Source organism: Lacerta agilis, chromosome 6 (assembly GCF_009819535.1).
Source record: "Lacerta agilis isolate rLacAgi1 chromosome 6, rLacAgi1.pri, whole genome shotgun sequence".
Lineage (NCBI taxonomy): Eukaryota > Metazoa > Chordata > Lepidosauria > Squamata > Lacertidae > Lacerta > Lacerta agilis.
Genome location: NC_046317.1, coordinates 52,634,647 through 52,777,176, shown reverse-complemented (window position 1 = coordinate 52,777,176; position 142,530 = coordinate 52,634,647). Strand labels below are relative to the sequence as shown.

The 142,530-nt window shown below is 42.9% G+C and overlaps 5 protein-coding genes across 5 annotated transcripts; all 5 read left to right on the top strand.

The window, feature by feature from the left end:
* Positions 1-8,050: 8,050 nt before the first annotated feature.
* Positions 8,051-16,952, top strand: LOC117048625 (gastricsin-like). Its single transcript, XM_033152686.1, has 9 exons — positions 8,051-8,183; positions 10,447-10,597; positions 11,011-11,128; positions 11,447-11,565; positions 12,653-12,852; positions 13,801-13,920; positions 14,444-14,591; positions 15,332-15,430; positions 16,571-16,952. The coding sequence occupies exons 1-9, from the start codon at positions 8,125-8,127 to the stop codon at positions 16,724-16,726; spliced, it is 1,170 nt and encodes a 389-aa protein (XP_033008577.1). The 5' UTR covers positions 8,051-8,124; the 3' UTR covers positions 16,727-16,952.
* Positions 16,953-21,081: 4,129 nt separating this feature from the next.
* On the top strand, positions 21,082-28,737 carry LOC117048624 (gastricsin-like). Its single transcript, XM_033152685.1, has 9 exons — positions 21,082-21,161; positions 21,765-21,918; positions 23,043-23,160; positions 23,476-23,594; positions 24,218-24,417; positions 25,480-25,602; positions 27,080-27,224; positions 27,754-27,852; positions 28,500-28,737. The coding sequence occupies exons 1-9, from the start codon at positions 21,106-21,108 to the stop codon at positions 28,650-28,652; spliced, it is 1,167 nt and encodes a 388-aa protein (XP_033008576.1). The 5' UTR covers positions 21,082-21,105; the 3' UTR covers positions 28,653-28,737.
* A 5,419-nt stretch (positions 28,738-34,156) lies between these two features.
* Positions 34,157-40,327, top strand: LOC117048623 (gastricsin-like). Its single transcript, XM_033152684.1, has 9 exons — positions 34,157-34,259; positions 34,577-34,730; positions 35,481-35,598; positions 36,799-36,917; positions 37,306-37,502; positions 37,937-38,059; positions 38,763-38,907; positions 39,126-39,224; positions 40,017-40,327. Exons 1-9 carry the CDS (start codon positions 34,204-34,206, stop codon positions 40,167-40,169), a joined length of 1,164 nt encoding a protein of 387 aa, XP_033008575.1. The 5' UTR covers positions 34,157-34,203; the 3' UTR covers positions 40,170-40,327.
* Positions 40,328-47,553: 7,226 nt separating this feature from the next.
* Positions 47,554-53,912, top strand: LOC117048622 (gastricsin-like). The gene is made up of 9 exons (XM_033152682.1): positions 47,554-47,681; positions 48,143-48,293; positions 49,446-49,563; positions 49,799-49,917; positions 50,224-50,423; positions 51,183-51,305; positions 52,883-53,030; positions 53,260-53,358; positions 53,566-53,912. The coding sequence occupies exons 1-9, from the start codon at positions 47,626-47,628 to the stop codon at positions 53,716-53,718; spliced, it is 1,167 nt and encodes a 388-aa protein (XP_033008573.1). The 5' UTR covers positions 47,554-47,625; the 3' UTR covers positions 53,719-53,912.
* Positions 53,913-60,644: 6,732 nt separating this feature from the next.
* Positions 60,645-127,581, top strand: TFEB (transcription factor EB). The gene is made up of 10 exons (XM_033152681.1): positions 60,645-60,929; positions 101,704-101,822; positions 118,118-118,363; positions 119,225-119,473; positions 119,988-120,068; positions 120,817-120,937; positions 121,146-121,202; positions 125,135-125,210; positions 125,605-125,752; positions 126,072-127,581. The coding sequence occupies exons 3-10, from the start codon at positions 118,166-118,168 to the stop codon at positions 126,525-126,527; spliced, it is 1,386 nt and encodes a 461-aa protein (XP_033008572.1). The 5' UTR covers positions 60,645-60,929; positions 101,704-101,822; positions 118,118-118,165; the 3' UTR covers positions 126,528-127,581.
* The last annotated feature ends 14,949 nt before the right edge of the window (positions 127,582-142,530 follow it).

Sequence of the window (142,530 nt, the reverse complement as noted above, 5' to 3'; positions counted from 1 at the left end):
CATGGGGCGGCTGCTCCACATGGCTTCAGCAGGGCAGGTGACCACAGTGGCGATGTCAGATCTTCAGGGTTTCCCCCTTGTTGCATCCTTTGCGGTCTTGTGGACCCCAGTTTAAGAACCACAGGTGTAGGGGGAAGGGGATCCCACAGTTAAGGCGGACAGACTAGTCAAGAAGGTGCTTGGATTTATCTTAAAGATAACAATGGAACATAGAGGTGGATGTGCTAAATTTTAGAGCCCAAACAGATTTCTATTTGGTGACAGAGTAAAACAGCATGAAGAATCGTTGCAAGTAAGTTTTCTTTTCCCCCCTAAAAACATTTCAGTGTGAAGTTTGTTTTTAAGGCCATCAGTAGCCTTTCTTCTTACCTCATTTTGTACCGTTTCACTATTGAATATAGTATGAGAAAGTGAACAAGCAACCAAAGTGAGATCTGTGTGTTTTGTTGTCGGGAAAAGACTAGGTACATGCTCTGCAATGCTCTTTCAATAGTCTTTCTTACCTTATTTTGTACCAGGTTTTTTTTTTTTTAAAATAAAGTTGTAGGGGAATCTGATTACCTCCAGCATGATTAAAGCAGGTGTAACTTTTAGTATTGATCTGCCCTATGGAGACACAGACCAAATCAGTTGCAGTGAAACAAGCAGAGTGGGCTGCCACCTAGTGTTGTCTTTTGGAAGTGTATGTCCCTTTGTCATCAACTCTTCCCATAGTCTGCCAGCCTGTTATTTTTTACTAGATCTACAAGCACGCTTTGCACAGCCACTGACCCAATGGAACGTGGTGCTCTTCCAATCTTTTTGACCAGAAGTGTTAGGGGTGCCACTTTCTCCCTTGACAAAGGCTCATTAATAGGTCTATGATAGGCACAAATTCAACAGGTGCAGCTTCCCCCATTATAGAGATGAGTGATGGAGAAAGCTACACATCTGGGATAGCTGCCTGCTGTAGACCTATTTGGGACAGACTTTCCTAGATCACAAAAAAGAGGTCAGGGTGGGGGAAGGGTGATAATTCTAAAGAGAGTCTAAAATTGATCTTATAAATATTGATATAAAAATGGATCTTAAATAATTGTAATTTTCCCAGCCACATGTGGGACCTTTCTACTCTTCGGCATAAGCCCAGAGCTTATAATGAAAACTCATGGATAATCTATTTAATATAAATAAGGAAAATGAAAGTCCAAGGTGTTTCAGTTCAGCCCTTGATCAACTTTCACAGCATGAAACCAGATACATTTGGTTCTAGTAGTAGGCCTCATCAAGTCCAGCTTATGACAAGAAAATACTTTCTTTGTTTCCTGATCATTTTTGTGTTGTTTTTCATGCAGTGGGTTGTCTTTGACCTTTTGATTTGCACATGTTTGCCTTGCTTTTTAACAACCATTGACAAAATGTGGCTCAAGGGTGCAAGTGGAGCTTATTTTCTCTCATTTGTTACATGTGCCATGCTAGCCTTAATTAATAAAGCAAACGGAAGAAAAAGGCCTTTTTTTTCTTTTGTAAACCAGCTGCTGTGCTGCCCCATCTCTGGATACAAGGTGCTCAAGCAAGTGGATATCTACCTGCTTTTAAAGCTCTATCTGGTGCTATGAGAAAGACAATTAAGTTCAACGTAATGCTTTGGTCAATTAACAAGGCAATGTCCTATTCTGGCCTAACTTGGATCATCGCTGTGTTCCCCTCACCCTGCAGAAACCCTATGCTTTCAGCAACAGTGTGTTAGGCAATGTCTCTCCCCCCCCCCAATAGCTTTTCTTTGCATGGCCAATGTAGAAAGCTGTGGTTATTTATTGCTTCCCACAAAACTAGTAAATGCACTAAGTCTCCCTCTCTTGGGTGGGATGAGTGGGAAGGCAAAGTAAAATGGCAACCTTAGACTACCTATGAGTTTATGACTTCTGTGATCTCATCCCCATGTTAAATCTGTATAGTCTGCATAAACTTTGTCTCATAGTGGGGAAACAACAATCTGTATCCTAAGGGAATCTCCCAGCTTGCTGTTTTTTTCCAAATTTTTCTTAGCCTTTTAGTTTCCAGAACATCTTAAGATGTTTATCCCCAAATCCCTTGGGTAGTAAAAATCAGCATTTAAAAGAGGAGCCTTAGTGGGTATGTATGTTTGCCATTACAATGTCCACACCATTTCTCATGAGGCTGGAGCAGGAACTACAAGTTGTGAAGCTGGGTAATGATGGTACCTACTCACTTCATAGAGGTATTATGAAGATTAACTGGTGTTTACAAAGGGTTTGAGTGACATAAGTGCCAAGAATCGTTATGACTGAAGTTAGTTTGTACGTCAAATGTAATCTGGTTGGTTGTGACTTTAGTTTTGCAGCCAGTGTGAAAGGGCTGTCCACATACCTCTTAATTCCCCAATATACGGTACTTGCCATTGCTCCATAATGGGTATATCTGTACTCTTGCTTGGGGAGTCATCTTGTCCCTTGTGGAAGAAGGGGTGACTATTTTTTATTTGCATTCGTAACTTTTCTTAACATTTGCCCCCAACTATTCTGCTTATATTTTCGCGTGGCTTGTTGACCCTTTCTTTAATTGCTGAATTGCATAAAAGCAGATTGGCACTGTCTTTTTAACAGCTGTGCCAATGATACAAGGTGCCATTTTCTCTCGTTCTAGTGGCAAGTCAACCTGCATCTGCTAGTATTTTTGCTGATGTACAGGTTGTAAAGGCACAGGTGTTCTGTTTCCTAGGGATTGTGGCCACCTCATCATGGTGTCCTCTCGGGAACTTTAAGCTCTGGACTTCTGTGAAAATATGCTAAATTCCTACAGCTACTTTAGGAGAAAGAATCTAAACCATTAGCTAAGGAAGTTACCAGATTGGCATATGCGAGCCACTGACTAGGATGAGTGAGGGGATAGATTGGGGAGGAGTCTGGTTACATAAAGGGGATGCCATTTCCTCTGCAAGTGATTCATTTTGAAAAGCCCAGCTTTAGCTAGGCAAATCTCAAGCTTTTACCCTGTGCAGTTTTCTTCATAGTTAACTAGTACTGATGTCTTTGCTGACTATCTGATGTGGCAGGAAAGCAAAGGCACTTGGGGATGCCCAGCTGCTCTGACCACAAAAGCTGCTCTGTGGTTTCTTTCTTCACTGGTTCCTGCTGTGTATCCTCCATTCATTCTCTCTTTGTATCGACCGTATCCTTCAAAGCAAATAGCATTAGCAGTGCCATGTGATTGAGGAGCGCTCGTGTCTTATTTTAATGTGCACTACGAATGTATCCAAAATAAATGAAATCTGATTACTATCTTTTGGAAGGCATGGCTTGTTTTGATTTGTGAACAAATCATAAATCAAGATCATTTTGGCTGTGACCAAATCTCCCTTCTTTACCTGCAGTCCCGGACTTTCCACAGAACTTCTACATACAGGTAATCTCCATCCTTACTCTGGGTATGATGTCACGCGAACTCTCTCAGATCTTATACTTGACATTCATGTTAAACCTGTCCTTGTGTAGAGCTTCGCCTTACTCAGAAAAATAGTGGCTCAATCAAGCTCCAAATGGTTTTTCACCGTGATGCGACTGCAGAAATCCACTATGCATTTGAGAAAACAGCAAACCTGTCCTCAACTGCAAACAGCAGCACTATATACTGTGTGTCAGAATTCAGGGTGTGCCTTTTGGTGTATGTCCTTAGCTATGCTTAAAGGATAGAGGGTTTCGACCTGAGGCAATCAAGGAATTGGTCCTTAAACACCAAGGTAGAGACAGCATGCCAGAAGTGGTACAGAATTTGGCATCCAGTAAGAAAATCAGGGTGAAAATAGGTGCACTCTCAAATTCAGAGTCTCATTCTTGAATTGGACCATGTTTGGGTCAGCATGGCTCATGGCATCATCAATAAAGAAAGTCCCCAAACTACTTGCAGGGGTTGAGGTTCACTGACAAATGTGCCAGTTTCTAAGAGCCTAAAGCAATCTGCACCCTGGTTTGAGTTTTCCACTTTTTCTGAGCTATGAAAAACCACATCTTCCACGTGAAATTTCAGTCACTGGCTTTAAGAATTATTCTGGATCTCTACAATGCATTCTCTCCCACTGCATTATCTGAAAAACGGGGGTGGGGGGAATATGGAGATAGTCCTACGGAATACCTACTTCTCATGACTTAATCCAACCAAGGCAGTTGTGTTGTTTATTAAATTTATTCCTGCCCTTCCTCCCAAATGAGCCCAATTCAATACAAGCTGGAATGATTTAAAATATTTGGTTTGGACATGTGGAACCCTGATTCAAATCTCTGCTCAGCCATGAAACTCACTTAAGGTAGTGACCATGGCCTACAGTAAACTGCAATGTAGATTAAATTCTTGGATGGTTGAGTCCGGAACAACCATAGGATGTCACAGAATGACGAAGACTTACAAACATTAATGCTTTTGGGCACCTGAACACAAACACAATGTTCCCCGGCCTAAGGAAGAAATGCCGTTGTGTAGAGTCAGATCATTATGAATTGCTCCATCTCAGAATGTGTCTGAAGATGAATGTTAGGATACCTGTGTAGGAGGTTGGGTGGGATCAATTGGCTGGATGCTACATGCAGCTGCATTTCTGCTCATTTTAGTAGAAAAGATTAGTATGCTGTTCAATACAAGGTGGCCAACTTTCCTACTGTTGTACTGGAAATCTTGCAAATGGAATCAGATCAGACTACATACAGTGCACACACACATTTTTAAATGCCTTTTCTAGAGAGCTCCTGCAGTTAGGAGCCACATGGCAAACTTTCCATTGCATATCAGGTGTGATAAGGCTCACCTTAAGTGAATGGCTGTTTATCATTGCCCTCTTTATAATTAAATCTTCAGAGGGCACTTTGCCACGTGGTGCGGATCCTGCCAGATCCTGGTTGAGGTGAATGGTACCGGGTGAGCAATTGTAGCTGCTTATCTGGTAACCAGCAAGACTGCTTCTGGCTGTCCTTACTCAGGCAAAATAGGATTTGCTTTCCATCTTGGATAAGATTGTGATGGGAACGGGGCTCTTATTAGGCATCAGAATGATAAAATGAAGTGGGTGTTAAAATGGGCAGGTAAAAGTCCCGAAATAAGAGGGAGTATAGCTAGGCCGCAATCCATAGAAGGGGAAGGAGAAGAAAGGCACAGATTTTCCAAAGGAAAATAGGTTAACGAAACAATAGTGGGGTACTTGCTTAAAATAAAATTAAAAAATTGATATGATTGACCATCTGTTTAAGTGAATCTTACTAATTGTTTTAAAACTTGCAAGCAGTATTGAAATTGCCCATAGCATGGGATGGAAAGGGAATGTATTGCTTATCACAAAGGGCCATAGCTCAGCAGTCGGACACAGGCTTTGCACGCAGAATGTCTCTAGTTCTGCAACGGACAGGGAATGCCCCTGTCTGAAATCCTGGAGAGACAATCCTGAGTTGAATAAACCAGTGGTCTGACTCAGGGCCAATACGGACTGGTGCAGGGTGTGTTTTTTTGCAGGTGTATTCGGCACCATGCCATTTATGCAATAAAAGTGCATTAGTAGCGGATAGTAGTGCATCATTCACACATCATTCTGCTTTTTGAGTTGTTCTGTGACTGCAACATTAGTTTCTGGAGTGGCACTCTTGTGCTGTAGCACAACAAAAGTGAGACAAACAACAACCCAGGAACATTTGAGGCATGGAAATTTACAGGATTTAAGCAGCAAGTTACAGCGCATGTGCCAATTGGAACCAAAGCAGTATGTCCCCCTGAAACTTTTGCGGACTCAGAACCGTATTGAAAGTGGAATCGTTCATAACTGTCCTGATACAATCATGAGCAAAAATGAAAAGGACACCTGAAGAAGCCCTTAGTATAAGGCAGCTTCCTATGTTCCCGTTCCCAGTAGTGACCGTGAAAGCACAACAATAACAGGTCAGTTATAATACAGCAACCCTGCAACTTATGTGGGGTTTACGTTCTTGGAATTACACCGGAAGCCAAAATTGCAAATATTCAAAACACATTGAGTTCAATAGCGGGTGGTATTGCCAAAGCCATTTTTCCTGGAAACTCACCTCTTTTCCACCCTCTTAGTACTTTTTTCTTTTTCTTTTTTTTGCCACACACATAAAGCTGAATGTGCACAAGTTAAATTCATGTAAGTTTGGGGCTTACTGTACTTCAGTTCAGCCAAGTTGGTTGAAGCTACCTCCTAAGGAGCGCTCTGAAAACCCCCACAAATCTGACTGTACAATCTATTTAAAACTCTATAAACACACACAATAAAGGAGAACAAAAGCATTTCCATATTTTTAAAAACGCATCTTCAATAGAAGTCATGAAACTTGATGTTTCATTGCAGCAAACTATTCAGAAAGAATTGTTCATGTAACATTTGATCTGGTATGTCTCTGCAGAGCCACTGCACTCCCTCCCTCCCTCCTCTTGAAGCTACATATTAACATAGCCATTAGTCTATATCAGGGGTCTCCATCCAACATTCCATCTTTGGCTGCACATTTTGGCACCTGAAGCAAACCACAAAATAGGGGGGGGGGCTGTCTAGGGAACAAGGGGTGAGAGAAGATCAGGAATAAGTGCAGAATAAAGATCTATATCGGGAACAAGCAGGGGAGATCAGCAGCAACTATTATTTGTCACGAGGCTGCTGCAGAGGTGGCTGAGGAGGTGGTAGATTCAGCCTTCAAGGAGCTTGGCGCAACTGCCGCCACCACTGCAGCAGCGGCAACAGCAGCAGTGGGCAATGCATTCCTTGGAGGCCAGATCTGCTGCCCCAGGGGATCCTGCCACCTGAAGCAGACACTTTACCTTGCCTTATGGGTGGGCCGGCTCTGCACAGAGGCCGTTTTTCATGTCTGCTGTGTCCTCCCTCCCTGCTGAAATCAGGCTTTTTAGAAGTGTTCTCCCATAGGCAGAAGGTTGTGATATGTGCTTAACTGTGTGTGTGTGTGGTGCCGAAAACAGTTTCTCCAGTTTGCACATGTGCCCATGGGCCCCCAAAGGTTGGCATCTCCTGAACAATATGGTAAGTGGACTGATCTTTCTCCCTGTTCTACGTAAGACCCTTTCCTTGCCCCCAGAGCTCAGTACATAGTGGCAGCTCCCCTATCACCTAATGGGGAACAATGACTACGTACCTCATGGTGGAAAAATCCGCAAGATTGGGAGCTTTCACAGCTTGAAAAGCAGAGTGAGCAGGTATGCTATACCACCATGGGATTCATGGAACAGAAAGAGGATGTATATATCACAACGCAATGTTCTATCCCAGGCATGTCCAAAGTCCATTTCGGGGGCCTAATGTGGACCCCTGGCCGGTTTTACGGTTCCTGTGGCAGTTTATTCATCAGGGTCAAATCCCCCCAACAGCTGAAGAAGTTAAATCCCCAAAAAAGCTCAACAACTTTGGTTGGCCCTCATGCATGTTCACTTAATCAAATTGGGCCCTCTTTGAAAAATGTTTGGGCACCCCTGAGCTGTTCTGCTCATTCTATATGACTGGATCCTTGTGGGCCTTTTCTGTTCATGTCAAAGAATTTGACTTTCAATCTTGATTGGTATAGTATGGTTCTAGTGATGCTGGAATGCTTCTGATAAGACCTTGGATGGAAACAGTGAAGACCACATGACTGTTTAGGGCCTCATATTTTTTCCATTCTAATCAAAGTTATGCATGTTAACACCCCCTGCATGCTAACACTCCCTTATGAAAACATACACTATAACCAACATATCTCATATAAGTAAAAGATAAAACAAGTCCTTGCTGGAGATGCAGTTTGCAAGGACCTTGTGTGTGTGTTTTAAAGAGAACTGAATATATGATGATAAGAACCAATGTCAACCTCTACTTCCAAAATATGAGCTTAGCACAAAACATCATTTGCTTTTCTGATTAAATAATAGTGATTGAGATAAAAGTTCTGCAATGCCTTTGAGAAATTGTTTGACCCATTGTTAAGATTCTGATATGTGACTTGGCAGCATGTTGGTGAAAGCAGCACCGTTCAGGGTATATAAGAAGGGACCCTCCTATGCTAACACTTACCTAGTGTCTTGAGACCAAGCTGCAGCAGTGAAAGAATACACTTTAGAAACTGCTCAGAAGAAAGAAGCACCATGAAGTGGCTGATCGTTGCCCTGGTGTGCCTTCACCTCAGTGAGGGTGCTGTTGTCAAGTGAGTATGGAACAATGGTATGGTGTAGCCTCTCCAGATGATTCTTGGCTTCAGTTGTGCTTGGTAGCCAGAAAAAAAGAGCAGCAGTGAAGTATGAATGTTTAGCACGATGTGCCTGTAAAGTAATAATGTGCTGTTCATTACTTACTCCTATCTAGGAGTAAGCAATAAGCATTCGGCGAGGCTTAATCCCAGATAAACATGCCTAGGACCTTAAAAAACCTATGGACCAAGTTAGTCATAATGACTAGCCTGAGATCCATTGTTTTCTACTGGATTTCAGTAGCAAGCCTATGTCTACTTACCGGTAACTATGCACTGAATTCAGTCGTTCTGAGTATATGAATGATTGTGAGATTATCTAAAAAAAAAATTAGATAATGGAGTAGCCAACATGGTGCCCTCCAGATGTTGTTGGATTTCAACTTCCACCAGCCCCAGCCAGCACGGCCAATGGTCATAGATGATGGAAGTTGTAGTCCAGCAAAATCTGGAAAGCACAATGTTGGCTATTTCTGATTTAGATAATAGCACCGATGCTCTTTTATTGAGTTGTTAAGTGAAAAATATAGCTGTAAAGTGCAAACAGAGCATTTTGTCATTGAAACTTTATTTTTATAAAAGCCTTTAAAACCACAATATTCTATCCAAAGGCAGAGATTCTCAGTAAGCAACTGAGACCCAGTTTTTTGAAACTGAAAACCTTCGTGTTTCGAAATTTTCAAGACATAGGAATCAAATTGACATGACATTTCCTGCAAAGATGCATAGCATTTCCCAATAACATCTGTGAGAACAAAATGTACATTTAAAAAAATAAAACACTCCTGTACACACTTACCTGAAAGCAAGTCCTGCTGAACTCAGTGGGCTTAACTTCTCAGGAGATGTGCACAGGGAGGATTATACTGTTAATGTTCTTTCATTCATTCATTTGTATTTCATTGCATTGTTAGAATTGCATGTATGATGAATGTATGTTTCCTATGCAGGCCTTTTTCAGTCTCTATTCAATTCACTTCCTACATCAATTGCTTTAATGTATGAGACGAATGATTCATTTAGATCAGCATTTTTTTCCTCAAAAGAAGCCAGGCAGATTTCCTTGGTAAGCTCATGGGAGGTGTGATGGTGACAGCCATCATTTATCTGTCCTTCTCAGCAAATCAGAGTTATGCTGTAAACACTGAAGAACAACAGAAGAGTTGTGTGGTATCTTAAACACTCTTCATTGTTTTTGCTGCAAGACGCTAACACAACTACCTTTCTGGAAATTGTGAATATGGAGATTCCAATCTCAGTGATGCTACCATAGTTAATAGCCATGGAATCTTACTACTCATAGTTTGTATATGGGTAAAAAACTTACTTCCCTTAGAGCTAGGAAGGTCTGATGTATGTGTCTCCACAAGCAATTATTTGGTCCTGCAAGATCACTCCAATTCTGGTAGTGGTAGGATAAATATTTTTTTATTATTTAATTATATAGGTACTGGGGTGGGCAGAGAGAGCCAAACAGAGCCTTGATTGGCATGCTAATTGATCCCTCCTTGATTGTCAGGTGTAATATTAACTGATGAACAGCTAGTGGGCAATAACACACACACACTTCTCAGCTGATGATCAGCTGAAGAGGGATGTGTGTGTGTGTGTGTGTGTGTGACTGTGAGATGGGTACATCTACTTTTGGCAGCACCCACCACTGGCACGTAGTCCTAGAAGGATGGCCAAGGATGAATGTGGCCTTTGAGCCTGAAACGTTTTGCCATCCATGTTGTAGATATCATTACCTAAACAGACAAAGCTCAGGAAGGCAAGAGAATCACTGAGAAGGACAAAGACAGGATCCAAAATAGTTTAGCTAATACCTTTTTATTGGATCAGCAGCTGTAGGTATTGTTTAAATAGCAAGTAACATGAAAAATGGACAGAGAAGTTTTGGGCAGGGAGGGAAGGAGAAATGTGCAATATCACAGAAGAGAAGTCCAGTGGAAGAACCTGTACAAGTCTTCCTCTTGGCTTTCCATTCCTTGTTAACAACAAAGTGCGAGATTTAGTGTGGCCTTTTAAGGTTAGGATGGTGTTAGGTTAGCTTGAACCCTGGTGGAATTAGATAGAAGTTAGTGTGCTTGCCTTAGGTATTATATGGTTCAGACCAGAGAATTCCATCAATGGTCTGAAGATATTCCACTGAGCATACTTAATATGCAAAGAGTTTACAGCTGTCTTTTTGACTCTGCTTCTAACTCTTCATCCCATATAGAGTTCCCCTGAAAAAGTTCAAGTCCATGCGGGAGGTGATGAAGGAGAAGGGTGTCCTTGAAAAGTTCCTGAAGGACAATCATTTTGACCCTGCCAGCAAGTACTTCAACAACTATGCCAGTGCTTACGAACCCCTTGCTAACTACATGGACGTGAGTATATGGTTGGCTAAGAGAAGCTACCAAAATCATAGAAAGAGCAAAACTAGGAAAGCGTAAAGGCTAGGATTTCAACATGGGCTGGATGGATTAAGAAGTCCAGATTTAGCTGAATATCAGTGTTTGAGTCCTAATATGTGACTATTAAAAATCATGGGAGTTTTAAGTTTTGAGAATGGAATTGTGGCTCTCTTTGCGCATCACTCTAAATTAGAATATATGGGAGAGTATGAAAAATCAAAAGAAGAAAAATATACATGAGGAATGTTTCGGGTAGTTACAGTAATGGGTAGTTTTTGCTTCCTTTTGGGGTGGTTGTGCAAAATGTTCTGTTGAATGTGCTGGGAATTTATGCAGATATCAATGTGGTGAGGCCATTGTTGATGGCAATGTGCTCCTTTCTCTAGATGTCCTATTATGGAGAGATCAGCATTGGAACTCCACCCCAGAACTTCTTGGTTCTCTTTGACACTGGGTCATCCAACCTCTGGGTGCCATCTGTCTACTGCCAGAGTCAGGCTTGCAGTGAGTATCCTCTAAGCCAGTGGTGGCCAAACGTGGCCCTCCAGCCATTTGGGGACTACAACTCCCATAATCCCTAGCTAACAGGACCAGTGGTCAGGGATGATGGGAATTGTAGTCCCACCACTGCTCTAAGCAAAGCAAAGATGAAGAATGATTTTTGGGTTTCTATGTTGGTGCTGGGACTTTTCTCTCTCGCAGCTGTGGATTCAGGTTCAATGGCGGATGAGAAGAGAGAGTGACACACATGGTATTAAAACCTGGTTTTGTTGTGAGCCTAAAAGTGACACATGTCTGTTTTTCTTCAATTTCTACCACTAGCAAACCACCCATTGTTCAACCCCAGCCAGTCTTCTACTTATTCCACCAACGACCAGACCTTCTCTTTGCAGTATGGAACTGGGAGCCTCACTGGGCTCTTTGGCTATGATACCGTAACGGTAAGCAGGAGTGCACCCTAAATTCGTTTCAATAGTAACAACAACAACAACAACAGAATATTAAAAACTGCTTCTTGCAACAGAAGCAGATAGATAATAATTCACTGGCCAGGAAGGAATCCATTCTAACATTCCTAATGCAATGCACTTAGATCACACAGGTAACAAAGTATAGTGACCTTGAGCACAGCCAAAGCTGCAGATGCAGTGGAGGGTGGGGAGAAACCCCCTTGTACAAATATACTTGGAGATCCATTACAGCCAACCTCAACAATGGGTTCTTCAATAGCACTCTGTGAACTTAAGAGCGTCATTATCAAGAAAGCCCATCCACTGTGGCATCTGACCTACGCAAGGCAAGCCAGTTCAGGAATATGTGCATCCATTTCAATACTATTATGGAGTTGCTAGTATGCGTCAGGCAAGAGGATTTGTGCATAGTCACAGTGACCAGAGAGCAGTCATTCTTAAACCTTTTGTCACTTGTCCTCACCATGTCCCCTTTCCCCCCAGTTGCATGGCACATAACAGCTTTCCATGATGCCATTCTGCTATATTTCTTGATGGTAGTTGTCCACTTTATAGTGGTGCCCCTTTCTCTGTCACACTAGTATGAGAACTGATATTTCTACTTTGAAACAAGGCAGCTGGTAGTGACATTGCACTAGTGCAGTGACTGCTATCATACTCCATGCATAATACTCATTAGCTCAAGGGATTTATTAGATTAGTCTACTATATTTTTGAAGGTGGTAAAAGAAGAGAGCTAACTGCATTTCTAGGTATTGTTATGGAGACCCAATGAACAGAAAATCAAGAGAGGAACGCTTGAAAGTTCAACCATCTCCTCATCTTGATAATGAGCCCAGAGAGGTTTCATTTCCCCATATATTTTTAGTAACTCAAGTCCATTTAGATCACTTGTTTCTCAGAATAAAAAGTGGTTAGTGAATTGTCCTGTAGTATCCCCATTGCATATTGAGCTATCTGATGCTGTGCTTTTCTGGCAGGTTTCTTTTTCTCCCATTTGCAACGTGCTTATTCTACTTTGTTGTGATGATGACTCTTTCCTACAATTCCCTTCTAGATCCAAGGCATTTCCATCACCAACCAGGAATTTGGCCTGAGTGAGACTGAGCCTGGCACAAACTTTGTCTATGCCCAGTTTGATGGCATCCTGGGCTTGGCTTACCCTGCCATTTCTTCTGGTGGTGCCACCACAGTCATGCAGGGAATGCTCCAGCAGAACCTTCTTGACGCTCCCATGTTCGGCTTCTACCTGAGCGGGTACGGATGCAAAAAATTCTTTTTCTTTTGCATTTGCCTTGCCTCAATCTATCCCTCTTATCAGTTTCTCAGGGCACCTTTTAGTAGGGAAGGATGGCTTGGTCTTTTTCCAGTCCATATCACTTTCCCGCTTTGTTCATTCATAAGTAACAATTTTAAAAAACCGCATGAAGATTCATATTTAAATACTTATTTTTGAATATATTTTTCACAACGTGCTTTTCTGCATATATTTTCTCACAAAATATGCACATTTTTTATTCTACAATGTGCACTTTAAAAAGCATTCTGATTTGCTTTTTGTGTCAAAAACATTTCTTTGCAAACTTCAGAGAAAGGTGAAATCTGAAGGATAACTACATTCCGATCCACATGCTAGTTTGGAAGGGGCAGATCATGTCAGGTCATATTGGAATTCACAACGCAAATTCCTCAGACATCCTTATCTTTCAGGAAAAATCAATGTAAACCAGAAGCTACTCTCCTATTTTGTTGCCATTGCTTTAACCTTGAAGTGTACCTTGCCCCATCAGTGATGGGCAAACTAGACAAAGGAAGAGAAACTCATGGGGAATTATTGACTCACTTCTATCACAAGTTCATTCATTCCTGTTTAACACTATCCAACGACAATCTCCCCTCAGTGGCCATAGTTGTTTCTCTTTGAGTACAGCTTTCAGATTCAGCAGACTGCTTACTGAGAACCAGTATGGTGTAGTGGCTTGAGTGTCAGACTTGTACCTGGGAAACCAGGGTTCAAATCCCCACTCAGCCATGACATTTACTAGATCATCTTAGGCTTAGAGTAGATCCACTTTAGTCTTGTCCCATAAATGGCAACAGGTCTACTCTTAAGTATGACTGATTCCAGATCCAGCTCTCTGTCTCTTTCAGTGAATGTATGTAAATAATGAAGTGTTTTAACTTCTTGTGCATTTGTCCTTCTAGGCAAGAGGGCAACCAGGGTGGTGAACTTGCTTTGGGAGGAGTTGATTCCAGCCTCTACTCTGGTCAGATTGTCTGGACTCCAGTCACCCAAGAAGCTTACTGGCAAATTGCAATCGAAAGGTGAGGCTATTCTCATAGATGATGTCTACTGGGAGCCTGATCAGGCTTCAGTGGAGGCTTGTGGTTGAAAACCTGAACAGTCCATTGATTTGAGTTTTTGGACTCTTTAAATCTATTGCCCTTGGACCAGCTGAGTAATTTCCCCTCATCTTATTTTGCATACTGTGAAACATGATCCAAACAGCATATCCTTTGCTTACGCTGTCCAGCCCATCTGAAAATTATAGTTCAACAAACTATATCTTATTCAATTCATTTCTGGCTCTGGCTCTCTGCATCTTCCAGGACACGGAAAGAAGAGCTGTGATTATTATACAGGTAGCCCAATTACAAAAACCTAAGCAAGACTGCAATCCTGCTTTTGGTTATTATGAAAAGCTCAAAACCATGGCAGCTTTGATAATGCCATGAAAACATCAAAAGCAAGCAAGGAAGCATGACATCCTATGGTCTTGCGGCTCCTTGATGGATCATCTTAATAGGAATATAACCGCTGACAACTTTTTAAACTTCCCCCCTCTAGCTTCTATATTGGCAACCAGATCAGCGACTGGTGCAGCCAGGGATGCCAGGCAATTGTGGATACTGGAACGTCCCTCCTCACTGCTCCACAGCAGGTCTTTGGAGAGCTGATGCAATACATTGGAGCCGAGCAGGACAGCAATGGCGAGGTAGGGGGGAACGCAGCTGTGGATAGGGGGCGCGACCACTTAGCACCAGCAATCTGAAGATGCTCAGTATCAGCACCCGTGAAACTTAGCATGTTCTTGTTTGACCCCACACAGTGGATAAAGTTCAAAGGATCATGCAAGGAGTGTAGACTCAGGGAAATTTATTTCTCTTATTCGGCTGGTGGGGTGGGAGACAGCAGCAGAGGAAGTCACTCAGGGTGAGGATGGGGTGAGCCGCCCATAGGGGCGGGGCACACCACAGGGCCTCCGGAGTATGCCTGCCTCCTCCTACTCCGCTGCCCTACAGGTGGGTGGGGAGGCAGCAGGTGGACCTTTTGGGCAGTGCAGAGCCTGCACGTGCCCAAGCCACCATGTCTCTCCCAGGAGAGAAGCATGGCTCGGCCGCGCTGCAGGCCCCACAGCGCAGGGTGAGTGCCGCTTGGCATTTTGTCACCCCCTTCAGTGGTGACACCCGGGGCGGACCACACCCACCACACCCTGCTTCCTCTGCCCATGAGGGGGGAGTGTTACCAGCTGTCAGAAAACTCCATCATCTTCCTGCCACAAACTCCCACCTTGACTTTGAACAAACCATTGAAGATCTGCATTTCAGCTTTAACCACCAGGGAAAGGGCACCTAAGGATCCTTGGTTTTTTTAGTTAGTGGTGGTAATGTTTGAAGTACAATAGTGATTGAAATATGCTGCCGCTTAGCTCTTACCATACTTCTCCTCCCACAGTATGTGGTCAGCTGCAGCAACATCCAGAGCATGCCCACCATTACTTTTGTCATCGGTGGAAGCAGTTTCCCTCTGAGCCCCTCAGCCTACGTCCTTCAGGTATGTGAGACCACTGAAAAGCTACTCCCTGTTAGTTAGTTACTTATTTGTTTGCTTATTTAATAATCCACACCTTCACAAACAAATATCAAGGTGGTATACAACATGTAAGAATAAAATAATTGAAAAGCACTAATGGAAACATAATTAAAGACATCAGTTAATACTGATTGATGGCACCAGGCACTGGAAAAAGTTTTATCCCTATGCTGGTGGGTGTTTCAGTACTTAGGGCTGGTTGTCTCATCCAAGGACTTGCTTCTGGCTAAACTTCCTATGTGGTTTTTCATCTACCTAGGGGAATATGTGATGTAAAGCAGTCTTTAAAAATAACCACTAGGAAACGTAGTTAGTGTCTATGCCAATGTAGTAGGATGCAGGTGTAAAGTGCTTGTCTTCGTAGCCGAGTAAGATTGTCTTCCATAGACACGGTTTTAACAATGAGTCCGTAAGTGACTGTGGAGGCCAATTCTGGATCCACACATCCTTCCACAGTGGGGACATTGGTTTCTGGGTGAGAGTTGATCACGGTGTGGATTTGCCAAGCGTGCCTTCCTCTTAGCATGTTTCTCCCTTGCGTCCTGAGTTCGAGTTACTGGGATTCTGTTTGTACCCTTCTGACTGCAGAGCAGTGGTCTTACACCTCTGTGTGGGGTCAGTGTGCAACAGTACTTTGCACAGCTGCTAATGCAAGTTTGCACTCTTACAGATACCTTTTTAATAAAAGCCAGACATTGACCAAGAAAATGGCAAAAATCTTGAAATTCAACATTCAGGTGCAAAGTTTGTGTGCTGAAATGTAGGGCCAGTGTGGTGTAGTGGTTAAGAGTGGTAGACTCGTAATCTGGTGAACCGGGTTCGCGTCTCCACTCCTCCACATGCAGCTGCTGGGTGACCTTGGGTTAGTCACACTTCTCTGAAGTCTCTCAGCCCCACTCACCTCACAGAGTGTTTGTTGTGGGGGAGGAAGGGAAAGGAGAATGTTAGCCGCTTTGAGACTCCTTCGGGTAGTGAAAAGCGGGATATCAAATCCAAACTCTTCTTCTTCTTCTCTCATTTCTCTGCAGCTTCTTATTTATGCCATGAAGTTGATGAAAACTCCCAAGCCAAATAGATTTAACTGTGGTTTTTCTTTCACAGAACAACAGCGGCTATTGCAGCATTGGCATCATGCCTACTTACCTGCCATCCCAGAATGGGCAGCCTCTGTGGATCCTTGGTGACGTCTTCCTTAGGTCCTACTATTCCGTTTACGATCTGGGCAACAACCAGGTTGGATTTGCACCAGTAGCATAAACACCCCCATAAGTCTTTTGTGCTGCTCCAGGCCTCGTCCTGCTTCATTCCGCCTGCTTATTCATTCTGATACATGCTGTAATCCACCGGCCTTCCTTTCTAAGGACTTGGAGGTGTTTCCTCTGCAAAAATTTGAAACCTCTGCTGTGAAAATCCACAACATGACTGCTGGGCTTCTCTCCAAAGTAACTGCAAGCAAATAAAAATATAATCATACAAATAACAATTTGAGTTGTATGAGTTCTTGCCTGACTTGCTTGGGAGAAATTATTATTATTATTATTATTATTATTATTATTATTATTAAATGTGTGTGTGTGTGTGTGTGTGAGAGAGAGAGAGAGAGAGAGAGAGAGAGAGAGAGAGATTCACAGACACATCGTAAACATAACTAAGATACTTTTAAAGGGAGTAAAACAATTGAAAATAGGTCTTAAAAATTGTATTGTGTTAAACATAATACAAAATGAGCACCAAAGGCAGAAACTTTTTCATCCGCCTTGAAAAGTCTGGAAAAGCAAAAGTGTCTTTAATTATTTCTGGAAAGTATAGCTAGTGGGTACCTATCATATCTCAATGGGAATGTTGTTCTAGAGACCAGGGGCAGCCACACTGAAAGCCCTGCTCTGCACTGCTGGAGAGTGGCAGCATCAGGTTTAGGGCTGTGTGGGCACATGGGGTGCTAAGTCAAAGGAGTGAAAAATGGAGAAGATCCAAAATTGAGAAGGTCCAAATTATTGCCTCACACAGGGCACCATGTTACAAATGATTACCCAAGTCCGCCCCGGTAGTGGGTTTCTGAAACTGCTAATGAAGCATGATGGGGAGAAATGTGACATCTCAATGTTTTCCCCAACATGGTTAATGGACAGAGTCAATGAAGCTGTTAGAGACGGAAAGGCTTCCTTGGGAAAAATGATAGTCTTGTGAGGGGAGCAAAACCGAAGACAAACCTTGGCAAAAGAAATAGGCAGCCTATAAGAGATGGGGGCCGGGGGGGGGGGGAGAGGAGCACAATGCTAAAAACATAAATACCAACAACAAGCATTCTTTAAACACATTAGGAACAAGAAATACAATTGAGGAAGTGTCAGACCTTTGGATGAGAAGGGAAACAAAAGTGTGCTAAAGGAGGAAAATGACACTGCAGAAAGGCCAAATGAATTATTTGCATGTGTCTCCACGGGGAAGATGTAGGGCAGATAGCTAAGCCTGAACTTAGGAAGGGACTCTGAGGAACTGAGGTAAATAGTGGTGATAATAGATGAAATCCTGGGCCTAATAGATAAATTAATTACTGCCAAGTCTGGATGGTATCCACTCAAGAGTTCCCAAAGACTCAAGGCGAAATTTCTGAACTCCTTAACTTTTCCCTGACAGCAGTCTCCTAGTTGAAGACAGCAAAGCAGTCAAAGTAACACCAAAAGTGCAAACCAAAGCAAGTTCCAAAGCTCTTACTCCAATAGTTCCCTCCACAGTCTTCCATGTGTATGAGGCAGTTGTCTCCTGTCTTCCTCTCTGTGCTTATATGAAATAAATACTTGCCAACCTGCATAAAAGGATAAAGGCATAAAAGCAGCACATGTTTGACAAGTCAGTTTTCCCACTAGGACAAGTGTTCAAACTCAGGTATATCAAGAGTAAAGGATTATTCCATCCCCTGAGTGCCAGCACCTGCCAGTTTCCGAAAGTGATGCCACTAGATCAAAAAGATCAACAGCTCTTTACAACACTGGTTAGAATCATTTATTGTCCCTAACAATGCTAGCAAAGGGGACATAGTATATTAATTGTATATTAATTGTCCCTAAGGGACACGGGTGGCACTGTGGGTTAAACCACAGAGCCTAGGGCTTACTGATCAGAAGGTCGGCGGTTCGAATCCCCGCGACGGGGTGAGCTCCCGTTGCTCGGTCCCAGCTCCTGCCAACCTAGCAGTTCAAAAGCATGTCAAAGTGCAAGCAGATAAATAGGTACTGTTCTGGTGGGAAGGTAAACGACGTTTCCGTGCGCTGCTCTGGTTCACCAGAAGCAGCTTAGTCATGCTGGCCACATGACCCGGAAGCTGTACGCTGGCTCCCTCGGCCAATAACACAAGATGAGCGCCGCAACCCCAGAGTCAGCCACGACTGGACCTAGGGGTCAGGGGTCCCTTTACCTTTACCTTTAATTGTCCCTAACAATGCTAACAAAGGGAACACTGTATATTAATTGTATATTAATTCTATTTCTGCAAAGACTCCAGTACTCCAAGGTGTGAATGATATCACATTGCCACCATAAGTGCACAAAAGTTAAATTCACAAGCTGAAGATTCACAAACTGAATGGAACTGCTCTCCCATCCTAAAAGAATCACAGAACTGTAGAGTTGGAAGGGACCCCCACTCTAATCATCTAGTCCAACCCCCTGCAATGCAGGAATCTCAGCTAAAGCACCAATGACAGGTGGTCATTCAACCTCTGCTTAAAAACCTCCAATGGTTTGGATCTTTATTACAAAATGACACTGTGTGCAGGGATGTGCCCTCAATCCCATAAATCCTAGTAGCATGAATGCAGGCATTTCGTACTTAGTACAGTGGATATTGGGCTCAGGGAGAAAGTGTGCATGGTTTGCATGTTGTGTGTGTGTTGTGTGTGTGTGTGTGTGTGTGTGTGTGTGTGTGTGTGCAGCCAGTGAAACCCATATGAACGAGTCTATACTCTATGGTCAGAACAATTGGAGGGTATCTCCTACAGAATATCATGAGCTAGATGGTCTTGGGTGTCTTCTATTGATTGATTGAAAATGATGCGGAAGTAGAGTTTACTCCCCGCCTTTCCTATATGAAGTTACCCTTAGGAAAATGTTTTAAGTGGTGGAGATGATGACATGGGGCTTCAGGTGTGTAGTGCCTACTGCCTAGCTTCTTTAAATGGGAGCCACCATAATGAACTGTTGCTGTTTGAAGGACAAGCTGCAGATGCATTCAAAACATGAGGCATCAAGGAGCCCCCCTGTATTAGCTGCTCCACACTGTGGGTGGCCAGATGCCCTATTTTTAAAAGTTTATAAGATTAAAAATAAATAAAAAATAGCTGAATCAAGGCAATGTGCAACCCCTAGAGCACTTCATAAGTTGTGGTTTTTTGTTTGTTTTTTTCAGAGTGTTTCCACATGGATTTGTAAGGATTTTCCATTTAAAATCCACCTGGAAATGGAATGGGATAGAATTAGCCCCGCACCTCTAAGAAACTTGGATGGGCCAGATTTTGATGGGCCCATCTATTCTTACCTGCTTCCCTCAAAAGTTGAACCTTCTGTAGTTAGGAAAATGATGCGAAATTGAAATGGAAAATGTGGGATATCGATGGCTTGGCACACTGTCCTATAGCCACCCACCCACACCAAAAAATCAGAAAGTGTGTTCAATAAACAGCCGACATTGTCCACTTTTTGCAAACAAATTAGCATGAATGCTCAATAAGCAGGTCACCTGTAATTGATGCTAATCTGGAAGAGTTTCAAGCTATTCTTAAATTTTATCTGTGGGTGAAGAGTTCCCTGAATTCCCTGAATGTGCTGACAATCCCCCTTCAGACCTTCCCACTCAGTGTGGTGGAGAGGGCGGGACTGGCATGCACACATCTTCCATGGAACAATTTTAAAATGCCTGAATGGAACCACATAAATACTCAAGGTGTGAAAATGTGTTCGTGCAACAGAAAACATCTATTTCAAAACCTCATTAAGTTCTATTAGGGAACTTGAGCTGTTGACAATTATTATCTTTGACATACTAATCAACTGAAAAACCTAGATATTAAATGTGAACTGATCACAGCTTAGACCCAAACATGGCATTAAATATAATGTTAGCAAGCACAGCTTCCCAAGGGCATGGCTCAACATGGCCCAATACCTTAGTGAAGATAACCTGGAGTTACAATATTTGTTCGACTCAGTGTATAAAAATGGAACGTATCTAGCCACACGTAAATACCCATCACAGCAGCTGTGATTATCAAATTGTCCTTTATTGTTTATGAAAAGGGTAGGAACAGGTCATAAGGAATTTGGCTTATTAATATCTTATCACAGATTTTTTTTTTTCGTATTAGCAAAAGTTTGTAGATAATCACTCAATATTTTTTTTTACAAAAAATGAAGGGCACAAGTTGCATTTAAAACCACTCTAACAAAGGACTTTCTATCACTTGTAAGCAATGGAAAGTGTAGATATTGGGAATGCATGGTACTGGAGGACATCAAGAGTAAACAGATAAGCCAGCAGAGGAGAGTAGCCCTGGGTATAAAAGTAGGGACACAACAGCTGTAACTGTGGAAGGGATTTCTAGATTTTCTGTAATATTACACTGGCCAAGACACAGAGCATCATGAAGTGGTTGGTCCTGGTCCTGGTCTGTCTCCACCTGTCGGAGGGGCTGGAGAGGTGAGTGTCTCAATTAGGGTCTCATTCAGACTTTCAGTTGCACAGGTAAGCACTTTAAAACCCCAGGCCTGGGCAGTTTTTTTTTTTTTTGTCCCTGTGCTTTCCCTGTGTTTTATCATTGAATTGAAGCAAATGGATCTCCACAGAAGACCCAGTTGCCATTTGCTCCAATTCAGCTGCAAAACTTGTGTTTGCCCAGGGAAAGTGCAGGGACCCAAAAGCTTTAAATCCCAGGCCTGTGACACAAAAGGCAGTCTGGATGAGCCCTGTAGTAATGAGTGCGATGGAAATATTGCTGGAAGCTAAATCAGGTCACACATTTTCAGCCAACGACTATGTTCTTGTCTTTCCATAGAAAAGTTAGATCCTAGTTTTTCGGGCTTTGAGACTTATTCTTTCTGCCTTGTGCACTCCCTTGCTTTTATTTATTTAATAAAATTTAATATGAAGAATAAAATAAATGATAAAGTAGCACAATGGACTGTTAGCAGTTCCCAGTACCAAAATAGAGGAGGAAGCTGATGAAGAAAGAAGGCATAGGAGAGGCACAGAAGGACCAGCAGTGTTGCTTTTGGCCTCCTGAGATCTTTGTGTCCTCTGCAGAGTCATTCTGAAGAAAGGGAAATCCATTAGGGAGAACATGAAGGAGAAAGGAGTGCTGGAGGAATTTCTGAAGAAAAACTATGTTGATCCTGCATCAAAATACCTCTTGAATGAATACAACATTGCTTACGAACCAATAACCAACTACTTGAATGTGAGTATTAAAGTAATAAAATATGCATCTTTCTCTCTTCTTCTGCCCATCTTGCCTTTTCACTTTTCAGTCTGCCAACAGTTACCGTATATGGCCTCATGAAGGCAGCATAATTGCTCCTGTCAAGACCATTTTCACACCACTGTCTCTGTCCATGATGAATTTGGGGTTGAATAGTGAAAGTGCTTCTCCACTTTTGGAATGAGGAATAAGTGAGCTTGCCTACTTTGTCACCTAGCTGGAGAGTTAGAGGTAACGGAGTATACAACAACAGCATAATTCTAATCATGTCACTTGCTAGGGTAGCGTAATGGTTAGAGAGTTGGACTAGGACCCGGGAGACCAGGGTTCAAATCCCCACTCAGTCATGAAGCTTACTGTATGACACTGGGACAATTGCTTTATTTTTATTATGGTGAATGATGTCCACTTATCTGAGAGTAAGTTGCATCAAACTCTTTCCTTAATTGAACAGGAAAACAAGCTGCAGAGTGGTTATCTTTCTATGACAACCATTCGGTAGTTGGTGGTTTTCCTTTTTACTGTTTTACAAGCTTGAGAGAGAGCCACTGAACAAAAATCTAAGCCTGCATACAGCACCGATGAGATTTAATTTAGGTGCGGTTCCAAAATCAGCCCTATGCAGTGAGCAAGCATAGAACTGAAAGCTCCAAGGCACCCCACCAGGTCTAGGTTTCACCAGCCTCTACTGTCTACAAGATACACTAAGGGGGAATTACTGGGGTGAAAAGAGCAACGGCTGGGTGTGCATATCCCTTACCTGAATCTGACAACATTGTGGTGGTCGGCATCTGTCTGTCTCGAGACACAATGGGGTGTGCCAATAGGGGTGAAGTCAAACCAACAATGGGGCTTGTAATTACAGATGATGATTAAATGACAACATTTTGATTTTGTGTTCTTGTACACAGCTTGCCACCAACCCTTGGAGAATACCTTGGAGAGTACTTACCTCCCATTGTGGGCTAGGATGCATTTTGAAAATGATCTAAACTGCCATTTCTGAGTGGGAACAATAGCAGAAATGATGGTGAAATGTTGAAGCTCAGTATTTAAAAATGCGACAAAATCTTTCTTCTTACCAAAATTTTCTCCTTGGACAGTCATTCTACTTTGGACAGATCAGCATTGGGACTCCACCACAGGACTTCCTTGTTGTTATGGATACTGGCTCCTCCAATCTCTGGGTACCATCTGTGTATTGTAGTACGGCAGCTTGTGGTGAGTACTAACATCCAGCTGCAGAGAAATTTGTTTCTATGAACTTATTAGCCAATTTGGCGTGTTTTCTTTTTTAAAAAGCCAAACTTATCTCTTGTACTATTTTTAACAGTAATGGAAAAGCTGTATATTATAGTGATATTTTGGAGATGGCTGATCCTTCTTTTTCCTCCTTCAGTTCAAAATCTTTATAACTCTCAGCACTGACATTCTGACATAAAGTAATAATAGAAGGTGCCAATGCATTAAAGAACACGACTCAGCTAGGAAGTGTTCATGATATTGCGCTTTTTGTTTTGTTTTGCTTTACTCTAGAAAACCACAATCGATTTAACCCCAGTGCATCTTCTACATACTACAACAATGGACAGACCTATACTCTCTACTATGGGAGTGGTGACTTGACCGTCATGCTAGGCTATGATACTGTGCAGGTAAGTGACCGTTGCATCACACATTCACCCACCTTAAACTTTGTGGCATTCTAGGAATCATCAAACATTGGTCAATCAAAGAAAAAGCAGCCTGTTCGGAACCCAGCATTGCAACCAGAATTTACTTCACAAGCTAAGAAAGAAGGGGACCAACCAAAGCTTAAGATGGAAGCTTGTGGCCCAGATATTGCTGGCTGTGCGCCACTACTGCAATAGGCAGAAATGAGGGTTTGCTTGTGTTGTTGTTTTTTTTGCACACCACTTTCTACATAACGGGTACTTTGCTGTGGTGGACAAGTAGTTTGATCCTGATGACTGCTGAAGCTGTTTTAACACCTGAGGCAGAAAACTCAAAAGGTCATTTTATGATCCCACCCTTTTTATTCATTCCTTTACAAATTAACCAGGTCTAGTGTAAGGAGAACTTCATAAGCTTTCCCAGTGAGGCATTGGAAATTGTGTTTGTTTAGCCCACAGTCTCATTGCCTCATTGTTTTGCATTATTCCTAAAAATGGCATGTGTTGCCTATTCTTACTATTGATAATTTGATTTATTCAAGCTCAAAATCATTTCTGTGCCTCCGATAGTGGATGAAACCCATTTTTCCTTCTGTCCCTCCCAGGTCCAGAATATTGTCATTCAAAACCAGGAGTTTGGCCTGAGTGAGAATGAACCTGCCACTCCTTTCTACTATGCCAATTTTGATGGGATTTTGGGCATGGCTTATCCTGCCTTAGCTGTAGGAGGGTCATACACAGCCATGCAGTCGATGATGAGGCAGGGGCAGCTCTCTGAACCCATCTTCAGCTTCTATTTCTCACGGTGAGATACAAAAATCCGTAAGTTTGTCAGGAGGCATTTAGAAGATTGAGTTCAGAGATGTTAATCTGGAATAACTAAATTACAACTCCCTGTAGTATTCCTACTGCTCCTTAAAACCATGATTATCATTCAGAGTTGAGATGGATATCCCAGCCATTCAAAAATATTTTGTTTTGGGAGGGTTGCAACACACACTAAGGCTTAATTTCCTCACATTAAGAACATAGGAAGCTGTCTTATACTGAGTCTGGCCGTTACTCCACCTGGATCTGCATTGGTACACTGACTGCTGGTAGCTAGCCAGTGTGGTGTTGTGGTTAAGAGCAGTAGACTCATAATCTGGGGAACCGGGTTCGCGTCTCCGCTCCTCCACATGCAGCTGCTGGGTGACCTTGGGCTAGTCACACTTCTTTGAAGTCTCTCAGCCCCACTCACCACACAGAGTGTTTGTTGTGGGGGAGGAAGGGAAAGGAGAATGTTAGCCGCTTTGAGATTCCTTTGGGTAGTGATAAAGCGGGATATCAAATCCAAACTCTTCTTCAAACACTTCTAGCCAGGATTTCAGACAGGGAGTCTTTCACAGCCCTACCTGAAGATGCTGGCTATTGAACTTGTGACCTTCTGTCCGCAAAGCAGATGCTCTGCTAGTGAGTTATGGCCCTTCCACATTAGCAGATCTTTCCTCAAAGACCCCCCACAAAGACAGATGCTCTACCAATAAGATGTAGCCTTTCTGCCTACAGTAAGAGTTTATCCCCGAATGACAATCAAGTCCCCTATTTGCCCCAACACACTTTAGCCATCTTTTTGGCTTAGAAAACAGAGTGGTGAAAGGATGGGTTTTCTCCCTCCCTTGAATGTATGCTTATATCAATTAAGAGAGAATCTGATCTTGGGAGGGGTGGGGGGGAACCTTGTGGTCATTCAGGATTTGTCAATCTGAAGTAGTCTGTGCCCAATTGTTTGCTCCCCTGTTCCCTGCTTTTATGTATGCAAATATAGACCTTCAAGACATTCATAAAGCTAGCCTTGACTGGTTTTGTCCATTTCCCCACTCAACAGCCAACCAACTGTTCAGTATGGAGGTGAATTGATCTTAGGAGGTGTTGACACTCAACTGTACTCAGGAGAAATTGCCTGGGCACCCGTCACTCGTGAGCTTTACTGGCAGATTGGTATTGAGGAGTAAGTGGTATTCATAATTCCCATTCCATCTACAGCTAATCATGGTTTTCTGCTTTGATTTCCCATTGCCATGTCTCTTTCCAGATGATAACACAAGGTCTCCAGCCTCTTTGAATGTGCAGCATTTCTACAGAGGGGAATAGTCTTATTCTTGTTTGCTACTTTAAAATGTGTGTGTGTGTGTGTGTGTGTGCGCGCGCGTGTGCGTGCGTGCGTGCTTGCTTGCATGTCAAGAGATGGGTGTGTTTATGTGCTCCAGCACTGGAAATGAACCTTCAAAAACCAGGAGGATAGTGATCCATTCAAAGCTAGGCACTTTAAAGTTCTATTAATTTCATTGGGAGAGTTATGCAAAACAAAGAAAATAATTCTAAGAAGGAGCAATAGATAACAAAATGGTGTTCACTGCTGCAAGGATGAGGATATCCTTGCTGAAGTGTAGTAGTTTGTGTTTTTTAGCAAACAAATGCTACATGAAAGCTGCTGACAGGTGTGCTTGAGAAGCTCCCTGTTTCTAAAAGACTGCCAAATGAAGGTGGCATGGGGAAATGAAATGAGTCACTCATCACCTGTCACCAGGGAATAGTGAGATTTGCACCACAATATTTTGTGCAGCACTTTCAGTCATAATGGATGGACAGCTAATAAAAGGAAACAAACCATGCTCTTCCCAGCACCTTGAATGCTGCAAAAATACAGGATTCCAGCAACTGAGGTTGGCAATCCTATGATGCTGCTTTACACGAAGGCAGCTTCCCTGGTCCATTTCGTCTAGTATTGCCTAAATCTGCCTTTGCCAGCCTGACGCTCTCCATATGCTTTTGGTCTACAACTTCCATCAGCCACAGTGGCTGGGGCAAATAAGACTCATAGCCCAAAACAGCTGAAGAGCACCAGGTTGGCAAAGGCTGTTCTGCATGGATTAGTAGCAGCTCTCCAGCATCTCAGAGGTCTTTCCCAGCACCTTTTTAACAGGACGAGTGTGGCAAATCCCTGGGTATTGCCATTTTGTCTGCACCTCCCAGATTACAAGCTTTTCCAACAGAAGCTTCTTCTTTTACTCAAAGCATAGTAGATTTCCAAATTTTGGGGTGTCTCAGATTTGGTTTTCACATTTGAAAGTGGGAAACAGCATGGAGTTGAAAACTGGGTTTTACTTTCCAGGAAAGATTGATCTGGAGTAAGTAAGCCTCTTTGGATTATAGTTTATGTGGCTATGTACATGTTTCCATGGCCCTAAGAGCTGTATCAAACTAAACTCAGAGAAAACCCATTTCAATTAATTGACCTACATTGGCCATGTTATTTTCAGTGGGTCTGCTCTGAGTAGGACTAGCAAAGGCCACAACCCTTTGTAGCTATAGATGAAGACTCCACCATCTTAAATATTAGAAGGTCTTTGTGTTTCTCTTATTGCCTGCTTTGTTCTTCATTGCTAACATCGTCCTTGCAACATTCTTTGCTTTTATCTCAATAGGTTTGCCATTGGGGATGAGGCTACTGGCTGGTGCAGTGAAGGCTGCCAAGGAATTGTAGACACTGGAACTTGCCAGCTGACTATCCCTCAGCAGTACATTGGGACATTCCTGCAGGCTATAGGAGCTGAACAATACAATGGAGAGGTAGGTGGAGCAGGAAAATTCCTGCAGCTCACTCTTCACCACAGGGGAACAGGCTCCATCTGAAATCTTGCACTTAGGATGCTACACCTAGGTTAAGTAGAAGAGATGTGTGCTCCTAGATGAACACAGAGACATTGTCCTCACTGCTATGGTAAAGAGAATGCTGGATTAGAAGACGGGTCTCAGCCTGATCCAGCAGGATAATTCTGACGTTGCTTGTTTATTATGTATTTGGTATCTCCATTTGTATTTTATTTATGTTAGAACTTGTTGCCGTTCTGTTCTTGCTTAAAACAAAAACCAAAAAAGGCTCATGGCAGCTTACATAAAAATAGACAAGTTCAGATAATTTTTTTTCAAAAAAGGCTTAAAAACAAGGGGACTCTAAAAGGTGTCTGTTCTCTGTATGTGAATGGAATAAATCCAGCTTATGTTGTCTGTCAGTCTATTTTCTAGTGCGGATTGAGTCTGATCAATCTCTGGCCTGGTCTGCTCACTGAGTAAACCTTCTGTTTGCCTTCTTTCACAGTATGTGGTGAACTGCAACAATGTCCAGAACATGCCCACCATCACCTTTGTCATTAATGGAGTCCAGTTCCCACTGCCTCCCTCTGCCTATATCTCTGAAGTAAGTGTACAACATTGCTTAATGGCACATATTTTACACCAAGTGTTAGAGAGTATCTAGAGATTGTACCAATGTTCTTGATAACATAGCCTTTGCTTTATGAAAAGATAGCGTTGGCGGCATTCACGTCATTTTTTCTGATCCTTATTTTGGGGACCTTCCATGGGTCTCTCCTTGCCATCTTATTTGTTTCCCTACATTTGTAAATGCAAAGATCTTTTCAAAGACTAGTCTGATCTGGATTTTATCTCTAGAAGCAAGACTTATATTACCTACAAATGAGTGGTGGGGAATCCTTTAATTTTGTCACTTCTGCCAGAGTATGGATGGTGCTTGCTGCGTTGGCATCCCTATTGATCATGTGTGTATTACAGTCAGTTCTAAACTTGCACATGAGACCCAGAGACCCAGAATTAGAGCACATGTATTATGGATCTAACTCTCCTAGCTACCATATGAGCTATGTACTTGCGAACAATCTCTAGGAAGTACATTCACAGCTACATAGTTATAGCAAATGGATGAACAGCCACATTTCTAACTTGCAATGTAATCTGGACATGATTTCGTACATCTTTTTAAAAGGCTTTATCACATTTTCTTCCAGCAGAGAAGGAACTTATAACATATTTTCTTTTATTTCACAGAGCAATGGATACTGCATAGCTGGAATTGAGACCACATACTTGGCTTCCTCAAATGGGCAGCCCCTATGGATCCTCGGTGATGTCTTCCTTAAGGAATATTATTCCGTCTTTGACATGGCTAATAACAGGGTGGGCTTTGCACCATCGGCTTAGACAGCACAAAGGCCATTCCCTCTTTAGTCTCCTGCTACTGTTCTCTTGGACTCAAACGAATCATATTAAATTATGTTTGAAGGAACATTGCAGTTTCTGTATTTTCTATAGGCTGCCAGGCCCGTTTTGTGTGTCATCTGTTCTCTTGAGAGCCATTGAAATGGGGAGATAAACTCCAGTTCGCCAGATTGTAGCCTCCTCTTTCCCATCACAACTTCCCTCTGCCCTGGAAGAAGCATAGCAGCCCTCTGGCAGGCTGGAAGGAGCCAGATTTGCATGGGGAGCAGGATGAATGGGGACGACCCTTCCTGTGCACTTTCCTCGCTATTGCAAGCACTGAGTGCATGTGAGAAACTGAATTAGATCACCTAAGCAATCTTAAGCAAAAAGATACATTTTAAATACTTGATTGAATGCCAGAACGAAGGGGCCAAGCTGGAATGTTAACTGCAAGAGAGTTCCACTATTGCAGAGCCTTCACCCCAAAGGCCCTGTCTTGTGTGCTCATCAACCTAACTGGTTTTCACTGGCAAGCACACAAGCAGCAGATCTTATATTATGGGCTGGGACATACCAGTACAGGCAATCTAACCGGACTCAAAACTATTTAGGCACTTTGAATTGGGCCAAGAAACATACTGGCAGCCAGTGTAATTGACACATAATCAATGTCACATATTCACACCTTCAGGCTCCTGCTAGCATGCTGGAGGCTGAGAGGTTTTTTTTTACCAGCTGAAATTTCCGAACAGTCATCAGAAGCAGCCCCATGTAAATGGCATTGTAGTAACGCAACCTGAACTAACACATGGTGACCAAGGCCAGGTCATGCATCTCCAGACTGGGCTGCAGCTGGTGCACCGCAGAGAACTGCCACTACCGATGCATCTACTGACAGTGGCAAGTCCAGGAGCACTCTCAAGCTGCAAACTCAAAACTTCAGGGGGAGTGGAATCCAGATTTGTGGGAAGACATAAAAAGCCTCTGATCTGAATTGTCAGCTATTTGTGAAAGAAAAATACTAGTATTAAGGACAAATGATGGGATTAACATTTACCGGTAGCTTGGCCCTCAGACGGCTTTAAAAACCATTAGTCAATCTCAATTATCAGTTTCACCATATATGATAATCTAACCCAGAACATTGAATATGTCTCCAATAAAGCTAGTTTATATATGTGGGTGACATTTTAAAGATGATGAATACCACCCATAAACTATATAGATCGAATGTTTCCTCACCTTCCATGAAATTATCTTCAGTGTTTCCTCTTTCCAGACATTCCATTCCTCTGAATGATATAAGACATCTGCCTGATTTCTCCATGCTATTTCCTTCAGTTGAACTGCAAGAGATGTGGCTAAGTGTTCTAAGTCTGTGCATACCATATTCTGTCCAGGGCTGGTCCAAGACATTTTGCTGCCTGAGCTGAAGCAGGAAATTGTGCCCTCTTGAGGCAGAAAACTCCACAAGCACTTTTCTCCCTTCTTGGCAGGAAAAATGCAGCAATAATAAATTAAATAACTACCGTAATCACTTGCAGCCCTTTCATGGTACCCCAAAATTAACTGCCTGGGGCAACTGCTTCATTCTACTTATTGGTAGGGCCAGTCCTGATTCCTTCCACTCTTCAAAACACTTGTATTATTGTGCATCAGTGAAAAGATGTCCTGTGAAGAGTACAAACTGAAACATTGGAGGAGCCTATTTTTATATCCATGATTTCCATCCAAGAAAAGCTGTCAATAACAACAGAAATGCTTTCTATGGTCAGTTCTGCTGTCCATCTGGAAGCTTCACTGAAGTCCAGAGCTGAGAGATTTTGTCATGTGATATGTTCACAAGCTGTGTTGACTGAAATCCATCACCTTGTGTCTTTCTTTTGTGTGTGTGTATGTATGTATATGTATATGTGAAAAATGTTAACAATAAAAATATAATTAGAATGACGGAACCAATTATAAATAGTTTATCAATAGCTAAAATGGTCATGAGACATAATACCAGATAATTGGAACAAACAATATATGGTTCTCTTCGTTGTACCCTACTTATGAGCTCATCAGAGGCACCTGATAGATGGCAAAATGGTGGCCTAAATGGCTCTTTGGTTTGATCCAAGAAGACTGTTCATATGCACCTGCTAATAATAATAATAATAATAATAATAATAATAATATGAAACCTGTTAAGCAAATTGCAGACCACTGCATTTTATAAAGCACAAGCAGCATTTATGATTTTTTTTCCAGCTACGTAGTTCAGTTGAGGCCACTGAGAAACACAAGGGTGTTGCATTAGCATGTTTAGGGGAACCCTGAGATTTGCAGAAGTATGAATGATCTTTAACAAGGTCCAGCCTGGAGAAGGTATGCTAAAATAGCTCAATGAGGTCTGAGCATTTTCTGTGGCTAGGGAGTGCTGAGTGGGTGGTGGATTATGGGAGGAGTGGAAAGCAGTATTCTGGAAGACGGAGGGTGTAACTGACAGGTGGGCTGACTGGAATCCTGAACTCCGTAAAGCAACACTTTGTTTCAGGTCCCACTTTAAGTTTCTTTTAAAAACAACTGAGGGCTGCCCTGTGAGTTAGATCAGGACTGTGGCACCAGGTAGGGGTGTTAACCTTCTTCTTCCTCTCCTGTTTCCCATTGTAAATCCCCACTGCCCAATCTGCTATTTGCCCTGCTAGGGAGAGCATCTTGGGACAACCCTAAACTTAACCCCCAATGTTAGCCTGAAGATTGCTTGGTTATTAGGAACATAGAAGATAGAAATCTGCCTTGTACTGAGTTGGGGCATTGGTCCCTCTTGCTTAGTGCTATCTATACTTACTAGCAGTGGCTCTCCAGGGTTTCTCTTACCTGAAGATGCCAAAGATTTGACCTGGGATCTTCTGCATGCAAAGCATGTGCTCTATTTGTGGGGCAATTGTGAGGATGAATTAGTTACGTATTGGATGCTTTTGTCCTCCCTGAGCCAGCACTGCAGTTTTGGACCATTAAATGGCTATAGGAAGTGAAACTGAATGGAGCAATCAAAACTGAAAGCTTTGCTCTGTGTGCACCAAAGGAATAAAATGAAATAGAATCATAGAATTCAAAGGGGTTTCAAAGGTAACCTAGCCTAACCCCAACTGATAAGGCATTCCTGACAGGTGACCATCCAGCCTCTGCTTACAAACCTCTAATGAAGAAGAGTCCACCATATTGCAAGGCAGCCTTTGAACAGTTTGCATCATTAGGAAGCTCTTCTTAATGTTTAGTGTAAATGCAGTATGAACCCCTTGGTCCAAATTCTATCCTTGGTGGCAACAGAAAGCAAATGTATTTGCTCCATCCTCTATGAAAGAACACAGTAAGTATTTGAAGATGGCTGCCACAATACCTCTTAATCATTTCTTTTTAGGGGTAAGCATACCAATTCCACCAACCTTTCATCACAGGACAAGATTTCCAGGACTCTAACCATTTTTGTTGTGCTCCTCTGGACATGTTTCAGTCAGCAGTGTGATGTGGCAGCTAAAAGGGCAAATGTAATTCTAGGTTGCATTTTAGATGGTGCGGCCTAGCTGCTGCATTGTATTGCTGGCTCATATTTAGCTTGTGATCTCCTAAAACTCTGTCATGCTCTTTGGCTGTCACATTCAGCAGAGAGGCAGACTCAGAGAGAGTGGCAGTATCACCTGGAGCGCCATCACCTCTTCCTTGCAGACCACTCAGGCCAGATGATGGGGCTTTAACAGAGTCTACAGATCAGGGCAATGGTCCTTTAAAGACAGCTCTTCCTGAGTGAGTCCTAGCAAGCAAAGGTTGCTGTGAGCTTTCCAGGGTGCTGACAAGCTGCCTTTTGACCCTGCCTTGTCCCCTGCTATCCTGATTGTGATCTGGCAGTGCCTACCAGAATTGACTGGACTACCAGACCTACCTTGCCAGGACTCTGCTCTTTGAGATGTGCCCTTAGTCCTATCAACCTGGCCTCCTCTAGATGGGGACAGATAAGCCAAAAGAAGGCTGGACAGATCCTTAGATCCTTCCATTTCCCTTTCATGTCACTTTTAAATGTGTTTGCCAGGAAGCTCCCTATGCAGCCACCCTGGTTTGTTTAGCTGTCTCCAGTTTCCTTGCTCACCACTGAGTGGATTGCAATTGTGCCTTAAATATCTCACCAAGGGGCTTGCATTGCAACTGCTGATAAAATGGTTTCAGTGCAAATCCTGTCTTAAAAGACATTTCATGACAAACACCTTCTTCAAAGAGGCTCATTACCTGAAAACCTTGTGACATCAGATGAGTGATGCCACCCACCTGCCAAATATGGCATACAAGGGGTAAGGCAGAAGCAGATCTTGCCTGCTGAGGGGGGATATGCTCCCCAGTCCTGGTACAGAACCATCAAAAACCATGAATTACATGCCCTAAACACTCCCTTACTGTCCCCCACCTTATGTATTAGTGGTTACCCACACTGCCACTCTTGCTTAACTCACACTCCTGTTACCCACACATGATTTTATACCGTTTTCTAGCTCTGCTGTGCAGGTTCAGTTTAAAGTCCTCCTGATCAGTTTTGTGTGACTCCTGCCAAGCATATCCTTTAAAAAAGAAAAGGAAAGCTGCATATATTACACACTGAACTGCACATGGGATGAAGCAAGATCATTATGAACATTTGGCACAATGTGTATCAATATTTGGGATGATACCAATGTACATATATTGTCAAAAGAATGGATCTTATATATGAACTTAGCAGCACAAACTGTAATTGCAACTCAGTGGGAAACAGTCCAAAATCTTACACTGGACACTTGGTACCACTCACCCTGGAATAAGAGTTATAATGGAGGAAATCATGTTGTAATTGTTACCTCCGTTTTATATGCATTATAAAATGAAATAATAAAAAACTTTACACAAAATGATATTCATGCGACTTCTAGCTGGTGGGAGCTAAATACTATGTGATCAGAATTTTGATTCAAAAACCTCATTGATAGTAGTGCTAGTATAACTTTATATTGTCCAGCATGGGCCAGTATCTTAGTGAAGAGAAACGTGGAGTTACTCTTGATATTGGTTGGCATTAATTACATAAAAATTGAGTCTATTCAGCATTATGTAAGCACTTGCCAGAATAACTGTGATTATTAACCTGGCCTTTATAATTTCTGAAAAGAATATGACCAACTTTTCAAGGAAACTGATTATATTTCAGTAGATATCTTGTAGATATCTTATCACTATTTTTTTATTTGTCCCAATAGCATAGCTTTGCTCCAGATCCAGTTCTTATAGCTAAATCTTTTTACAATCAAAGGCACAAATTGCTTTTTAAAACCTTTTAAACAAAAGAATTTGATTCCCTATCATTCATAAGAAAACAGAAAGTGTAGATATTGAGTGTACATAATGATATTGGAAATCTAGAGTAAACAGATAAGCCAGTAGAGGACAGTTGCTCTGAGTATAAAAGTAGGGACACAGCAGCTGTAACTGTGGAAAGGATTTGTGGATTCTCTAGAAGATTGTATTGGTCAAGACACTGAGCACCATGAAGTGGCTGATCCTGGTATTGGCTTTTCTCCACCTCTCAGAGGGCCTGGAGAGGTGAGTGTCTCAGCAATAGCAACAAATGAGCTGAATATATGACTGGAAATTAAATCAAGTCATACATTTTCAGCCAATGTTCTTATAATGTTCCATAGCAAAATTAAACCTTCACTTCTCAGGCTTTGAGAGTTTATCCCCAACACACTCCCCTGCTTTTATTTAATGAATGGATGAATAATAAAGTAGCAAAATGGGCTATTAGTAGCTCCCAATAGCAAAGAATAGGAAAGCAGATGAAGAAAAGTGCATAGCAGAAGGACAGAAAGGCCACCCATGTTGCTTCTGGTCTCTTGAGATCTTTGTGTCTTATGCAGAGTCATTCTGAAGAAAGGGAAATCCATTCGGGAGAACATGAAGGAGAAAGGAGTGCTGGAGGAATTTCTGAAGAAACACCATGATGATCCTGCATTGAAATACCACTGGAATGAATACAACATTGCTTACGAACCAATAACCAACAACTTGAATGTGAGTATTGCATCAATATAAATCTGTATCTTTTCCCTCATCCCTCTCAGAGTGCTAGAGAAAATACATGAACTTGCACACTGAGCTCAGCAGTTGAGAATGCCATCAAACAACCCATTCCCCCTACAAGAAGAATGAACTGAACACTCAACTGTATGTGCTTAGAGGTGTGAATTGGGGCTCTCTGTTTTATGACAGCAAGACACAGATGTTTGTCCAGTGTGCATTAATAAAACACATTGTAAATGATTTCAGCTTCTACTTTTAATTTTTGGGTTTATGGCTTCATGGTATCTTCTTTGCTTGCTGGCTTCTCTGCTGAGCATTCCATGAGATAGACTAAGGATTATGAGCCTGGGTAACTGATCCTGAAAGGACTTGAAGGTGGATGTTTTCACTACAGCACTTTCCTCTACTGAAGATACAAAACATGAAAATGAAAATGCCTTTGTTGGGATGAACCTGGCAAGCAAAGATGCATATATCTCTTCTCTGGATGTTGGTAGTTAGAGAAGAGGATTAGGAATTATGATTCTAGCATCTTATATAACCCCCCTGTTTGCTTTGCTGTATGCTCTTGGAGAGTAGTGTAGTTTACCTTCTCTGTGGGATGCATTGCTAAACTGAAGTCTTCATGATCTAAATAGCCCCTTTGAGACCATTGGTAGCAAAGTACTAGCAAGGTGGTAAAATGAAAAGGTGTGGTGAAATGCCTTCATTCCACCTCATTCAAGCTTTCTCCCTTGGCAGTCTTTCTACTTTGGAGAGATCAGTATTGGAACTCCACCCCAGAACTTCCTGGTTCTCATGGACACAGGTTCTTCCAATCTCTGGGTTCCTTCTGTGTATTGTAATACTGCAGCCTGTGGTGAGTACTCTACGCAGTTGCTGAAAGTGGCTGTTTGTCTTCAAAAAATCACTTCATTTTGTTTAGAAATAATCCAACCTTATTTGCAGCTTTCAAACTTGGAATATCATTATAATATATTGACTGACAACCCTATGATTCTCCTCCCTCCCCTGCTTCTGGGCACGAACCCCTCTTTCTCTGAGTTCAAATTCTTTATGTTTTTCAACATACCATGAGATATAATACTAGAGTTCATTTGAAGCATAGTGTGTGCACGGTATGGGTTAGAAACAGCAAATGGTGTTGTGATGGCCAGATACCATGGTGCTACTCAGCTAAGAAGTGCCATAGGAATAGTCAATGCAAGCAGATCTTATGAAAGCAATAGCATATTGCATTAGTCAAGATAGACAAATCTGTCAATTTCAGCTTTTCATTTTCCCCAGTCTTATGTTCAGTTTGTCATATTACTGCATCAGTTTGCAAATCTTCTTTTAAAAAGTCCCCACAGAAATGCACATATATTTTAGTGCGCATTTCTCCCAATATACACAATTTTGTTTGCCATTTTGTCTAATATACACATTTTCTGCAAGCAATTTCCCCTAATATATACTAGGGGAAATAACAACAGTTATTTTCTACCTCCTCTGTTGGAGTCAGCATGACTCTGAATATCGGCTGCTGGGAATCACAGGTGGGAAGAGAAAACTGTTTGCACTCACAGCCTGCTTACTGGCTTCCAATAGGCATCTGATTGATCATCATGACAACAGAATGCTGACTTAGATGGGCCATTACCATGATCCAGCGGGCTCTTCTTATGTTCATATATAATGCATTTTAGTATGTTATTTTCACTCATATTATACATTTTTATGTACAAATGTTCTTACGATGAAGATACATTATGAAGCTGTCCTCAAACCATGTTAAAATGGTGCAGGCCCTTCTTTTGTCCAACAATGGGGACCTTCTGAGGTAAATGCAGTAACAATGTTTGTATATTTTTGTGAGAAGTGCCCCTTTCCTGTTGCCTCCTTTTTAGCCTCTTCACTATGTGTGCATATCAGAGTTTGTAGGTGCTAGGCTGGGTCTGTAGCAAAGTCAGACATGTTGTAAACTGAATCTTGAGGAGAATGAACACTGCATGCTAATGGACAGCTTTCATTGCCTCATAGAGATAGATTTGTAGTCTGTGTTTCTTTTTTATTCTAGGTAACCACCATAGGTTCAACCCTAGTGCATCTTCCACTTACTCCAACAATGGACAGACCTATACCCTATCCTATGGGAGTGGTAGTTTAACTGTCATGCTAGGCTATGATACAGTGCAGGTAAGTGAACTTTGCACCGTGAGCCACTCATCTTTAAGTGTGCCACATTCTGGGAATATTCAAAGTAAGGTAAAGCTAATAATTCTGGGAATCCAATTAACAATGGCAGGAATCATTTGCAGTGTAAGAAAGTATCCTGTTCTGAACTCAACATTGAAATCTGAATTTAACAAGTGCAAAAAAAAAAAAAGTTCCTAAGGAACAGCAGTGGCTGGTGGTACCCACTGAGATCCAGTTTTGCTGAGATTGACACCAGACCACATTTTGCAGAATCCACTCCACTGGGTCTCATTGTCTCTGTGTAGCATTATTCCTAAACTCATGAGTATTGCCTGTCAGTTACCACAATTCACGTTGCAAGTAAACCCCATTGATTCCTTCTCCCCAGGTCCAGAACATTGTCGTTCAAAACCAGGAGTTTGGCCTGAGTCAAAATGAGCCTTCCAGTCCTTTCTACTATGCCAGTTTTGATGGGATTTTAGGCATGGGTTATCCCGGCTTAGCTGTAGCAGGTCCCACTATTATGCAGCAGATGCTAAGACAAGGGCAGCTTTCTGAACCCATCTTCAGCTTCTATTTCTCCCGGTAAGATCCAAAATCATATTTTTTGTCAGGGGCATGTGCAAGACCACACTGAGGAATTAATCTAGGATAAATAAAGTACTCCTACATGGTCCCATCCTTACAGTAACAAAACACAGTTGAGAATGAGTGTATGAGCAATTAAGCTTTCTGTTAACACTTTGGCCCTTCTTAATCAACCTTCCCTATTAATACCATCACTGGAGTGATGAAAGGATGGGTTTTCAACAGTGGAGTGAGATTCTGATCCTTGTTAATGTGGGGCAAACTGTGCCTGATTTGTTCTTTCCCCCTTTGACCTGCCAACTGTTTATTGCTCTACATTTATCCTTTCTCTAATCTTCTCTAGGCTTGTTTTCCTGTGGACTTACAGAGCACTATCAATTTTATAGGTAGTTATTATCCTTGTCTGTTTAAAACCATTTTTGTTTCCTCAGCCAACCAACTGCTCAGTATGGAGGAGAAATGGTCTTAGGAGGTGTAGACAATCAGTTGTACTCTGGGCAAATTACCTGGACACCTGTCACCCGTGAATATTACTGGCAGATTGGTATTCAGGAGTAAGTGGCACACATAATTTTCATTTTATCTAAACCTAGCTGTGCTTTTCTGCTTTAAACATGTTCCTTTTCCAGATGATAAAAAAGGCTTTGCCTGCTCTATGGAATGGCAGCCTTTCTGCAGAGTGGGGTATTTTATTCCTCCTGCTTACTGCTTTAGAACACATGTGTTGTGGGCTTGGGACTGGAATGCAACGATTGCATCAATGGATATTCCAGCTGGGTAAAGCATTTAACTAAAAATAAAAATCCAGACAAGTAACAATATATTGCAGTATGAATACTGAGAAAATATAGATTTTCTGGAACTGAATTGTTGCTTTGAGGAAAACATATAATGTCTGCATCTTTATTGTGCGCACATACATGAATGCATGTAAAATCCAAAAAGGCCATTAACAACTCTGTGGTAGCCAAAGATCACTCTTTTGTGCCAGCCTCACGAGAAGCAGTAGGGTTAATATCTTAGCATAAAAATGGATTGGATGGATCAGTGCATAATCTACTCCATTTAATATATGACAAGATGAATCCTATGGGGAAACTCTGTGAACGGGAGGAAGTGTAGGTGGGGAAGACCGAATCTCATGAATTTTCTGTATAATATATGTGGCATGTTTTGTCTCAATGTACAATACACAGCTACAGAGATGAGTCTCTGAGAACCCATTTGGGGCCTTAATATCACTTCTTTCCTCTGCAGGTTTGCTATTGGCAGCCAGGCTACTGGCTGGTGCAGCCAAGGTTGCCAGGCAATCGTGGACACTGGAACATATCTACTTGCTGTCCCACAGCAGTACATGGGAAATTTCTTGCAAGCTGTAGGTGGTCAACAATACAATGGTGAGGTGAGTGGATGAGGTAATTTCAGAAAGCCACACCTCAGGAGACAGTAAGCTGCTTGCAGGAAACACAATGTGCTCACATAAGTTTGTTATATGCACCAAAAAGAATGGAAAACATTTTGCTTGTTTTAGCCTGTTTTCTACAGGGGACATGACTCAACCAACCTCTGTTCTAACCTACTCAAATAGGTAAGCTTCCCTCTTTATTTGTTCTTTTTCAGTATGTGGTGAACTGCAACTATGTCCAGAACATGCCCACCATCACCTTTGTCATCAGCGGATCCCAGTTTCCACTGCCTCCATCTGCCTATGTCACCAATGTACGTATACCATATTGCTAAACATAATTCGTCAGAACAGTATGTGTTTTGAACCATGCTATGTTTATAATACCTGTCTCCTTGATCCTTGCCTATCCTGGCTTATAAAAGCGAGCCGGGAAGGGCTGGGTAATGGGCTGTACAGGGTGGTGAATGCTTCCCTCTGTGAGGGAGCCTTCCCAGACCTGCTGAAAGAGGCAGTTATAATATTATTATTCCATCATTATAATCTTCTGTCATTAAACCTTACAATTACCTGGTTCCTGTTTTAAAAACAGATTACAAGTCTGGTTTTTTATACTAAGGGGTGGCATTTATTTACTCAGGAAAACTGTTGTAACGGTGCCTTGTATTTTTTCCCCTCCTAACCCTTTTTGTGGGGTCATTTTTATTTTATTTTTTGAGATCATAGGCCTGACATGGAGCTATCATTGATGTTAGAATTCTTTTCTAGATTTATAGTTGCAGATTGTTCCTAAAGAGATGTTTGCTCGGACTGTCATTGCTAAAAGCAAGAGTATGAGTAGTACTAGCACCTATAAAATAGTGAAAAAGAATCCCTCCATTTTGTCACTTCTCTCAGAGTAGAGATGATGCTCACTGGGTTGGCCTCACTATTGGCCCTGTCTGCATCGTGGCCAGCCCTGAATCTGGACATGTAGATGGTCAGAGACATACTGGAGCATATCAAATGTGGATCTTTGCGAAAAAGTCTTTATTCCAGACTTCCTTGAAATGCTGTCTTATTTATTTCCCCAGCACAGGTTTAACTTGTTTTCTTTTGTTCCACAGAATAATGGATATTGTACAGTTGAGATTGAGGCTACGTACTTGCCTTCTCCAACTGGGGAGCCACTGTGGATCTTGGGTGATGTCTTCCTTAAGGAGTATTATTCTGTCTTTGATATGTCCAACAACAGGGTGGGCTTTGCACCTTCAGCCTAGATAAAGAAAAAAAGCCCAATTCTTTTCTGGATCAATAATGCTACTCTTTGGGAATTCAACGGAATCATTCTACATTGTTTGTAAAGGAAATTGCAGTATTCTTAACTTTCCACAATTCATCTGCTACTGCTTTTATACTATCAATTCTCTTGGGATCCATTGCTACAAAGAAATAAATACCAATATGCCAAATTTCTGTTTCAATATTGTGTGTGTGGGTATCTGAGGTTAGTTTTAGGAAACAACCTAGGTTGTTGCTTTTTTCTATGTCTTGTCTCTTCAGTGTCTCCTCAGGTCTTAAAATCATGAGTTCTGAATCATGAACTAAGAGTCTATAATGGAATTTGAGGAACTCAAATTTGTACCCTATGGCATTGATCCCAATTTTGGAAAACTGAATAGGATCAATTTCTCCCAAGATGTAAAACCAACTTCAGTAATAAAATATCAGCTTTAAAATTTTGCAGGTTACTGAGAGAAACAAAAAAAATGAGCACAACATGTGTCATAAATCTACATAAACACATTGATAGTCCAAAATTTCATTACTTTGGCAGTCATGATATTTCATCTTTTTAGGACTGCCAGCTCCGATAACGGTAAACATCTAATAAATGTAGCCTTTAAAAATAGAAGCCTAAAAGGAGGCATGGTACAAAATAATGAGCAGTGTCTAGAGAGTTACTAATTATTATCTCAAAATACCAGAAATTGATATAATTCAATGAAATTGATTGGCAATAAGTTGAGGACAGCCAAACAGAAGCACTTCTGCACACAATGTGCAATTGACTTTTGGAATTCAGTACCCTAGATGGATTTTAAAGAGGAGCAGACATATTAATGAAGGATAATCTGCCAATGGTTATTAGCAATGATAGCTTAAATGGAGCTTCTCTCTTCAGAAACATTATTTCACTGATTGCCAGATTTGGGGGACAAACAGGAGATGAATATCTTCATCATGCCCCTACTCATGGCCCCGTTACAGATGATAGTATGCTAGACTTGACGTACCTTTGGTCTGACCAAGAAGACATGTATTTATCTGCCTATTAAAAAACAAGAAACATGTTAAGGAAATTCTATTAGGCTATTATTTTTTTGTCACAATGCAGAAAAGAATCATTAATAAATATGATAAACTCTGAAACCTAAGACCATGGTGTGTATTTGTTAGGATATTTTTGATGCACTGATACTTCTGCCAATGGATTGTCATTAGCCTTTCTTGGGCACTACTTACCTCCCAGCTACCATCCAGTCCCCTTGTGTGTAGAAGTAGTTGAGAGGGCATGCCATATACTATACCACTGCTATCTGTGCTTCCAGTTGCACAAGTTCCAATGCTGAGCATTGGAAGTAATCAGCTAATACTTGAAAGCACTACTCAGCTCATGTGTGGGTGTGGAAATATGCAAGCATGGTGATGGTGGTAACGTCTGAAGCTGCATATGCTTTAATACTGAGGAGTATATGTACAGCTATCATATGCCAAGCATCAGAAAAAAACGGGGGAAGAAATAAATTATTGCAATCAATTAATACACAAGAGCTCAGTCATAAGGCTCACAGTGGCAAAAAGGTTTTCAAGAAATTGAGTGAATGGAGTAATTTAGAGCTCTTTGAGACAAACAAGGTAAATAAGGATCTTCTGCTTTTGAAACTGAACAAGGTGGGTGGAAAGCAAGTAAGCTCCTAGCCAGCAGAAAACTGGTATCTGCACATGAGAATGCAAGAAACACATATATCACAGAAACTGGGATGCCTGTGACTGCCAGTTTCTATTTGGAATTATACACCCCAGAAAGCCCAGCACCTGATAAAGTATGTGCACTTGTGAATTTGTATATGTATGCAAGGTCTTATTGGGGGAACATGTACAATTCATTGAAAAGGAAATTACCAGCTCAGAGGCACTAGATTCAATTAATGTGCTGAGGAATTACAAGTCCGCAGTTTTCTGTGAAGCCTTTAAATATAGCTTGGTCCAGCAAAGTTAATTTTAAATCCTGCAGCCAAACCAGAGGGTTCAAACTCCAGCAGCATCATGGTATTAAAACAGGTGGATCTGCTACAAATAGGAGGTCATCGTCATATAATCCTATCTTACACTGCTCTTGTCCAATGGTGATTCCTTCCACATTGTCATTTTGTCTAATTAAATTTTCAAAAATGTGGAATACCTGCAGAAATTATTTCCCTTTAAATGGGTCACCTCCTCGTGGAAATATTTAGGATTAAATATTTCTATTCAGTTTTCACAGTTCTATCAAACCAACTTTGGAACACTCTTGAATATGTCTGGAAAAATCCGGACATGTAGCAACCCTAGACTGCTTTGTGGTCCCAGTCACCAGTCTAGCTGTCGCATTCTGGATTAGTCATCTTCAAAGGTAGCCCTATGTAGTAGTTCAAGCAGGAGACAACCAGGTCATGCACCACTATGGCGAGACAGTCCACGGGCAGATAGGGTCTCAACCTGCATACCAGATGGAGCTGGTAGACAGCTGCCCTGGACACAGAATTGACCTGTGCCTCCATGGATAGCTGTGAGTCCAAAATGACTCCCAGGCTGCACGCCTGGTCCTTCAGGGGCATGGTTCCCACATTCAGGACCAGGGAGTCCCCCACACCTGCTCGCCCCATGTCCCCCCAAAACAGTACTTCTGTCTTGTCAGGATTCAATCTCAATCCGTTAGCCACCATCCATCCTCCAACCACCTCCAGACACTCACACAGGACATTCACTGCCTTCACTGGTTCAGATTTGAAAGAGAGGGAAAGCACCCAGCACGAATGATCACCAAACCACATTTTCTGTGTTTGTTTCAAGCACTCCAAGCTTACATCATGGAAGAACAATTGAGAATATGGCAGAATAATTTTTTAGGCTTTATCTGGCATGGGAAAAGGCACTATGTAAGAAATTCAAACATTATAAGGAAAACAAAAAAAGGGGGGGGAGCAGCAGTGCCAAATCTCTTCTACTATGATATTGCTTTACAGTTGGCACAAATGGTAAAATGGGGAAGGTTTTTTTTGATGTCAAGCTGGGCTCAAGTTGAGCAACATGTGGCCATTTCTTATTCTCTGGAAGCTATTGCAGGATCTACAATAGAAGAGTGATTCTTAATAAAAAACTGGTTACAGCCAGTAGTATATTTAAGCTATAGGACACATGATGTATACATCTTTCTTCAGGGACATCACTGCTAAATTGTTTCTTATTGCATTCAGATGTTCATCAGATTTTTTTTTTCAACCGATCCTCATCCTAGGCTAAGGAAGATATTAAAAACTTTATAGACCTAAACCATTATCCTAATTTGCTATGTTCGCACAGATTACGACAGTCTTTAAAAAAAACACAGAAGAACCAATAAATATTTTTATTTCCTGATTTTCTGAACATTCAAATAACAAACATCAGCATAAAGCAGGAAGGCTACAACAATCTCCAACAGAAATTCCATCAACGTGATTGGGATACTTGCAATTCAAAGTCTTGTGCATAAAAAGGACTTACAAAGGTAACAAGTTACTAGGACAGTATGTTGGTATGAATGTGGTGAACTCAGTCTACAGAGGAATGATCTCATAAACAACTTACATAAACAAATGGGGGGGGGATATATGAAAAGGAATTGCAGGAGGAGATTGAAGATGATACAGCAGAGCTGGCCCACCCATGAGGCAGGATGAAGAGCCTGCCTCAGGTGATGGAAGTGCAAGAGGTGGCACTCTTCCCACCCCGTGACTTCTGCCACAGTCAAGAGGGAGGCATTTTGGTGTGTGGCATTGCTGTTCGTCCTCCCCTCCTGCAAGGGAGAAGCTGACTGGGAATGCTTTGAGAAGCACTCCAGCTCCTGCTGAGTTTGTCGTGAGCCAAGGTGCAGCATTGGTAGAAGTGGTGAGGTGGAAACAATTCCTGTTCCACCTCAGGTGGTGAAACAGAATGGGCCTCCCCTGCCCAGATCACTTTGTGTAAATGCCAATGATCTTTTTTTTAAAAATGTGTTTACCAATTAAGTACAGCTATATGGCTGTGCTGGGCCCGGGGGTAATCCGAGAAACGAGGTCCAGGTCCGGTCCAGAATCCGAAGGTTCAGCGAGGAGTCGGTCCAACAGAGCCAAGGCAGAACACGGGGCAGGAACCCAGGCAAGGACAGGTACTGGAACTCAGGCAGGATCTGGCTTACAGCAATGTTGCTCCCGCAACCTGGGGTGGGGTCCGACAGCCTTTTCGGTAGTGGCGCCTTCTCGGTAGTGGCGCCTGCCCTGTGGAACGCCCTCTCATCAGAGGTCAAAGAGATAAGCAACTACCTGACATTTAGAAAACACCCGAAGGCAGCCCTGTTTAGGGAAGTTTTTAATCTGTGACATTTTAATGTATTTTAACATTTGTTGGAAGCTGCCCAGAGTGGGCGGGGTACAAATAAATTATTATTATTATTATTATTATTATTATTATTATTATTATTATTATTATATCTTTGTCGGGGCAACGGCCGGTCCCGATAACCTGGCGACTCACCTCCCTGTTTCGCCCGAAGGCGAGCACTCCTCCTGCGAGTACTCAGGTCTCTCCTTCTCTCAGACCTGAGTCTCTGCAGCTCAGGAGATGCTGGTGGGTTACTGGACCCAGGGGCTGCCTCAGCCCCCCCTGACCAAACCGGTGGTGGAACAGCTGTAAGTGATGGCCCACCTGAAGGCAACGAGGTAATCTCCACATCTGGAGCCAGGACAGGCTCAGGCCCCTGACTCAGCCCAGCTGGTGTTTGCTGCAAGGGAATCTGTGCAGACTGGGACTCTTCAGGATAAGGCCCCAGACTTGGTTCAGATGATGTCTGTGGCAGAGGATCTGGTGCAGACTGAGAATCCTCTGGTTCTGAGCCCAAGCCCAAGTCCTAGGCCATCACAATGGCTCAAAAATGGGCTTTCCTGGAGGAGATGCCTAGAACAAGTGGCATATGTTTATCATTGGAGGACATGGACTAAGATACTAAGATACAGAAGTCTGGGAAATTGAGGCAAATTAATATTAACTGCATGGGTGACTTGTCCAAAGCACAAAGTGATTGCCATTATACACAAGGGTTCGAACCTCGGCTTCCCACATTTAAAACTAGCACAGTCCACTGGCTCCACAGTTGGGGAGGGAGTGAAATAAACAAGTATACTAAATACCCATTCAGTATCTTTGTTTTTTTTTCACTCCCTCCCCAACTGTGGAGCCAGTGGATGACCTTGAAGGAAACTGAATGGAAAATACGCAAGTGAAACATTGCCTCATTCCTGTGCCCAAAGACGTGTAGTTTCAATGCTTTGGACTGACTACTTGGTAAAAACTCCGCTGAATTGGAGGGTTTTTCACCTCATTTGCCCTTAAGAGTCTGCTTTACTTCTTCGAAAAACCACAATGAGCCCTTTCAGCTGTTTATTCAGCTGATGACCGATAGCTTTCATTGCTCGCTCTGATGGACAAATTTTATGTCACTTTGCCCTGTGTTGACTTCAGGATTGATAAGGATAGTTTTCCATGCTGATAAATGGTGCCTGTTAATCTAATGTCTATGAAGGTCTTTAGTAGTGATTCCTGCACTGTATGGTTTCATCAGTGGGAAGAAAGGACAATAGAATTAAAAGAAGATGGAAAGGGCTATGCTGGGTCAGACCAAAGGCCCATCTAGTACAGCATCCTATTTTCACAGCAGCCAGCCAGATGCCAGTGAGCAGCCTGTAAGCAGGGCCTGTGTGCAACAGGGCTGTCCCTACCTGCAATGGCCAATTCTTTCAGTAGCACCTTAGAGACCAACTGAGTTTGTTCTTGGTATGAGCTTTCGTGTGCATGCACACTTCTTCAGACACTTCTTTCGTGTGCATGCACACTTCTTCTTCGTGCATGCACACGAAAGCTCATACCAAGAACAAACTCAGTTGCTCTCTAAGGTGCTACTGGAAAGAATTTTCTATTTTGTTTCGACTATGGCAGACCAACACGGCTACCCACCTGTAACTGCAATGGCCAGCAACTGATAGACAGCAGCATAATGCCTCTGACATTAAAGGTAGAGCACAGTCATTTGATAGCCTTATCCTTTATGAATTTGCCTAATTCTCTTTTAAAGCCATCCTGGTTGGTGGCCATCACTAATTCTTACAGGAGCACTATGTGAAGTAATTTCTTTGGTCCGTCCTGAATCTTCCAACATTCAGCTTCATTGGGGGGCCTAGGGTTCTAGTATTAGGAAAATGGAAGAAACAAGCATCACTCTGTCTGCTTCCTCTGCACCATGAAAAATCTTATACACCTCTATCATGTCCCCTCCCGCTCATCTTATTAAAAATATACATATCCAAAATGCTGTAATTTTTTTCACATAGATGAGATTCCCACTTTACACCAAATCTCATTTGTTGCGCATTGAGTTATTTTTAGAATATCCTTCTGAAGCTCCCCATAGCTTGCTTAGAATGTCAGCATTCTGAATTCTTGGGTTTATCCACAAGCTTGGCTACCCCACAATTCACCCTTGACTCCAGATCATTTATGAAGACATTAAATAGCATCAGCCTCAATGTAAGTCCTTGGTGGACCCTACTTCTTCCTTCCTTCCTTCCTTCCTTCCTTCCTTCCTTCCTTCCTTCCTTCCTTCCTTCCTTCCTTCCTTCCTTCCTTCCTGGAGATGGTTTATTTATTTGAATGCAACATTTCCTGGCCTTTAACCAGTTACCAGTCCAGGAGAGGAACTGAATCTTGAATATTTTTTTGTCTAGAATCCTTGATCTCAAAAGTCAGGGTGGATAAATCCCTACATTGATTAATCATTCAAATGTTTATTATTTTAATTGTTACTAGGAAACAGGAATATCATGAAAAATCTGTGGCAGACATAACCCATTTGGTGAACTGTTAAATATTGCAGTGAATCTATATCTATCTATCTATCTATCTATCTATCTATCTATCTATCTATCTATCATCTATCGATATATGCAAGTGTCTATATATACATATATACCCACACATGCACAAACACTGAATCCGTTGATTTTTAGAAGAAACAATGGGATTGAGATGAAGTGAAATGGGGTGGAGAACAGTGATTGTTCCTTTCTCATTCTCGATAACCCCAATTTTCCTCTTGCTGTATCAGCACAAGTATTGTTTCTTATCTAATCTTAATTGCTTTATATACACAATTATAACTTTTAATGGAAAGTCAATGAAAGGATAAAAAAAAATAATCTTAGCATACCTGATTGTGTTGATAGTGGTTGAGTACTAGGCTACAGGAAATGGCAATGCAAGCCAATAAGGTGTTTTCATTTTTTTGGTGTGTGTGGGGGCATCCATGGTATAAAACCAAAGGCTCAAAAGTGAGACTTCAGACCACTTTCTTCTGAGGTCTACTAAGCTCATCAGGTGTTGTCGTGGGAGAAATCAAGCATCATGAAGTGGGTGCTCCTGGTTCTGGCTTGCTTCCAGCTGTCAGATGGACTAGTGAAGTGAGTGTTCTTACTCAGTTTAATACTATATATGAAACAGAACAGCAGAGAGACAAATAAGATGCAAAAATTGTTCACTTGCAAATCAGGCAGCATTAGAATTTTTGAACTTTCATGGTGTAAGTCAGGAGTAAGATAAAATTATATAGCACAGAGATTTAGATGAGTGTACGGGGATGAGCAAAGATGTGAGAATATTTTTCTCCACATGTTAAGGAGGAGCCATGTATAAAGGGTGCTTCATGCAATAATACTCACATATTCAGTAAACCTAATTTCTTCAGTTTGTTGAATGTGCATCCTTCCATCAAAGCCGCGGGGGAGGGGGGAGAACAGGGGCCAAGGGGCAGTCTCAGTGCAGCAATAGGAACAAATATGGTGGTGGTTCTTTGTCATCCAAGTTGTGTGGGGTGCTTGAATATTAATTATATATCCACGCTCTGCTTTTTAATTCCATATAGCGTCCTTCTGAAGAAGGGCAAGTCTATCCGAGAGGTGATGAAGGAGAAGGGTGTGCTGGAAGATTACCTGAAGAACCACAAACTTGACAAAGCCAAAAAGTACATCTTCAATGAGTACAATGTTGCTTATGAACCAATGGCGTACATGGATGTGAGTCTCCTGTCCTTTCTTAGTTAACTTGTCTATGTATCTTTGATGTTCTCTTTAACAAGCCTATATTTTTCCTACTAGGGACGTGGGTGGCGCTGTGGGTTAAACCACAGAGCCTAGGGCTTGCTGATCAGAAGGTTGGCGGTTCGACTCCCCACGATGGGGTGAGCTCCCATTGCTCGGTCCCAGCTCCTGCCCACCTAGCAGTTCGAAAGCACATCAAAGTGCAAGTAGATAAATAGGTACTGCTCCGGCGGGAAGGTAAATGGCGTTTCTGTGCACTGCTCTGGTTCACCAGAAGCGGCTTAGTCATGATGGCCACATGACCTGGAAGCTGTACGCCGGCTCCCTCGGCCAGTAACGCGAGATGAGCACCGCAACCCCAGAGTCATCTGCAACTGGACCTAATGGTCAGCGGTCCCTTTACCTTTACCTATTTTTCCTACTACAGCAGAGTGCTATTAGGCTGAGAAACCACATGGAACGTAGCGTGCCGTTTAAGGATGCATGAGTATTTCTAGGCTTAACCTTCATAACCGTTTGAGCCTTTTTGTGAGTGCTGGGCCTGAGTGCTCACAAAAGACTTATAGGAACTCAAAATGTGCACCATTGCCTCCCCCCTTTGGACCAGGGGAAGGAGGCAGCAGGAGAAGAGTTGACAGTGGACCCTGTGGAGACCCAGCAGCAACAGATTCCACAATGATATAAGGCTGTAGAAGTAACAAAACATAGAAAATATGCTATTTGCACAATTTCTGCTGGGAAGAATCCCCACTGCCTGATGGAGAAACCACTGGGTGGTGCCATTGCTGATTATCTTCTTACATCCATGGTCAAAAACTCAATCCTTTAGAGAAGGGGGAAATGGTTGAGGTGATGGTGAAGATTCCATTCACCCTGCATGAGAAGGCTATGAGAAGGGTCCTTCCTGCCTCAATCCTGTCTGAGGGCATTCAAGCGCCCTTATTTGAGTGATCACAATACCCCAGTGTGTAAATATGTGTGTGTCTTTTGAGAAATCCTAAGCCTCAGGAAATCAATCGGGTTGGGAGCTCTCAAAATCCACAGAATCACTCATTCCATGCAAATCACAGAGCTAAGTTCATTCCAGAATCCTTATGGAATTCACATTGTGATATATTTTCTCCCCAGGCTTCTTACTATGGAGAAATCAGCATTGGAACACCACCTCAGAATTTCCTGGTGCTGTTTGACACTGGCTCTTCAAACTTGTGGGTGCCTTCTGTCTACTGCAACAGCCAGGCATGCAGTAAGTCACAAATCCCCAACTGTTCAGAAGCTAGCTTCATCTATAGCTACAGCTAAGCCAGCTGTGGTGTGATGGACAAAGCTTCAACAGAGCCTCACTTCCAAGAAACTGAACTTCTGTCATCCATGACGCCAAGCTAAGGCTTTTCTAACTGTACTACTTCTGCTGATGCTGTGCAACATTTAGGGTACATCCTATGGAAGCTTTCAGCCTTTTATTATATTTCTTCCCATAGCTGGTCATTCAAGATTCAATCCCAGCCAGTCCTCCACCTACTCCACCAATGGACAGACCTTCTCCCTGCAGTATGGTAGCGGTAACCTTGATGGATTTTTTGGCTTTGACACCATGAGAGTAAGTGTCACTTTGTCCTTTTTTGGGGGGGGGGTTGAACTAGTCTACTGCTGCCAATGAATCACCATCAAGTGAATCTGCTAATGCAGGGGTGGGGAACCATCCCTCTTAGCCATCATAAGCTAAGGGATGATGGGAATTGTGGTCCAACAATATCTGAAGGGCACCATGTTGGCTACCTCTGTTATAGAAGCTCAAAAGCAGGACACAAAGATGGTGGACGCCCTCTTTTGACAATTTATCATTCTTTTCATTCCTATCCTATCTATGAATTTTACACTGACACTTTCTCTTGGTCTCCTTTAGCTCCAGAACATTGTTGTCACTAAGCAAGAATTTGGCCTGAGTGAAAATGAACCTGGCTCCAACTTCGTTTATGCCCAGTTTGATGGCATCCTGGGGATGGCTTATCCTTCTCTTGCAGTTGGGGGTGCTACAACGGCCTTAGAGGGGATGTTGCAGCAAAACTTACTTTCACAGCCAATCTTCAGCTTCTATCTGAGCTCGTAAGAAACAGAAACCATTTTCCCTTTAGCTTTAATGTCACACACTCCTTTGCTTTTCATACATCATAGCATAAATATAAATGGGTTGGATCTAGAATAAATTAATCATGCTTTACTGCCACAGAAATAGATGAGATTTCAGTTAGACATGAAGGGATGGAATTTTCTGAAAATCTCAGTATTAAGCTTCTCCACACATAATTTTTTCTAACTTCATTCTTACTCCATGATTTTGATGAGAAGTAAGTTATTTCCCTGCGTGCTTCTGCTATAAATACAAACACTTCTCAAATGTTAAATGCATGTTTATACACATTATTGTATGTGTTACTATACCTGTTAATATTGTGCATAATTATAATCACTCCAGGTTTCCTAAAGCAACCAGCAAAAAAACCATACGTACAACAATGTACATGGCTGTAAAAAAATACATATATATTAATACTTATAAAATTATAGCGCAGAAACAACATATTGCATGTGGCTTGACTCTCACGCATATACATATTTTGGGGTATAATTTTGCATAAAATGTTGTATATAGTCAGCCATTAAAAAAAAAACCAACAATGCACAAGAAATTCATATGTACATTACTGTACTCTGGGTGTGTATTTATCTCAGATCCTTAATTTTCCTTGAAGGGAATTTTGCATTCATACAACCCAAATGAGGGCCACCGCTTTACACAATGTTCTTTGCTTTAAACATCCCAGAACAAATTATGAATGCCTAATCCTTTCTTTTTGTTTGTAGCCAACCAAGCTCTCAGTATGGTGGTGAGGTTGTCTTTGGAGGTGTAGACACTCGACTGTACTCTGGAGAGATCTATTGGGCTCCAGTCACCCAAGAACTTTATTGGCAGATTGGAATTCAAGAGTGAGTTGAAATTGTGAAAAAATAATTCAAGAGCATTGGAGAATTCCCATAAATATCTATATAGTGCTGTGCTTTTGAACTCATGGTGACACCTTCTTGGATTTGAGCCAGACTCTTCTAGAAGGAATGCAGATATAAACTGAAACTTACACATTGTTTCTCAAAGCATCATAGAGATTTCACCGAAGTAAATGTTTGCACTGTCACTTTATGTTCACGTGATTTCTGGAATAAGAATATTCAAACTGCAGTGGATTAAAATTGAAGTAGGATGTGGCTTTGCTCATGAGCCTACAGCTATGTATTATTATGTCATCTGTGTGTTCATCATTTCCACTCTGGGTTCTGCATGAATTGGCTACACATAGCTACAATCTAATGTACATTGATGTCCCTAGGGAAGGTTATTTCTTGAATGTGTAAAACTGGACTGCAAGCCTAGATGTTTTGCATACCACAAGCTTATTGTTTAAACTTAGGCTAGGAAATGAGCCTGAGCCCATGCTCCATGGCTTCTTTATCTAATGGAGAAATGATTGGAGGATTAATAGAGCCAAGGAGGTGAACGGCATATAGCACTGGGTGGGAATTCATATTTATAACTTACATCCTCACCTTCTATATCAAGAGGGCAGCTGGCAAAAATTTAAAATATCTTACCCTATTATACAAACGTAAGTGTTATCATCATGCTGCAATTCCCTCAGCTGCAGGTGGTGCTGTGAACTGCAGAATCATGAGAGGCAGTGGATGGGCAGCCCAGGCAAGCCACAGAGGGACAACCCAAACAGGCCAGGGCAGCCCCTCAGCTGCTCTGGCTCCTCTGCCCACCAGCATCTAGATCCCTAGACCAGCTGGCACTGTTACTGCCCACCATCCAGCTTCCAGCTTCATGGTTGGCCTTGGAATCTGCTGCTGCCATGGCTGATCCCCATGAGGAGTGGCAGGATGAGCAGCACAGGAAGGAAAAAGGTGGCTGGTTGGCACCATGAAGTGGAAAGCGAAGCAGTGGATGGCTTTGGCAAGGGGGGTTGGTGGAGATTGGGTGAATGTAGGTGAGGTTGGCAAGTGAAGTGAGCAGGGGTACAGCCCCTAGTAAAACACTGTTATACAACTTCCATCATAGTAGATTTCAGGACAAGGCACACCATGTTATGGTATATTCTTAGAACAAACTTAGTTGGTCTCTAAGGTGCTACTGGAAAGAATTTTTTATCATGTTATGGTATAGATATGCATTGACTGAGTACTAATCTATAAGAAAGCCATGATACACAAATGACAAACTAGAAGGACTGCAGGTAAGATTGGTTTGTTAAGAGTCAGCATGAGGTTTGTATCAGTATCAGCAACGAATCAATCCACTCTTTTTGGTGCATAGAGAAGCACACGACACCTCCTGGTCCTCTGACATCAGAACAGAAGGCAGTGAAAGGGAGGCATGAGCTTCACAGTAATAAATCTGTTTAAAGAAATTTAGTGCCCAGCAAGGACTTCATACGTTTTTTTGCAGAGGATATAGGCAAGACTGCACATGAGAGGTATGGTGGGGTTTTCAATGTGTCCCCTGTTCTTAGGTTTTCTATTGGGGGAAGAGCTACTGGATGGTGCAGCCAAGGTTGCCAAGCCATTGTGGACACTGGGACATCCCTCCTCACCGTTCCTCAGCAGTACATGGCGAGTTTTGTGCAGGCTGTGGGTGCTCAGCAAAATCAGTACGGAGAGGTAGGTGAAATTACATATTTTGAAGAGCTGGGAGGGTAACACAGGAAGCAGGGTGATGTGGGATGTAGCTGACCTGTGCAGAGTTTGTGTGGGTGGCCTCAAAGTCACTAAGAATCCTGGCATTATAGAAGTAATTGATGCCTACTGAATGACAACATCTCAGTTCCATGCAGTCCTAGCTGTCCACTCCTATAGGAAATTAACCAGTCATTGCATTCTTCATTCACAGTATGCGGTTGCTTGCAGCAGTGTTCAGAATTTGCCCACCATCTCCTTCAACATCAATGGGGTTTCCTTCCCTCTGCCCCCCAGCGCCTACATCCTCAATGTAAGTTTTAGAGATCCGGACACCGTTAACTCGTTTGTTTTATTTTAGCATAAGAACCAATAGAGAGAATTAGAACATAAGGTTCGGGACAGGAGAAGGAAGATAGGGTTTTCTCTTGTGTGTCACCTGTTTTTATAATAACTGGGCTAGCATCTTTATGGATCCTACTCACTTTCACTTTCCCCATTTCTATTTATCGCTTTACAGAACAATGGCTACTGCACAGTTGGGATTGAGCCCACCTATCTGCCTTCCCAAAATGGACAGCCTCTCTGGATCCTGGGAGATGTCTTCCTCAGGAAGTACTATTCCGTCTATGACATGGCCAACAACAGAATTGGTTTTGCTGCTGCCGCCTAAGCTTCTTTGCTATTATACCTGAGTTGTCTCTGTTACAATGCCTTTCTTTTAAGATTCTTACTGAGATGAAAGGGGTAGTTTAAATGCTTGCCCTTATCTCTGCTACAATTTCTTTCTTCCCCTTTAAGCTTGTCTTGGACCATTCTCCTTGAACTATCTGCACTCTGGGGTCCTGGGTTTCTTTCTTTCTTTCTTGAATCTCTGTCTGGTGTTATAATGATGTTTGTGGCAGATTGGATAATAAATGGTCAAACCTGAGATATTCGTGCTCAAGTCTGCTCAGCTATTGTTCTGCTATTTACAGAGGGCATTAAAGAGGAGCACCCTTGGCTGGAATCTGTATACCTGGAATAAATCTTAGGCTAAATAACGGTAGCTCCATTAATTGACCCTGGCAGCCTCAGCTCACTGTTAATGTTTTGGAAGGGAGCAATGTCAAATGTTGCTCAGGAAGCCTCTTGTTATGGCAGCATTGCTCTTGGATCCACAGATAAATGACACGGGGGATTGCTCAAGGCCATCCAGTCCACCCCACCAAAGACAGAGCCATCCATCCACACCACCTCCATAGGTAAATAGATGCTCTCGAGAGACAAGAGCACAGTGTTTCCCAAAAAGAAGTCAGGTACACAGCACAGCAGGAGACTCTTACCGACCAGTATGCATTCAGATTACCCATACACAGGACCCAAGCATGAACATACACACACACACACACACACACACACACACACACACACACACACACCTGACCTGTTATATTGACTCCTTTCCCTGAGCTAAGCTGTTCCTTATTCATGCACAAAAGCTCTCTGGGGATTTGAAATAGTGTGGAATCCCTGTACACTCTACCCTGCCTTACTTCTGTGCAGTTCACATGTGTTTCTGAAGCAAGAGAACATAATGCAGTTTTCTAACCAAGAGTGGGAGGGGAAGTGGCAGAAGGCCAGGGACCCATTGACAAAGCCCCCTGGCACTGCCTCATAAATAAACAGGCTCAGGTGTAATGCCACCATGCTAGTGAGACATTACAATTTATCAATTCACAATGATATTACTACCTTGGGCATTTTCCCACCAGAGCAGCATTGCTGAACCCTATGCTTCAGCAACATGAATCGTTGTAAGCTATTTAACAGATAGCTCACATGTGAGTTCTCTGCTTCAAGCAATATCTACTTCCTCCCAGCGCTGGCCATGTTTTAATAACTGGTTTTTCTAAGTAGTAATTATGCTACCTACACATATTTCCTAATGAGCCCAATGGTGATTATTTCCTACTAAGCTTATGATTATAGCCTGATTCTTCCCATGTTTTACTCTGAAATAAGTTCCATTAACAGGACTCTTTCCCAAGTATGTATAGAATTTCAGTTCCCCCTCTTCAGACAAAAAGTTCAACACACACAGCAATTGCTGGATTGTGTTATATTGTGAGTCCAGCCAGTGGTGGTATGGTAACATCTTTGTTCATGGCAGCAAACCAGTAAAATGACACACAAAACCAAAGCCCTGCTGCTATATACAGTCATACCTCGTGTTGCGTATGCTCCGTGTTGTGTATGTTCGGGATACACACCTCTGCGACACGGAAGTCCTTCGCGGAGCGCGCACAACGCGCGGGTGTGCAAAAGCATTCTGCGCACTTCGTGTATGCGCAGAAGCGCAAAACCTGCAAAGTTCCAGGTTTTTTTTCCGTTCGTTCATGTTAAGTATGCCCGGGTTACGTGGCGCAACCCAGAACAGATTGCGTACATAACACGGGGTACCACTGTATAGGCATTTGGGCTAGCCTACACAACCCAGGTGGAGCTAATTAAAAGCAATCACTACATCCCTTAACTACCGTAGTTCCTGGCTGCTCTGCCACTGTGCTGTGCCTGCAAATTCAATACACAACAGATTGGGAACTGTGGGTGTAAATACACATGTGAGAATCAATACCCTGCAGCACATTGCTTTCAATGCACACACTTCCCCATTCCTACATTAGATGGGGTTGCTCACTCATATGCACAGCTGAATTAGCACCCTTTAAAAAGTAATGAACAGCAACCCATTGCTTGTGTTCTCGGTCTCTAGCAAGTAATATGTGTGCAGAAATGTATTTAGCTTAGCAGATTCCCCTTGTTGGATTGGATTGGCAACTTGCAGACTCACTCAGCCCATACAGAAAGATAATGACGGTGCATTGCAATATTGCCACCTAGTGGGCCTTGATCTAGTTGACCAGAACATAAGGGCAGTGGCTCATCTAAGCCAGTGTATTGCTCTCACAGTGCCCAACTAGATACCTATGGGAAGATGCAAACAGGACCTGAGCATGACATGACTCCTCTTTCAGGGATATTCAGAAGCAGAGCAGTAGTCATTGTTAGTCCCATCCTCCATGAACTTGTCTAACCATCTTTTAAAGCCATCCATGTTGGTGGCCATCACTGCCTCATGTGGGAGGGAGTTCCATAGTTTAACAATACACTGCATGAAGAAGTATTTTATTCTGTCTGTCCTGAATCTTCCAACATTCAGCTTCATTTTATTTCCCTGAGTTCTAGTGTTACAAGAGAGCGAGCTAAACTTTTCTCTAACCACTTTCCTCACACCACACATAATTTTATAAACTTTTATCATGTCACATCTGGTATGCCTTTCCCCTAACCTAAAAAGCCCCAAATGCTGTAGCTTTAAAGAGCGGGTTTTTTGTGGGCAAAGCTCAAGGGCAAAAAAAATGAGAGCACTTAGCCACTGAGTTTTAAAGTGTACACCTGTGTCTAGAAAGCGCAGGGCCAAATGTTAAGTGTCAATAAGCTCTTACATCTCACACCCCTTTTTTGGCATATATTTTGAATATGGTGTAATAGATACTGCAACAACCAGTTGTTAATATACCCTACCTGTTTCTTTGGGGACCATAGACTAACCTGATACACATTCATTTTTTAAAAAATGTATCCTACAAAACCAGCTAATTTAGGTTCTTGCGATAGCTGTCTCAGTGGTGGTGGTGATGTGTGAATGGGCTACTGCGAGAACAGGATGCTGGACTTAATGGGCCATTGGCCTGATCCAGCAGACACTTCTTATGTTATTATGAGGAAGAGGGAAGCAACTGGCTAGCGTTACTACTAGGTGGTAAGTGGGAAGGCATCATTCACATTTTGAGAGCCAGACCAATTCCTTCTTGCATCATATCTATTCAATCCAGAGGTCAAAAGAGGCTCCAGGATTGAACCCTGATTCAGATTAAGCACAGATAAAAACAATAGCTATTATTTAAGCAATTGATTCCCCATTAAGCACATGTGCTGGTCCCAAGGGTAATCCAAGAAGCGAGGTCCACGTCCGGTCCGGGGTCCAAAGGGTCAGCGAGGAGTCAGTCCGGCAAAGCCAAGGCAGGATCACAGGGCAGGAAACCAGGCAAGGTCAGGAACAGGATCACAGGCAGAAATCTGGCCAACAGCAACGTTGCTCCCACAACCTGGGGCAGGGTCCGACAGCCTTTTATCTCTGACGAGGTAATGGCCAGTCCCGATCCCCTGACGACTCACCACCCTGTCTCGCCCGAATGTGAGCACTCCTCCTGCAAGTACTCAGGTCTCTCCTCCTCTCAGACCGGAGTCTCTGCAGCTCGGGAGATGCCGGTAGGTTACTAGACCCCGGGGCAGCCTCAGCCTCTCCTGACCCAGCCGGTAGTGGAGCAGTGATGACCCACCTGACGGCAACGAGGTATTCCCCGCATCTGGAGCCAGGACAGGCTCAGGCCCCCCGACTCGGCCCAGCTGGTGCTTGTTGCAGGGAAACCTGTGCAGACTGGGGTTCTTCAGGATCAGGCCCCATACTTGGTTCAGATGATGCCTGAGGCAGAGGATCTGGTGAAGGCTGAGAATCCTCTGGTTCCGAGCCCGAGCCCGAGTCCCAGGCCATCCCATTCGCTCAAAAATGGGCTTTCCTGGAGGAGATGCCTAGAACAAGTGGCACATGTTTATCATTGGAGGACATGGACTAAGATACTAAGATACAGAAGTCTGGGAAATTGAGGCAAATTAATATTAACTGCATGGGTGACTTGTCCAAAGCACAAAGTGATTGCCATTATACACAAGGGTTTGAACCTCGGCTTCCCACATTTAAAACTAGCACAGTCCACTGGCTCCACAGTTGGGGAGGGAGTGAAATAAACAAGCATACTAAATACCCATTCAGTATCTTTGTTGTTGTTTTTTTCACTCCCCCCCCCAACTGTGGAGCCAGTGGATGACCTTGAAGGAAACTGAATGGAAAATACGCAAGTGAAACATTGCCTCATTCCTGTGCCCAAAGACGTGTAGCACACAGCACACGCCACCTCTTTTCTTCCAACTTTTGGTGTATTATTATTTCTTACTATTAGCTGGTTGGCAATTTACCTACGAGGTCTCCCACAAATCTCTGGAATATCTCCATCCCTCACTTGAGAGGCGGGCCACGGATTTAAGCAACACTGAGTCACACTTTAGGGTTTCAAAGCTTCTCCAGGTGTCTCAGTTACTGGCACGGGTAGGCATTCATGTACCTTTGGTGCTTTTGAAGTTTATCACAAGCCAATAGAGGTTGCCACTCCTGTTCATTAGTCCTTTCCTTCATCCATACATGTGAATGACATCCACAACTTCATTGCAACACATATATAACTCATGATAGGAGAATTTGTTGAAATGGGCTGTTAGGAGGAGAGGATATGCTCCATAACACAGGAATTTACCACAGGGATGAGATATGCTTTCATACATCCACCTAATTGCTAGCATTGAAGAACTCCTGCATAGTGCTGCTGATCTGAGATCCTTGCTTATAGGGACACAATGATAATTCCGTCTTTTTACTGAGATGTTGTGGCTGGATTATATACAGCCGTTATGAGGGCTAAATCAGTCTGCGAATGAATTTGAGTTGACTAAGTCTCATATACAGTATAAATAAAAATGGTAGTTCTGAAGGTGTGTGTGTGTCGGGAGGGGGGGAATATGTCCCTTGTTTTTAGATGATGTGAATATATGCTCCATATAGTGTGATGGAGAAGACAGAATGCCTCTTCTATGGTGCCTTTAACCTACAGTGTGTGTGTGTGTGTGTGTGTGTGTGTGTGTGTGTGTGTATATATATATATATATATATATATATATATATATATATATATATATATATATAATAACTTGACATCCAATTAATACATGACACTTTTAAAGCAGTTAAAATGCTTTAAATTGATTACTCTAACTGAAAGATTATATAATTCAGCCCTAATGGTTATACATTGTCATTCACTGTGCATCACTGTAATTAGAAGCACCACTTCTTATAATCAATGGCTCAGTAACAATTTTGGAATGTTGCTGCTGTGGTTACTCATTCATGATACTCATCTTAGGAAATTATCTTCCTGTCTTTTTTGGTTCCCACGAACAAGGCAAAATCACAACAACCTGCCCCTCTTAGTTGCTCCCAGTACCTCCTCTAGTGGCACAAATGCCATGCCAAGAGACCTGTGCTGTGCTGTGAAGCCCAGCTGGTCAGCTGATGATCTGGCATCATCATGATGTTGGGTGATTTGACAGGTGAGTAGCTATGCCCAGTTGTCAAATTGGGGGCTATAAAAGAGTTAAGGATCTGGCCTGTAACCAAATCAAGTCCCCCATCCTTGATCATTCTAAACAATTGCCATTCTGTGGCCATGATTTTAGATAGAGTGTAACTGTACTTGTAAATGCTCACAGGATTGGCACATTTGATCTCTCCCCAACTCTTAAAAGAACTTCTCGAGAGAATATATTATAAAAAATATATTATATGAACAGTTTGCATTCTCACCTTTTCCTGTGCAATTTATAACAACTAATTCTGAACTCATGTATTTCAACCTCAAGGTTATAAGCAGATATTTCTTGGAGAAAGGAAAGTTTTCCACTACCCTATTGGTGTATAGTGATTAGAGCAGGGGTCAGCAAACTTTTTCAGCAGGGGGCCGGTCCACTGTCCCTCAGACTGTGTGGGGGGCCGGACTATATTTTGAAAAAATAATAATGAACGAATTCCTATGCCCCCCCCAAATAACCCAGAGATGCATTTTAAATAAAAGGACACATTCTACTCATGTAAAAACACCAGGCAGGCCCCACAAATGACCCAGAGATGCATTTTAAATAAAAGGACACATTCTACTCATGTAAAAACATGCTGATTCCTGGACTGTCCGTGGGACGGATTTAGAAGGCGATTGGGCCAGATCCGGCCCCTGGGCCTTAGTTTGCCTACCCATGGATTCAGAACTAGGACCTGAAAAACCAGGGTTCAAATTCTCACTCATCCATGAAGCTCACTGAGTCTCAGTTAACCTACCTCATAGGGTTGTGTGTTTCAAATGAGGACCATGTATGTCACATTGCGCTCCTAAGAGAAAGATGTGGGATATAAATGCAATAAATAAGCAAGTAAATAAAAACCCTAGGGCACCTTTCCCCTTTTCTCTTCAATCAGATCTCATATTTAAGATTAGGGAGCATCTGTTCTGATCTACAGAGTAGTCTGTGCTTTGAAAGGGAGCTTTTGTGTTGACGATCGTCTCCAAATTGCTTCGGAATGGCAACATATTATCTTTTAAGGAATTAGTTTTTATAAAGTTAACTCATTTCAGTTACAGTATTTCTTAAGCTGCCCTTTTCAAGTCGTGTAACATTCATTTAACAGCAGGGTGGATAACTGAGAGAAAACGAACGCGTAAAGAACACGCAAAACCGCGGCCGCCTGCCTACTGCCGACCCTGCGTGGGCGCTCCCAGGAATTGTTTTGAGAACGAGCGCGATTCCGCTTGGGAGAGGACTTCTCGAGAACTACATTTCCCGGCAGGCTACGCAATAGGGGGCGTGGCCAGCCATGGTTGAGTGCTGCCCTCTCTTGGGTACATCTAGGAAGTTGAAGAGCGAGAAGGTGACAGTAAATGAGGGGGAGGGAGAGCTGTCCGTAAGGGGTCCTGGGGGGGTGAACGCACCCCTGGCAGCGCGCAAGAGAGGATTGCAACAGCTGGAACTACCTGGTGCCAAGAGTCAGAGGAGAGCGGCGGGACAAGCAGAGGGCACCCAAGTTGAGCCGAGTTTGCCAAGTGGCTTGGGAAGTGGCGTGCTTTTCTCCCCCTCCCCTCCAGTGGCTGCGCAGCCGACTCTGACCTTCACGGGAGGGTAAGTACGCCGAGAGCGGGCAGACTCCGGACGCGCGTGCCACTTCCAGGCAAAAAAGCTACAATCACCAGAGGCGCCGTCTGGGGCGGGCAGGCGGGCGTGTGAACTGTCCGCCGAGGTGGCGGCAGCAACACCAGCTGTGTGTGTTGGGGGGGTGGGGGTGGGGGTAAAATAAAAAATAAATAGAAATCCCCCGGCTGAGGTGGTTGGTGGGAGCGAGGCGGGAGAATCCTAAAGGACCCAGCGCTCCGTTTCACCAACGAGGCACGCGAGGTCGCTTTAAGCGGAGCAGGTGGAAGACGGAGAAGGTGTTTAGCCAGAAGGAGAGTGCGGGGGACTGGGGGGGGGGAAGAGACGCGTCGTGGGATCAAGAAGTTTATAATTTATATGTGTAACTTGGGTCGCTGAGAAGAGTAGGCAGGTGGGCGGCAGGGTGAGTCGGGTGGAGGGCAAGCAACTCTCTCCGCCGTCTCTCCCTCTTACTCCTTTGCAAGAGATCAAGCCGGCTTTTGAGCCATCACAGTGTGCTTGGGTCTCGAGTCGTCTCTCGCCACCCCCCACGGGAGGGGGGACGACTCGACGACCCATTGCCGGGAACTGTCAATGTATGTGGGGGGGGGAGGAGCGCGGGGGAGGGGAAAGACGATGGCGGAACCGGAGAAGTCAAGTAGCAAAACAATGGGGGGGGGGGGGGAGGAGAGCCGCTGAACTCCACCCGCTCCAAGGCGGAGAGGGGCGGCGAAGGGCTGCTCGTTTCTGCCCTCCTCTCTCTGCCTTCTCAGCAGCGCCGCCAGGAGCTTAGAGGGGAGCCGCGGGGGCCTCTTACGTAACTGCCGCTGCAGAAAGCCGGGAAACTGCCGGCTGCTCCGAGCGGGGCAGCGGCGGAGTTTGCAAAGTCCGGCGCGGGGGCGGAGTCGGGCTGCGCTGGTTGCTTCGCTCCGTCGGCGCGCTCGGCGGGGAGCTGCGCTTGGGCACGAGAGGCGGGCAATCTCCGAGAGCAGGGCTTGCCTCGTTCTTGGCGCGAGACGGAAGTCCACGATGACAAGCGCTGCAAGGCTTCTCATTAGTTTAATGAGCGCTCATTGTTGTTAATTTCCATGTCCCGGGAAGCTCCCACGTGCGCTGTCAGAAGACGGTGGCGCAAAGGGATACCGGGCGCGTCCTGCGAGCAGCCACCCAGCCCGCCCGCGGCGCTGTTTTGTAGCCGGGCTGTTTCCGCGCAAGTCCGGTGCTGGGAAGAGGCGCCTTGACGTGTCTCCCCATGAAGGCCCTGATCCGAGGCAAGAGGAGATCAAGGCCTGTGGCTTCCTCTAGAGTAGGGTCGCCAACTTTACTGTTTCTGCTGCAGTGCTTCCAGCTGTGGCCCAACCCAGAGAAATAAAATCTCAGGGGTGCCAAATTGAATAAAATATTGGGGGACGGATGGACATGTAACGGAGGGCTGAAAGGACCTAGCCCCCTAGGAGTTGGCTCCTATGCTCAGGAGGATAGGCTTCACCTGCTTAATTTCTAGTCATAGGGCTGCTCTTTAAAAAGTGGAAGAAAGCTTATTTCAAAACTTAGTTCAGCCATCTAAACTAGGCAAATCTGATGATCAGCAGAAGTGTGTGTGTGTGTGTGTGTGTGTAGTATATAGGTATTATATAGAATGGGATATGGTACTCGGCACATTTCTTTGTGTCATGAAAACTTCAGAATTCTGAAAACTGCTTCTTTTCCTGAATAGTTTTGTAGTGACTTTCTGAACACTATGAGGGCAACTGCTCTGAGACCTGGTGACTTTCCCCCCCTTAAAGCACATGGTAGAAAACTGAACAGATGGCCAATGTGTGGATATTCCCTCCCCCTCTGTGCCGTTAATTTCCTCTATCATATTTGTTTGACTTCATGCTTGGCTGCCCTCCATCTCCAGCATGGGGGTTTGAGTGGGGCTGCGTCGACAGGTCTTTGCCAGCTTTTTCTTGGGCCCCTTGCTTTTCTTTCTGTTTACAGATGCTAGATATACAGGTGACTCTGTATCGGACAAGCAGATCTGGCAAATAATGAGAGCGGTCCGTCCTTCAGAGCTCTTATTCCTTGGATGTAAACTCAAGCTGAGTTTTGTCTCTTGAGTTAAAATCCACAGCATGGAGGCTCTGCCTCACCTTAAACGTGAGATGGGGGCTTTTAGGTGACTGAATGTTCGTACCTGGGGTCTTTCATAGACAGGGCCTGGATTTGGCAACTCTAACGGGGCACTTTTATCTTTTTAAGCATTGGCTAGAAGAGGAAAGGTGTTACGCTATCATCTTGCTACAGCAGTGGGAGAAACTGCATTTGATTTCAAAATAAAAGATGACCCAGTTGTCCTACCAAAATGGCCAGAAAAAGCCACAGAGTGAGATTGGCCCCAAATTGTCAAATTTCCTTGTATAAAGGCTTGAGGCAGATAATGATGAAATGCTGTTGGTATGAACGGTCTCTCAGTTCACTTTCACACATGCTTTTTGAATTTTCGGCATCTTTAGCGAGAACAGAAAACCTACATTGGTAAAGCTGCTTATGCCCTTTAAAAGTCCATCTCTTCCACATTTTAAAAATTCTGGCATCAACAGCATTCTCACATGCACACAAAATCAGGCGAGAGAGGCTCAAAGACCCATTTAGTGACATGTGCGACTATGGGTAAAGGAGTCCTTGTCTCTGGCTGCCAGTGCCACTTTAAGGATAGCTAGATCCTGAACCCATAATAAGCTCTCCAAACAGCTGTGCCAATGCATCTTACTGAGATGGTGCACCACTCGTTCTTGTCGGCAGGAGCTAGGAAAAAACACACCATGTGCACCAGGTGATTAATTAGCCAGAAAACATGTGACTGAGGCAACCATTTATTCTTTGTCAGTATCAAAGGAGAAATTCCAAACTACTACAAGGGAAAAGGAGCGGTGACTGTAAATGTTGAGTCATTCAGTGATACGTAGTTGGCAGAGCCTGATTTGATACCACAACGTAAAAACGTGCAGTTGCTTTTCAGCTCAAGTGCATAGGAAGCCTAGTAGTATATATTCAACTCCAGAAGTGATCGCTATGCAAGGCAATTTCTCTCAAGAGAGAAATTAAAGTTTTCAGCAGATGTCCAGGTTCATGTAAACTACAGGGAAAAGTTTACAGTGCCCACCCCTCTATTCTTCTCTGTATCCTCATCCTCTGCACCGTTCTGCTATGTTCTATTACTTCATTAAGTAATTACTTCTATTACTCATACACAAACACACACATAAATATGTTGCCTCTACACATGTAGGCACATATGCTAATAGGCTGGGGAACCTGTGGCCCTCTGGATGTTGTTGGACTCCAGCTCGCATCATCCCCAGCCAGTATGGCCAATGGCCAGGGATGATGGGAGTTTGAATCCAGCAACATCTATAGAACAAGAGGTTCCCCACCCCTCATTTCACATGGAGGGGCCAAAGGTTGGCATTAGCTCATGCGCTCTCTTATCCCCTTGTGCCTGGCAAATCCCTCCCTTCTTTCTTGGTTTGCTGAACTGGCAAACAATGGTTTGCTCTTGTTTTGCCACAAAGGATTATAAACTGGGATGGGATCCTGGTTTGCAGGCCAAGCACAAAGATGGGGGATGAAGAAACAATTGAGTTGAAGGGTCCAGTCTGGCTTCCCCCAACAAAGCCAAATCACGGATAAGCATTATGTTTGAACCATCATTTATTCAATGTTCGTAAGTGCAGCTTGTGAGTGTCTGAAAATATGCCTTGTTTTCTGGCTACGATAAGTTAAAAGTATGTGTCATGCCAGGGAGATTCTCATTACCACCTTCCCCATATTACTTTGCGGTTCTTGGGGTTGCAGTGTGCCTGGACTGTTCTCCACCATGGCCTCAGATTGTGGATGAGGCCATCATTTTCCAGCAACGGTCATAGGGATGTATTTACATTAAAGTAATAATTCCCTCTATTTCCAAAGTTTGGAGCTGAGTGTGGATACAGTCAGAAATTCAAAATGGCACCATCCACATACAGTATCAGCAGTTTGGGAGGATCCTCAAGATTTATAAAAGTACCAAAAAAAAAATCACTAAGAGGGACCTTACTTGCCCTCCTCAAGTTTTAAAACAGCCAAATGAGTACTGAACATGCTTGGATGGACATGGAATGCTGGCTGACTGGTGTGTGTGTGTGTGAGAGAGAGAGAGAGAGGGAGAGAGAGAGAGAGAGAGAGAGACCAGAAAACAGAGGGGAGCATATGGAATGGCATATCCTGAAAAGGGGCATGGTTTGCCAAAACAAAAAAGAGGATCATTCCATGCTGCAACATTTTGTTGCTTTGGTTATTCTCTGGTATCAGGATATCCCTGCTTTGTGATCTATGAAACAGATGCGGTGGTTTCACTATATAACTTATTTAAGAGGTACTAAAGAGAATGTGATATTCATTCTTTGTAAGCACATAGATATAATTTCCATAGTATGTATTAGTGATGCTTTCCAAGTGACATTGGGTGGCTAAAGTCCAGGAATTCTTCTTATCAGCAGGAAGCTGCAAGAGGGTGTGAATCTAGTTTCTTTTCCCCCCTTCCATGTGCCTTTGTTTTCATTCTATAGCAGCATTGCACATAGTGACGTGCTTGAAATTTGGACTTGGTTTTCCCTTCCTTACCTAAGATTTATGCAACGGACAAAAAGAGCTTGGCTAAGCACCCCCACCCCCGGTGTTTCTCACCATTGTATTTTTTTAAAAACTAGGGAAGAACCATATTGCGGGAAGTCTATCTTCTGTCCTGGTTATTGCTGCTGCTGTTCTCTGGTGGTGGCCATCCTTTATTAAAGTTTCAGAACTTCGGGATCCTATGCAATTTAGGGCTCACTTCTGAAATGAGGGGTAGTTGTTAAGGTTTAGAACAGGAGTAGGCAACCTAAGGTCCATGGGCCGGATCCAGCCCAATCACCTTCTCAATCTGGCCTGCGGACAGTCCGGGAATCAGCGTGTTTTTACATGAGTAGAATGTGTCCTTTGATTTAAAATGCATCTCTGGGTTATTTGTGGGGCCTGCCTGGTGTTTTGACATGAGTAGAATGTGTGCTTTTATTTAAAATGCATCTCTGGGTTATTTGTGGGGCATAGGAATTCGTTCATTATTTTTTTTCAAAATATAGTCCGGCCCACCACATGGTCTGAGGGATGGTGGACTGGCCCACGGCTGAAAAAGGTTGCTGACCCCTGGTTTAGAATAACCGGCAAATCTCTTCAGACATCTGGCCTGATATGCCTTATAAAGTGCTTTGTAATTCTGGGATATATTATGGATTTCACCTTGACAGAAGAAGTCTAGGTAGAGGCAGCAAATGAATGACAATTGTGCACACACACTAATAATCCAGAAATGCCCTGGGAATGCTGTTATGTAGGGCTGCCGTACGCCCGGCAACCCATGTTGGCAGTGTCATTTTTGCCGCTCAACAACTTTTGTTGGCAACCCTATTAACCCTGGTAACTTAATTGCCTTTAATGTGTGACACACAACAGAGAGACACAAAACTGTTTTGATCCACTAGCTGGAGCAGTGCTAAGGTTGCAGCAAACACTGTTGCAGTGATTCCAACATGAAATTTACATCACTAGTGCTGTATAGGCTTTGGTGCAGCCTTCCCCAGCTTTTGTTCATTGCTTTAATGGCATTAGCTGAGTTTTCCAGAGTTGCTTAGTAGCTACCGCTGTATAGAGTATGTTTTTGGCAAGAAGCCTATGAACTGCTGACTTAGACATGAACATGGCATTTTGGAGTAAGTCATGCTAAGCCTCTCTGCAAGGAGCTGCAGCAGCGGCTCCAGAAACTCAAGAATTTGTCACAGGGCAGTCTTTTCCTTAGAGACATTTAATTGTTTATGAACATGATGGCTGAGGTTCCACAGAAAACGTGTTATCAATGCCGTGTTTGATTATTGTAGTGGTCTTTGTTACCGAAGAGCTTGCTCACACAATCAGGATTCAGTTTTGACACATAAGGCTTAACATGGCTTATGCTTCAGTTAGTTTTGTAATGTGTAACCTTCATTGCCTAAAAGACTACTTCGCATTAGAAATAAATTGTCCCCAGATTCTCTTCCATATGAATAAGGGTAAGCTGCTAACATAAATAGCAGGAGTGAGACTGAAAACTGATTGACCCCTCTCACGTGTAAAAAGGGTACATACAGATACATACATCGTGATCCACATTCATCTCTTTTCAGTCAAATACACAACCTTGCTAAAAGGTTCATTCTTGGGAGCAGCAGGTGCTTCCTACTTCCAGTAGAAGTTGGTTGTGTGAATACTGATTGGTTAGCTTTTGTGACAGTCAAAGCAACTCTCCCAACACCCGCTAAAAATAAAATAAAAATACACACATGATTGGCTTGAAAAAGCAAAACTGAATAAATATTTAACTGGATAAATATTTCAGATGGAAAATAAAATAAAATATAAGTCTGCCTGAAAAATAGCAGAGGGTTGAAAATGTGTGTTTATGTACATCATTATAATAGTGTAATTTGAAGGGACAGCTGAAGAGGAAATGGTGGGCTCTTCCAGACGACCTGTATATTGAGTATTCATCCTGATTTGCTTGCACAAAGCATACATGGAGGTTAGAGTATATCCAGTCTTCATTGAGCACGGGGCCTGATGCGGCCCAATCACCTTCTAAATCTGGCCCATGGACAGTCCAGGAATCAGCATGTTTTTACAATAGTAGAATGTGTCCTTTTACAGTCGTACCTTTCACTGAGGTTACGTCCGCTTCGGGTTACGTACTTTTCGGGTTACGTACTCCCATAACCCGGAAGTGTTTCTCAGTGCACGCGCAATCCGTGCATGCGCAGAAGCGTTTTGCGCGGTTCACGCATGCGCAAAGTGCGATTTTTGGGTTACGTACTTTTTGGGTTACGAACGGCAACCCGGAACCAATTAAGTTTGTAACCCGAGGTACCACTGTATTTAAAATGCATCTCTGGGTTACTTGTGGGGCCTGCCTGGTGTTTTTACATGAGTAGAATGTGTGCTTTTATTTAAAATGCATCTCTGGGTTATTTGTGGGGCATAGGAATTCATTCATTCCCCCCCCCCAAATATAGTCTGGCCCCCCACAAGGTCTGAGGGACAGTGGACTGGCCCCCTGCTGAAAAAGTTTGCTGACCCCTGGCATAACTGTTATACAACAATGAGCTCTCACCTTGATCCGCTTGTGGGGTGTTCACATGGCTTCCCATTAGTCATTTGTTCATTTCACGCTTTTCAGTGTATTTCTCCATCACTTTCCAAACTGCAAAACGTGAGTTAATTTTTGCTTAAAACAGATTTATTTTTTGTGCTAGGGCAACATCCTTTTAATCCAATTTAACTGCAGAAACCAATCTAACTGTGCTTGAATCTCTCCTGCAAAATTGTGACAGACTGGAGGCACCCGGTTCTGCCATTGCGTGGGGCAACAACACAAAGAAGTTTAAAAGAGGCTGCCGCAGTGAGTAAAGAGCCCTGAGTCTTTAGGTGAATTTCACTAGCATTCAATCAGTCACCAAAAGCAGGTTGCACATGCAAGTGAGGGAGCATTTTTGTTCAGCCCTACTTTTCATTGGAGATGTGGGAACTTGAATTTGGGACATTTTTCAAGTAAATTATGCACTCTGCCAGTTAGCTGCACCCACTGTGACTTCTATAAAGAACTAAAGTATTTAAACCTATGGCAATAAGGAATATATCTGTTTGACATGGTAGAGAGAGAGAAAAAATTAATTGGCTGGCATTTAATTACTACTACTACTACTAGATTCAGTTAGTAGCCGTGTTGGTCTGATGCAGTCGAAATATATAAAAAATAATAATAAAATAATAATAATTGTCCAGTAGCACCTAGAGACCAACTAAGTTTGTTCTTGGTATAAACTTTTGTGTGCATGCACACTTCTTCAGCATGCACACGAAAGCTTATACCAAGAACAAACTTAGTTGGTCTCTAGGTGCTACTGGACAATTTTTTATTTTTCTATATATTATTATTACTGTAAGATTGTGAAGTTCAAGTTGTGTCCTCTTCATACAGTTTAGTGCCTGCCAGGCAATGAGTTTCGTGAGCCACAAAAGCATAGCTGTTGCACAATATTCTGATGTCTTCTCCTCAAGAATGTGATTATCTTTCTGAGATACCCAGCATTCAAAGCCACAATCTAGTGTGACTTGGAAAAATACCATTCTTTTCTCAAGTAGCAGAGCCCAGCACCAGCCCTACCATTAAGCAAAGTGAGCCACTGCCTCAGGTAGCAGATACTGAGGGACAGGGAAGGCTACCCATTCCGTTATGTAAGAACAGAACGCTGACAGTATAACACCAAGGGGAGTAACTGGCATGTCAGTTAAATGATAGATAAGCCCTTGATTTAAACTGATCCTTTCAATAGATAAGTTATTAAAATTCAGGCTTATTTGATGAACACTGGGGGAAAAGAATACATCATTTGGCGGGTGTTGCTTTCAGTAAGTGCAATATTAGCTGGGTTTTTTTTATATTGGAACAGCACCAAAATATTTGAACTAAAATTAGAATAAAGGAAATTAAGGGGATTGGCTGAAGTTCTGCTGAAGCTCAGTGACAGACCTTGGATGAAAACACAAGCTTCCTGTGTGTGCGCACCAGTGTGATGCCTTGTGGCTGGCTACACCCCACTATTTTCATGGCCCCACATACTGGCATTGCACGAGGCCAGCAATGGGTTTTTCTGGTTTTGTAAGAATCCCAAACACAGAAAGTGCAACAGAAGTGGTTGAGTGGTTCTTTTCTGAGGATGAGTCATATATTTGGTTATGATGGCTGCTTATATACACTTTCCAAATGTACTTTGTTTTGCGCTGGGAAATTTGCGGGGAACTTTACAGCAGCAAAAGCTGCAGGATTCACAATGAGACAGCACTACAGGGTTTTAAGTTTAGGGTGAGGAAATGCAGCAGGAGAAGCTGAACTGCTGTAGAGCTGCTGCCTTGGTAATTACTGCTATTAGTAATAGAATTAATTAATTAATTAATTAATTAATTAATAGTACAACTGGGAAGGGGGGAAGGGATGGAGAGAGTATAAGCAGGCAGCTTGATTCTTTAAATAGGAGAACTGTCCATGTTGTCCTAGCCACACAGCTAATCCTTGGCTGTTGCAACTCATGTTATCCACATTATATCAACCCACATGCCTGAGGTGCCACTAGAATTCAAGGAAAGCGGTGACAAAACTCAGGTAGCTAGCAAGTGAGCCATGCCACATGTTCTGGGGAGATCACATGCTCGTGTCTTTTTTATTACCATATTACTTTCTAAAATATACTTTAATGAGAAATAGGAAATATATTAATTTCTAAGGATTTAGATTAAAAAATTCTTTACAATTCTGTAAGTGATTGAGTATAACTGCAGTGAAAAGGCTTTAAATAATTCTAGTTGATGTTTCACATATGTAGAAGACAATAGATTCTCAAAGTGTTAATTTCTTTGTCCCTTGACTAGACTGTTTCCGTCAATTTTTATCATTGTGGCAAAAGACCAAATTTTATTAAACCACTTTCTGTTGGAGCTGTCAGAGGATGCCATTTGTCTGCTTTCATTATTTGGACAGCGGTTAGCATACTCCTAATAATTTTTTTGTGTTCTTTCTGTTAGACCCTTCTTAGCTTCCAGTAATTTATCTAGGAAAAATGATAGACAGCTTAAGCAGAAAAATCTCTATGCAATGTACACAATAATTATCAATAAAACAGTGATGGAAAACATTTTATCTGTGTTTTAACATACTGTGTAGTGCACCTTCCCCCAGTGTTTTGAAAGCCTTTAAATGTTTTCTTTCTGCTGCGTCCAGTTTGGTGATCTTGTTTCATTTCACCTTTGTCAGGTGTTCAGAATCAGGTTTACTCAGGTACCCTCATAGCTTGCCTGGGCCTCATTTCCCCCCATACTTAATGCTGAAACACCTACTTTTCAAAGGGGCCATTCTGTAAACAAGACAGCAGAGAATCATGGACGTGGCATCAAAGTAGACTCAAATGGGTGGGCAATTCATTCCCGACTCTGTTACCTGCTGACCCGCCATACAAGGGATTTCCCCTTTCGGTGCATCTGTTTCCCCTTCAGTTATTTGAGTTGGATGCATGAAGAGAGGAGGCTTGTGGGCTCTGTATTTGAGCAAAGGATCCCAGAATTGTACTATGGCAACCGACATGCATAATGAATAGGTCATGCTCCATATAGGCTTATATGCCTTCTGTGGAAATACTTCCATCCAATTAATATAAAATTTGCACAGCAACATGGAAAAGAATGCAACAGATCCACGGCTAAGTGTATTAGTTTGTTCCATTCATAGAAATTTCATGATCACGTATAGTATACCAGGGTTCCCCCCCCTTTTGTTTTCTTCTAAAGATGTGCACTTTATATTTTAGGCATATAGAATTCCCCCCCCCCAAGTGTGAATGTGTTTGAAAACATTTATTATCACTCCCGAGGATAGGCTGTAGTCCCTTGTTGTGTATAAAGGTAAAGGTAAATGTACCCCTGACTGTTAGGTCCAGTTGCGGACTCTGGGGTTGCGGCACTCATCTCACTCTATAGGCCAAGGGAGCCGGTGTTTGTCCGCAGACAGCTTCCGGGTCATGTGGCCAGCATGACTAAGCCGCTTCTGGCGAACCAGAGCAGCGCACAGAAACGCCATTTACCTTCCCGTCGGAGCGGTATCTATTTATCTACTTGCACTTTGATGCGCTAGGTGGGCAGGAGCTGGGACTGAACAATGGGAGCTCACCCCGTCACAGGGATTCAAACTGCCAACCTTCTGCTTGGCAAGCCCTAGGCTCTGTGGTTTACACCACAGTGCCACCTGCATCCCACTCTTATTGTGTATACTTGGCTGCAAAATTAGTTTTGTTGCTATGTAATCAAGGCCACAGAGAGGAGACATGAAATCCAGGGCAAAACACAGGGTTGCAGCCAACGTGGTACGAGCAGAGTTGCACTTGTGCAACAGGACTTCCGTTTCCTCTCCTCCAATGATTTGACAATGGGGTTTTTTTGGGGGGGGGAACTGGAGGGGACAGAATAGGAAGTTCTGTTCCACTCATGGAAGATATTGATGTTAACAGAACTGCAGTGTCCAAGCACATAGAATAGCAATATAATAAATGTATGTGAGAAGAAGAAGCTATAGATGTTTGGAGGCCATCACTTTTTCTAGACCTCCATTTGTTACTTAAAATCAGGTTGGTTTCTAATAAGATTGTGCTTACCCACAACTTGATAATGAATGAGAGGAGCCAACCTGGAATGTGTTACTGAGACCTGGGTGGGTGAGCTGGCTGGGGTAGACCTAAACCGTTGTGCTCACCTGTGTGCTTGATGTAGCGTCAACATAGGCTGGAGGGGTGGGGAGGGTTTTCTGTAGTCTGTAAAGATTCCATTGCCAGGAGACCTCTCCATTCTCTGAGGGCCTGAATCTGATATCCAGCCCAAGAGGTAGATTGTGACCGCTGCTGGTGTACCGTCCATTCTGCTGCTCAGCAGCCTCCCTGACTGAATAGACTTCCAGGCAATCAGCGTACAGTTTTCGATAGGGCTTTCTCACAATCCTGGACTTTAATTTTTTTTTAATTGAAAAGCCAGATCTCTTCACACATTGCTCCATGGTGTCCATCTGTTGGATATGTTCCACTGAATAACATGACTTCTTTGTATAAAATGGCTGAACCAATATGCTGGGGGTACAGCTTTGTGGGGTCACAGAACAATTGCCCACTGCACCCTTGTGTGTAATGTATGTAATCAGTCCCAGATTTATGTATAAGCTAAACAAGCTATAGCTTAGGGCCCCACTCTCTTGGGGGCCCCAACAAAATTTAAAGGGGGAAAAACCTGGATGTACATTTCCAAAATAAAAGATAAGAAACAAATAAAATAACAGCTGCATACAGCAAGAGTATTTTTGTGTTGTGTATTTATTAGGTCCATAAATTACCATATAGCATATATTCAATACAAAAAACAGCGGCAATTTGTTGTTGACAAAGGACAGCTGGACATATAAAGGGCCCTATTACCTTCAGTAGCTTAGGGCCTCATTAAACCTAAATCCAGCCCTGTATGTAATAGCACCAACATTCCCTCCTTGCTAGTTCATAGTGACTTCTGTTCTTAATTGGGGAACAATGCACAGGTCATTAATATGTTACTTCAAAGAACTGAGTGTTCTTGATCAAAAGATTCCACAACTTAAGAGAAGTGAATAATATTGACCGCTAGGACATTCCTAGCTCTTCCTGACTACTTTGGGCACTTGACTCTTTTGACCTCTGAACCAGGAACTTCCCTTAGAACTTTTAGAAAGAGAAACAGTTTTGAAGATGGCATATATAGAATTAACCACTAGGGATGAGGGAGAAACTCAGTTCACTTCACTTTTTAATGTGAGCTACCTAACTATCACTCCCTGAAACTGTATTTGGACTAAAATGCACCTATACTTTGAAATCAGCAATTTTTGAAATTTTGCAGTGCAATTCTCAGAGTGAATAGTTGGCGCAAAAATGTGTACATTAGTGAAAACAACATACAAAAAATATTAGGGGGAATTGCATGCAAAAATACATATGTTGAGACAAATATGAACTTAAATGCTGATGAATTTTCGTGAGAACATTTTGTTATTATTTTCATTGCAAACTGATGTGGAAATGTGCTGAACTGAATTTTGCGTTGGATACATGAGACATCTGAAACTGACAGATTCATCCATCCCTATTAATCACACCATCTATATTCCCCTTGGCACTGAATGGTGTTTTAACTGTACCTCTTTGCTATGAGGCTAAGCCCTACCAGAGACGGAAACCAGAAACATAACCTGGAGAGTACTGAGGCAAGCCAATTCCCTCATTCCTTGTGGAATTTGAGTTCACTGGCCCGGATTTCACAGGAGTGGGTCATAGAAATCCAAAATGTTTGAAAGGTTTTCATTGAATGCTGCTTTAATATTCATTCCTCCATTATCTTCTGCAGTAGAAAGACCATGGGAGTGGTTCTGGTTTACAAAGAGTAGAATTTCACAAGAGTAGAACTTCCATATTTGAACGGTTGCAAATAGCTAAAAAAGGAAAGGGCTGTTGTTTTTAAAAGAACTGTGAATAAAACTAGTTTTATTTCCTTATTTTAAAAATAAAATTGAGACTCAACATTAAGTTGCAATTGCAGTATCTCATGGTAGTTAGAATTGCAGAATCATTGTTTCGTGTGAATTTCCTCCACTATTCTGCAGAATGCAGGGGATCTCAACTAGCTAATTGCCATTGCTAATGTTGTGATATAAATGCCAGCCCCAAGTAACCTCTTTCTAATAATAAATTATTATTAAATAGTAAATATTCAATAAAATGAATATTTAGTAAATATTCTCATGATAGCCTGAGAGAGAAGTAAAAATGTGTACCTTTGTGACAACAAGCTAATTTATTGATGTAGAAACCGTACGGCCTAGAGTAGAAATAAGAATACAGTTGTGTGCATCATGCATTCATCAAAACCTTAATTATTATAATAAATTTGTTGAATTTATACCCCTCCATTCCACCCAAGGAAACTGGGGCAGCAAACAGATACACAATTTAAAAACAAAAACAAAGCAAAACATTGTAAAACAGTCAAAGCATTCTAAAAATAATTACAATTAAAAGCTTCTAAAATATTCTAAAACCAATGCAAAGGGAAGATACACATTTTAATAACTCTGCAATGAGAAACTGCTTAAATACACATTGCATGTCAAAATACTTTTGAGTTAAAATGTTAGTCATCCAATAATAACTGGGGTTGCAAGGGGCAGTAGTCTTCTGTCACCAGATGCCTTGGTAAACAGGAATGTTTTCAAATAAATTTCCTCCTGAATGTTAATAATGATGGAGACAGGCACACCTCACTAGGGAGGGCATTCCATAACTGGGGAGCCACCCCTGAAAAGGCCCAGTCATGGGTTTGTGCCACTGGGTGACCCGGGTGGCCTCAATGGATGCTTTTAGGGTGCAAGGGCAAGGAGGTGCTGTAACTCAGGGCTGGGGCATTTTTAAAGGCTAAGGGCCACATTTCTCATGGGCAATTTTATGGGGGCCGCATTCCAGTGGTAGGCGGAGCCAGAAGCAAAAGTGGGAGGGGGATATGGATCTTACCTTTGTACAGTAGGTTACATTTCAGCCACACAAAAGTGAGAGATTCTATGCAGACCTTCCTCTCCGTCCTCAAAAGTTTCCATTCAGGTAAGCAAGAAGATTTATCACAGTTCAAGGACACATTCCAGCCAGGTAAAATCACACAAGGGTGTAGAGGAGGGGCCCAGTAAGAGGTGTGGCCAGGACAGTCTCAAGGGCCAAACAGAGGCATGTAGGGCTGCATTTGCCCCTCTGGGCCTGTGGTTCTTTACCCCTTATGTAACTAAATCTAGGCTCGGAGTTGTACTGTACCAGCGAATAGTAGTGAGATTTAGAAGCTTGAGGCCTACAGATGGGTCTTCAAGGCACATCCGTAGTCTTCCTGCCTAAAGGTGGGTTTTGTGATGATCAAAAGCTTGTTACTCTTATCAGCAAAAACGTGATAAGCATGCAGTCAAAGGTCACTCTCAATCTACTGTGGTTTGTTTGATTTTCTGGGACTAGCACAGCCGGACCATTGGGGGGGGGGGGAATAGATTTAGTGATCAAGTTCATTTTATTGGGTGAGAAAATTGTCCAGCTTCCTAAGTCAACACAAATCTCATCAGCGTTAGGCTTTCCTCCCATGACAAAAACCTTAGTGGCTTAAATGTTTGCTTCAGGAAGCCATATGACACAGGATGGGTGAAACTGTTTTTTGGCATTGTGGGTGCCGAAAGGAAGCCCATCCCTGTTGTTCCCCATAGCTGAGGCTAGTTTTCCAAAGCAAATAGGAATGGCTGTTTAAATACTGTCTCCTATGAACAGTGGGATTATGGAAAAAAAGCTAATGATTTTTCTTTCTTTCTTTTCTTTTTAATTTGTATACCGTCTTTCTATCTTACAATACTCAAGGCGGTTTACAAGCTGAAGAAACAAAAAAATGTACATCTTATAACAATCTAATGCAATACAAAAATGTGATAATAAAACATAACTTTAAAATAGGCAACCTACATCAAAAAGTAACATTCAACAATCATTAGAATAGTATTAAATAATAATAACATATAAAAATTAAACAGAAATCCACTCAACACTTACAATAAATAATTTCTACACTATGATCAATAAAACAATGGCAAGCCACAGTACATAAAATAATACAATACAAATTGAGAAGCAGAGACTAGAGGGTGGGGCAAGGCAAGTGGAAGGAGGCCTTGCCTAATGGAGTCTCTCCTCTCACATGATGGGAGAAGTCAAGTGTTGTTTTGAGGTGGTATGAGCTCCATTTGGGGTAGCTTCTTTCTGAGGTGTTTTTTGCTGTTACTGCAATGAATTGCCAATGATTAAAATAGAGCTTTCCTACTTCTTTTTTTTAAAAACTGATTAAAGGACCTCTGGCAGGCCCTGGTTTTTCTGTTCATGAGCTGACAGTGTTTTAACACGAGTCCACATTTAAAATTGCCTTGTGGGATCAGACTCGGTTCCCTCTTGGCCCGCTTTCTGTTCTGAGTTCCAACCTGATGCCTTTATGTAGAAGCTCATTTTGATAACCATTTTTAAAGGGCTCTAGCTTACAAAGGCATTGCCACGTATTGTGGCAGGGAATTCCACAAGGTAGCTTTCCCATTTTTGTGAAAGAGTACTTCTGTCCGTCCTGAACTTGGTACAAAACACCTTTTTTTGTGTGGCGCTGAGCTCTTGCATCACAAGAAAGAGATTCCCTTTTCTTTTTGTGGGTCTTTCTCTTTCTGTATGGGTATTATTTAGGAAAATGCAGGAACAAAAGCAGACAGCTTGATTCTTAATGCCTGAAGATTTTTGTGGGTTGCAGCATAAATGAAACTACCATAGTAAAGTTTGGCCCTGCTACAAAGATACAACTGAGGTCAGGTCTGCCACCATAATGGACACAAATTGTGCCTAACTAGCTCCAGGGCTAGCGTTGCAGAAAGGATACTTGTTTGCACAAAACTATTCCACACTTTCTAGTGCAATTATCCCATTATTTTTTTTAACTGCAGAAAGTCCAATAGGAAAAGTGATTGAAAATTGCACTGGAAAGTGCTGGGTAACAACCACTACCCACAAGAAGAGGGCATCAGGGCAAAGTTAAGCCTTAAATGACTTAGCACCCAATACCTGAAAGGCTTCTTCCTTCACTACAAACCTTCTCGGGTGCTAGGAATGGCAAAGAGGGCCCTCGTGGTTAGTCTTCTGTCTTTAGAGGCAGTTGCCCACGGCATTTGCTGTGGCAGCCCCTAAGTTACTCCCTGCCCACAGAAGTATGCCTGATAGCTTCATCATATAGCTTCCGGTGAATGCTAAAGACATACCTATTTATCCTGGAATTTCACACAAGCTGTATAATTTTAGGACCAACCTTTAGGACCAATTCTAAGTTGTTTGAAACTGTTTTTAACATGGTGTTTTACTGTAGTAACCTGCCCTGAGACTTTAGGGTGAAGGGTGTGTAATTAATGCTAATACTAATAATACTAATAACCAGTGCTTTTTTTCTGGGGATATGCAGGGGTATGCATACCCCTAAACATTTTGTGAATCTTAAGTTTGACCTCATTGAGGGGCGGTATTTCAATATGAGTGGGATAATGACAGTACCCCTAAACTTTTTTTTTTAAAGAAAAAAGCGCTGCTAATAATACTAATAATAATAGCAGGCGATGTCATGCAACCTTCATGCAAACATGTTGGGACGAATGCTCAATTAGCAGGTGATGTAATATAACCTCTGTGCAAGTTTTGTGCAAACATATCCATTTGAATGCTAAACAAACATCCTGTCTGGAAGCTCCCTGTGTCTTTCACCCAAACTGCTATGTGAAGTAATGGGGTTATTGACCTGAACTGATTTGGCAAAATGATCAAGCCCCTATTGCAATGTTTGACCCACTTCCTGTCCCTGTTCCCTAACAAGAATTTGGGTGTAAATATATCTGAAATGAAATCTGAGAAGGAGGCAATGGTGGGGGAACTTTGGATGCTCTCCGGCACGATGGCGAGGTATTCCTAAAATGTAAAAGGTTGTCCCAGAAGAGCTAATGGTACCAAAACATTCTACAGAGTTCTTGCTACCTTGTTTTTCAGCAACCTGTGCCTAACTGACATTTGTAAATGTATAGCCATGAGAAGAGGGCGTCAGGGGTAAGGTGAGTTTGATTAGAGCAACAGTTGAGGTCTTTCGAGAAGTCACAGTCTGTCCTTTTCACTTGTTTATTATTGGGAATGAAGGACAGCTGCAGCCCCTGTACACAAGAGAGGGTAATACAACCATTATATAATTACATGTTGGTAGCCCTCCCAGCTGGGAACTGCGCATTTATAAATATTCTGCTGCCTAAGACTGTGGTTTGCTTTCTAAATAACCAAGGGAAAGCAAAGAGGCAGGCTATAATTTCAGGAGGACTGGTTTCACCTAAGTGAGGCACACACACACACACAGAGAGAGAGAGAGAGAGAGAGAGTTCATATAGCTAACCATCACAGTTTTGCTCCAGAAGACACCATGGATGTTTTTTTTGAAGAGATTGCATACATCAGTTTTTTGTCTGCCAGTCGAGGTTAAGCTGCACTTTCATTTTACCATTGTATTAGCCCAATTTAATATATTGGTTAACCTGGATTATTTGAGGAGCTGATAAGGAGGATTTGTGGAAATTATGATTTCTTTTGTTTGTCTTTCTGGCTTGAGATGAACTTGAAGTTTGCAGTCCTTAGTCTTAATCTTCATGTCCAATTGGGATCATAGCTCCTTACGTTCTGTGTACAAAATAGCATTCACTCTATCGTATCAGGTGTGCATGCACAAGCCTTTCATGGTATGCGCATGTGTGAAGAAGCTATTTTCTGTTGCAGCACCCTGGTGTATTGTACATGCAACAAAATGCACAAGTGCAATATTGCAATTGGTGATCGTATTACTTGTGCATATTGTTTCCTTTTACAGATCTGTTTTTATTAATATAGAATATTACAGATACTATGTACTTGTATACAAAATATCATATACAGTGGTGCCCCGCTAGACGAATGCCTCGCTAGACGAAAAGATTCACAGAACGAATTATTTTCGTCTAGCGGGGCACCACTGATGATAAAGAATAAATGTGAAATTTAAAATACAGTCGTACCTTGTGTTACAAACGCTGTGTGTTGTGTTCGGCCCGGGTTACAAACGCACCGAACCCGGAAGTACCGGAATGGGTTACTTCCGGGTTCAGCGGTTCACGCATGCGCAGACATGCAAAATGACATCATGCGCATGCACAGAAGCACTGAAGCGCATCACGCACATGCGCAGATGCGGTGCTTCAGGATGCGGACCTTTCAGGTTGTGAACGGGGCTCCGGAACGGAACCCGTTCATAACCAGAGGTATCACTGTACTATTGAAAATATATTATATATGAATATATCATCATTCGTCCCTCCCTACCTCGTTTCCCTTCTTTCAATATAATTTATTTTCTTCATATCCAGACAATCAGTTATGTATCATATATCTCTAATGATACATATGGATTGATTGAGTCTTGCCCTTTATCATTCCAATAAATAGTGAAACTCAATTTATCCGAAACTCTGGTTTCCCTTCAAATTATATAAAATCCTTCGCCTTTTACAGAAATGCTCTCTTTGAAGGGATTGATTACATTTGAAGCAGTCCCAAGGCAGTGCGAAAGGAAAATGGGGAACTGCGAAATCCAGTTCCTTTCTGACTTTGAATTGCCTTTGTATCCTTATTTTTACTGTCGTCCTGTCAGTTTCAGTGGTGATATAATTGTGATGATTAATTTTAGGATAGCTGGGATAAGAATTCAGTAGTGGGAAGAAAGGAAAATTTCTTTCGCCTCCCACAGTAAAAAAATATTGTTACATTCCAACCCAATCTCAGAGTGGTGAGAAAATCCAGGGGTTCCATACATTTACCCAGATTCTGTTTCCTTGGGATGAAGGTCAGCGGAGACAGTGATGTCTCTATGATATACAGTTTTATTTACACATATATGCAACCTGAGCATAAGATGGAGGGCATCACACAGCATTAACACCCCAACAGTATCTGCTTTATCCAGTGCCATCAAGGTCAAGGAAGCCAAGATCCGGGATGGGATAAAATCAACAATTTCCCCACCCCACTACATGGTGCAACCATCTCCAGTGCCTGATAATGAGCTACTTTGAAGCCTGGTTGATCATTTAACTTTCTGCCCTGAGTTTATCCTCCCTCTTCCTTCCAAAAGCTGATTGGGTTTTGAAATCTGAGCTCAGGGAAAGGCGTATGTAAGTGTTCTGATTTCTTGGAAACTTGGTGGTCTGTAGTTGCAAGTAGAGAAATTTGATTTAGTTCACATTTAAAGGCAAATCTATCTAAGTTGCGTTTTCCAAAACAATACAGTCATACCTCGGGTTGCGCTCGCTGTGGGTTGCACATTTTCGGGTTGCGGATGCATCAAACCCAGAAGTACCAGAATGGGTTACTTCCAGGTTTCGGGCGCTCGCACATGCACAGAAACACCAAATCACGCTTTGCACATGTGCAGAAGCACCAAATCGTAATCCGTGCATGCGCAGACATGGTGCTGTGGGTTACAGGCGCTGCGGGTTGCGAACGCACCTCCCGCACGGATCACATTTGCAACCTGAGCTGCCACTGAATATGAATTGAGACACAATGGTCCTGCAAAATTTGTGATGACATAACATAATTTTGTGGCCTGCAAGTTGGTTCAGCAGATAAATGAAGATAAACAAGTAACTGTGCCTAGAGCTCATTTGACACCTTCAGTTTATTTATCTGGCTGCAATGGTGTGAATGGGAGGCTTTTTGCCACCTACGCCCATCTCTCTGCCAGAGAGGAACTTCGTAATACAGTTTTCACGATTGTGTGCTTTGTTTGGTACCAGATAAGCATTTGCTGAGGATGCTGTTGAACAATTTGCTGAGGCAGCTGTTAACATAGATACTTCTGCACCCAAAGTTCTACAGAGTGTGTTAATTTGTAGAAATAGGATAATTAAATTCATTTGCTCCTATCTCTAGAAAGATGGTCAACAATTTCCAAAGTGCCATTCTGTTGTGTGTTGCCCACCTGCCATGGCTGTTGTTTGAATCAGAATCGCCTGAATTACAGTTTGTGCTGGTATGCCATAGTAACCCTAGATGTCTGATAGTTCTAGCAGTATTTTCAACTGTTGATACTGCAAACCAAAGGGATGTTGGGCCTTCCAACGGTATTTGCATGGTAGTTTGAAAAAAAACTGATGTTTGTCTTTGCTCAGACAGCTAACAGTGATTTCTTAAAAAAATTATTGAGTTGTCCGATTATTTCTGTCACTGACAAAAGACTCTTTAATCCAGGAGAAGCTTGTTTTAGCAGAAAGGGGTGTGTGAGGTAATTTTTCATTGATGCTCTTGCTGCCACCTGCTCCATAATATCTGTGGAGGGGACACCTAGAAACAGAGTGGAAGGTAGTATGAGAGACTATAGGAGAATTTACAAACATCTCCCCAACCCAGTTTCAGGCAACGGAAGTCTCTGCTGGGTCAAAGAGACTTCTGTCATGGAGGGATACAACTGGATCTGTACATGCTGCCATGATGAACAGGAAGCCATGAAAAAGCTGCATAGAGGAAGCTTCTACTTAAAGGCACAATAACCCTGAAAGCCCTGTATAGTGTTTTGCCTGCTCATACTGAAAAGGCTTGCACTACAACTGTGCTGTGAATAATAGGGGGGAAATCACCAGGGGGACAGGACAACAATACCACAGAGAACAATGGAATGCAACTGCTCGATAATTATGCCATTTGTGTTTTTGTTGCTACTTATAAACAGTGAGTGAGCAAGGAATGGCAATTTCAGACTAAACTGCTAATGCAGAAGGCAAGCAGCCAACCACACCCTTGTATTCCAATAGCCAGCATCTCCTAATCTAAGGGAATGGGATACAGATACAGAACAGGATAGAATTTGCTCAGTTTGCTTTGTCTCGAGAGGACATAGATTTGCATAGAATTTACATGTGCTAATTTTAGATGCATAGATGCAAATTTAGAAATAATTGGTATAATTTAAATAGAAATACTGTGAATCTCATCATAGTGTGCCTGCTCAGTCTTCTGTCCAGGTACTAACTGTTGATGGCCCCTGAACTTTCTTCTCATGGTTCTTTATCTTGAAACTAGACTTGGACAGCCCTTTGCCTCTGTAAAGCAGGACATATACAACTAACTTGTTCCATCAGCATAAGGATTTCTGCATGTGCAATGGAACTTCTGTTTACCCCCTCTTTTTACTTTCCACCCTTCCTAAATCTGCTCTGGAGGGTTGGGAATAACCCCAAATTTAGTGGGGCAGGTGGGTGGAGTGGGGAATTCCACTGTACAAGCAGAAATCCTTGTGCTGACTGAAAGAATTACTTGGATACTGTCCATGGCCATCCTATACCAAACGGAACTAGAAGCAGCAACCTTATCCAGTGGTGAACCTTGGGGTCTCAGATTTCAGTGGCACCCCCACCTCTCACCTTCCATTCTACATCATTGTTGTGGCTTCTCCTGCAGCGCCCTCGAGGCTCTGCACCCAGTGTGACCAAACCGGTTATGATCCCCCAAACCTACCTCTGCCTTGTCAGTCACTCATGCTGTGCTACCTGCATTCAGGGGCTTTCAGCCTCAGTCTGCGTTTCTTGGCTTTCCTTTTCCAGCAGTCAACAGTCTCTTCTTGCACAGAGGAGGAGGCGTGGCTGCAGGAAAAACAGGGAAAGATGTTTAGCCATGCTCATCTGCTTGCAGCAAAAAATAAAATGAAAAGCCACTTGCTCTCAGACGACTGCTCCAATTCTCCCTGGCTGGTGGCAGCACTGAGCAACTCCCCCTTCTTGGGTTTTAAGTAATGCACCCCTTCACGTGTGCATCCTTGTGTCACAGGGATTTTATTGCAGCAGGAGGGCAGAGGAGAAATAGTTTGCTTACTTAGATTTTGGCTTGGCAGTGCATGCATATAGTTGTTGTTGGTTTTTAAGCATGTTCAAAAATTTGGGCTTGGGGGGGGGGCAGTGAGTGATTAATACGTGACAGGACTTAGGCAATCGTGGATGCCCTGGGCAAATTGGGGACAGTGGAACAGATGTTAATGTGCATTAGTTTTTAGCATGACTGCTAAGTGGAAACAGGGCTGACTTTTTTGCACACAAATCTGGCAACTGGCTCAGCTGTACCAGGTAGGCAATCCTGTCTGTCGGCAATCCTAACCCAAGAATAGGCACTAGAATTCTCTATAATGTGCCAAGGTTCTTCAGTGCACAAGGCAATGTGGAACGGATTGCATGAAGAACTGAAACCCCTGGCTTAGATGGTACCTCCACAGCATTTTTCTAGACAAAAGCCATGCTCAATGTACTTGGTATATTATTATTTTTACCATTTATTCTCCTGAAACAGGACAGGTTTGTGTGTGGATGTTTTAGGAAGGGTTAAAGAAGCTTCAAGGAGTCTGAGTCTCAGGTAGCCAGGGATTTTATTGACTTCATAGCATTAGGAGATGCAATGGTGGAAAATGAGATCTGCTGCTCATATAGGTCTTCCTACTTCATTTTGGGGGCTTTATCTTTCAGGATCTGCCGCCCACCCAGAGCGGTAATGTTTTCACTGTACTGAATATCTGAGCTGTTTCTGACTATGGCATTTCAAGCATGGAAAGGAAAACATTTGGCCTCTGACCCAACTGCTTGTTAACAACACAGCAGCCTACGTTGCTGAAATGCCGCGGCTAAAACAGTCCTGGTGATTCAGTTGCTCATTGGCCTTACCATTCAAACTCCTGCCCTTATTTGCGACGCTTCTCCAATCTGCAGAGGCTGTGGAGCTGCTGCAGTGCCTATTAATGGGCCGCTTCTCCTTTTTGAGGCTGTGTGTCCTTGTCACAGAGACTAAGGGCCTCGATGTCGCCTCTGTCTTCTCTCCATTAGCTTGGTCAAAACAGAAAGGGCAGAACTTCACAGCTTGCTGTTGTGCTCACAAATGTTTTAAAATTAGGAGCTACCTGACTCGGTTGCGCTGGGAGGAAACTTCAATGAGAAAGATCAGCAGCATCAGACAAATGTTTGTGATAGACAGTTTGCCTGTCTTCTTGTGCAATGTGTAGTCACAAGAGAACACTGAGTGTGGTCTAGGGCACACTTTCACACAGATCACAGTTCATGTGATACAACAATGAGGCTCAACAGGCCTGGTCAGTGCCTTACATGAATTTAGCACCCATCTAGAACACTCCCCCTTATCCTCAGCAGGCAAGCAAATGTGGAGAAGAGTTTCTGAAGGGCATAAAGGTGGTTTTTGTTTTGTTTTTTAAACTACATTAGTCAGACCTAAAGCAGTATTGGCTCCTCGTTTTGGGCAAGATGCTTTCAGTGAGCTTACCCTCCTCAGTGTTATTGCTGCTATCTGTCTGCATGCTGTCTTCCTTTGAGTCCAATCGGCTGGCCATGGAAAGCTGGGGGGACACTCCACCAGAAAGCTAGGCAAGAACTTTATTCTCTCTGTTAAACGATGCAAAACAGGGGGGGAAAACAACCACCCAAAAGTCCTGACTTTGTCCAGATGCAACTAAGTTCAGTGCTACCTAGTGATATAACTATGTAACTACGCTGACTTAAAAGAAACAATTAAAAAGCCACAGGTGAAACTTCGGTTAGTTGAGATATTTAGCCGCTCATTTCTAAATCTCGAGAAGCATTCTGAATGACACAACTAGAGCGAGTGATGATCCAAGTCACAATATTGCTATCGGTTGTACAAGGTGGCTGGTGCAGAATCTCAGAAGGTGAACTTGGGTTTTGAGGTGCTGCTTGTGGCATTTGGTCAGCACTTGCCCACACATGAGGCAGTCTGAAGCAACTGCTGGGGTTGTGTAGCAATGGTAGTGGCAGCAGTTTCTTCTCATGAGTTCCGGCGACATCTTGCCGGAAGCCACTGCCGCATGAACCCAGTACGTGAGGCTTCAGCAGAGGGGGGCATCAACTTTGGCTGGGGACCATCAACTTCCAATTTCACCTCAGGTGGCGAAATGGGACAGACCTCCCCTGCGTTTGGTGACTGTACTTCTCAGAGTTAGGAAGAAGGTGTTCGTTTCTGTTAAGTAATTCATGCTCAATCTCAGCAGAATATAATTTGGGGGGTTTCATCCCACCTCCCTTGTATAGGAGCTGGCATTTGACAGGTCTCTTTCTCCATCAGTTTGTATATAAACTTTCTCTCCTGGCTCTAAATGAAGTAGCTCTCATAATGAGTTGCTCTGGTTATATAAAGGCTCATAACCTCTCATAGCTTTGTAATACGAAGAAGCAACTTTCTCCAGGTCAGGTCACTTGGGAATAAGATTCTTATCTAGGGTTCGAATGGGTGTCCTGCCTTCCTATTAGCAGCTCTGCTGGGCTATATCCAGAAGCTGTTGGAGGTGGTGTTGACCTGCAGCTTAAAAGAGAAACATGTAGGTCATTCTGTCTCAAGATTTTCTTTGCCATCTGTATTGCTGTCTCCGCTCACTGTTTGTTTGAGGGTAGTGATGGCTAGTGGCAATGCTGCAAAAGCTGTAAGGCATCCAGAATGACTGGAATTGTGCTACTACAAACTGGAGTTTCAAATGCAAGTTCATCTCGAATGCCAAAATGAGCAAAAGGCTTTATTCCGTTGTGCAATAATGCTGTGGCAGTTACTGCAAGGCAAAGAGCGTACCTCAGTGCACCTTGAATAGTAGTCTACAGCAACCAGATAATGTCAACCTTCCCGTTCACACAGGTTGACTGCTAGCTTTTTCCAAGGCCTTTTGGATAAGGGTGTGATAAAAGTTCTGCCTATTGTTTTGATTTATTTCTTCTGGAGTACTAACAGGGTAAGATTTTGTTTTTCCTATCATTTCCAATACCAGCCACAATACTGTGTGCTTCATTTGCTTGTGGCATTTGGTTAGATATTGATTTCCCTGGTGATAAAGAAGATTTATTTCCTCCTAGATTGCGGTTCAGTGTTACAGTTCTGTTTTTTTTATGAGGCCTTCCAATTCACCCAGTTCAGGCAGCAAAGTACTTTCCAGTCGACTTAGAAGCATTGCTGAGATGCTTGGGCCATCCTGATCTGATTTAGTTTAAGACTTTTTGATGTTCTGGATTTCCATGAGCAGCTGCATTTGAAGAAGCCTCTTCAGATCCTGGTAAAGAAGTGTGCAAAGCGTTAATGTAAGCTTTAACTTCCTCCATGTGGTGCTTTGTGTTTAGGCGAAAGCAAGCAAAGCTTTCTTTCCATTCAGGATTATTAAGATGAAGTTCACACTGGTGCAGGGAACTGTGCCATATTCTTTGTGTTGTTAGGAGTTTGTGAGTTTAAAAGTTGACTTCTGACACCATATCAATGAAAGCTTAAGAAGACACCCCAGCCAGGAACTGAGACAGTAATTTAATTCTCTCTCTTTCGGCTCCAAGACAGAAGAGCTACAGAAGGTGCCTAACTAAACCCAGATACAACTAAGTCCAATGCCACCTGGTGACAGAACTATATCATGACACTATCCATACACTGTCCAGCCACCCAGAGGGAAGGGGTTAAGCAAACAGGGGATGTTTCTCCTCCTCCTTGCTTCTGACACTGATTGTTCACTTAGAGGGGAAAATTGAAACAGGCAACAACAACAACAACAAGGAGGAGTGGGGAGGATCAGACACTCCGGTGGTTGGCAACAGGTCCCTTGTTCAGGTGTGGGCTTCGACAGGTACCCAGTGATACCAAACTCTAGACCTGATAAGTGGTGCTGGGGGGTGGGCAGTGCCCTTGCTGACAAGTAGCCCTGCATATCTGGAACCCTAAAGGAATTTTTAGCCGAACCATGCATTTAGAAATTAAAATAAGGCTGAAGCCTTAAGCATGCTTACTTGAAAGTTAACTTTGTCACACAATAAATAGGACTTGCTCCATAGAATTATGTTTAAGATGGGATAATGAAAGTGTATGTTCCATTATTTCTATTTTAGAAATGTAGTGTGGGGCAAAGGCCCCCACCCCCACGGATGCCCTTTGCCCTTTCTTAGGTTGCCTCAATCTTTTTTTCCCTAGCACCACGACTGTTCTGAATGCTGGTGAGCATCAGGTCACAGCTGAATACTCACCAGGCCTAGGTAATTGGGGAAGGGCCGTAGCCTAGAATAGACTAGTCTCCTTTCTGATGTGCTAGCTTTTCACAGGCAGGGTATTTTTAATGTGGGAGGAGTATTCAGGCATGCAGTTCCCTCTCCACCCGCCCACCTGCTGCCTTAAGCGGTAAAGTAGTGCGAAGAAAATAAAGCATTTCACCACAACCACCCCTTGGAGTGTGAATTTCCCCTAGTTATCCCCTTTATGTTGGTGCAAGACTATCAGCAGGCCATTTTTCAGCATAGATTTACGCATGCTTACTCAAGACTAAGGCTTGCCATTTTCCAATGAGACTTCCTCCCTAGTAAACGTGTTTTTGGATTATAGGTTTAATACTTGCATGTTAAATGGAACATGTGTAGAGTGAGGACTGTGGCTCCAGCAAGGACAGTTCCTGCATCTTTTCCATTTGCAAGGGTTGATTCGCAAGTTCCTTTTTATAATAATAATAATAATAATAATAATAATAATAATAATAATAATAATAAATTTATTTATACCCCGCCCTTCCCAGCCAAAATCCGGGCTCAGGGTGGCTAACACCAATTAAAATCACAGCAAAAACATAAAACAATCAATTTAAAAATACAGATTAAAATACAAATTCAAAATTCAAAATTAAAACTGCAGTCTCATTTTCAAGTAGCCCACCAATAAAAGAATGAGTATCAAACAGAAACCAGCCCAAAGGCCAGGTGGAACAGCTCCGTCTTGCAGGCCCTGCGGAAAGATGCCAAATCCCGCAGGGCCCTGGTCTCTTGTGATAGACTGTTCCACCAAGTTGGGGCCAATACTGAGAAGGCCCTGGCCCTAGTTGAGGCCAAACTAGGATCCTTGTTGCTCGGGACCTTCAAAAGATTATTATTTGAGGACCTTAAGGTCCTACACAGGACATACGAGGAGAGGCGGTCCCTTAGGTACGAGAGTCCTAAGCCGTATGTACACTAAAAAGTATGCATGTACACACTTGCACATAGTGATCAGGGGATTTAGAGCCATTGATCCATGTTATCCAAGCTGAGTGAGCTGTGCAGGTTCTGGACCAGTGCCTGGATGCAGTGGTGGGTTGGATGAGGGCCAATCAGCTGAGGCTGAATCCCGATAAGGTAGATAGAGCTCCTTTAGGTAGGTGATTATTGTGCTCAGGAATTAGATGTGTAACCTGTCCCAGTTGAGGTTGCATAGTGTGCATAGATCCAGTTAAAGCCACAATATGAAATCATGAAACAAGGGCAGATAAAACAATATAACTATGGAAAAAGAAACAAGTCATTACAGCAACAAATGAAAACAAGTACTGAAAAGCTACACACCCCCAAGCAGGTCTTTAGCTGTCAATGGGAACTCAAAAGAGCCAGCAAAAGCTCTGTCTCTGAAGGGAGGGCATTCTATGGTTGGATACTCTGTAGGCAGACTCAGGAGTATTTCTTCCATAGATAACTTGACTGAGACCTGATTTCCCCCCCCCCCATGTGCGTCTTCCACAGAGCACATTATTTTTTGAGGTGATAATGGACTGTCAGTGGAGTGAGTGACTTCTGCTGTGCAATGTGACTTTCCCTCTCCTCCCCCTCTGTGCACCCTACATCTGTTCTTGAGTTCCCCCCTGGATTTGGGGATGGTGCGGAGTGTGCAGGGGTGAGGAGAGCAGGCACAAGTCCCACCACCCAAGCAAAAGACATTCCGCTCTCACACACACACATTTTTAGATGAATAAAGCCATCTATCTATCTATCTATCTATCTATCTATCTATCTATCTATCTATCTATCTCCACCATTTTATATGTAACTTGCCCTGGGACTTAATGGTGAATAGTGGGCAGGTAAGAAATACTGTAATAAGTCAATAGATAATATTTCTCATGAAAGTGATCCTGCTTGGTGAGAGTTGACATTTACCATGTCAGGTAGCATAGTATTGTGGTAAGTACCATTTGTTCGTGGGGTGTTTGTGTGCACTGACAGAGCAATTTTTAAAATGAAATTAATGGGGTTTCATGGTGACCTTACTTTTGACAGTTCCTTGGTAACGAGTCTGTGGGCATACAAAGTCTCACACTTGTGCTGTACAATTTGCACAGTTTTTCTTCCTGATGTTCTCTGCAAGAGCTTTCCTGGCCTCTTTCCTTGCCTATAGCTCTCTTTGCATAAGTGTGCACCTGTCACAGCCATAGATTGGAATGGAGGCAATAGGCTGCTCAGAGCTGGTCCCCACCTCTTTCCTTGCCCTGCCTATTTAGTCTGACTAAGCACATAGGAGAGCACCAGCCTGCTGTGACTAAATCCTAAATGGAGGAATTCCTTTATTGCGATGAAGGTTTCAGCAAGACCTATCAAGGGCTGAGAAAAGCCTGAGTGTCACTAGCAATCCACTTGGCGCTTTGCCTCTCAGCCAGGGTTCAGGGGGGGGGGGGATATTGTTTTGTGTTTGTTTCCTTAGGGACCACCATGCAAAAATTGGGTATTCCAGGCCTTTGGGCATAGCTGTCAACCCTCCCTGCTGTTTCCCAATGCTATAATAAGGGAATTTCCTGCAAAAAAAAGGGAAAGGTTGACAGCTATGCTGGGTCATAGCCATACTTGAGAATGGAAAGAGAGTGGTTGCCTGGCCTTTCATTAGAGTTAGTACAGTATTAGCCTGAGGACTTCTCACTTCTTGGATGCATCAGGGTCACAGCAGGCTGAAGAAATGCCAGCACCCTGACCACAATCTGGCAGATCCTGGAGGATCTTGCAGAACTTGATTGAGCAGATCATATGCAAAGCCACGCCTCACTGTATAGGTGTGGCTTGGTAGATTCATAGCCAGTATCTCTTGCACTTTCAACATAAAAAAACCCTTTCTTTAAAATAAGCAGGCACATAATTGGCTGTGCAAGATACCTATGGTCAGTCTGGCACTGGTAAATACTAACAGGAGCTGTGGCCTACTTCAGTCGGTTCAAATTCAGTGGTTTCAGGGAAGCCTCCTTGCACAGAACTGTGTTCTGTGTTTATTAACTGAAGCCTTCTATGTTTTTCATGGTTATTTAAAGCCTCTGATAAGCGAGGAGCTAAAGATAGGCTCCTCAGCTGGCTCTAGGAACATGTCACAGTGGGAGGCCTGCCTTGGGGTTCTCTCTGAATCCCAAACACAAAGAGGAAGATGTGGCTCATAGCTTACAAGAGAGGGAGTGTGCTGAGTTTCTCCCTGGCATTGGAAGCCAGCTGGGCAAGCCTTCTCACACAAGAGCCTTATCTTCTTGCAGCAGGGCTTCCTAGAATTTCTGGTTGTGAGCACGAAGGCTCCTGGCACTTAAAGCTGTTAGTGCCAGGAGCCCCTTGTCTCTTGCCTCCCCAGAATGTCTCCTCCTTCCCACACCATGCCCAAATGTGAGACTTCTGGGTATAAGTGAGTCAGTATGTTTATGAGCAGTGTAGCAGACAGTGGTGATTTTGCAAACGTGAGTGTCTGGGGCAATATTTGCCTCAAAACCATTGGGAGCCCAACTAGCAGGAAAATATTGTTACAGAACTTGGGGGGGGGGAAATCCCCCTAAATACTAAAATTAATAAATGCTAGGATTTGGGGTTATTTGTGATATGAAGGGAGAATATAAGATGCATACAAATTCCTGGGTGGCCAAACTAGGGCCATTAAGAGAGCCAATGGCACTTCTAGCTGTTAGGAGTTCCTACACATGAGTAGGACCCTGGCAGAGACATATGCCCGACTGCCATGTTCCCTCCCTCCTGGGCGATCGTTCGGGAGCTTCAAAAGCTTTCTTCAGCCCGAACATCACAGCAACTAATGCCAGAAGACATTAGCACACTTAGGGATCCGCAGAGTTTTGCGCAGTTGCGTAACAGAAATCAGCAACTCAGCAGGTGTGACTAGAGACTGGAGATTTGGAAGGTTGCCAGGGTAACTGCTTTGGGGGAGGGCAAGGGGCTTCTGAGAAGAAGAAAGGGGGAGAAAGAAGGACTGCCTGCAATGCTTTGGGCCCTGCTGTAAGATCTGGACCCCCTCCTTGCAGACTGAAGATGTAATTATGTGAACAAACCCATATTTCTTAAAGCTTGACAGTCTCCACCATGTCTTCCATTCTCCAAAGGGACATAGACCCCGTGTGTGTGCCTGTGGCCCCATGCGCTCCTGCCACTGCTTAGCAGAGAGACGGATGGGCACCGGGCTTTTATAACAACATATAACAGTGCAAAATGAAAGAGAAATTGAGTTTTTTCTGTGTACTGTATACATGTTTAGGATTGTACTATTAGTGTTGTTCATCAGTCATTATGATGGCCCACAAGAAACCCCCCAAATTCCCTATTAGGGCAAAATGTTGCAAAATAATGTGACATTTTGATTGGATCCAAAGGAAAAGGGAGCAAATGTCCACCAACAATTGTTAGTAGCTGCTCTATGTAGCATCACTAAATTGAAAGGAATTCAGTTTGTCCTATAAATAAAGTTTCACTGACAGGTGCCAGTCCCGTTTTCTTTTGAAAACCTTAGACAATGAGAATTCCATCCAGAGGTGCATGAATTTCAATTTGGAAACGATCAAACAAAAAAATACTTGTTTGGCAGCCATTGTGTGTCTGAGAAGCCTGGTTGCTGTTTCTTCAAGGCAAAGTACAGCAGGCGTGTGTGCAGGGGCGGAGCAAGGAGGGGCGTGGGGCGGTCCGCCCCGGGTACCGCGCTGGGGAGGGTGACACTCTGGGGGCAGGCCCCACCCCCGCGATCGACAGCTGCTGTTCACGTGCTGCTGCCTTAAAGGTTGCCCCACCGCACGGAAGGGGTGCCAGCCGATTGTGCCCGCCATCTTGGGTGGACTGCGCATGTCCACCCAGAAGGCTGTGCACACGTCGTGATGTCACGACACGCACGCAGGGAGGGGCGCCTTGATGTTTGCCGCCCCGGGTGGCAGATTGGCTCGCTCCGCCCCTGCACGTGTGATTTGTAGGAAAGAAGCAACAGGCAAAAGAAGGGTGCTTAACCATTTCCCCCCAGTTGAAGATTCAACAGCAAGTCTTGCTGCTATCACAAAGGAAGAGCATTTCACTGCATGCAAGATTTCTTTTTGTGATTTGAGCATTCATTCATTCAGTGCTTTTTTTTCTATAAAAAAAAATGTTTAGGGGTACTCTCATTTTCCTACTCATATTGAAATACTGCCCCTCAACGAGGCCAAACTTAGATTCACAGAATGTTTAGGGGTATGCATACCCCTGCATACCCCCAGAGAAAAAGCACTGCATTCATTCATTCATTCATTCATTCATTCATATTAAACTGCTTGTTTCATTTATTATGCACATGAACTGTGGAAGGGAAACAGATTCTGGTTCCTGTATTTTAAGGAGTGACAACACTCCTATTTTAATAATTTTTGTGCCCACTACTTTGAACTGATACACAACACGTGCATTTTGTAGTTTGTCTTAGGAGCGCATGCACACAAATAATCTTATGAAGTTGCCCTCATTTGTACAAATGAACTTAGCCAAAGGTACCAAAGACCAGAGGGTCTTTAAAAAAAAATCCAAGTTCTATTTCCATTCCAAGGGATGGGTTCATAGATGACTGTGCCTTTACTATATGCAAACTCATTGGGAACTCTGGGAGTATAGTGCTCTAATTGTTAACGCAGAAAAGTTGGAGTTTCTTGTGTGAGGGGTGGGGGTTAGTTTGAATGTAGCTGCATACCTGGCTCAAGCCTCTGGATCTAGCATCTCTGGGGGAGTGCTGTGAGGGGAAATTTTGACTGAACTGAGAGAATCTCAGCTTACATCCTAAAATGGAAAGTTGTATGTGTAGTGGTGGATTTAAAATGTTATTTCCATATGTATCCTGACTGTTTCTCAATCACAGCTGGTTTATTTTTTGTACTAACAGCTCTCCCTTTACCAAATGGTCCCAGGGCGGGTTACAAAAAATGCCACAATTAAAAGAAATACTGTGTAAAATAATAAAATGAAACCACACAAAAAACAACCAATATCAGAATAAGGAAGCAGCAGCACAAAACAGGAATGCAGGAGGAAGGAAGACATCCACTCAGCAAAAGGCCTGGGCATAAAGGGTGCGTCTTGACTAGGGATGGTGGAGAATTTTGCAATAATCTAACTCTGCAACAACTCACTTACTAAGGGAGTCCATTTCCATGTGAATGCTAGTGACCTTGAACAATATCAATTTTTAAATCCTCTTTTTGTTTTGTTTTGTTTTGTTTACAACATTAACAACAGTATTTTCAAACCCAGGAAATTCTTAACAATGATTTGTTATACTAACTACTGTGTTTGTTGCCATTGCTTTGGTATTGCCATCTGATTAGATGTGCTAACATGTGTATTCCTTGAACTTGATTTTATTGAGGTGATGATGGTGGCCATTAAAATTCATTGTTATGTTTCCTATTCTATCTCCCTACCTACAGTGTGTCTGTGTTTAAGGCTGTAGTGGGCAATGTAAGCATCTTTAAAAACACATAAACGGCTAAATTCTGAATGTAACAATTTTTATATAAAAATGCTTACATTTATTTGTTTCACTCTTTTGTGTTTTCAATCATCTTGCTTATGTTTTGGGTTCTGCTATACAATAATAGCCAAAGTAAATTATTTTTTACTTATGATCTGTGTCATTCACACAAAGACAACGACTTAAAATCTTTTGTTTTGTTTCCCACCTTAAGCAATTAAGGTGGCAGGCCTGCCGTCATGATATCCATTATGTAAGAGGTGACATTGTCATATAACAATGACATTATTTTCACAAATCGCCATACTGAGTTGAGATTATACAAATTTAACAAACCGTGAACTGCAGTGTACCAAGCTTGAGTAATGATGACGTGATCAAAAGATGAACTGGTAGGGAACAGCAAACTATACCCCTGTTGTTGTTGTTTAGTTGTTTAGTCGTGTCCGACTCTTCGTGACCCCATGGACCAGAGCACACCAGGCACTCCTGTCTTCCACTGCCTCCCGCAGTTTGGTCAAACTCATGTTAGTAGCTTCAAGAACACTGTCCACCCACCTCGTCCTCTGTCGTCACCTTCTCCTTGTGCCCTCCATCTTTCCCAACACCAGGGTCTTTTCCAGGGAGTCTTCTCTTCTCATGAGGTGGCCAGAGTATTGGAGCCTCAGCTTCAGGATTTTTCCTTCCAGTGAGCACTCAGGGCTGATTTCCTTAAGAATGGATAAGTTTGATCTTCTTGCAGTCCATGGGACTCTCAAGAGTCTCCTCCAGCACCATAATTCAAAAGCATCAATTCTTCGGCAACCAGCCTTCTTTATGGTCTCCAGCTCTCGCTACATCAAACTACACCCCTAGTCTTGATCAGTCATCAAAAACATGGTACAAAGTACACCTCAGAGGGGAAGTCATTCCATAATTTGGGGGCCACGACAAAGACCTCACATGCTGCCAACCTTAAACCACAGAAAGTGGTGGCACTACCAGCAAAACCTCCCCTGCTGATATTAACACCTGGACAGATCAATGCAAGGTTTGAAGGTATGGGAGGTGCCTCAGATCTGGGGCAAAGAAACCAGGCAATTAGTTTCCGTTGCCCCAGATGCTTTGAGTGATTGAAGTGGAACAGGGAGACCTTCTCCTCCTCCTCCTCCTTGCTGCAGAATCACCCACACATCTCTGTACTGGCAGCATTTGGGAGTGATGGCAAAGTTTTTAAGTTCTTCTACTTATTCCTGGAGGCATGTCAAACCCAGCTGAAGTTGTAGGCGCAAGTACGGGAAGGAGAAAATGTGGCTCTTTTCATTGAGTTCCCCGAGTTGAGTCTCTGTGGGAGGTGCAGCGTAGACTTGCTGGCACTGGCAGCTCCTAACTCGTGGTGTTTGGGTTGTTTGTTTAGCCCCACCAGTGATGTCTTGGTCACATTTAAAAGAATGAGCTAAGCAGCCTTGCAGTTTTGCAACTTCCTCTCCCCACGGCTGCTGAGCACTAAATTAAAAGCGAGACCCTGAAAAATGAGGAAATGCCGGGTGCTGTGTGAGAACTGGAGAGAAAGAGCTTGTTTGGTTACAAGGCGATGCCGCCGGTCACCTTCTTTCTTTGAAATTCTTTCCTTCTTTCTCTCTTCTTCCTGGCGCACTGATCACTAAGGTAAAAACTTTTGGGATTAACAAATGTGTTGTGCATCTGCATTTGGAATTAGAGATAAGCTTGGAAGCTGGCACCCTTCCATATTTGCTGTTGATAAGCTTGATGGTGCATGAGTTAGTTGTGTGATGGCTCTCAAGGAGCTTCCATGAAGTTCTCTTCTTCTTTGCAGGAGAGATGGGAGTTTTCTGGACTGTGTGGAAGATGCTAAATCTCTTGTTTTTGAAAGTTGAGAATGTTTGCCAATTAAAAATCCCCTAAATTAGTTTAGTCCGATGTACTCAGGAGAACAGTTGAATATGAGAGTTGAGATCCTGCCACAGTTGATGTGAGAAAACAAGTCAGTCAAGTGCACTGATTGCTGCACTTCAGGCATGCTTGCCAGTACGATAGGCATGCCTTACCTACCAGTAAGCTATATTTCAAATTTTGAGTGTTAATTTTAATTCAATAAATTCTTAAATTCAAATTTGCAAGCTCGAGTAGTTTTGTCTGGCTCTTCAAACTAATCAAAGCAAGCTCTTTGTTTCCACAAACTGTGCCACATTAGACTCGTCCAATGAGCTTCTACACATGAATTGCCCGGTGCTGAATTCATATGCCCATGAGTAAATAAGATAAAGAATACTTCAAACTTGCAACTGTAAGAAGAGCCTTGGATTGTGATAGTCGACAGTTGGGAAAGCCATTGATTTGGAACTGTATCCTGGCCAGGCCAGATGTGAGAGGCACAGACTTGGCTTATATGATAGCTGTGTTTCTCATGGTGTTTATAGCTCTATTTTACCCTGAAGTATTGCTGCTAGAGAATGGAATAACCATTCATCAAGCAGTATTGTTGTCACTTAAACTTTATGCCATGTACTATTACAAAGCTTCAGGGTTTATTTTTACTGTGTCATAAAAACAAAAAAATATTAAAAACCCACTGCTAAAATATCCTCTCTACTTAACTCCTGTTTGCCAGCTACATGCCTCAGAATGACTAAGAACCTGTTGAGCGTAAACTATTAAACAGATGTTAATGGCTGGTGTTATAAAAGTGAGAGGGATTGGTCAAAAGACCTTGCCTCACAGGTCTCCCAACTGTATCAGACTTTTCCTCATTCTTAACTATAACCCATAAAGTCTACAGCATATCAAGTATTAGGGTGTTGTTTGGCAGCCCAACTGAGTTTAGTCAAGGTCACAGTTGAACATTTGGCTGCCCCCAGTTTCATATGTAAAAGAAAAGAGAACTGTTCCATTTTTTTTAAAAAAAAACCTGCCTCTTTGTATGCAAAATATAAACTTTTGTACTGCACAAGTAATCCTACAACCGAGTGCATATACCTCATTGCCTGGAAGCCATTATTGCAAGAAAGTGCAAACTTTCACAGTAATATATACTTCTGCATCCCAAGCCACCCTCAGAAGAAGCCCTGAGAAGAAGAAAAAAGACCATCCTTTTGCCAAAGGCACTCGTGAACCTGGCTGGCATGCCTAGTATTTTTTTCACACAAGCCTCTGCCTGGGCATCCTTCTTGCTTTGGAAAGCTGGAGTGTTTACAATTTTTGATTGAGTCTGTGCAGCAGGATTGGTGAGGCTTGTGCAGGCTGCCTTTGAAAGTACCACAGCTAGCCTCTCTCTGTGTGTGTTGGTCTTGGCAGAAGTTTGGGAATGCTGCCCTCCAGGATGCAGTTCTCTCCACTTGCTTCTTAGTGGCACTTAGAAAAGAAAACCCAAGAAGAAAGACTTGTTGAGAGGGCTGGGGGTGGGGTGGGGGGAGAGAAACTACTCTCAGTTGTTTATACTTCTTTGTCCTCTATTTCCTTTTCTGAAGACTTGTGTATGTGTTGAAGATGTTTCACAAAACAAAGGGCAAATGTGAAACTTTCCCCTCTACCTCCCTTCTCCTGGAGTGTTCAATAATTACCATACTGGGTCCCTCCTGGGACATTTTGTGCTGTCAATTTTTTTCTTTTTCTTTTTGAAATGGACTCGATGGTGAAATTGATTTTTCCATTCATAAAACATCACTGTTGAATGTTAAGCAAATACCCCACAGGAACTGGAGGGAGCAGGGACACGGCTATGAGATGAAGCATTTGCTCTGCAGAGTTTCTTTTGTTTGGGGCTTGGGTGGAGGCGCAAAAGTTTGACTGTTTCTTATTGACCCACGGGTTCTTCCAGACAGGAGCTCATTGCGGAGTTAATGATGCTCACAGCCACAAGTTGCTGTTTTTCCACACAATGTCATCCTCAGAATTCACCCCCTTTTTATTTTTATTTTTTGCATTTAATCTGTATTTTCCCATACCACCTAAATTCTGATAAATAAAAAAAACAAAACCTATTATGCATCTGTAGCCACATTGTGTGTGTGGTCTGTCATGCATGTTGTTATATTTCAATGTGTGGCCTCTTATTGCCACACCGCTACTTCCAGTTGCTCCTCACCTGGGCACAGCTTGCCCATTTTTGTTTCTAGTGGCCCAAAAGACCAAAGGAAAGGAACCTATTTCCATTTATTGCTGCAAAGTTTAGAGGAGATGGCTACAGAAAAGCTGGGATGCTCAGGAAAGTCTCTCTTGTCCCTTTCCTGGCCCGACAGCTGGCCCCACAGCACTGCTTTCCTATCTGGTAGTTCCTGTCACCGCCCTCTTTTTATAGGTCACTTACTGCCTCAGAAAAAGGGAAAACTGGTGTGTCCAATTAACTGTTGGACTTGGGGATCTCAGACCAGTCAGTGCTCCTTGCACCCCCAGCCAATCCCTTGCAATCTGCTGCCCCCGCAATAGAGCAAATTCCTGACCTTGACCAACTTTGATCCTGGACTTCCAACAGGGTGAAACCCAAAGCACTCTACCTGGGAGCAGGCGCTGTGGATGGTCAACTTCCCAGTGGTCTGGAAGATGGGTATGGATCTCATGGTGTTGGGAGGGGACAATAGCACCTCAGTTTTGAGGGGGTGGCTCTTGGCTCTTTCTGACCAATGAGAGCACCCATTCTCTCAAGATATCCACACAGTAAATGCTGAGTGTATCCCAGGACAGAAATCACAGCATGTGCACCATGGAGTTGTTTTAAGTTAATACAGAGGTTTTGCGCTAGACTTCTTTTATCACTCTTGCTCAAGGCCCTAAATTACTTTATCAACTTTTAAAAAATCGGAATGCCTGTTGCACTGCCGAAAAAAATCACAAGCCCTCATTTTGCCCATTGTGAAACACTTAGCTGGATTAATAAGGCTAGTAATGCTCCTTCCTACCTGGGAATTGACCCGTCCCTGTTTGGAAGCTCCGTGGATGACAATTTATTTTGCCTAGAAATGTAAGGGCAGAAAGAGGCTGGTAGAGGGAACCACACACGTGTGCTCTCTGCTCACACAGCATATCCCACTGTACTATATCCCTTTTCCTGGTGCCCCCATGGAACTAGTGAGCAAGAGAACTTGGGTAAGGCTAGTATCTCATCCTGGGGCAATCCTTCCCAGAGTTTTGTCTTCCTGCAGTTGCTACTGCTGCTGCTGCTTATTCTTATTTATTAAATTTCTGTCCTGTCCTTCTTCCCAAAGGTGTCCAGGGCAGCAAACACAGTAGTAAAGCGATACAGTTAGAAACAAAAACCTACTGGTATTAAAAATTGAAAGCAATTAAGAGCATCTAACAGGAAATTAAAAACATACACACACCGCCACATCTAATTTCATGGTTTTCTGGAAAAGTATTTTTCAGCCATCATATGCCTGGGTGAATGTTGTTTTTCAATTCCTCCTGGATATTGTTAATGAGGAAGGCAGGTGTACCGCACCAAGGGAGGGCATTCAAGTAATGAGGGAACTGCCACTGAGAAGCCCTGTCATGGGTCAATGACGACCAGGTAGCATCCATTGGTCTCAGTGGGGAGTGCAGCTTATATGGACAGCACTTGTTTGGGACACTGTGGCAGCCCCCCCCCCCATGGCATCCTAGGCAGGTTTGTCTTCTGCAGATTGACTCTGAACCCCGACTCCAGAGCCAAGCAGTGTTGCCAGCTTGAAGGGAGGGCAGAATGCACAGCTGCATTCCCCTCTACTCATCTTAGAGTCAGCTGGTAGGACCTTGTGGTTGCGGAAGAGATTGACAATCTTAAGTTAACTTTGCCTGCTGCCCCATACTACTAACACCCCCAGCAGCTGGTGGGAAGTGCAGGCCTGCCACGTGCTCAGGGCTACGGCTTGTAGAGTTTTGTGAGCGGTGATGGTCATTCTGAGCTTACCTGGCCTGTACTATGTTCTGCAGGGTTAGGGCTATAATATGCACAGAGAACATCTCCGCCTTGCAGGGCCCCCACAGCATCTGCAGTGGTGGGTTTTCGTTTTGGTTTTTTTAAAAAAACAACAACAACATGAGTAGGTGCTGACACTCACATTTGGGCACCAGCATAAAATGGGTGTCATGGGCAGCAAAAACCGAGAGATTATGGTGCCCCGTGTCATAACAAAAAAGTGCTGGGCCTGAAGATGTCTCTCTGTGTGTGTTTATAGGCATAATGTACGGTATATAATGTGAGGCAAGGGGATTTCTTTGAGGTCTCTTGAAGAGTTAAAATCCTTATTTTAGGTAGATGTTATGTTGTGTTTATACACACACACACACACACAGAGAGAGAGAGAGAGAGAGAGAGAGAGAGAGAGAGAGTCTGGCAAGCCAATAACTAGAAATAGAATCCGTCTCCTATCACCTCCCAAGGAAGAATGATTTTAGGAGACTGGCAACACGGCCTTCTTGAGTAGGGTGAGGGATCTGTAACCCAACCTACCCCTGGATGTTTTGCCTGTGCTATATATAGTAGCTGGCCTCTTGGAAGTTTGTTTTTATCCCTCTTGGTAAATATATTTTTTGCAGCCATCAGACACCCCTTCCCCCACCCCCACCAAAAGTTCAAAATAGGTGTATCTGATGGAATTAGCAGTCTATGCTCTATAGGAAAAAGGAACATGTGTACTTGTTATCCTGTATAAATGACTAGAGGATTCCCCCCCTTTTCTTTTTACTAAATATTGAGGAGGGATGGCTCTTGACTGCATTAATCATTAACTCCCCTGAGCAAGCACAACAGTTAACTTGAGTGTACAACTGAGCTAAGGTAATGGGAGGTACAGTCTGCTGCTAGATTTATGAACTGTGAATGAAAACAACTCCTCATATCTAAGGCACTGCCTGGACTGGCAGCTTGAATCTTCCTCACTTTGCAACTGGTGGTGTCATTTGCTTTGGTGTGACATGCTGCCCAGCATGAATTCTCTGCTTATACTTACAGTGATGTTCACCCGCCTGTGCTTTGCGCCCTCTTTGAACAGGTGTGAAGGACTCTTCAGTGTGCAAAACTGTTTGGGCACTTCAGCCTCCTTGTGGGTGGCACTGTGAAATAATCCTGTTTTTCCTTGGGCTGTTTCCACTCCTGAGCTTTCACATCTGTAAAAGAGACTGCAGCTTTTTGCTCAGCTTTAAAATGCTCTCATCTGAAATTTAGAGACAGGAGAAACTGCAGATGGGTAAACAGCTGATAGGGGAAGGGCTGTAGGTCAGGGGCAGAGCATTTTCTTTATGTTCAGAATGTCCCTGGTATCTCTAGATAGGGCTGGGAAAGACTCCTTCCTAGAAGGAACCCTGGAGATTTGCTGCCAGTTAGCATGGACAGATCTGAGCCAGATGGACCCAGATGGTTTTATCAAAGGCCATCTCCCTTATTTGGCCATCTGAAGCCATTCCTTCTTGTGACAGTGTGGGAAATGAACTTTCAAGTCAGGTGTCACAAACTCATGACTTCTTGAATCGCAGCAGACTGTTATGGTGGCATTTGTGGGTTCTTAATACATGGCTTGCTCTTGCTGGATTTCCCCTAACCACAAAATCTCCTCTAGCGTACCATGCTTGTGTTTACTACCTATCCAACAAATTCATTCTCAATGATGGTTGCAAAGCCAAGTGCCGTATGGGGACCAGCAGCTTTTTGCCTGGCATTATATTATAACAATTGATCTTGACTTTTTAAAACCTTGTATCTAAGACCAGTGATATGAATCCTGAAAAATTACAATGCTGTGGATAATAGGTGGGATTAGGAATGAATGTGCTGGTATGAATTTGCGATGCTATAGCTTTTCTTCTGCATTACCTAGGCTTTCATGACTGGGATAGATGCTTTTTTTCTTTTTCTTTTAAAGAAGACATGGTACAGTTTCCTGCCAGTTACTGATCTTGGTTTTTTCCATGCTTTTCTCCCTTTTTCTGAATTCTAGAAAGCCATACCAAAGGGACATCTGAACGAACGCTTCCTCCCATCCCATATGTGCCTTCCCAATCCTTGAGGTCATTGGAAGAGGCCCTGTTGTGGGTGCCCTGTCCATCTAACAGTTGGGTGAGTAACAACCAGTTTTATATCTTGTGGCATTCCCAATGAGTGCGTTTTGTCTTCCAGGTTCTTTGAAAAGACAGTCTTAATCATGTATCTGTAGCAGCTTGTTGTAGGAGCCCGTGTGGCTTCATTTTTTCAAAGTAATGAGTCTTGTTATCAACACTGTTTTAGGTTAGCTAACCTTAGTTCAACTAACATTAAATAGTTTGGGAGTAATTTCCCCCTACTGCTCTTTATTCCTTCATTTGTTTTTTGCAGCTTTGATAGCTTTGTTCAGCGTCCTACAGTCTCTATAATTAATTTCCCTCTGAGGAAGCAGACTACATCCAGTGAAACAAGAAAAGAGCCGGCATCTCGTTAGGGTTTTCGTTCTGAGGGTTTTCATTTTAGTTGGATATATTTTTGTTTAATTCCATATATAGCTGTAGCTGTTTCGGGGCCCTCACCCCGATTTTTTGAATTTGAGTTTAGTTTAGTTTGGTTTATATCTTCACAACATCTCCATCTCGTTTCAGGGATTGTCACGGCTGAGTCTTTGTACTTTTGTTCTTTTGTTCCAGGTTCTTTGAGGCAAGGGACAAGAATGTCCTTTTATTGAAAGCCTTTTTTAAAAAAAAGACCAATGCTGTTTATATTCAGATGTCATGATAGGTCATGGTTTAGTGTGCTTAAAATGAAACAAGCATCTCCCCGGGCTCATGTGCTCCCCTCTCCTCCATCGACATAGCCATGAGGAGTTGAGAAGGTTTTGCTTCTGTTTTTTATTAACTGTGGCATAATGTTATGTCCAAAGCCTATAAATTCAATAATTCCAATATAGGAGTGCTAGGTTTGTGCTGCTGCGTTTGTATTGTTTCAGTTTTGAATCTTTTTATATGTTTTCTTATTGTTGTAATATTTCCAATGCATTGTGTACTGCCCTGGGCTCCTTTAGGAAGAAAGATGGCACATAAACACAATAAATAATAATAATTATTTTATTTTATTTTACTTTACTTTACTTATACCCCACCCATCTGGCTGGGTTTCCCACCCCAACTTTCCTCCAGGCATCTCAAAACAGCACACACGGTTCCTGCCCATTTTATCTACACAACAACCCTGTGAGGTAGGTCAGGCTCAGAGCCAGTGACTGGCCAAAGGTCACCTAGTGAGCCTCATGGCTGGAGTGGGGATTTGATACTACTACACTACACTAGCTCTCTTGTGTAAAGGAGAGAAAGTTGGCAGATGAAACTTCTTACATCGTAGAGCTAAAAATGACAGGATGTGCATAGTAGCCACTTGGCACTACATAAAGGCCAATTCACTAGCGCTAGAAGTGTTTCCAGTCAAAAGCTCCAAAAAAACCCCAGACTAGGCAGCCAGAGGTATAGTTCCTTCAGAAAACACAAAGCAGGGTGGGTGGGTCCTTTTTTAGTATCATCTCTCTGGCCTATGGAGGATCAAAAGCAAAGTATCAGGTGTCCATAACTTTAGGGCTGGTTTTCGTATACTGTCTGCCTCCACGGGAATACTTTCAGAATGATTCCTGTGGAAGGATGTGTGTGGAAAATGAATGTCTGAAGGCTGGTAACAGGTGCTCAAAAGAAGAATGGAAATGTTTGTGGGTTGCGCTACAGTTTTCCTGCATTTGATGTAACTGATCCAAATCCTCAGCATTTAGGAAAGAAGAGTGCCTGGATTGTAACTCTTGACTAGTTTGGCATTTGGTATGAAACAAGCCAAATAAGCCAGAGGCTTCTACTGCAACGCTAGTCCGAGTGGCCAAGGCAATGCAAATTGGCTTATCCCCATTCTGGCATAGCTGACACTGGCTAAGAACTGAGGAGGGGCAATGATCTCCCTGCTGTCAAAATTCCTGGCCTTAACCCTTGTCTAGTTCTGCAAAGCCGCCTTTTGTATGCAGCTCACTGTGGCACACACTAGTTCTTTGTTAGCCAGAAGCTCCAGTTACTAAGGCTAGGATGTTCAGCAACTCATCAAGGGCAGATCTGTGTTTTGTATTCTGTGCCGTCCTCAAGGAGTGCCAATGGTACCAACTTCCTGCTGTCTTCTTTTCTGACTTGATGGGCAGCATGGGGACAAATAAAAACTAAGCTTTTATTATTATTACTTTTTAAAGACTTTAATTACAACAGAAGGGGGTTCTGATGTAGATAGATTTTTTTTGGGGGGGGGATGAGCCACTTTCTTAGCCAGTTTAAAATAAAGTGTACCCAATTTTTGCCTGGCAAACATTGGAGGCCATGGTGTCATAAAAGCACTGATTGTAATCACTGCCTTTCTTGGTAGGAGGAGGGTTGAGGCCCAGCCTCAGTTTCCTCCAAAGCAGGTGTGCTGTCTAAGCCACAGGAAGAAGAGTTTGCAAAAGTTTCTATAGCTCTGGGGCATGAGGTGCCCAGGAAGGAAGGAAAGATGAGAGAGTGATTTGGGTAGTGGGTTGGCATTTGGGGCAGCTGTGCTTAGCCTCTGCTTTTGCCACAAGTCTTTCTGTGACCATCATTCAATAAGCCATACCTTTCTATTTGGGGTGGGAGGTGGGGCGGAGGAGATGCTAGCCTGTATTACGGAATGGCGAGAAAGTCAATACATACTGGTTGAATATTTGGTGATAAATTTGTCAAGCAGTAACGTATAACAGTGGACATGTTGGGAGTGGGTAATTTCTAGCTGTGATTGTGAGTAGAAGTTTCCTTTCTGCTCAGTACGAAATATGGGAAAGTGGAAGAGGATAGAATTCTGCTCCTGCTGCATTGGTTGAATACCGACCACTTTATAGATAGGAGGATTTTCAACCCAAAAAGTGTTTGGGCCTTCATTCAGCATTTGAATTTCCAACATCTGAGTCAGATTCCACAGACAGCATCCCAAGTATATTATATACCTCCTCCTTTTTTCTTCCTTCTCGGTAGTTTTTGCTGAAAAAGACTGGAGCCTGTACCATTAAATTCCTTAATTGCGCCCATTACAGTGCAATGCTACCTTAGTGGGTATCTGAAAAGCATACAAACAGAGCAGCAGCTCTGGAAGAAGGAAAGGGTGGTCAGTAGGACGGTTCCTCCTCCACCAGCCGTGGTATTCTCTGTGCCTTTCTGATGTTGCCTTTGGCAAATTGTTAGCATCCTTTTGTGAGGTGACTTGTGCCTATAGTAAAACAGACAACAATCTTTTTGTCCCCTTTGCTACTGGTATTTTAAATATGGTAAATATTCTATGAGGCATGTGGATCACATGAGGCAGTTTGGAGCCAAAAGGTGCAGAACGAGCAATGCACGTTTCTCTCACCTTGAAGTCCCTGGGGCAAATTCACCTCTGGTTCCCATCCCAGCTATTGGTTGGGTATCTTCACATTTACTGATATTTACTTGGCTGCTCTGTTTCATTTGCCACAAGCTGCATGTGTCAGGTGTTATGCCTGAACAGGAAATATCCACCTCTGTTGGGGACACAGGGCTGTGCATGCCATTTGTCCCCATCTACCTCAGCACTGCTTTCTGTGTTCCAGACCTTCTTGTGTTGAGCAAAGGGAGGTCTGAAGGTGACTTCTGCCATGACTCCTGATTCTGCAGAGGCTTCTAGTGTGTTCAGTGTGGGTAAAAGCCGCCTCCTGTCGTTTTCTGCTCAGCACAAAAGGGTCTGAGACTTAATGGGCAAGGACAGGAGTATTAGATGCTGTTGTCTGGTCCTCTGTGACCCCACCAGAGATTGCAGTGAGATTCAGGCAACCTATTCACAAACTTAGTTAGATCTAGGCAATGAGTAGAGCTTTGCCCACGATTAGTGTGGTTATCCCAGTCAATGCCAATTCTGTTGTTGTTGATGCAATTGGACTTTGAAGTGGCTATCAGTGGGGAAGTTCAGGCCATTCAGATGATGTGTCTTTCCCAGACATGCACAGGACCCAGGACAGCCAGTGGCCAGATACTTTCATAGAAATGGAAGTGGAGATTAGTGCTGCATAGGTTCTTCCAGCTCCAGTAATCACAGAATGGTGCATGCATCCATGGAATTGCAGGGAGAAAATATATATAGATATAAATATATCTATATCTATATAGATGATATAGATAAAGATATACAATCATACCTTGGATCCTGAACGCCTTGGTACTTGGACATTTTGGCTCCCGAATGCTGCAAGCCCGGAAGTGAGTGTTCCGGTTTGCAAACGTTCTTTGGAAGCAGAACGTCCAACAGGGCTTTCGCAGCTTCTGATTGGCTGCAGGAGCTTCCTGCAACCAATCAGAAGACATGCTTTGGTTTCTGAACATTTTGGAAGTTGAACAGACTTTTGGAACGGATTCCGTTTGACTTCCAAGGTATGACTGTAGATCACTTGTGGGAGGAAATTAGCAAAAATAAACAAAAGTAACAAAATAATTGGCTGGATCCCTAGATCCAAAGTGCAGGGCTAAACACACTCTCCAGCAAGAGAGATCCCCCAGCAGAGTTTAAAAGTCACAAAAGCAACCAGCAGGGAAAGCATGGGAATATAGGCTGTAAAACCCTTTTAATATCCTGGTAAGTCCACTACCAGCAATTTAGTTTTTTGATATATATTGGGGGGGGGGGAGGAGGGGGAGCAGTTGCTAGTAAAATGTGGTAATTGGTTTAAGCTTCATATTTGGATGCAAATCACTAAATAAATAGTCAATTAAATGTCACAGTTAGTTAAGTCACATACCTCTGTTATGCCTGTATAAGTATTCTAAGGAAGCCAGTGAGCGATTTAAGGATTATTATGCTGCTTCATCAAAGTACCTTCTGTATAGATTTTTGCATGCTCATGAATAATGGTATGTTAAACAGGATAGTTGACTGGCTTCCCATCAGGCATTTGGAATTGTTTTGAAACTTTCCAAGGCATTGCGCTGAGGCACTGAATTCTGCATGATAGTAAAGAGGCTTGTATCTCACCAGTTGGAAAAGCTAGAGTCTACTGAAGAATATAGGAGTTATTTTGTAAACTTCACATCCTGTTTTGAATGCAAACCTTTGATTTTATTTCATTTCATGAAATTTATGTACCACTTGTTTGTAACAAACAAACTTCAAAGTAGTTTACAAAAGAATACACGGATAAAATTAGCAATCAAAACAGCTATTTAAAACATTCAAAAAGCAATTTAAATCAACGATAAGCTAAAAACAGTACAGTGGTACCTTGGGTTACAGATGCTTCAGGGTACAGACTCTGCTAACCCAGAAATAGTACCTCGGGTTAAGAACTTTACCTCAGGATGAGAACAGAAATTATGCAGCGGCGGCAGCGGGAGGCCCCATTAGCTAAAGTGGTACCTCAGGTAAAAACAGTTTCAGGTTAAGAACGGACCTCCAGAAAGAATTAAGTTCTTAACCCGAGGTACCACTGTATTTATTTGTTTTGAACTTGCATCGTCAGTCTGCTCCACTTCCTGAGATGTAAGTAGTAGTACAAGATCGATTTCAACAACACACTATTTATTTATCGTTTGGCTTGGTTTTCATTCTAGAGGAAACCATGGTTTGTATCTTCCCATGATGAGCTGCAGTACTTACTAGTGCGTGCTGCCTAATCGCTCCCACTTTGCTCCACTGTTCCTGGAGCTGGAAGAAACAAACTATGAAGCTTGGCATTACACGCAAATCAGTGCTTGTGGTTTGCTGCTTCCCCAACAAACCCTGAGTGAGAAGCTAAGGTTTGCTGTTGCCTTACTGCTTGTATTTTGTTTGGAACAAACAAATCACTAGCGTTGGTTCACATGCAAGTAACAATAAGCCAAACCTTATGGTTTGTTTCTTCCAGTTCCAGGCCCAGGCCGGGTCGTTCAAAGCAGGAGCAATTGAGCACTATGCACTATCATGCTGCTTGTTCACAGTAAGCCATGGTTTATTGCTTACCATGGATTACCGTAACGTGAAAGCTGGGCCTATTCTGAACTCAAAAACACATGATATGTGCACACATGCACAGTAAAGCAAATTATGCTATATACAAGCATGGGGAAATACTACATAGTGGATCATCATATTGTGCACTTGAAGCAAATGACTCTTAATCCCCCTTCACCTGTTTATTGCATGGAGGGGTCTCCTCAGGATAGTACAAGAGGCTGTGGATCCACACTGCTGGCCCCACCCATTGTCACACAATTTACCTGGTCCCTCAGGTGTCCATACATTGAACTTGGGACATCTGCATAGGGGAGGCAAACGTGCGTGTGTGCACGTAACCCAAAATATTTTATAAACCAAATATAAAATAATTTGTTTTAAAGCGTCTTGAATGCTACTCAGCCTATCTCTTGCTAGTGGGCTCTGAGTGGAAAATGCAGACATTCTCTCTCTCTCTCTCTCTCTCTCAAACGTTTTGTGCATTTGGACACTAAATGATGAGAAAGGAGAGCATGTATTAAGTAAGGCACAGCAGAAACAAAATACTATGCTGTAAGAACAGCCACGGACATGACATTTTTGAAGTTGGTCTAGAATGCTAGTGGGTCCCCCAAGACTGCGGGCCCACGGCGACAGGCCACCTAGCCCACCCTTTAACCTGGCCTTGTGCTTATGACTTGGTACTCTGGCATTTCACTAACTGTTTCTGTGGTGATTCACATCAGGATGTGAAGGTTTGTCATTCTGTTAGTGAATGCCCACTCCCTCTTCCCTTGTGTGTGGGTGTACGTTCAGGTATCGCTTTAACCCATTCCTCTCTTCTTGTGCAGCTTAATTTTTCAAGGCACACTTTAGGCTCTTTCATGGCACGCTGTTGTGGCCTGGTAAATTGTGTGAGCAATCACAAGGCCCAGATGTGATTTTGAGAGCAAACTCTGAGGGCTCATCCACACTTCTGGTTGTCTCTTGATTTCCAAGCATGGGTCTGATAGGTTTTTCTTTTGTTCCACTGTTTTCTCTGGGAAAACCCACTGCAGACCCTCCAATTTCCCTATTTTCCAGGGACGTCCCTGATTTAGAGAAGCTGTCCTGGTTTCTGATTTGATCCTGGAATGTCCTGGTTTGCTTAGGATGTCCCTACTTTCAATGGAGAAATGTTGGAGGGTATGGTAGGATGTCCCTATTTTCATTGGAGAAATGTTGCACAAATACATACAATTATTGAAGTAACGCTTTGACAATACAGTGGAACCTTGTGTTATATACCATCCTCCTTACGAATTCTTCTGGTAACGAGCTCTGCTATCCCGGAAGTAGATGCTCCTGGTAGCGAACTTTGCCCTGGGATGCGAGTGGAAGTCACGTGCCGGTGGTGCGGTGGCAGCAGGAGGTTAGTGGCCTACCCTATGAACTGTTGTGCACTGTGATCCCCCAATGCTTGTGCAGTACAGAAAATAAACCTTCCTCAATTCATTAAGAGCATAAGACTGCAGCCTTAGGCTAAAAGTCTAAACATGCCTACTAGCATTGAAGTCTGAGCGAGACTTTCTTCCAAGCAGACATGCATAAGGTGTTTCTGTTTAAATTTATTTAAATTATTTATTTACTGTTAGCGTTCCATGTGGTTCCACTGCTGGTTTTCATACTCCTTCCTTCAGTCGTCGTCCTGTTCTCTTTCCCCGCCCATCCTGTGAATGAGTCAGAGTGAAAGCAGAAGCTGATGAACGTTACATAGGGTGAAGCCAAGCAGAGCCAGCAGGGCTATTTTAAAACTCTATTGGTTTCCAATTCTCCCTGTCTTTTATGCAGGGCTTAGGCTTGCCTTGCCCTATTGCTCTAGATGAAGTTCTCATTCTGAGGTGATGAGTGCTGGAATTTCCTTTGGGGGAAACCTGCATAGAATTCTCTGCTTTGTGACCTTGGTGAGTCTTCTCTTAAGATAAAAAGAGTGGGGAAGAGACCCATAGTAGTGGAAGCAGAGAAATTGCTGAGAACCAGTGAAAGGTTGAAGAAGCCAAGAATATCTTCTAAACTGCTAATTCATCCAAATTTGGAGAAGGTAACAGGGCTTCAGCTGATCTCTGGATTTAGGGATTTGAGGGAGGCGATGCTCATGGGACTTGCCTTTCTACTTGTACCTGATTCTTACATGGCCCATGACTGTGTGTAATTTCTGATATGCTTTCAGGTGGTCCGTGAGAATATAACAATAATTTAATTCTAGGAGAATAAACATACAATTCGTATGCACAAAAGGGCTTGTGGTGGCTTGAAAGATTGCGCCATAAACTTCCATGGGCCAGCTAGAGTCCACTTTATCATCCAGTACCTGAAGTGTTATACTGAGTTGGCAGACACACACACACACACACACACACACACACACACAATGAGGGAGAGGTGAAGGTCAAAAGACTGAGATGTACAGTCTCTGACATTTCTATGCAAAACTGAAATGTACACAAGATATGCTGTCTTTATCTTGTATACACTGGTGTTTTGCATAGAAATCTCAGACTGTACCTCTGCATTCTGTGGCCTTTTGGCTGCTGTTTGCATTTTCTTTCCCCTCTAAACTTTGTGTGCACATGCATTTCTCCTCCTCACCCCAGATATATAATCCGCCAGGTGAGAATAATACTTCTTGTGCCTAATGAATTGAGCTGTAGTACATGAAACCTCATGTGCTACCTCAAAAATAAAGCAAATTAAAGTATTTCCCTAAGCCAGTGGTGGCCAAAAATGGCCCTCCAGCTGTTTTTGGACTACAACTCCCATCATCCCTAGCTAGCAGGACCAGTGGTCAGGGATGGTGGCAACTGTAGTCCCAAAACAGCTGGAGGGCCAAGTATGGCCACCACTGCCCTAAGCAAAGTGATGGACACAGTTAAAGCTTCCTTTCATCTGCACTCAAGCCCAGCTGGATGCACTGGGTTGTGGGGAGAAAGGGCTATAGTGATCAGTAATGGAGATATTATTTGCAGAGATTCTGGGTTCAATCCTTGCCGTAGGGCTGGTAAACACTTAAAAACCCCAGACAGCTGCAATGTTGTTAGTGTAGACTGTATTGATGTAGATGGACCAGTGGTCTGACTTGGTATGCTTCCTGGGTAAAGGGAAAACTTCACCTAGGCAGCAGATTGATTAATAATCCATGTCATTGAGGTGTTTGCTGGTCAAAGGATTATTATTGAGGGCAGATTTAAGAATTGGTTCTGCATAGTGGTATATTACTGGCACATGTCTTAGTTGCATATAGAGGATGTAACCATGTCTGTCTGCTAATTTGTAACCCTTTCTCCATGCAGTCATTTAGTTTGGAATGCACAGTACAGTACTGTATATGAGTAGCTATATCAGAATAAATAACGGGTTTAAATTCTGGAAGCCTTTCAGGCTGTGTCCTACAGCACCTTTGGGCAACTGCTAGGGGCCCAGAACTCCAGCAGAACCCACTGACACTTGGTGTGGGCCATTCTTTAACACAGGGGTAGGCAACATAAGGCCTTCTCAATCCGGCCCATGGACAGTCCGGGAATCAGCATGTTTTTATTATATGAGTAGAATGTGCCCTTTTATTTAAAATGTATCTCTGGGTTATTTGTGGGACATAGGAATTTGTTCATCCCCCCCCCCCGCAATATAGTCCGGCCCACCACATGGTCTGAGGGACGGTGGACCAACCCACAGCTGAAAAAGGTTGCTGACCCCTGTTTAACACAACAGTAAAAATCACCCTGGTACTCTGAGCAGTGCTAGGCTGGGCATTTCTCCAGGACGCTGTGAGAAATTAAAATGGTGGGTAGACTAAGCTGCCCAGCAGTGCTCAAATTATTGTTCCTGCTGCCATTGCCAGGTAAGCCTGCCTCCCCCTCCACATCTCTCTCTTACAACAAGTCAGAAAAGCAGGAATGTCCTAAATGGAGATCACAGAGGATGCAATTTTAGATTAAATGGGCAAACTAAATGTTAATAAGTCCATCAAAGCTGAATGGAATTCACTTATCAGTCCTTCTTATTGCACACATGTTGATTTGTGGTCATGATGCCTTCTGGATCCTGCTTTCAATACTATTTATTCCTGCAAAGCCTTTGGGATGGTCACAGTGCTTCATATCCCATAGCTTTCTGCTGACATCCTGTAGGTTTTTATGCCACACAAGTTCTGGGCCTTTCTTGTCCCACTTTCATTGTGCTACAGCCCATCCAGATAGCAATAATGTGGTGGCATTGAGGAATCTTTACGGAAGGAACTAAAGCAGAATGAATCCACCACTAATGCACTAATACAGCATCAAAATAAAAAAAATTCCTTCCAGTAGCACCTTAGAGACCAACTAAGTTTGTTCTTGGTATGAGCTTTCGTGTGCATGCACACTTCTTCAGATACCAAGTGTGCATGCACACGAAAGCTCATACCAATAACAAACTTCGTTGCTCTCTAAGGTGCTACCGGAAGGAATTTTTTTACAGTCATACTCCGGTTTGCGCACACTCCATGTTGTGTACATTTGGGTTGCGTAGGCTTACTCCACCAACCCGGAAGTGCAACATGGAGCGTGGACGCTTCTGCGCATGTCCGCACATGCGCAGACACATTCTGCGCAGTTCGCGCATGCGCAGAAGCACCGCCCGGGTTGTGCACTGTTTGGGGTGCGAACGGCACCCTGGAATGAATTGAGTGTGCAATCCGAGGTACCACTGTATTTTGTTTCGACTATGGCAGACCAACACGGCTACCTACCTGTAACTATTACAGCATCAATAGAGCACTACCCTGCATAGAAATAGCATGCAGTGCACGCAAAATGTGATGCACACATGTCCTTTTTTGCAAGTTGCTTTGAAAGTGATATATAAAGAAAAGCAGGTTAGAACTTATTGAAACAAATAAAAATACACTCCTTAAAACACACATATATATATAAAACAAATTAGAAGGCTGTACATTGTTAAGAATTTTGATTCTGAAAGAAACACTTAGGGCTCTAACATTTAATGAACCATCAGTTTTATCAGTTTTAATAATCTTTTGATGCATTTAAAAAGCTCCCCCTAATTTAATGGGCAGCGATTAAAAAAAGAGAATATTTACTTTTTATATGAGCACTTAAAATGACCATAGGCAATAGCAACTGAGAACAGGAATTCTTTCTTCATTCTTCATTCACTTCCTACACAAAAGGGACTTTCACTTATAAGATAGTGCCGGTTCTGATGCATCATATTCAAAACAAAAGAATGCCCCATGTCACCTGCTTGAAGAAATCTCAGTCAACCAGTCATATGACTTTTGGTTGATTTGCATATGGATGAAAGCAATTATTTTGAAGCAAGAAGCATGCTTATCTTTTATTTTCTGGGTAGGCCTTGAGTGTTAGAAAGGGATTTTTCTCCTGGTCCTTAGAGGCAGGGATGGGGGGGGGGGGATTCTGCCAGCCCACCTCTCTCAAGAACAGTCTCTTCCTCTTCTTCTGACACTTTCTGCACCTCCTCCCCCGTCTCCAACTGCTAAAACTCTCTTCCTTCCTCCAGCCCTGGCTTCTGCCTCACAGGTGGCACAGAACCCCATAAATCACTGCCCCCATCGCTTGGGGCCCCCTGCCTTTGCCACACACTCCTCGAAGCCCTGCCCAGTACCTGGCACCTCCTCCTGTAGCAATAATCTCTCAGGCCACTTCACCCGGAGAGAGCATGAAGTACAGCAATCTATACCATAATCTCAGCACCCTCCTCACATACCGTAACTCTGACAGGGAGTGTGGAACTGGGTTGCATTTCTCTGACCGCGGGTCTCGTGTGCTTAGAATCCTCTGATGGAGTACTAAGGAGAAACAACACTTTGTTTTGCATTTATTAATTTATTTAAAGCAATTTATTTTAGCAATTGTGTACTCCTTCATCATAGCTGTCTCTAAGCAGTGTACGGGAGACCTCATACAATCTGATTAAAAATGTGTCAAACCTGTAAATGACGGAAGTTGGAAGGGACCCCAAGGATCATCTAGTCCAACCATGCAGTAATGTCACGATTCAATTAAAAAGCTTGCAGGGTTTTTAAATTTTTATTTTAAGTCTTCAGTAAGTGCCTCTCTTACTTCAACTGGAAAGGAGTTGCACAACATTTGGCCCACAATACTGAACACACAGATGCTTGTGGATATGAGCCAAGCCATGGAGGACCACAAACAGTGACTCTCCCAATGGCCTTGGTGGTCAAGCAGGGGCATGAGGGATCAGGGGTTATGCACCAGAATGTGCATAATGTGTCATCTACATGTTTTATGCGTAAAAGTGACACCATAGAAAATTGTATGCATTGTGCATTGACTTGAAGCTGGAGATGAAAGCATATTTACCTTGAGATCTTACACACGCAAATGGTTGTTACCTTCCCCAAGCCTAGAACATAGGATAGGTTCAACCTAAGTGAATCAGTGCATTCTGTATTAATTTTAAGGTTGAGATGTGTTGAGATGTTCTCTTTCTGATGGTGTTTGGCTCATTTGTCTGTCCCAATTATTTCGAGAGATACTGGGTGCTATTCTGAAGAGTATGAAAAAGCTAGAGAGGTCATAAGGGGGATCCTGGGAGAGTTCCCCAAGTATGAATTTGGGAGACTTATCACACAAGTTGGAACATATATTCCTATGCTGTAAGGAATGTTCTTGTTTCAGTTTGTTTGAGGTTAAGCTGATTTCTGAGCCAGAGTGCCTGTAGTCTATGAATAAGCTAACCATCGTGTGCCAGTTGTTATGTACTGCCTGTGTTATGACAGCAAGAAGGAATATGATCACTTTATCTATGCCCAGATAGGGCCTTTAAGCTCTTCACACTCCCTGACTGAAGAAGGCAGCTAGTAAAAGAGCTGAGGCGCTTTGAGGACAAAAGCTTAACCAGCAGGGTGTAAACTCCTGCTTACATATTTAGGAATCTGGAAAATGCAGCTGGCTTCTTCCTCTGAAGTGCTGAGGAGGCCATGCAAAATTGCTCTGAAAGCATATTCACCATAAGAGCTTACATATGGCTGCTAGCTTCCCTATGCCTAAGTACTGTAAAGCATAGGATGGGTTAAACCTAAATGAAAATGTGTGGGGCTTTTTAGCCATCAAAAGCATCCTGCATGCCTGATAAACCAGTTGCTTATTCTAGGAAATAATCTCAAAGATACAATTTTCCCCCAGTGTAGCATTGGTCAGACTACACATGGAATATAGTGTCCAGTTCTAGGGTTAAGAAGAATAAGAATTTAAGAAGAATATTCAAATGTCACCTCAGACATCAATTTGCTGTGGACTTTGGCCAAGCCACTGATTCCCCGCCTCTGCTTCCTACCTGTACTATGGACTTCATAACACTGGGCTTTGTTCGATAGAACTGACTTGCCCCTGAATCAGTCCTGGTTTGACAGTAAAAATTACTACCTATATTGGAGACCACTGGAATATGAGACATTGCAGGGGGCAGTGGACAAGAGAGAGGCCACCACCCCTCTAGGTAATTGGTTCCATTGCTGAAATTCCCTTACTGCTCAACTGAAATCTATCCTCAATAAACTTAAGCCCCTTAGGTCTAGTCCTGACTTCTGGGTAGTAGCAAACAAGTATTTGCCCTCTCCTAAGTGCTTGTATAGGGACGTGGGTGGTACTGTGGTCTAAACCACTGAGCCTAGGGCTTGCTGAACAGAAGGTCGGTGGTTCGAATCCCCGCAACGGGGTGAGCTCCCGTTGCTCGGTCCCTGCTCCTGCCAACCTAGCAGTTCGAAAGCATGAAGTGCAAGTAGATAAATACGGTAGGTACCGCTCCGGTGGGAAGGTAAACGGCGTTTCCGTGTGCTGCTCTGGTTCACCAGAAGCAGCTTAGTCATGCTGGTCACATGATCTGGAAGCTGTACGCCAGCTCCCTCGGCCAGTAAAGCGAGATGAGCGCCACAACCCCAGAGTCATCTGCGACTGGACCTAATGGTCAGGGGTCCCTTTACCTTTACTTAAGTGCTTGTATTATTATTCTTATTAGCTGATCAAAATATGCTTTTAATCCCTTACTTCTCTAGCAACATATTCCAGCAAATTGGTTGCATCTAATCAGTACAGTTTTTATCTATGGTGTTTTTCTTTATTTGCAGCCTGAGCATCTTTTTGTGATCCTGGCATAGGCTGGGGCTATTATACCTAACATGGGAAGAAGTGGCAGGACTGCAGTTCTCTAAGTAGTGATACTCTGAACCATATTTCATCCTCATGCCAGAGCAAACAAGGCCCTTATCTCTCTTGAATTCCATCTGTGTCTCATGTTTGGAGTCCAGGGACTCGGGGAACCACCTCTGTCTTCATTCAGCAAAGTTTAATATACACTTCTTGTCACCTGACCGGAGATGATAAGAAATCTGAATAAGGGCAGTGGGTTTCCATTTTCCGGGTCATTACAGGGCAAAGATTAATGTAGAAGGAAAGGGGATCATTAACTCACTTTGATGTTAAACTTTTTTTTTTTTTAAGTGAGTGAATGAGGAGGCCAACACTGGGAACACCATTTTGTTTGCAGTTTTTGTGGTTGTGTTTTTTGAAAGGAGAGCAAGAATTCATGAAAGATAGCTATAGCTCATTGAGACATTTTAAATGAGGGCTGTGTTATGTTGTCTCTGCTTTAATGAAAGTTTTTTGGCGGGGACGCTGCTGTTTTTCTTGTTGATTTTATTTATGATATGGTGTTTCGTTTTTAGCATTGTTTTGCTTGTAAGCTATTTATTGATAGATGGCTATATAAATTGAAGAAGAAGAAGAAGAAGAAGAAGAAATTATTTTTTTTTCTTTTTTTATTTTTTTTAAATAAATAATCCTTATTGCAAAATATTTAGAAGAAGAAATTATTATTTTTTCTTTTTTTCAAATAAATAATCTTTATTTCAAAATATTTAGAAGAAGAAGAAGAAGAAATTAAAGTAAACCATTTAACTTGCCATCAAAGAACCAAGTCCAGTCTTTGAAAAGCACTGGCGATCTGGAAAGTTTGTTCCCGATTTCAGGAGTGCCTGTGATTTCTTGTTTAGGTTGTTAACATGCATCTTGGAAGAGCAATTTTGTGGCTGTTATTGAACTGGCGCTGCAAATCTGTATTCTTTTTGCTAGGTGAAGGTCCCATTGAAATCAGCTGGACTTAACTCTGGGCTCGACACACTTCGCTTGTCCCATGCCTGGAAAGCACAGGTCCAAGCACTTTTCTGTTTGCCCCACAGCTTGCTCTGATTCAGCAGTAAAGAGTGAATTTCCCCAGGAGGAAGGGGTTAGGGCAAGTGGAAGTGTGGACAAGCCTCCTGAGTAGACATGTAGTGGGTGCCTACTGAGAAGATCCATAAAAATGCAACTGTAACAAAAGGAACTATTGTGAAAATAAGAAATATTTGTTTTTTTTGGGGGGGGGGCACCAAGAATCATATAAATTGAGGGGAGGAGAGAGACCAGTACAGCCAAAGAAAAATGACCACCTGCTCCTCTTTGCAAGTTCACTTCATCTAATGGAACAAACAAATTATAGTCACTGTTTGCAATTCTGTCTGATATAGAGCCTAAATGTGTCTTTCTGTTCATATGAGCTTGTCCTACCCTTGTGAAATTAGACGAAGAGTCACATGAATGTCAGCCGAGGGCTGTATTCCCTCACCCCGAACATCTAAAATGCATAAAATTAGTTACAGGTAGGTAGCCATGTTGGTCTGCCATAGTCAAAACAAAATAAAAAAATTCCTTCCAGTAGCACCTTAGAGACCAACTAAGTTTGTTCTTAGTATGAGCTTTCGTGTGCATGCACACAAACATTCATTCAAATGTGCATGTAAAAGGCAAAAACAAAACAAAACACAAAAACAAACAGTAATGTGCTTTATGTTGTTATACAGTACTTAAAATATGTTATTGTTCTGCTCTTGTTTTGTAGTTTCTGATTGTAGTTCATGTGCAACTAGGATCTAGAAAAACGTCTTGGCTCCCGCAAGAAACTCTGAATTGACATAGCAGTTCAGCTCATGCAATATTTATCTTGCCTAGCTTTTAATTACCATTATACTAGATATTTGGGAAAGTTCGGTGAAAAAAGAATTACGTATTTTGTTCTGGTCAGTTTTGCATAAATTACAAAAGATGTTAGAATTACGAAAGATGTTAGAAAAGATACATAAAGCAACAGTGGGGTCATAGAGTGTCCACACTAAGCTCAAGTCCATTAACACAGTCAAGCCTAGAGTTTTGCTGCTGCTGTACCTATTACAGAATCACTTATGCTAAGCAACTTTCAGTCTTGGTAAAATTCAGGTGCATATTTCGCAGTCCATGGCAATATTTCTGCTATAAAGGCAAAGGCCACATTTTATAGCCTTCCTTTGATGCTGAATGCTTGTGCCTAAATCCTTCTACTTTCCTTCTCAGGATTTTAAGTGTCCCGTGGGAAACGTTGATAAATCCAAAATACCCGCCATGGCGTCGCGAATTGGCTTGCGGATGCAGCTCATGCGAGAGCAAGTCCAACAAGAGGAGCAACGGGAGCGCATGCAGCAGCAGGCAATGATGCATTACATGCAGCAACAGCAGCAGATGCCAATGGCTCCAACCCCTGCCATCAACACACCAGTTCATTTCCAGTCACCACCATCTGTGCCGGGAGAAGTCTTAAAGGTACAGCTCAAGTAAATAAAAGTATGCCTAGTGGGGAAGCCAAATGGAGGCACTGTTTATGCTATGGAAATTGCATAGATGGATGTCTTGTGTTTACAAATCAACAAATAATGGACAGGGATAGCTCAGCCACAGTGATCCATGTGCAGGTAATCTCAAGACCAGGCTATTGTAGTGTGCTCTATGTTGGGCAGCTTGTACAAAATGCGGTTGTTAGGTTGCTAATGGGAGCAGCCTATTGCAGTCCTGCAAAACCTCTGCTGAAAGATCGACACTGGTTTGCTACTGGGCCAGTTTTAAGATTCTGTTGTTAACGTATAAAGCCATGAACAACTCAAGAAGACCTGAATCTGTGCTAGACCAGCCTGTCTGCTTAAATCTTAGGATGAGCTCCTCCTGGTTGAGCCACAACCTGTGGAAATACATTTCCCAATGGAGGGTTGTAGAAAGTTAGTCCTAGAAGAATCAGTATTTTGGGACTTGTGCTTTTGAACTTGTTCACTGGTAATCTAGGGAATTAGGGCTCAGCAGTGAGGTAGTTAAGTTTGCTGACGATGCCAAATTGTTCAGTGCGGTTAAAAAGAGAGAGAGAGAGAGAGATTGTGAGGGGTTCAAAAAAGGATAGACAGAGGTAGAGGAAAATGTGAACAATTGCAATTACACACAGTTTTGAGTATGGTTACGATTCAAAATGAGGGCGGAGGGGTTCAGGCAAGCCATAGTCGTGTGGAGACAATACTGTGTAAGGAAATAAAGCATTTTTGTTCCCGAAGAGCTGCTCAGTTGAAATCTCCTGCTACTTTTTATATGACAGCCCTCTGCTTCTACGTCTTTCCTCTCCTTTTTCCTGGACACTTCCAGGTTCAGTCCTTCCTGGAGAACCCTACCACATACCACCTTCAACGGTCACGAGACAAGAAGGTCCAAGAATTCCTGTCTGAAACCTATGGGAACAAGTTTGCTCCGCTGCTCAGTGCTCCATCTCCTAAGCCTCCTCCTTCTGTCTCGCCTGGCGTGAGGCCGAGCCATGTCATGCCCTCCTCTGCCGGCAACAGTACCCCCAACAGCCCAATGGCAATGCTCAACATTGGCTCCAACCCAGAAAGGGAGGTGAGTGAGTGGCTTCTATTCCTGGGGAACGGTGGATCTTTTGGGAGGGTTGGGAGATAATTCTGAATCCAGTTCCACTTTTCCTGGGAATGTACAGTAGGAAGTATTATAGGAAGTAAGAGCATTTGTTGTGGGGGAGAATTCAAGCTTGTAACCACCTCCCCTTTCTGCAAACTGAATCGAGAAGGTTCCACTACATAGTTGCACCACATGATTCTCCTAGTTTTGCAGCTTCAAGTTTTAGAAATGGGACAAAACGGAAGTCAGGTTTTTGTATCACTGTAGGAACTGTAATAAAGGAACATGGTGACTATGGGGGAACTTTCATCTCCAATCTTTTTTGGTAGGAGGCTTGAAAGAAGCAAACCTTTATAAGACTCACTTAAATCTGCAGTTGTGTTTCTCCTGTCTGTGTACATGAATGCATTATTATTATTATTTTAGTGAAAAAGTAAGTATTGACAGGATAGAGGAAATGGTTCTTCCAAATCTCAAAGGCTACTTTCCCTTCCAGATAGATGATGTCATTGAAGACATAATGCAGCTGACAACTACTGTGGGGTGCATTAATCCAGAAATCCATATGCCAAATACTGTGAGTATCTCTGGTTTTTTGCTTCTTGTTGTCAGAAAGTGAGGGAATGATGGAGGAAGGAAAGCTGCAAGATCATAATCTGCTGGATGAATGGTGGTGAAACTATGAAAACTATCCTAATGGGGGGGGGGGAAATAAGCTGCAGCGTGTCCATGCTGTGGGCCTATTGGGATGCTAGTTTGGACAGCAACATACCCTGCTACAACATTGGTGGCTGTGGAGTCTCTTAAACCCTGGCAGTCAATATAGTTTTCTTGTATTCACATCACTGGGATGAAGCTGGCTGTCTCTAAATCAGAAGGCGCCAGAACGATGCCCTCTGGAAGTTGTTGGACTCCCAGGTCCCAGCCAGCGTGGCCAATTTATTTATTTATTTAACCTGTGTACCACTTTATATTTCAAGAAATCTCAAAGTGGTCATGGATGGTGATGATAGCTGTAGTCCGACAACATCTGGAGGGCACCCCCCCACACACACTTTGTAACCAGGAGCTCAGTCAGTAGAGCATGAGACTCTTGATCTCAAGGTCATAGGTTTGAGCCCCACGTTGGGCAAATGATTCCTGCACTGCAGGGGGTTGGACTAGATGACCCTTGTGGTTCTTTCCAACGCTGCAGTACTGTGATTTTGCTATGATACTTTGCATCTGGCTGGAATCCTATTTCTTTGCCCCCTCCATTCTATTGCATGTTATTCCTATGCAAAGATTTTTTTTAAAGTGTTTTGTTCCTTTCCTTTGTTTTCCAGCTGCCATTGTCCAGCAGCCACATGAATGTGTATAGCAGCGATCTTCAGATGACACCCTCTGTGGTGGGCATGACCAGCAGCTCCTGCCCGGCAGATCTGACGCAGAAGAGAGAGCTCACGGGTAACTTGGCAGGGCTTATGATCCTTGGATCCATGCCTGAGTTGATTTGTTGGGGCCATATCCAGCCCCAGCTTTGACTCAGGGTGTAGGTCACTGGGAATTCTGTTTTCATGTGTGCATGTGAGCATATATGCACATGCACATGTGCAACAACACTTATTTCTCTTGACCCACTGCTTTGCTTGACAGCTTGGTCTTTTGTCTCTAGATGCAGAGAACCGTGCATTGGCTAAGGAACGCCAGAAGAAGGACAATCACAATCTGAGTGAGTGGTGCTTTGTTAAAACCATGTGGCCTGAACATCTTCCCAAATTGTCTTCAGTGATCCCTGCTCTGTTCCCCCTTATTCCTTCTAGAGAAGATATGAGAAATCTCTCTCTTTCATGGGCAGTGTGGCAACCCAGTGTGTACTGGCATCTTTCAGAAGCAATGCTGTCTTGCAGGAGTCTTAAAATTTCACTCCTTTGTTAATGCAAGTATCTGACTGAAGTATCCAGAATTCTGTACCTGTTGCATATGCACAGAGCTGGGTCTGTCTTCATGTGGACCTTTTGTGTTTTATCCTTCTACTGTTAGCCATTCAACTTGGAACAAAAGGGTGCTCATGTATCCAGCAAGCCTTTTTATCACCTGAGTGGTTCATAGAAGGTGTGGGGTTTGGAGGTTGGTAGCTATTTCCTTTTTTTTTTTAACAGAATTTATTGGCATTTTCACAAAACAACATAAACCCAACCCCCACACCTACAAATATCAAAACAAATACAAATACACATACACATAATGTCAGGATTCTTCTTCTTATCTGTATATCTTGCTATAGAAAAAAGAAAAAAAAAAAAAAATTCTAGTTCCGAATCTTGACACTTGACTTCCCCCGCCTGTGCACCTTCGGTTTTAATACAATACACTTTCTCCTTAACATCTTTTCTCTATAGAAGTTTAACTTAACTTGATATAGAAAGAAAAAACACCTTTGTCTTATCTTTTGCATTATAGCCTAAAACTTAACCAAATATTCTTTGAGCTAAACTTATTTCTTCTATCATTTAACATGCTGCTTTTAACTTAAATTCAATATCTCCTTACTTATTTAACATAAACTTATTTAACAAACTTCACACTCCGATTTCGGATACCATGGCAGACCATCTATGTTATACCATGATTAATTCAACCCACTCCCCTTTTGTCCATTGTCTTCTCCTGTCTTTCACCAGAACCGAATCCCCTATTGTATGCTTCTGAATGTCCACAGATCCAGGTTACAACCACAACAAACCCTGCATCGAGCTCCAAGATGTTCATCCTCTGCATTCTGAGCTTCTCCGTAGCTTTGTACCAAAATTCTTCTTCTTGTAGAAATCTTAATTCTCTGTCCCTCGACCCCGAGCTGCCACCTCGGAATCTAGATATTAAAAAACTTTCCGTTTCAGGGTTTCTGCCACCCCCTGAAAACAGTCCCTGTTCCAATCGGATTTGCTCTGCCATCTCAGACCATCCTTCCAGCACATCTTCCAGCTCTTTGCAAAAGTCTGTTTCCATTGAGTAAATTTTTTGGAGAGCCTCCTCTGTGGAATGCAGATTATTTCCATTTATAATCCCACACAAGACTCTTAATTTTCGATTAGTCAGCTCCAATTGAAAGACAGTGAGCTTTTCCTCTACCTCCCAGTCCTTCTGTGCTAGCATAAGCGCAAAGTCCAACATCTTCGGGGAAGGGAGGTGGGTATCAAATTACATTTCCTGTCTTTTTCCTCCTTTGTCTCAATTTTTTCCTGCGCAATTCCAAATCGCCGCCATTTCTTCCGAAGCCAGAGTATAAAGACCAAAACTTCAAATGGAGATATTTTTCCTCAATTAACCCCTGAGAGGGAATCTCTACAGAGTCAGTTTTCAAATTCCAAGTACTTTCAAATGATTAGTGTAGCAGCAGTCACTTAAAGAGTTAAGTCCTTCCACCACCCGAAGGGAGAGAGGCGGGCTGCCTTTTCTTTTGATCCCAGAGCTTTTCCCGAAGTACAAAGAGTCAGTCAATTACTCACAGCTTCTGGTTTCTTGGCAACTCCTTAATGACAGGTAGAACAGAGACGCTCCTCACGGACTTTGCCGCCGCATGTAAACATCCCGGTTGGGGCATGTCCCCCTAGAGCCCGACTCCGTGGTCCCTTCACCCCCACTCCCCCCTTACAGGGGGCGCGGGGGAAGGGTTCGGAGCACAGCGGGCATAGCCGGGGAGCCCAGGGCGCGGGACGCTCTTCCCGCGCCCCAACCAGAGCCCTGCATGCGGCTGCAGGGCTCCTAACCCCCGGGATGAACTGGGTGCCTCGCCACCGAAGCAACCCAGGACCATCCGCGATGGCGCCAGCCGCCGGAAGTCCGTTGGTAGCTATTTCCAACACTGCTAAAGCATGGATTCATGTAATTGTGCTGCCTTGGTCTGGAAGAAATCAGCAACTGCAACTTTGCATTTCTTCTTACATTTCATTTCAAAAGCAGACACCTGTTTTAATATAATTAGCTATAAGAATGGAAGATAATCAGTTCAGTGGTGCTGCTTTTGGGATAAAGAAAGAAAGCCATGCTGTCAATCTGGGGAATAACCATTTTAGTCACGGTTTTACCTGGATTTTATTTGGAGGAGAAATTGCTGGTCATATGTAGTATAATATTTGTATTGGTTTATTTAGAAATATGCAAGCAGAATATAAATGAAAGCAATTAGCATATTAACTCCAAACAGCCAGCCAGAAAAAGGCATTCTGAACTAATAATAATAATAATAATAATAATTTTATTTATACCCCGCCCTTCCCAGCCAGAGAACCGGGCTCAGGGCGGCTAACATCAATTAAAATCACAACAAAAAACATAAAAACGATCAATTTAAAATAACAGATTAAAATACAAATTTAAAATTCAATTAAAACTGCAGGTCTCAATTTCAAAATAACCCACCAATAAAAGATGAAGCATAAATATTAAACAGAAACCAACCCAAAGGCCAGGTGGAACAGCTCCGTCTTGCAGGCCCTGCGGAAAGATGCCAAATCCCGCAGGGCCCTGGTCTCCCGTGATAGGCTGTTCCACCAAGTCGGGGCCAATATTGAGAAGGCCCTGGCCCTAGTTGAGGCCAACCTAACGTCTTTGTTGCTCGGGACCTCCAAAAGATTATCACTTGAGGACCTTAAGGTCCTACATGGGACATACCAGGAGAGGCGGTCCCTTAAATACGAGGGTCCCAAACCGCATAGGGCTTTAAAGGTCAAAACCAGCACCTTAAACCTGATCCTGTACTCCACCGGGAGCCAGTGCAGCTGGTAAAGCACTGGATGAATGTGGTCCCGCGGCAAAGACCCGGTAAGGAGCCTCGCCGCGGCATTCTGCACCCGCTGGAGTTTCTGGGTCAGCTTTAGGGGCAGCCCCGCGTAGAGCGAGTTACAATAGTCAAGTCTGGAGGTGACCGTCGCATGGATCACTGTGGCCAGATCAGGGCGAGAGAGGTAGGGGGCCAACTGCTTAATACGGCGGAGATGGAAAAATGCCACCTTTGCTGTGATTGCAACCTGTGCCTCCATAGAAAGAGAGGCATCAAAGGTTACGCCCAAACTCTTGACGGAAGGCGCTGGCACTAGTTGGGCCCCCGCAAGAGATGGGAGTTGGCCTCCCAACCCCATGTCGTCCCGACCCAGCCAGAGGACCTCTGCAAGTTATTGCTATCCTATTGGCCGACTCTGCCTCTAATTATGTCCTTCTTTCTGTTACACCAAAACTGCTTTTTGTTATGCACATTGCATATACTTGCAAATGTGTATGCACACAGTCACTGTGTGTGTGTGTTTGGATGCAAATATATGCAGATTTAGGATTGCATCCAAGGCTACACGGGCAGTGTTACACTTGCACAATGAGGCTTCCTTCTCTCCCCCACATACCTCCAAAAACTGCTCCAGAGGGTCCCCCAAACCTGTTGAAAAGATTGTGAGGGTGTGTAGGGGGTGCTACAAGGCAGAAGAGGGAAAGTTCTGCTGCCTAAGTGGAACTCCCTTGAGTGAGTGGAACGGCAACATTGGATACAACTCTAAATTGATTCATAATTTCTTTCATCAGATGATATTTATTTTGGCACCTTTGTATTCATTTTTCATTTATACTTTTAATAAATATTTCGTTTCCCCACTACTTTTGTTTTTCTCTTAGTTGAAAGAAGACGAAGGTTCAACATCAATGATCGCATTAAGGAACTAGGAATGCTCATCCCCAAAGCTGGAGACCTGTAAGTTGTGCTCAAATGTTCAATTATCCTAATGCCTCCTGAAGAGCCATGAAGGAGCTCATGCTCTGAAACAGGCAACGGGAATAAAGCCTTCTGGGGAAATCATTGTTCCATATTCACTGAAAACACTACTTTCACTTTTGCCCCCCCAAATATTCACAACACACCTTTTGTCTCAGCTAAAATCCCAAACTTCTTTAAGCCTTAAATAAAAGATTTGTTAGAGGCAGATAAAACTTAGTATAATGGCACAAATGCTTGAGCCCCCCCCCTTCATTTGTGTGGAAACTTTCAACACTAATGATGCTCTGAGCATAATTGCCTCCAGAACTTTCCTGAATCTGGAAGTCCTCCTTTTATTCTCTTAACATTCTGCTCCTATGTCTTTTTCCAGGGATGTGCGCTGGAACAAAGGGACAATCCTGAAAGCCTCTGTTGATTACATCAGGAGGATGCAGAAAGACTTGCAAAGGTCACGAGATCTTGAGAATCATTCTCGGCACCTGGAAATGGCAAACAAGCAGCTCTGGCTCCGCATACAGGTGAGTCTCCATCTTTTTGTCCTGTGCTTGCACCTCCTAAATCTCTGCCTTCCTTTTACCCATTCATTCCTTCAGCCATCACTTTCCTCATCCCTACCCCCGCTCCAGTTGGCAGCCCTGTCTCATAATCTCGTCCTCAGGGAATAGATGAAAGAGGTTCTCAACCTTGGCTGCAAAGCTGATTCTTACTGTGGCCTTCACCCACATGATAGCATTGCTTCCGTTAATAATGCCTATTGGAATTTGGGTGGGTGGGTGGAGATCATGTCGCTTGCTTATCTGTCTGACTGTTGTCATGTTTGTGTGCCTTGTCCTAAAGGAGCTGGAGATGCAGGCCCGAGTCCATGGCCTACCAACTGCTTCACCTTCTGGCATGAACATGGCTGAACTCGCTCAGCAAGTTGTGAAGCAAGAAACCCCTGGAGAAGAGGACACAACACAGATCCAGCCGCCACCGCAGCCACCACTCCATCCTGAGCAGGAGGCCCAGCAGCACCAGCCTCACTTTGCTCCTCCGCAGTCCCCTTACCACCAGCTGGACTTCACTCACGGCCTGAGCTTTGACGACAACTCGAGAGGCTTCCACGACCCTCTGGACCCCAGCCAAAATGTCTCCTTCCCTTCTCTGTCCAAGAAGGAGCTGGACTTGATGCTGATGGAGGATACCATGCTGCCCATGGCGTCTGACCCCTTGTTCTCTGCCGTGTCCCCGGAAGCTTCAAAGGCTAGCAGTCGCAGAAGCAGCTTCAGCATGGAGGACACAGATATGCTGTGATGAGAAGCTTCTAAGGCAGAAAAGACTTGGAGTCAAAATATTGTTTGTTTGTTTTCTGAAGATTCGTCCCTCTGCCTTATCCCTTCAGGCTTACCCAAAGGGCATATGAGACTGAACAGAGATGCCTCCTGAACTAGGAGATTGTGTTTGTGCGTGTGCACGGAGTAGGAAATGCTCCGCACAAAGCTCACCCCAGCTCTTGGAATGTTACCCCCAAGTTTCTCTTCTGCCTTGATTTGCCAAAAACACCCACCCACCCAAGCAGCCTTGCCTCCTCTGCCGTGACCACGGGATGATCATGGTTTTCTTATGGCCCTTTTATAGCCTTTCAGATCCCTGCAGGTGTATCTCAGGGCCCTGTGCCTTTAATACTACGTGTCCTGCAGATCCAGTTTGAGCATTTATGCAACAATGTGATTTTAGTGTTGACGGCTGGGTGGCAGCTTGTCCTGTTTGAGAAGCAGCTTTAACCAAGGCTTGGTGCTAATCTCTTTTTCTTCTTGAGGACTAGCACATCCCTTAAGCCTCACTGCTAAAGCGCGCCTCAGGTTGAGAACAGTTTCCGGTTACGAACGGACCTCTGGAACGGATTCCGTTTGTAACCAGAGGTACCACTGTACAGGGCAGGGATATCCAGTAGACCCTGCAAGAGAGTGCGGTGCTACCACTTAGCAGTGTGGTGGGATGGGTGGTGATTTTGTATCAATTCTTTGGAGAGATGGAAGGATAATGTGATTGCTCTTGCAGAGCTTTTGCTAAAGTCAGAAGCCCAAGTGGGATAATGGCAGCCTTAATTAACTTTTTGATGGCTTTCAAAATGCACACTCCATTAGATTTCGACTAGACCTCTAGTCTGAGTTGTCCAAAGCTGTTGATGGCTAATTCTGGCTTGTGTCTATCCTCCATTTTAATATTTTTGACCGTCAACCTTCATAGCCATACAGAGTGCATTTGTGCACCTCAATATATTTCAGACTATTGCCATCATTCACCTAGCAAAATGGGTAAGCTGTCTTTCCATTTAAACCCACTGCTAGCTGCAGCAAAAAAAAAATCTTGCAAAGTATCTCCAGCTGCATGTTTGCTTCTCCCCCACCACCCATGTGTATGGCAGTTGAGGACTGAGGCCACAGCCCATCAATCTAGCTGGCAGCAGCTCAATCTGTTGCCCCTTCATGCTGGGTGTCATACATCAGTAACTTTGCTACATATGAATACATTTTTTTAGAACCTTACAAATTCCATCCTGTGTCCCTAAGCCCTCCTTGTCCCTGAAAGGAGCTCAAAGAATCTTCCTTTGCACCAGTTTAATTGAGCTTCTTCAGCTAAACTAGTGCAAACTGTAGTGTGGTTCTGAGCACATTTGTTTTAAACTGATTTTAATATTGTATTTTTAAATTGCTGTAACCTGCCCTGGGACCTTATGGCAAAGGGCGAGTAATAAATCAAATTAATCATAATAATAACAATACATACATACATCCACTTACGCCTCTTTATTTTGGAATGTATGTGTCACTCTCCCACTACATGTGCAGATGTTTGGTGTGCCTATTTCCAGTAACAACTGCAAATCAAAATGCCATGAAAAGCAGGTATTATTTGTGGCATGCTAATTTTAAGTGATTAACACAAGTTGGTAGTTTGCACATGTTATATTCGTGGTGGGGAACATCCCAAGCATACACAACTCTCCTGACCTTACATTTCCTATCCTCAACACCCTCCTGTACAATTCAAATTAAGATGGAGACATTGCAGCAGGGATCCTTCTTTTTCCTATTGTCAAACAATGTATGAATGAGAAATTCTATCAGTTCTGAAGGTGTGCGCCTTGGTTTACTTCACAGCTTTATTTGAGTGTTTTGGCAACTGCTATCTCCTAGAACTGATAAGATCACCAGCTGTTCCTTTTTGCAGCCTAAGTTCCCTGCATCTCACTCTTCCAGGCAGTCTTGGGCAGGTCTCAGAGTAACTAGATTTTATGCCTACCATCAGTGCTTCAATGTCTCAGGGCATTTTGGTCAGGGCTCAATAATCCTTCCAGTCACTTAGGAATTGTGGTGCTTTGCAGGTCCAGCCCATTAGTGCCTGACATTATCTGTCCTTGACCAGCCCCTGGTAGCTGTGGCCAAATTGTCTGCTCTACATTTCTTCAGCCCCACAGGTAACTCAGGAAGTTCAAAAGAAGCAAGGACCTCCTTGCTGCCTGCTTGGCACCTTGTATGTTGCATCAGATGAAAATCCTCTATTGCACTGTGAGCTGCTTCACGTGTACATTGCACAGAGACTTGGCCTGATGTTTTTGGCAAGAGCAATACGCTTGGTAGTGCTTGAATGTAAGTTATCACAGATGGATCAATGTTCAGTGGCCTTAGGGTAGATTGCTGCCAGAGGGCTTGTAAGCATGGGTCTGAGCACTTTTGCCTTCATCCCTTTCCCTCAGAAAACCTGCTCTTTAACACTAAATTGGAACAAATAGCAATCCGTGGAAGACCTGGTTGATGTTTGTTCTGATTCTGTGCTAAACCATGGGTTTTCCCTGGGGGAAAGTGGCAGGGCAAAGGGAGTCATGGATGAGCCTCTAGTGGAATATATCAAGCCTGTGAAGTTAGGAGGCCTTGGCTCCAACTGAATCTCAGTTCCTTGGTTAAGTTGCTCTGCGTGTGATAGAGATATTTTGGAGAAGCAAGTGGAAACATCTAGTCGCATGGGGACATGAACATGTTGTATTTGTGAGCCTGAGGAAGTGTCAAGTGATACTGTTCAGATTATTACATTTAGCTTCTTAAGTCTGCTCTAGTCTTTTTGGACTTGCAGTGTGCATGCCTTAATGGTATCTAGAATCTGCTTCTCATTTTGGATCTATGGAGAAAGGAAGCCCTGACTTCTTCTCAAAATGCTTATTGACATATTTAGAGAGGCCATGGTTCACTGGAAGAGCTCGTGCTCTGCATGCAAAAGATCCCAAAAAGGTCAAGTAGGAGGTGATGCAAGAGACCTCTGCTTGAGAGCTTGAAGAGCCTCCTGCTAGTCAGAGCAGACAAGACTTGAGCTAGATGGACCCAAGTATCTGACCTGGTTATATGGCAACTTCCTCTATTAAACAAATGAGGAAAAACCCGAACGAAAGGGAACTAACTTTAGCATTTCAGGTAACAGCTTCCTTTTCTCTGAAACTTTTTTTTTTTGGGGGGGGGGGGGGAGGTAGAGATTTCAATTCCATAACCATGAGCCATCTGCCAAAGAGCCATCAGCATATTCCTTTCAGACAAAGCAGTGCCTTCAGTCTCCTGTGGTTTTGTAGGGTCTTTCTGCACAATCGGTCAAACAAAGTCCTAGCTGTATCTTTAGCTATTTATGATGCTCTTGCAAGTCCTCCTCACCCACCTTCTTACAATGTTCCATCTGCGCACTCTGGAAATGAGGGAGGTAGACATATGCAGGAGAGGGGAAGGACACAACATCCAAATATTTTTTAATTTATTTTTTAACTCAGCTAAACAAAATAATGCTGTGTAGCCTTTCTGGGATTTGCTACTTTTTTAAAAAAGGCTAGATGACTACTCAATTGCTGGAGCTGTACACCAAGGGACTGTACAGCCTTCAAAGAGTGAAAATAACAAACAACCCAAAAGTTCACAAAATAGTGTCTGCTTGGAGGGAGAGTAAATCACTAGTCAGTCATCACTTATCCAGTAGAAGCATGTGACATGCATGCAACCAAATTCCATGCAGCAGTGACATAATCAACAGATGTGCTGTTGAGGGAAGGTGGTACTTCTTTCTCCAAGCTACCTGCTGAATTTTATCTGCAGCAAAATTAAGGTGGGGAGTATGTGGCTCTGCCTCCAGCAGATTGGAATATTTCAAAAATGAGGAATTTGGTAAAACCACTTAGACAACTCAGCTCCAAGTTCATCCAGGGCTTGTTTTAGTGTTTTCAGTGCCACTGCAATGAGCATTTTGTATTACTGAGGTATCTGTATTCTGAAAACATTGTAATCCTTTTGTGACAAAGCACCTTCTGTAAACACATGCAGTGTCACAGTTTTGTGCCACAGTGACCCATTTAAAACTGTGATCTGATTATTTTCCAATTCACTTCTGTTGCTTCTGAGTCAGAAGAACAGAAGATTTAAGGCTCTGTGACCTTGTGTGTAACACACATTGCATGTGAACATCTGGGCAAGGAAACAGCAAATCAGAACTGGGCAGATTTTCATCAACAGATCATGTAGGACAGTGGTTCCCAATTACCTAAATACTACAGAGCCCCTACTTTTGAAAATTTTTAATATCTCTGTGAAGTTTTTGTTATGTGGATGGTGCTACAGACCACTGCATGGGTTATGTGGACTCCCTGCGGTCCGTGGACCACCAACTGACAACCGCTGATGTAGGCGATGCACTTTCCTCTGCCCACAGCAACCACAGCCTTTGCTGTAATGGAACAAGATTGCACTAGTATCACGGTACACATCTTGGAAGATGCTTGTGACATAATTGCAACCAACACAATTATGACTTCTTCCTACAAATGCAATGCTATTTTATTTTCCTCCATTTAAATGTATTTTTCTTCAAAGGTCTAGCAGAGGAACAAGCACATTTCCCACCCCACCCCACTATCTTCTTTTTCTTTTTTGCATCATTCCCCACAGTAAGGAAACTTCTCCTGCTTTGCCCATAAAGGGAGATATGGATTATAGTGCCTGGTGGTGCTGGACTAGGGCTTGTGCTGCTTTGGTAATTAACGTAGCAAGTACCGATTTAGTCATCCAGAAGAACATACCTAGACATGCAGCCATGTGAGACCAAAACCATTCGGACTTGATTTTGCACCATAGCGCATTTTGCAAAGTTGGAATATTTTTATCATGAAATATATATTAAGCAGATTTCCTAAAGAGGAATTTGGTAGAACCAAGTATGGTCTAGATGGCAACCTAGGGCAGCCTTCATTAACCTGGTGCTCTCCAGATGTTTTGGATCCTGATTCCCTGCCAGCCAGCATGGCTGTCTGGTTGGAGCTGCTGGGAGTTGTAGTCCAAAACACCAGGTTAGGGAAGTCTGGCCTAGATTTTCACGAACCACCACCCCCTTTCCATTTTTCTGTACAGCAGTTCCATAACTATTGGTTTATTTCAAGTGTCTGTGGAAGGATAGCGGGCATTAGAAGTAGGCCCTTTGAGACACAGTTTGTACACTGTTGGACAAGAAAGTATTGTGAACTCCTGCCAAAGGCCAATGGGTGTGCAAGCTGTGTTATCGGCAGTAAAATGTATGGCAACTTGAATGCAAGCGTTCAGTGCATGTTGTGAGTTTGAGGGGAAAATTTGAAAATGCCGGTGATATTAGAAACCCTTTTGGGGCGCAAAAGGAGAGCATAAGGTTGGGTTGGTGCTTTACAATCAATTGTAAATGTATTAAGCATGTGATAATATGTATTAAGAAAAAGCTTCCGTTTGTACAAAGACTATATTGGAAGGATCTGCACCAGTTATAGTGCAGATACCTGAAAAAACACTGAGTGGGGGAGGAATAGAGAAAACGACTTATTGGAAGGTTATTTCTCAATTCATTATATTACATGTTAGAACTCTCATGTTCATGAAGTGCTTCTGCAGAGACAGAATGCGGTTATTACATGCATTATGCAGTGTGCTTGATTTACAAGACATAGGTATAGGATGTGAATGTAATATTTGTTCAAAAAGCCTGTGGTTTTCAGCCTCTTTTCTTCTCAGGATTTTAAACTATGGCATATTTGTATTTCTTCCTTATCTGGGACAGAAAAATCATGTTATCTGCAAAACTAGAGCTTAAAAAAACAAAAACAAAAAAACAAAAAACCCAGTCTGGGCTATTGGGTCTAACAGCACAATCCTGAGCCCGCGTACTCAGATGTAAGTCCCCTTAAGTCCAATGGGACATACTTTGAAGTAAGTATGCATAGGCTTGCACAATCTAACAGTGCAACCCTATGCCTGTTTATTGATAAATCCCATGGTGCTCATTGAGGCTTGCTCCTAGGTATGTGTGCACAGGATTGTAGCTTTAATGTCTGATCTGTTTGTAATCTTCAACTCAACAAGATCCAGTAGGCTTTGAAAAACATGTGAATTTGGAGAGAGAAGCCAGAATGTTTTCTCCCCCCCCCAAAAAAAAATCTAGCAGTTTTTTTATGCCTCAGCTTGCAAATAAGATCAGTCTCAAGCAACTGAAAGGGACCTAATTTTCAGAAAGTATTGTACTCATAAGTTCCTTTCTTTCAAATATTAGACTATTGAGATGTCTCATGCTAGGTACTTGAAATCAGTGGTCACCTTTCTTTAAAATTTGGGGGCAAAGATTTTTATATGTTCTCTTTACCTTCGTTTCTACATGCTAGTATATGCCATAGCACAGCATGCTTTGTTGACTTATATGGTGAAGTTGTGTATATTGTATACACAGCAAGGATTAATTACAAACTATGAAGTATATATTATATATGGCTCCCCACTGGAACAGATAAAAGGTACCACTTTACCAAAATCTCTTCCAGTGTGAGAAGTGAGGGGCTGGCCTTTTTTGAGAATTAGTCACAAATTTTTAAAAGAATGTTTTTAATAAAACAAAGAAAAAGAAAAATGCACCACGCTCTGATTCTGAAATGTTACTACTGTTTTATAAATAAATGTATAAAATAATGGACTGGAACAGAGGAAAAAAATCATTAAAATTTATTTATTTACAATCGATTGAGACATCTGATTCTTTTGGGATACAAGCGAGCACACTAAAGCATTTCAATAGGAACTGCCATGCTATAGTGCTAATATAGTTTAGGGAGGGTGAAGCCTTTTGAGAAAGATCGTCTTCAAAATAGCACAGAAGATAACAATGGGAAGGACAGACTAACTGCGGGAACCGGAGATGTGGGGATCTACTTTCCATCCACTTCACCAGATGCAGCTTTCAGAGAGGAAAACTTCAAGCCTTTTCAGGGCAGAGTGGGACAAAATTGCAATGTACAGCAATTTGCAAAGTGATGCTATCCTATCTTTGATGCTGCAGGTAAATCATTTCCCTTGCAAATCTGGAAACTTACATGGATTTATGCTCTTTAAACAAATTGTGCTTGAGGATTAAGAGCACAAGGTGGTGCTGTTGGCATGGCTGTCCCAGAGCTTTAAAACTCCATCTGGCACAGATCTGTGGCTTACCTTTCATGCGCTAATGGACATAACTTTGTCATACTTTCTTTATGCTATGTGAAACTGACAAGTTATCTATGCACGTCCATGAATAGCAAGCAGTGTGGAAAGGGGGGTTTAAATTGCTTTAAATTTGTTTATTCCTTCCCACCCCCATTCAGTTTGAATATTTGAGCCCAAATTCCATTAAATATGTGTAGTTTTAAGGGTCAGAATGGGGAAGAAACAGGCAATATTTGTTAATACTTTGCTGTTTGAGTTCTGGCAGTACCAGTTGGCTTCCTGACTTTCATTTCTAAAGATTGTGATGTAAGGCATTTAAATTTGATATAAGATTGTGATGTAAGGCACCTAAATTTTCTGGACTTTAATAAAATCATGCAATTTGCAGCTTACTGTCTAAAGGGAGACAGGATAACATAAAACTATGTTGAAGAGACTGAGCTATGATCATGAAGTCCCAGTCTGAATCTCATCTCGGACCTCTGCTATGAAATTATTCCGCTTGCTCCTGCCGGTGACTTTGTGGCTTTTCTCCATATCTCTGCATGGGTAGCTACTTATCCAGGCTGTCCTAAGACCCAATTGGCTGCTTCCATTACACCATCCCCGATGGGACCTGCAGAAGAAGTAGTGGATTCACTTGTCATCGGTGATGATAAAGTGCAGGTGCAGGGAATCTTTGGCCCACCACATCCCCAAACAGTGGAACGAAAGACCAGAGCCACCTGTTTAATGTGGTTGAAATGGCAGTTCATTCAATGGTCATGGAACTAGTAACGCTTGAAAAACCCTGATCACTGAGGTACAGAAGAAATCTATATACTTTCTCTCTTTCCCTGTGGGATAAGGAAACAGCAATACTGGGCACTGGAGAGCAATGCATGATTTTCTCCTGCATCTGTGGGGCATGGAGTGGGTAGAGTTTGAGGTGCCACTCCCATCAGAGCCCACGACACACTAATGTTGATGTTTCTCATTTACTTACCAGAAGGCCTCTTTTTTGATATCATTCCTCTAACCTAGTACATCCTCCCAGCTCATAATATTGCAGTTGGCCAACTATATTTCCTATGTGTTTTAGGTGATGGATATTCTAGAGGGCTTCATTTTCATCAGGTTTTACTGGGGGGGGGGGGAAGAGTAGAAGGTTTCAGTGTGAGTGAGAGAGATGAAACATTCAGTGCGCACTTAAGGATATACCGACAATTAAATTGCAAGTAAACAAACAACCCAAGTGTGTTTTAAGAGCATTAATTGCCCCCTTCTAATGATAAGAGATACAGCTCCCCTGGGGAATAATCACACTTAGCTTGAAGTGCAGGAGAAGCCTTCCACCCTCTAAATGGCATCTCTGGGTATTCCCTTTAGTATAAAAGGGTAGAAAGCCATTTAAATCAAACAGATTTCTGCTGCGACGGAATGAATATCTCTGTTACTCCCCCTATTAGTAAAGTAGGGGTACTCCATGCTGATATGCAGGGAGCCAACATAGTAATGCAGGGGGTAGGGGTCCCTTCAGATAGAAGGGCAGGAAAATCTTGCCTTAAAAAAGTCCTCAGCCTAACTGTTGATGCAAACTCACAAGCACAATTAATGACTAGTCCCCCACCCCCTAAGTGCAAACCTGGTAAAAGAAAATGATCACTGGTTCAGTAAGTGGAGCATAGAGCTACATCCTCAGTTTTTCCAACTTGAGTTTAACATGTTGTTGTTGTTTAGTCATGTCTGACTCTTTGTGACCCCATGGACCAGAGGAAGAAGAAGAAGAAGAGTTTGGATTTGATATCCCGCTTTATCACTACCCTAAGGAGTCTCAAAGCGGCTAACATTCTCCTTTCCCTTCCTCCCCCACAACAAACACTCTGTGAGGTGAGTGGGGCTGAGAGACTTCAAAGAAGTGTGACTAGCCCAAGGTCAACAGGCAGCTGCATGTGGAGGAGCGGAGGCGCGAAACCGGTTCACCAGATTACAAGTATGCTGCTCTTAACCACTACACCAGCTCTCACTTCCATACACCACTACTGGGAAAACCATAGCTTTAACTATACGGACCTTTGTCGGCAAGGTGATGTCTCTGTTTTGTTTTGTTTTGTTTTGGGTTTTTTTGGAATATACTGGGTGGGAAGTCTCTGGGTCAGGAGCGCTGACTTGTCCCCCACACTGAGGGGGCCTGAGGTCACATGACATCACATGTCACATGATGTCTCTGCTTTTTAAGATGCTGTCTAGGTTTGTCATTGCTTTTCTCCCAAGAAGCAGGAGTCTTTTAATTTCGTGACTGCTGACACCATCTGTAGTGATCATGGAACCCAAGAAAGTGAAATCTCTCACTGCCTCCATTTCTTCCCCTTCTATTTGCCAGGAGGTGATGGGACCAGTGGCCATGATCTTAGGTTTTTTTTTTATGTTGAGCTTCAGACCATATTTTGCACTCTCCTCTTTCACCCTCATTAAAAGGTTCTTTAGTTCCTCCTTACTTTCTGCCATCAAGGTTGTGACATCAAGCATATCTGAGTTTAACATATGAGGTCCCAAAGACATGTCGATTTAACACCAGACTCTTCCACTGCAGTTCTTCTGAGGCCACTCATAAGCTGCCTTCTGCTCACATGCCATTTGCTACTACTGCCCTTAATGTGATGTGCTCTGTCTCATCGCCAGTCTTGTCAGAACATAAGCTAATCACATCACTCCACGTGCCTCAGAGATGGCAGCTCAAGTGGCTGTTGAGTAAAGAGTTGACTGAGGACCCTTCTCAGTGCAGGGCTGATCTGGCTAAAGACTCCTTCATTATCCTCTTTGTAATTGATTTGGCTGTTCAGGGTGGGGTCTTGGCAGCAGCTACTTTAGAAGTTTTAACCACTATTGCCTGTTTCCCTAACCAATCCACACAGGTCTTGCGATCAGCACCAGAATTAAAAGGTGCCAAATGTAAGCCCCCACTTGCCAAGGAACAAGTGAGAGTGCACTTTAAGGCTCCTGGTTGCTCCTTTGCAGTCACAGCTTTACCTGCCCCACATCTGAGGTGGAAAGCTGGAATTTTAAAAAAAGTTGTATGTAAATATGCATGTATTTTAAATTTTGAAGCGAACTTTTACCAGGATTTCGGTGTTTGCAGAGGGAGCCACCTAGTGGATGCTATGTGCATTGCCTCTTCCTTAATTGCAACAGTTGTGACCTGCAAGTAATAGTGATGTTGTGCAATGTCACAAATGCTTGCTTACAGCAGACCCTCCATATGGTCACACTTTCCCTTTCAGTCTCAATTTGTGGAGGATGACGTGCCTGAGAACAGCAGACTCCCTACATTGCCCTTTATTGCCTTATGAGGGTTCATTCCTTACTGTACTCGTTGTATACATATGACTGTATTTCATCTAATCCATTTACTGCAATTATTAAGTTTGCAGATGATACTACCATAATGGGTCTAATTACAGGTGGAGATGAATCAGCGTACAGGGGGGAGGTTGGTTCAAAACGTATCTACATGGTGCCTAGAGAATAACTTGCACCTAAATATTAACAAGACAAAGGAGATGGTGTTGGACTTTCGGAGGAAGAGAGGGGAACTAGCCCCGTTGTATATCGGGGAGGGGGCGTTGTGTGGAAAGAGTCTCTTCCTTTAAATTCCTGGGAGTTTACCTTAGTGAAGACCTCATTTGGAAAAACAATATAACTCAGGTGGTTAGGAAGGCCCAACAAAGACTCCATTTCCTCAGGGTCCTGTGAAGGAACAATGTTAAACAACAATTGATGACCTCCTTCTACCGGTCCACAATAGAAAGTGTCCTCTCATATTGTATCGCAGTGTGGTACGTTGGCTTGACAGCCACGGACAGAAAGTATTTACAGAGGGTGAACACAGCACACAATATCATAGGCTGTCCCCTGAGCCTGCTAGATGGCATCGCAAGGGATCGATGCCTTAGGAGAGCGAGAAAAATGATCAGGGACGATTTGCACCCTGGCCAGCACCTCTTCAACCTTCCACCCTCGGGCAGGAGATATAGAAGTATAATCAGTCGTACCAACAGGCTAAAAAACAGTTTCTATCCGTGGGCTGTTAGGCTGCTGAAATAATATAGTGCAACTGACTTTGGGGGTTGGTGTGAGTGCAATGAGATTGAGTGGTTGTGGGGTGGGGGAGGGAGGCTCGGTTAATTTCATTGTACACAGGTTGTACATTGACAATAAAGGTATTAGTATTGCTAGAGAAATCTTCCTGCCTCTTTCAGTTACAGGTGGGTAGCCGTGTTGGTCTGCCATAGTCGAAACAAAATAGAAAATTCTTTCCAGTAGCACCTTAGAGACCAACTGAGTTTGAGCTTTCGTGTGCATGCACACTTCTTCAGATACACTGAAACAGAAGTCACCAGATCCTTAAATATAGTGAGGGAGTGGGGAGGGGTATTACTCAGAAGGGTGGTGGGAATGGGTGATCAGCTGATAGGTGTGGAAAACCTGTTGACGACTCTTAACGGCTGCAATTAGTCTTGCAGGGAAAGGCAGGGAGTGAGATGGCTAAAGATAGCTTTGTTATGTATAATGAGATAAGAATCCAATGTCTTTGTTCAGACCAGGTTTCTCCATGGTTTTAAGTTTGGTGATTAGTTGCAATTCAGCCACTTCTCTTTCCAGTCTATTTCTGAAATTTCTTTGTATTAAGACAGCTACTTTGAGATCTTTTATAGAATGTCCTGGGAGATTGAAGTGTTCCTGCCTCTTTGCGTAGGTTTGCAATGTGTGTGTACGTGTGGAATGGTGGGGTGAGGTTGCAGTGGAGGGTAGTCTGTGGTAGAAGCAATGTGGAGAGGTTGCAATGGGGTATGGTCCCCACAACAATTTCCCATGCTGGTATGGAGTCTAGCAACAACTGGGGGCCCACAAATTCCCTACCTCCGTTCTGCTGCAAAATTATGTAAAAAGTGGGCTCAACCATGTATTTTAATACCTTTATAAAAGTCTGTTATTCCAAGGGGTATAAGAGCACAGCCAGTGCTTTCTTCTTCTTCCAGGAGGTACGCAGTACCTGCACCTCTTTTCTGTTGTTGTTAAAAAGTGTGGCACTTACTGTAACAACTTCATGGTGAGTACCAGCACCCTTTTTTCTAGAAAAGTACAGCTATCATACTGTTGAACCAAAATGATCTTCTCCTTCTCTTCATCCCTCTCCTCAGCAAAGACCCACACACTCTGAAGGGTATGAGACATATGCATGGCTCCTCAGGTAGTTTCCTATCTGAATTGTTTGTGTCAGAAATGTACCTACCACCTTCCCTGAGGGTTTAATTACTGAGCCAGGCAGCTAATCAGAGGTCTGCAGCTGAAAAGGTGTCGTCATGGTTACAGGCTACCTAGGCTCACTCACAAGTCCTCTGACTCATAGCATCATGTTGGAAGGGCACAAATGGGAACGGTGAATTGAGGACATGGGAAGTTTAAAACTAAAGTATGTAAGTCATTGCTTTGGGACCCCATCTGCACTATACGTTTAAAGTAGTATCATACCACTTCAAACATCCATGGTTTCTGACAAAGAATCCTGGGAACTGTAGTTTGTTAAGGGTGCCGAGAGTTGTTAGGAAACATCTATTCCTAGTACAGAGCTTACAGTTCCCAGCGTTCCCTGAGAAGAGGGGTTGGTTGTTAAACCATTCTGGGAATTGTGTGAAGGTGCTATGCGATATTTGAGAGCTCCTCATCCTTTATCTCTTTGACATGAGATAAATGAAGAGGGAAAAATTTCAGAACAGTGAGATGAGAAAGGCACTGGAAGGGGGAAGGTGGCCCTTTTAAACCATGGCAAAAGTTTGAGTAAAGTTTGAGTAAAGCAGGGGGGGCTGTGCAGAGGCAACGAGATGCTTCTTCACAGCCGCCACTGTCATCATTCAGGACAAGGACTGGCTCCTCCTGCCCAAACTCAGCAGCAGAGGCACTGGCAAGGGAAATAGGGACATTCTTGACTCAAATCACAAGCTAGGATAGCTTTCATAATTCCAGGACTGTCCCTGGAATTCTGTTCTGTTATTGGCTATTTGGTCTCTCATGGAATTTGGAAACAGTTGAGTTAGATTCTGTGCTCTGCAAAGGATTCCCTGACAAACTTCATATATGTTCTATACTAAATTAGTGAGGACTAGGTTAAATATCAGAAATGGAAGAACATTTTCCATCTTTCTGGTTTCATGGCAACACACTGAAGATCTGTTGGGATTTGTGGAACATATTAAAACGTCTTCATTTCCATGTGCATTTTTATTTTATTCAAAAGGTGGTTTCTGTTGTTTAAACACTATTGTAATACCAGCAGTGTGCTGATCTGCATGCTCCTCCATACTCAGCACAGTTCTAAAGTTTAAAGTGATGGCATTCGTTTCTAGAAATGCCCCTTTCAAAATGCTGAGCCATCCCAGGGCTCTTTCACACATGTGCTGAGGCGAACCATGTCCAGGGAACTGTGTCAGTTTCCTATGCAGCTACACCTCAGATTGTTCAGCTGCAACAAAGCCCCTAAAATAGACTCATCAGGATGTGGGTAAAAAATTACCAAGACTAATCTTGGAAACTTTATTAAAAAGAAAAGGAGAGTGAAAAGAGAGAGTTCAGACACTTAAGGAAAAAAAAAACCTCATCCTGATTTATCTGGGGAGTGTGAACACTAAATAGAGAACAACGCCTGAAGTGTGAATTATTTCCTATATTAACACAGAGGAAAAACTGATAGCCTTTTCATGTCAGGAGAATAGCAAGGGGGGAGGAGGGGAAGAATGACATTGTTCAATCTCAGGGTTTGCTCACTCTTTATCAGGCGGAGATCAAAATTTATTCCCAGGATGAGGCCTGCGGCCTGGCTGAGGCCCTAGAGATTTTTAAGGGCCTAATTAAGAAAACAGGATGAAAATGGTGAAATAAGAGGCCAATTTACTTCTTGCAGAATAGGGAGATCAAATCAACTTATGAGCAATTAATGTGCACAAGGAGAGAATAAAAGAATGCTGGGAGATGGTAGAGGGCCTCATTTTAATGACATGCTCTGGTGTTGGTATAGAGGATTACTCTGAAGGTCAGATGTAGATTGAAACGACCTTGCAAATTCTTAACCCTCCTTCCAATTAATAGAACCAACTCAGAAATGCAAAAGACCAATCTAACAGCGCAGGCTTCCCTTTGCGATCAGAAGGGAGAAAGAGAGAACGAAAGGGGGTTTCCTTCCGTTAAACAGCTGCCACAAAAGGCAGGGCTTGGAAAGGGCTGTTGATTACAGAATACAAGCCACCCGAAGGGAGGAAATTTGTGTCAAGGCCCTAAGTGGGATATAAAAAGCCAAAAAGGGGTTGCTTGGGGTTGAGATTCTTAATAACTTCCCTGCAGAGTCTGTCACACGCATACAGCACATTAAGATCCCCAACACAGTGTCCTTATCCCCCAGAGAGAGAACATTGAAGTTAACATTTAGATCATTATTACTTACTTTTTATAGAATGTTCTGAAACTCTCTGCCACATTACGTTAGGTACTGGCCAAACTGAAAATAAGGTGGTTTCCCCATTTTAAAAAGAATTAAGCTTGGATGCGACGTAGATGTCCTTCCATGAGTTTCCTCTTCTTTACACTGTTGCTTTGTGAAAAGACTTGTTCATGCTATTAAAATAATTATCTTTGTGCCATATATGGGTATTTTTTTTAGGTTTTGTGAAAACTCGCATACAGGGAAGAATTAGTTATTTTGTTTAAAGCCATGACACATCCTTTGTTGAACTTGGTTTTGTGTTAGAGCTAAAACTGTGATTCCTTTAATATATAATATCTCAGAATCTCCTTTGCAAATGAGAATGTAGTGGCAGTCTCCCAATTTATTCTCTGTGCTCAAATATTTTTGAAATATTTAATTACTATTTAACAGTATATCTATTTCTGCCAACAATCTTACTTGATTTCAGTACTTGATATGCAACAGCTGATATGTTGCCATATATGATTGTTGACAGTGCATTATACAGAAAGATCAGTACATTTTTGTAAGCAATTTAGCTTGATAATACACATTTTTGCAAACACTTTCCTTTAAGACAATGCATTTTTGTACATTATTTTCACTTAATAGAAATGTTTTTGTGTAAGCCTTCCCCTAATACACATTTCTGTATACATTTTGGGGGTTGAAAAACAACCACAAAATTCAGACAAGTGGGGATCTTTGAAGGATAGTTGTGTTTTCAGTTTCCACATGAATGCTAGACATTTCTCCGTCATTCCTTAAATTCCTACATGCAAAGGGGTAAGGATTCTAGCCATCATGTTAAATTTATTCCAGTGGACCTTTATAACTGGAACTCAGTTCATTTTAACCATTTATTAACTATTTTTCAATCTATTGAATATTTGTAACCTATTAACTATCTCAGTAGTCCCATCGATTGATTGATTATTCAATTAAATGTTGTCGTGTGTGTGGTGTCTGAGCTATTTATTAACAATAATGTTTTCCCCTGTTAAATAACAGAGATAATGAAATAATTTGTTATTGCTATTAGTTTCTCTGAGATGGCTCTGAGATATGTGTACATAGCTTTGAAGTGCCCAGGCATTGCTTTCCCTTCAAAAGATGACCAATGCTACCAAAGTTGTTGGTTCCAGCCATATGGTTCCCAGTACAGCAATAGGAATGGTGCATAGCCCAGACCAACAGGTGATGATTGCAGTGTTTCAGCTTGTGCTTCCTGCTCTAACTAGAGTGTGAAAACCTACTGCTGCACATGCTACCCTACACTGCACCAGGACGACCCATCAAAGCA

Coding starts and splice junctions, on each gene's coding strand:
- LOC117048625 (XM_033152686.1), top strand. CDS start 8,125: ATGAAGTGGCTGATCGTTGCCCTGGTGTGCCTTCACCTCAGTGAGGGT. Junction 8,184..10,446: donor AGTGAGGGTGCTGTTGTCAA/GTGAGTATGGAA, acceptor CATCCCATATAG/AGTTCCCCTGAAAAAGTTCA. Junction 11,129..11,446: donor CTGCCAGAGTCAGGCTTGCA/GTGAGTATCCTC, acceptor TTCTACCACTAG/CAAACCACCCATTGTTCAAC.
- TFEB (XM_033152681.1), top strand. CDS start 118,166: ATGGCGTCGCGAATTGGCTTGCGGATGCAGCTCATGCGAGAGCAAGTC. Junction 120,069..120,816: donor AAATCCATATGCCAAATACT/GTGAGTATCTCT, acceptor TTTGTTTTCCAG/CTGCCATTGTCCAGCAGCCA. Junction 125,753..126,071: donor AGCTCTGGCTCCGCATACAG/GTGAGTCTCCAT, acceptor CTTGTCCTAAAG/GAGCTGGAGATGCAGGCCCG.
- LOC117048624 (XM_033152685.1), top strand. CDS start 21,106: ATGAAGTGGTTGGTCCTGGTCCTGGTCTGTCTCCACCTGTCGGAGGGG. Junction 23,161..23,475: donor TTGTAGTACGGCAGCTTGTG/GTGAGTACTAAC, acceptor GCTTTACTCTAG/AAAACCACAATCGATTTAAC. Junction 24,418..25,479: donor TTCAGCTTCTATTTCTCACG/GTGAGATACAAA, acceptor CCCACTCAACAG/CCAACCAACTGTTCAGTATG.
- LOC117048622 (XM_033152682.1), top strand. CDS start 47,626: ATGAAGTGGGTGCTCCTGGTTCTGGCTTGCTTCCAGCTGTCAGATGGA. Junction 49,564..49,798: donor CTGCAACAGCCAGGCATGCA/GTAAGTCACAAA, acceptor TTCTTCCCATAG/CTGGTCATTCAAGATTCAAT. Junction 53,359..53,565: donor CCAGCGCCTACATCCTCAAT/GTAAGTTTTAGA, acceptor ATCGCTTTACAG/AACAATGGCTACTGCACAGT.
- LOC117048623 (XM_033152684.1), top strand. CDS start 34,204: ATGAAGTGGCTGATCCTGGTATTGGCTTTTCTCCACCTCTCAGAGGGC. Junction 34,731..35,480: donor CAATAACCAACAACTTGAAT/GTGAGTATTGCA, acceptor CTCCCTTGGCAG/TCTTTCTACTTTGGAGAGAT. Junction 38,908..39,125: donor GTCAACAATACAATGGTGAG/GTGAGTGGATGA, acceptor GTTCTTTTTCAG/TATGTGGTGAACTGCAACTA.